The sequence below is a fragment of the Molothrus ater genome, chromosome 2 (assembly GCF_012460135.2).
Source record: "Molothrus ater isolate BHLD 08-10-18 breed brown headed cowbird chromosome 2, BPBGC_Mater_1.1, whole genome shotgun sequence".
NCBI classification, from domain to species: Eukaryota; Metazoa; Chordata; class Aves; order Passeriformes; family Icteridae; genus Molothrus; species Molothrus ater.
In genome coordinates this window covers 96,421,299-96,526,115 of record NC_050479.2, presented here as the reverse complement: position 1 = coordinate 96,526,115, position 104,817 = coordinate 96,421,299, and the positions used below count along the sequence as shown (strand labels likewise).

Below are 104,817 nucleotides of genomic sequence, written 5' to 3'. Positions count from 1 at the left end.
GGAAGAGAATAGTACAACTGTGAACACTAAAACAGAAAATTGCTGCAAAAGAGTTTAACTTAGCAGTTCTGGAAATCTGGAGATTTTGAGTTTCTGTGGGACTCAGGTGATGGAATGTTTTGTATGCATCAAATAATACTTTTAGATCCAGACCTATTAGAACTCTGGTTTTATTGTGCTATTATATTTCCCTTGGAATGAAATGGGAAATAAAACCAAGCATGTGCAGACCATGTTGATCATGGACACTATCAGCTGATGTTTTTCAACTTGAGCTGCACTGTATTTTTGGTACTGTTCCTTTCTTATTCTTTTTATGTTCTTTTTGGATCCTGGTTTTGTTGAAACTGGTCAGACCTTAAGCCTTTACACTTGTGAATGCAATTCTTACACTGTGCCTTTTTCAGGGTGCAGCAAGCAAAAATGTTTTTGTTCCACCCAGCACAAACACCAGACATGGCCTGGCTATGCATGTGGGAATGGGAGCAGGATCTTGTGTGCCAAGGAGCAGTGACTGCCTGAGAGGAGGGCTTGGTCCTTGTGAACACTCCTTGGTCTGCAGTTAATTTTGGCTGTGCGCCAAAATTTTTTAAACTGGAGGGAAAAAAGGAGTTTTGTATGATGCACTACAAGCAGCAAATCAAACCTCTGTGGTCCTCTTGAAGAATGACCATTATGATGAGGGTGGTGAGGTTCCCCCAAGATGTTGTTGATGCCTCATCATTGACAGGGTTCAAGGCCAGGTTGGATGAGGGTTTGAGCAACCTTGTCCAGTGAAGGGTGTCCCTGCTGATGGCAGAGGAGCTGGAACTAGATGATCTTTAAAAATTCTTTTCAATTCAAACCATTCTATAATCCTATGAAGAGCATCTTGGGACCAGTCTTTCAAGGCATTGGTGGAAATAGATGAGCAACAGTTAACCACATTTGCTGCAGAGAGGCTTCGGGAAGAGATGTTAGGAGATCAGCATTTGGAAGATAGAGCAAAAGGCGGCTGTGTCTTCTGAGAGGGAACATGGGATACTTGTCACTTCCTCTTCTGCTTGGGAAATTCATTCTTGCTGAAGTTGTTTTAATCTGCAAGTTTTCTGTCAGAATTCTGCAGGAAAAAGGGCTTTGATTGTCCCTTTTCAACATCACAGTAGTTTACATGAGTCTTTAAATGATACAGCCAAATGTGGATGTGTCCTTTGTTAATCCAGTGTTCTGTTCTATCTAAATGTTGTTATTGTCTAGCTTGATAAGTCTAGGGAACTACAATCTAATCAAACAACAGATCAGAGAAGTGCTCTTCAAGTACTAGCTGGGATCATCATCCAAATGAAAATATTCATCAGAGAGGTCTGAAGTCAGCATTTTCCTAAAATGGATGATAGAACAGTGACTCATGATTAAATATGTTTGATAAAGTAATAATATTTCAGCTGGATGTGGGGCTTGGGATTTCTAGGCAATGAGTTTCTGTTCAAAATAACTGAAAGAAATTGAAAAAATTATTTGAAAACAGATTATGTAGGCTAGGGAAGACAAATGTGAATTTCTTCACTGTAACAAGCAATAATTGGTCAGTTGGTCACAAGGTGGGAAACAAATGAATAGATAGCAGTTCTGCAGAAAAAGATCTTAAAATGTCAGTGAGATTATATATATATATATATATATATATAGTATTTTTTTCTCAGTAATATATTTATATTTATCAGTAATATATATTGTCAGTTATTCCACAAGGTTAAACTGACAGAAGAGATAATACATGCAAGGGGATCCTGCTCCCTCTAAAACCCAGCTGGAGAGGCTTGAAAGGAATAAGAAGAAAGACTGGGGCCCTATACAGGGAAGAGAAAGACATGGGTTGTGGAATTCAAGGAAAGCAAGGCTGAAAGAAACCAAATGAGTTTGCAAAGACAAAAGCAATGCTCTGTTCTCTGGTCCATGGTGGCCAAAATAGGCATTGCGATGGCTTTGCTGAAAGTAGCAGTGGCTGGAATAGGCAAGTTGCAGATTCTTTGTTCAAACCATGTAGGTGACATCTATCAGGGGTGGTGTGTACTCAGCTGATTCTGCCTCAGAACATGACTGTGTGATGTGAATTTAAGGTCCTGCTTAGTCTTGTGCTTCTGATCATGCTGGGAGGTGGTGGGGGAGGGAGGAACCCTTAACCTGTGGTGGAATAACTTTTTGGCCAGTGTTTGCTTCTGCCTTTCTTCAACCTCATGCTTCTAATTCCTGAACTCAGACTCTGCTCTGCCTGCTTGTTGACATAAACTATGCAGCCAGTCCTTTCAGGCAGGGACTGTGTTTACCTGCCTATTTATCTGGCATCAATGGGGCAGCAGTATTGATTGGCACTCCAAGCATAAACAATAACCATTGTCAGAGCACATTATTCAGAGCAGAGCAATCTGAAGTCATTTGGTTATGAAAAGCTCCCCAGAGCATTACTGCTTGCTGTGACCCAGAAATGTTGGCACAAAAATTGATTACATGGTAGGATTTATGTGGCAAACTTGTGGCTCTTCCTTGTGCAGACAGCACATGGTGTCATGGAGATGGCACCTATTGTGTGACATGTATGTGCAGCCTTCCTAAAGAGAACAAACTCCAGCCATGGGAAAGATAGCTGAAAGAGCCTTTTGTTTGGAAAGGGGATGATGAAAAGAAAGTCTTTGGAGTTTCCAAAGTGAGATGATATGAACAATAGTTGCTGGGAAGGGGGTGAGATATAGGGGCCAAAGATGCAGGGTATGAAGCCAAGTGACTCCCATTGGGCATGGTCTCTGAAGGAATGGCAGCTCTGTTGCTTGAGAGCTCATAATACAAAGCACTGAAGAATCCAGAGCTGTTAGAAATGGGCCCAAAGCCCTTTTCTTTTTCCATTTCTCTGCCCTCCTGCTTTCTACCTCTGATGAATGTTCCTGCCATATTCTGCTTGCTTTTTGGTTGGTGGGGAGAAACTGGGAAAAGTTAGTCCTATCACCTGCCCTATTTCAGAGGGCTTTGCTGCTGAAGGTACAACATGTCTGATTCAGGTTCTGGAAACTGCTTTTATATTCCCCACTAAAATTGTGGAAACTGCTAAAGTCCTCAGCTGGGTTTCTCAGAGCTGTAAAGGACAGTCACCTGGGCAGGGAGACTGGAGATGCACTACACAAAAAAAACCCCACCAAACCAAAAAAATCCCCCCAAAAACAAAACAAAACAAACAAACAAAAAAACACCTTTATAAAGTTTTTATTTCTCTAAAATAGCTTTAAAATGCAAAATATGTGCCTTTTTGTGCCAGCAAAAACCCTCCAAAATCAAAACACCGCAAAATGACTAAAGGTCTTTATGGATACTATGCTAAAATCTTAATCTGAAATTATAAATCTGCCCCAAGGACTGAATCCATCTGAAGATGATCAAAGCCATTCTTCCAGTGCTTTCTAACTAGCACAGCAAGGGAATTTCCTAGCAAGTCATTATTGGTATGTGAAAGTGCAATATGTTGAATATCTAAAAGGTATGCTCAGCTCAGAGCAAGGAAACTTGTCTTAATTTCTTCTTTGGACAAGTTTCAGAAACACAGAGACACAGAGCTAGAAAAGTAAAGCAGCAAGAAGATATGCATGTCCAGCATCTACATCTTCCTCCGGGGCAAATACCCAATTTTTGAATCTACAGCAAACAAACCACTTACAAAGCTATGAACATGTGTGATCGTTTCATATGCAGTGAGAAACAGTTTCCTCCCTAATCCATAGGATCATCATTTTAAACCATGAAGTGTGAAATGTGATTACCCTTGTCCAGCGTTTGAATTAGGGGGCTGCAAGGAAAGGCTCATTGCTCCGGATTGTATGAAGAAGGAGAGAACAGGCACAGAGACTGAGCTTCTACATGTCTTTGTGAGGCAGGGCAGAAAAATTTCTCTTCCTTGAGATTCAAGGATGGTGAAATAGATAACATTCCCTCAGCAGGTGTTTAATACAGATCTGCCTTGCAGATGCAATGCACTGATTTGGAGCCCTTTCTCCTACCCTATCCTAAAAGGTTTTCTAATAGAAAAGTTAGTGTGCTTTGCTGTTGATCTAACACTGGTACTTTTCACACTGAGAAATACTGAGAAATTCACTTTAGGGTTGCATAAGCTTTCTTTTGAATCTGTGCTGCCATTGGAGCTGTCAGCTCCGTAGAGAAATCCCACAAAAGTGTATGTAAATCTAGAATGTGTAAATGAGAACAGCTGAAAACCAGTGGTGTTTTTATTGAAACACCTAGTGTAATTTTTCTGTTGCTTCTTCACTTGCTTCACTCTTGTAGACTGAATTTCCATGTTTTTTTAACTAGTTATGGTAACCTTCTAGAATCAGAAGAATCACTGCCCTGCTCTGGAAGTAGCTGTGTGAAATGCTTTGGTGTTAAGCGTGGCTTCATCTTAGTGTACTGGCATCCCATGACTGCATTTAGAGGGACAAATCCCATCATAGCTCTTCGCTGTAATCACCTGCTTGCAAGTACTTGACTCTGCAGTTGCTTGAGCTGGGACACGTTATAATATTCATGAGATATTGATGGTATGTATCAAAGGAAAAGAATTCATTCTGCTTGCCAAGTCTGGAAACTAGACTGAAGGAAATCCACACAGTACAAAAATCTCAGCTTTATTTGGTGGGCTGCAAATACACGATTGGTTTATCTGAGAACAGAAATCTTCACCTGCCTATAAAATGCTACACAGCAAATACATTAGAACAGTAAAGTAGTCTTTATGCTTATTCTCTCTTAGAGGCTTTCTACTGGCCTTTGAAAACAAACCTATTTTCAACATTTCAGTATTCACTCCATGAAAGCTATTGTGTAGACTATTGGCAAGTTACCTACAAAGAAATTCCAGTCTGGTTGCCTGTTGCCTTTTCTGTCATATTATTGATGTATTAATATCTTTTCAAGCATAAGTCTGTGCACTGAGATTTTTTTGTTCATTCAAGGCATTTTTCCCCAGTCTGCTGTGTCCTTGAGGAATTTCTGGAAGGATGCTGGAGAGCTGTTGTCGTGATAGGTGAGTCTCACTGCTGAGCACAGGGATTGTCACTCATGAGATGGAACCTCAGACCTGTCTCCTTGACCCAGTTCCGTGACTTACCTGCTTAATAAGAAAAGATATTGGGAGAAACAGAGTGGCTTTAGGCTGGGAGCCAGGAAAGGTGGGAAGATCCCTGTGTTTGGCCTGCTGAGGATTTGGCTAGGGTTTTGGGATGTCTTTTAGTGAGCCTCCCTATTCAGCAACAAAAGTGTTTCCTTCATTCATTCCCTGTCCTAGGCTTGAACAGCCAGCATGTGGCCCAGGCTGTGGATCCCATGCTCATTAGAATATAAAAGGTCCATTGTTTATTGCAAAATAAGCAAGTACAGATGGGACTGTTATAGCTTGAGCTATGAAATCACATCTGACTCACTAAAGGTTACAAGTCCAATTCTCCTTTCATCTGTATCAAGTGCTGTTCTGCTATTGGTGCTAATACATACAAAAACAGGCATTAATACGGGAAAGTATTTAATGTGAGGTATTCATCTTATGTTGTTTCAGACTAGGTATTTCCACTGTGTCATCACTTGTATTTAACAGTTGTCAAAACAGTTGAATATGGCAGAGGGGTTATTTCTCATCAGCAGACTTTGCAGCCTGCCTGACTTCAGATAATAAATACCTTCATAGAATAAAATATTTTCCTATGGAGAAACCAGTTATTAATTTTTGCCTTCCTCAAAGTTTTAATAATAAGCTGCATACAGGAGATATCTGTGCTTTGGATAGGATAGAGATGAGAAGAAATATAGCAATTTATTTTTACATATTAGGCAATATGTCTGGATAATGGGGGATGTGATAGAATTAATTATGTAGAGCTGCAGTGACAGCTAAAAAATGGAGCATACAAATATGGATGTATCTTTTGACTATTGCTAGTTCTAGCCACCACAAATAATAGTGACTATAAAGCTGGCCCTGCTTGGTTTGTTCATTATTTCCAATTAGCTCTAATTTCTTCCAGATGTATGTGGCATTAGTTATTTTTGTATGGTGTGTATATATGGTTTGCTTAATTTTTTTTCAGATTATTTGCTATTTGTACTCTGGGCTTGGTTTAGTAATCCCAATTATGCTATTTCTGTTTCCTCACTACATGCCCAAAATGCACTGGCAGAAGAACATTAAAGAAAGAAAGGCACTTAGACATCCTAAAATTTATAATCTCATTAATATTGATCACTGTTTTAGGAGCCATGAACAGTTTTACAAATACTTGGTAATCCCCAAACATTTTCAAGCCTTTAATATTCTGGTCTGGTAAATGAACACAAATTAAGCTATGGGTTTCATTTCCTTTTAAAGCCATGCTTTATTTTAAGTTTTCTTTTCCCATGCTACTGTATTTGATGAAATTGCTGCTAGCCACAGGCGTTTGTGCTTGTCACAGGCTATCATTTTCCATAGGAAGCCAGGGGCCGTTGGGTTCCTGAGGCTGGAAACTCTATTGCTGCTTTGCTGTGCTTTGTTCCTGGGGTCTCTGCCATGGACATGGCCGCACCACCACTGCTGCCCTGGCTGCTTTTCTCTTTCTTTCTTGTGGCAGGAACTCAGCTGTATTGGGTTTGCATGGCAAGGGTTTAGTAGCAGGGGGGCTACATGTGTGGCTTCTCTGAGAAGCTGCCAGAAGCCTCCCCCATCTCTGATGGACTCAAAACCACATGCCCCCAGGATGGACCTGCCATGGATCAAGGCTGAGCCTGTTGATGCCTTGTGAAGGCTGACCTAGAACAGAGACTAGATGGAGCTAAAGAATAAAGTAGGTATTTATTAGGAGACCTTGGGCAACACAAGAGCCCAGCCAGGGCTACAGCCCAGGTGAACACAAAATGGTCACAAAATGGACAACTGGTCATGGGGTCTCACACTTTTATGAGTCCTGATCCATTAGCATATTGGAGCTAATTGTCCAATTACAGCTCCAGCCCATGAAGTCCCATCTTTCTTGTTTTTCTCACTTCAGTCTACTGTTGTTTATGCTCTTGGGCTTGAAATTTGGATCAGTTGTCCTTGGGTCCCCGGTTAGAGAAGGAATTGTTTTGTCTACTTACTCTGTGAAGAGAACTTACCTTCCCTTAATATGAAGCTCAGAACTACACACTAAAGCAGTACAGAATCTGAAAAATATAAAAGCTAAAACCTGAGGCATCACCATCAGTGGTAATAGTAATGACTCTGTTACAACATGTGTAAGAAAGGGAAAAAATTATTGTGGAGAAGCAAATTGCAGCCAGAGAAAAGCAGAGTGAGAACCTGTGAGAGAAACATCTCTGCAGACACAAAGTTCAGTGCAGAAGGAAGGGCAGGAGGTGCTCCAGGCACCAGAGCAGAGGTTTCCCTGCAGACCACAGTGAGGCAAGTTGTGCCCCTGCAGCCCATGAAGGTCCATGGTGGAGCAGATATTCCCCTGCAGCCCATAGAGCAGGCCATGCCAGAGTGGGTGGATGCCCAAAGCAGGCAAACCCTGTGGCAAGCCTGTACCTTTTGCGGTATTTTCTCTCTCCTGCCCAGCTGAGGAGGGGAGTGATAGAGCAGCTTTAATGGGCACCTGGTGTCCATGCAAGATTCAACCCACTACATCAACTTAGTTCAAGAAATAAACTTTTTGGCACTGGCAGTCACTCTTATGGTCCTTGTGCCAACTGGCTGGTGCACAAGGCACAGAAAGCTCCTGACCTGTGCCTCCAGGCAGCTCTCATGACTGGTATCAGCAAGTACCACCTTCCCACATAAATCCTTATCTCCTTCTGCCCTCCAGCATCTCCTAGTTGTTTGCTGATCTTCATTTAGATTGTTTGCACATCTTCATTTAGAAGTATGGTTCTTAAAATTAGTTTACACCATTATTGAAGCTGGTAACAGCAGCAGCTTTGGACTCTGTGCTTTGTGCAGGAACAGTAAGAGATGGTTGTTGGTTCAGCCAGAGCTTATGTAATATCTGACATGCAGCTTATATAGAAAACCCTAATGAATTCCATTGTTCATCTACAGCTGGATGTAGAAATGAGAAGATGTCATGGACCTACCTGGAGTCTCAGCTGTGAGCCTCTCATTTTTGGTACCAACTTCCATTTTCTGCTTTTCTTGAATCCATGAAAGAAAGTTAAGGAACAACTGACATATGTCTTGCACATCTCTTCACATGTGAGTAGTAGATCTAATGACTACCAAAGGAGACCTTGAGTGGAACAGGCAATAGAGAGGCACAGGCTCAACACTTTGTAAAGATGTTAACTGTCTAGCTCCTTGGGATGTTAGTTTTATTTGTATGGCTCCTAAATTTTAGGATTAATTATTTTAAATACAAACTAAGCAGGATACATAATTATGTAAGTCCCTTAGCATACTTTGGAAATAAAAATCATTTTGCTGCTAGATCCCATGAACTTCAAGAGGAAAATACAGCTTTATAATATTAGGCAATGAAATTAAATTTTACCCTATAAGAGACCTCTTTGGTTATTTCTACAACTTTGCATGATGTCTTAGAAATGTTTGATGTATGCAAACATAATAAACCTCCTGCAGTGTCTCAGCTGTAGGCAAATGGCTCCATCTCTGAATGGTCCATGCAAGTGGTTTTCTATACTTGAGGGTTAAATTGTATGATTAGGCAATTAATAGTAAAAACTTTGCTCTTCTCCAATGGAGTGCAGCAATACTCAGCTGAATGTGTTGCTCATTTGTTCCTTGTAGTTCATTTTTCCTTCTTAAACAGTCAGCACTGGTTGAGTAATCATTTTTTCATATGAGAAAAACAGCTCTGACTGCAGAGTCACCCCTTCCTGTAGTCCCTTAGTGAAAGCATCTTACATTCATTTCTCCTTTTGAGCCTACCTGTGGAGGAGATATCAATGCTAGATATTACAATTACCTCTTCTTGTTCAGAGAAGGCAATTAAGCATGTGATTCTTCATCTTGTAAAGTGATACTATGTCTAATAGGTCATTTTGCAAACAAATTCTGATGATCCATGGAGCACAGAGGTTCACGTGCTGCAGTCTCATGCTAATCCTGCTGCAGCCATCGGTGATATATAGGGCAAAGGGATATATGGGCAGTAGCAGTGTTTCCATAAGGGCATATGATGTTGCTGAGGAAGAAAATATTAGCACTGAAGAAAAAAGAAGTCTTCCTATCACTGAGTCACTGATATCCACATGCAAATAATTCACTGTCTCAGTCTTTCCAGTGTCATCACTTCTGATAATATGGGTGTGTCTGTAAGAAGCAGGAGAACTTGCCTAAACAGACTCAGCTTTTGGCAAGCCATTTCTTCTCCTTAGAAAGGATTATGTGTATTTGCTGACTTATTTGGCATAGATACTTGATTATTTTACCTTGTTAGATAGTATTTACATATGGTTTTTTGAGACTATTTGGCTTGTAAATTTAAACATTCCTTTCACCGGTGAAGGGAATAAATAATCTGGAGGAGAGTATTTAATCTGTCATCATTCTTCATTAATAGACCAAAATCTAAAGAAAAGAGTGAAGATGGACCTTAGTATGGCTGCATTTGTTCTAGTCCTGAGAGGTAGTGCCTGCTTAGGCTATCTAGCTTGGGTTTCTCTTGCAAGCAGAACCCCTGCCCAGTGCCTCCCAGCCTCTAGGGATTGCTGCTTCTGGTCAATTAAAAAATATATTTTAGTCATTATTAAAGAGTCAGTCAGATAACCAGTCTTTTCAATTTTCAACTGGAGATACACCTGCATAAAGCCTGCAGACAACTTAGGGTTTGAATCCTTAGGAACATTCCTTAGGCTATTTCTGTTGGTAGATGATTTTTGTGTAGGAACTTCTTAACTTGTACAAAATTCCAGTTTTTCAGTTGTTTTTTTTTCAGGTTTTCAGTTTTGAATATTTTTTTTTTTGGCCAGCTTTAAACACTGACACCTCTAACACATTTATCTTCTTAATATGAGTCTTCTCACTCCACCTCCTTTTCTCTGCACCTCTAGAAGATATTCCAACAGGTCTGACTATATTATTTTGGACTCATTAATGATGTCTGTGAACATGGGCAGCTTTGGTACATGGGGGAAGTAGAAAGGGAGATGGTTGAACACCCCTTTCACAGTTTAGAGAGGGATGGCCAGAAGCTGGGAGAAGGCAGCACATGTATGTGCACACCCATTGCTTTTCCTGGGTTCTCTATAGTACCTCTGTCACTTTTAAGGACATGAGCATGCAAGAGTTGGATGTGAGGACAGAAAAGCAGAACAGACATGAGGGAGTGGTGGGAGAGGCTGAGGCACGTTGTAGCCCCCTGTGAACTTTGGATACTGTCAAGGTCAGTGACTACACTCCTGAAGGTGAATGTCAGCTGCCAAATAAGCCAGGGCTCAGGCTGGACATCCGCAGATGTTTTGTTTCTCCCCAGTAAGTGCCAAGGGCACCTGGTCCACTTAAATAGAGGGGCAAGGCTGAGAAAGCAGGCAGCTTGGAGCAGGAACATTGCCTTAGAGAAGCTCTTGGCCGTTCCTTACATCTGAGATGTCAGTGGCCATCAGTGGGTGCTGTACAGCACAGCAGGGCTTTGTTTGCCCATGGCAGCCCTGTGGGGCTCACACATAAGGCTCAGGCTGTTGCCATCCCAAGCAACCTGTGCCAGGAAGGATCTGCAGAAGCAATTATTTCATGTTGTCACTTCCCCCAGGCAATTAAAATCCCCTTGGACCAAAGTTACTCTATTATATGGGAGGGGTATCTGGCAGTTCACAAAGGAAAGAAAAAGGTATTCTCCTGACACAGGTCCTGCATACTGTATTGTCTCTTCCTCAAAGATGTATTAGTGTCACTGGTCCCTAATATATCCTGGATAGAAAGATCAAAGATGAAAGGGGGGTGCATGAGGAGAGTGGTCCTGTCATGTAACCTAGACAGTGAAATTATCCTATCCTTCCCTTGGCAATGAAAATAGCTGTTTACAATTTACTATGAGTATTGTGACTGAAAACTGCACATGGATTATGTGTAATCCACAATGAAATCACTACTGCAATGAAGTCATGGGCTAAAATTGCATGGCATAACTTTCTGAAGTGACAATTGGTGGTGCCTTCTTGAAATACACTGTAGGATCTGGGTTTTCAGAGGGAAAGTCTTCAATGCTGTCTGAAAAACAAAAACATCTGAGCAGTTCTGTGCATTGCATATGGCAAATCAGAGATCTAAACTCAGAGGTACTTTAGAAAATATGGACTAAAATATAAGAAAATTTATTCTTCATCATTTTATTTCCAGGGTTAATTCTCCTGAGATCACCACTGACATGGATGCTGTCAGTCTTTCAATTTCATTTCTGTTGCTGTGGGTACCTAAGCAATAGAAGTGTTGTAAGACTTCAAATTCTTGTAGTGCAAAGAAAATCTCCGCCTTTTTTAATAAGGTTTCTTTGTTCTGACTGAATGCAGAGAAAAATCGTTGTCTTTGGTTTAAAAGTTTGGTTACATGGTGTCATGGTTTGATGCTGGCGCAATGACAGTGCCCCCATGAAAATATATGCTCCCTGGTGTCTGCTGTGAGATGTGACCAGGAATAGAGCAAAGCAGGCTTCAGCTTAGGAATGAAGAAGAAAAACTTTATTAACATACAACTATATATAGAAAGAAACACACACGGAACTCAGAATGAAAACCTTCTAAAAACATTCCTCCTCTCCCCACCAAATTTCTAATACGTCTACCTCTCAGATCACCAACTCTCAGTCCATCACTACCCTTCAGATAATCAATTATCAATTCATCAAGGAGTGAGGAGTCCCTCTTGTGCCATAGGCTTCCCCTGGAAACACAGTTGAAACCTCTTGTGTTTCCATGTCACACGTGGCACCACCTGGAGATCATTTGCCATCGTGACATCTTCCTTCCATGCCCAGTGCCCTCACCAGTGTGCATGGACCAGAGCTGCTTCTAGGGTTCCCCTTTTAAGGATGCTTTGCCCACTTCCAAAAAAAGCACAGTCTCTCATTTTTGGGACACCTGTCCCCTCACAAATTCACCCCCTGGGGCTGAGGGGTCTCGAGAACAGAGATCTTCTTCCCTGAAGACGGAGGGCACCACCATCACCCTCCTCACCCACTGTCTCTGTTCACGCACTCCTTCACATCACATCACTGCACTCTCTCAGCTCCAAGCCATTGCCTCCCCCTAGATGCAGTCTATGTGTAACAGGAAAAATGTTTCTGTCCATGGCTATACAAGAAAAGTCCAGCCAAAGGCCACTCCATCACCTCTGCCCACCCAAGATTCTTTTCAACTTCTCTCATGGCCCATTTCCTCTTATCTCTATATCTCTTCTCATTCAACTCCAGGAGGATTAGCATTTGTAAGGTTTCCATCATCCAAGAAAAGGGTTAAAAATATCAGGCTCTGCCTGTCCAGAACTCCCACGGCTGCCCTGCCGGGCACCTTCTTGCTGCACCCCCCCACCCCTTCTCCTTCTCGGCCGGCTGTGCTATGAAATTTCAAGGTGGCACAAGAACAGGCACCAGCTCTCTCTCTGTCTCTCCTGCGGTGGGGGAGGGGGGGGTGGCTGCCCGATGCCTCTCAGTGCTCCTCCACCCCTCCATCCTGCAGGGGCCTTCACCTCCCTTCTCTGTCCAAGACCCTGGCCTACCTCACCCGGCCGCATGGCTGCCCCTGCCCCGCCCAGCCCGCAGCCGGGCAGGGGAGCTCTGAACCTTTCACTGACTGGAACCCAAGAGAGAGTTTTCCGGGGCGTTCTCTGCTTTTAACCCCCTGTGTTCTCAGAGGCGTATCCATGTCCTCAGTGGCCACACCAGGTGCCAATATTCAAATCTGAGCACCTATTGGTTTGACCACAGCATCCCAAAAAACTCACTTCCTTTTCAAAGCAGGACACATTGTGACTTTTGGCAGTCTTTTTCACAGAATCAGTTACAGAACCGTTTAGGTGGGAAAAGACCTCTGAGAAAGAGTCCAAGCTTTGGCTGAGCACCACCATATGAACTAGATCCTGGCACTAAATTTTTGTAGATTTTTCTTTTTTTTTCCCAAATTTAGATTTTCTTGTATATCACAGATCAAAACCCAAGTGAAGTGTAGCAAGACTTCAAAAATATTAGTTTTTCCAGATGTGACATGTGAGCAAAAGACGTCCAAAGAAAAAGCCTTTGGCTTTCTACCAAAATGTCAATGATATTTAAGATGAATTGAAATAAATTTTGTTATTTGCCAAAAACTAAATAGGAAAAAGAAAGCATTTGCAGCTATAGAAAATTATTCTGACTCCTTTCCATTACACTGGATGACAAGGTCTAAATTCCCTACTCTGACTGATGCAGATCTATAATAATTCTTCCAAATGCAATGCATAGCCCAAATTTATGTATTTACAGGCCATTGAATGGAATATTGCCCAGGTAATTTCTGCAACTTTGATAAAGATTCCAGTTTTCTCAAATAAATCACCTCAGATTAAACTTTTAAAATGTTTGCATAGGTCTTAAAATGTATATTTATATTTTCATCACTTCAAACTGAAAGTACAGAGCATTCTGATTGTGGAAAATAAAGCCATGTTTTAATTGATACTGGTTACATCCTGTTAAAGTATTTTAGAAATGTAATAATAAGTGGAACTATGTACTTAAGGAAAAGCTGCTTATTTAGAGTTATATGGTTGTATAATATACTGTGAATTAAATTTTAAGTCTGGTTGCAGGAATGGAGAATTAGGACTCATAACCAACTACTAGGCAGACCTTAAAATGGCAATAGTGAAATTTCATTTTGCATCAGTCTCTGAAAGGACAACCTGCTAGTTAAAAACAGAATACTGGATGTCTGTCCCCTTAGAGTCCTTACAATGGTTCCTAGAAAACGTGAGTTATTTGCTTCAAATACCCATATTAATACTTCACCGAGCTTTGCAGGCCCAGCAAAGCTTGAGCTCACCTGCTGAGATAAAAGCTAACATTTGAAATTCCCCTAAACCTTGTCACTCAGCCAAACTGCAGGTCCTGTGCCCATGTCAGTGTTTCCCTGGGCCTTGGGGCCATCCTTCCTGGCAGAATCCCTGCTGGGTGCCTTGCCTTTTGGCACAGCTGCCTGGGTGCCACATGACAAAGTTACAAGGCTCTTGTCCAAATGGTTCCTGCTTAGAGATAACAAAAACCACAGAGGTTGGCTGCCAGAGATACTGATGGAGAACTCCATCCTTCTGAAATGCAACAGTAACAGGCTCTGAATGAGCTAGGCAGTAAAAACATCATTAATTTGTCTTCTAAAACATTTCAATGGTTTGATCTTTTTTTCCAACAGAATGCATTTGCTGTCCACCAAGAGGAGCACACAAAGCTAACTTGTTGGTCCTTGTACTCTTGTCTATTTGGCCTAAAATGGTTTAGCAAATTTGATCTGTATTTGTACATTTGGTTTGAGTAAATTTCTCACTTCTTTTCTTTAATACTTCTTCTCTTGCTAATACTGAATAATAAAATAATTTTATTTATGCATCAAATTTCATTAAACAGGAGTGTAGAGCATGCTCTTGGATTAAATTATTAAATATAATGTATAATATAAGTGACAAAACTAGCAGAGTGTATATATATATTTAAATATGGTATTTATTGTATACTAAACAAGAAAAGAACACTTCCGCCATTATTAATACAGAGAATAAAATCAGAAAGCAGAAGAAAAAAGGACATAAGGCTAGGTTTTTAAATATTAGTTTAAGTTAATGATTAAACACCCAAATATCTGTAAGATAGGTGGGAGAAGAAACCAAGCGATGACAAATCAGTGGCTGATATAGTCTTAAGACTTAGAATCTGAGCCCCTGGCTCCCAAAACTCATTTTTGGAAGGAACGAGTTGGGCCCTTCAGTGAAGCTGTGCTGGTTTCACAGGGTCCTACTGGCATGCGGCTTTCTGGAAATGTTTCCTGCTTTGGTGCCATTTGGGTGTCTGTTACTCTTAATTGGGTTTACACACCACTTTGGTGTTTTGCAGAAATTTGAGAATAAAAAGCAAATACCTCATCTTTTGGTTTTTCTCCACTTGATTTTTTTAATAGAAACCAAAAGAGCCTGCTTTTCAGTTTTAACTATGGAAGAAACTGGACTTCTCTGAGGGACAAAACAGGATCCATGAGAAATGGCATGTTTTAGTATTTGTGTGTTTTACACTAGATGAAGATGACAGATATCACCTGTTTTCATTTAGAAACTTCTTTTAGTTAGAGCTGCCCTTCTTTCAGCATGGGCTTTGCCCTTATGCAGCAATTAACTGAGTAAAATTAATTAATTTAAAAGGTATTGTTTGTATTAAGGCCAGAGGACAGTTTTTCACCTGGATCTTCAAAGAGTCTTTGCTCTGAGCAATCGATCTCCTTCTTTATATTCAATCCAATGTCCATTCTATTTACCTCACTGTCTCATTCAAATACTGAAACACATAGTATTCTTGTTTACCTTGGGCTGTAATTTCTGTACCTCTGTGGGGTTTTTTCACCCCCACCCAGACAGGAAACAAAAGACAGGGTGTGCTTTTAAAAGCAGGAAAGTAGCTTTAAATATCCTGATGGAAGAGCTGTGAGGTTTATTTATTTATTTATTTATTTATTTATTAAAAGATATAATTTTCTTGAAGACTTTCCAAATTTGTGCCTTTGTGAAACGTTTATTTTAGAGTCCCTTTCTGAGTCTAGAAGTGAAGCTTCTTCTAACAACAATAAGCAGGACTTCCTTTTCTTGTTTCATCCCCCTACCTTCCTGGGGCCTTAAAAAAGGCATTTTTCCTGTAGAATAAATAACTTAACCAAAATAGATATATAAACCCACTGTAGAACTCAGTCTGTTTATAGCTGAAGGCCAACTGTTATTTTGCAGCTGGTCTCTGTAGTTTATGTTGAAGCATACAAAAAGTTGTCTTCTCTGAGATCTTTGTATTACATGTCAGTTCCTTTAAAATGAGAAATCAACCTTCCTCCTGACCTTTTTTAATACTAAATTCTACAATCAATAGGTACGTAGAGGCTCAATACTTTGTGAATACTTAAAAAGGTATTCACCATGTACACTTTCCTAATTGGAAGTTGCACCAGAGGCAGGAGCTGGTGTCAGGGCCGGATGCAGCTCTAGCAGCCATCAAGGTGATGAAGCAGAGGAAGGTGGCCAATGTGACTGTGTGCTAAAATAATAAGACAAAGAAAAAGCTCTACATAAATAACATCATTCTTGCTGTACTCAGATATGCTGCTTTGCTATTTTGCATTTTTAAGGTGGGGGAAGAGAGACAGAGACAAGAGTTACAAATTAATCTGTGCAGGACCTTTTGTGGGTGAATTCAGGACAGAGACCTTCATTTTGTAACAGACTGTAGTTTCTAAGCTGGAGGTCATGGTCACAAAAGGTTCATGATCCTGGAGGTGATGTTATGTGCCTAGAAGCATGAATAAGAAATGTATTTACAGAGCAAAAATTTTTGAAGCAGCCCTCTCTTTTTGCCAGCGCTGCTTTTAGGTTCCTGACCACAAGAAAGCAAAGAATGCAGACAACTGGAAAATTATGTTGCTGTTCCAGTTCAGGTGGTGTTGTCAGAATATACAAGACCTAACAAAATTACAGTAGTTTTACCCTTTAATTTGAACAGGTTCAAGTTGAAGTTACTAGGAGATCTACATCATCACTTTGGTTCAACCCTGAGTCATGGGATTATTTCATTCTGCTACACTCATTTTTGATGAACCACTTTGCTCCCTTTTTTTGTTTTGTTTTGTGAGGGTGGGTTAAACAAATGCTAGTTCCTCAGTGAAATATTACTCTCCTGTTGGAACTTGAATGGGATATTACAGAGTGCAAGATCAGAAACCACCCTTCACACAATAGCTGTGCCAGAAATGGCTCACCAGGAAAGCAGATTGCCGAGGGGTGAGTAATGTGAATGAGAGGAGCGAGGGGGGGGGGGGGGGGGGGCTTTTCAAGGAGGACTTATATTTTGATGTTTCTTGTCTTGTGATAGTAATCTAATTTTTTTTTTTTCACTGAATCAAGTTGGACGTCACACATTTCTTTAATCCAAGTTGTTAAAATTCTCAGCTCTTGCTCGAGCACGCTGTAATTTCTGCTTTTCATTAAGGTTATTTAACTATGTCATGCCATGGAAAAAGAGGTTATTCATATCACAGCTTTCCTGGTTGTGAGGAGCAGATGGGACCTCTAGCAGTATCTACCTGACTGCTAGAGCAAGCCCAGGACCAGACCATGACTCTGGATTTTTATAGGAACCCACATGTTCAGGTGCCTACAGGCCAAACAGGTAGAAGAGCAGAGTCACAGCACCCATCTCACCCCACTGTGGAGGAGGCTCAGGGCACTGTCAAAATGTGAGTCATCTGTGCAACTCCAGAGTGCAGCTGCTACAGCACCATGGGAAAGCAATAAACTGAAGCTTGAAAACTAGAGGAAGGGACAAACTCAGTGTAGAAAGAAACTGTAAGTTAGTTGAAGGGGTGCCAGGAGGATTTTAATAGAGATTTCTAAGATTTTCTTGTGACTTCTATCCTTTAATGAAGAGAAGCATTTTTCTCAGGATAGGGAACAAGATGCAGCTATGTGTATCGTCAATGTAGGCTTGACCACGGTTGCTAATGCAAATGGAGAATGGATTTTTTTTTCAAGGCACTATATTTCAAACAGAGTTTAGAGTATGAAGAAAAATACCATTCTTGCCCAGCGCTGATCTTGCCTTTGAATTTTACCTACATTTAAATGTATTTTGTTTGTCTCCTAGAAATCCAATTCTCCCCAAAGCAGACTATGTATTTATCAGACTGCACTACTCTTGGAAAAATCTGCTTACCTTTGTGCTTACATTCCCCTGCTTTTGCATTTGAGCTGAGCCCCTGACAACTGAAAATATTTTAAGAAGAAAAACTAAACCCTGATGAATGTGAAAGACATCTGCACAAAAACACAAGCCTTCTTTCTTCTGTCTCAATTCAAATACATTAAAAGGCTTGTATAGGCTATAAAAGTAAACATGGCTACTCATTCCCTCTATGCTGTTTTGCACCAGTTTTGAATGTCCTTGAAACTGTTTTGGTGTCCTTATTCTTTACCTAATAAAGATCCCTAAGTAAAATTTCTGTCTGTTTCTAAGCTCAGCAGCTACGTGGTCACATCTCTCTGTATCATTTTTTCTGTGAACTTTCCATTCCTTCTCCTTTACTTGGAATAAAATCAAGCATTCTGTTAATGGCCAGAAGCCTGCACTGGGAGGGCCATACCACAGCTCATCTGGGCCTGTGGATACAATAGGTGAAATGCTATCAGTCTTCTGTAAAGGTGATGACTATCTGTAAAGTCACTTTCCTATAAAAGAAACTTAGTTTAAGAGCAGGAAAAGCATTGGTCTCCTTCATGACTTCTGAAGATGTGTTTTTGCCCCATAAAGTCAACTGGCTGTAAGCTGTGGACCCAGCTTGTCTTCAAAGTGTGCCTGGCTCCTCATTCACAAGCTAAATGCTCTAGAGAGCTGCCAAACTGGGGAGATTATTATTTTGTCTCATTTTCTGGCAAGCTGGGACTGCGTGTACCACTTCATTTATATGCTAATTGAGACCAGGCCTCCAAATAGGCTCCATACAATATCTGTGTGACTTGGCTCTGCCTGTATGGCTATTCTGCCTTCAGCAGCCTCCGTGTGTGCTCTGATCTGGACAGGGTTTAATATGTCTTCATCAATGAAGTCCTGGGTCCTGACTCCGGCTTTTGGAGAGTGACAGCCTAACTTGAGGAGTCATTCACACTGAGGATTACCACGTCTCTGTGAAGGTGAGCTCATGCCACTTCTTGACTGGGACTCTACATTTTTCAGGTCCGAGGAGATGTTGATGTTTCTTAGGTCAACTGGTGTAATAAGAGGTTGCAGAGGGCACAGCTAATTATGGTGACAACGTGTTGACAAGCCAGCTAAGTTGAACAGCTGGTTTGTTTGTCTCCTCTTAAGGATTGCAAAAGCTCACTCTCTCCCAGACTGCCCATTGTCAAAGCATAGTAAGCATCCATGCTCTGTCAGCCATCCCTTGAGGAGCACAGTATTGTTATAGAAAGAGCAGATACAAATATGTGCATTCAAGGCTATTTTAAAAATATATACATTAAGGGTTCCATTTGACTGTTTGGATGTTATGAATTCCAAAAGTCAAGCATGGACTATTCAGTAAGTAGACATATGGCTTATGCTGAATATTATAGAATGAATATCACTGAGGGTCTCTCAACTTAGGTTGTGAAATGTACATACCTTTTCAGAGAGGAATATTAGTACTTCATGCTTTAAGGAAGAGATGTGGCACATACTTTGCCATTAAACCCGGAGATCAGGGATTCACTCTAAGTTCTGAAATTTCTATGTGATATAATTTCCACACTTTTTAAAACTTTCTTTTAGAAACATATTGAGGTGTGTTTTTAGAATCTCATTAAAAGAGAACTGAGTGCTTGAAAGTTAGAAAATTCCCAGCTATCAGTCACCTGTGTGATTCCTCTGTGGGTCTACTCTGCAGCACATGCCATTTTGGAGAACAGCAGAATGGGAATATGGAGTTGCAACATGTCTAACTTTTAAAAATGGAGGGCTTGGGCTGCATTTCCAAGTCCAAGTGTCCAAAATGGACATTTTCCTGGTCCAAGTGTCCAAAATGGGGCTACTAGCCATACCCTACTGGAGAGAGCAAACAACCCAGGAAAGGGGCTGTTGACAAGAACAAAAATGTGCCAAAAATTCCTGTGCTCTCTCATACTCACAACTTTGAAATGAGGGTTTATCTAAAATCAAGATTCATGGCCTGGCAGAGGCACTTGCATTATCACCTGGGGGATTTGCTGTTGTCTTCAGAGTTGTGCGCCCATCTCTCATCCAGTAAGCAGGAGAATCAGTTCAGCAGGAGCTTCCTCCCCTTCCTGAGGCAACTCAAACTTACACCCCCTGTGCAGTATAATTAGCTTGTCCAGTTAAATAATTGACACACAGAGGCTCTTCACCTCACCTGTAGATGTGAACTCATGATTTTGCCAGAAAAAGGAGACTCATCAAGCCACAGAGCAAAAAGCTAGAGGTAGCATGACTGCTCTGCCTAGTGATGAGGCAATTTCCTGGGATGGAGAAGTTATGGGATTGGGTACTTCCCAGAAGTATCTAAGTGTTTTTGCAATCTGCTTGTAATTCATCAGGTAAAACTTCCATGGGATTTCCAAAGCCTGCCCATGCATTCACTTTTCTTTGTTCCTATGAACAGCTTGTTCATAGCAGCATGTTGCCTCTAGGTTATGACCTGTTGGTTGACAAAAATAGGTGCCAGGTGAGGCTCCTGCCAGGGCATGACTGCCAGGCTGGAGAATTCCAAGGAGGTGGCTCATTTATTTCCATGACACTGGGCTGTTTTGTGTGATCCATGGAGCAGCTCCTGGCAAGCAGCATTGAAGCAAGTCTCTGTTTAAAGTGGAAAAGCTCCAAAGCTGATAAATTTCCTCTGTCAAATGGGTCAGAGAAAGGACATCACTGCTCTAGGCCAGGCTGGGGTCATTAGGTATACGAGGGTTGTTCCTTAGCCTTGGAAGTGGTCCAACATAGAGCTGAACGTCTGGAAGCTATGCTAAAGGGGATGATCCTAAAGGGCAGGATCAGGGTGGAGTATCTGCAGCACTGCAGGGAAGAGAGCTTGCTGCTGCACTCAGAGCACCATCCTGGGCTTTGTGAAGCTCTGCAAGGGGCAGCAGTCTTTGTTCCATCAGGTGTTGGCTTTTGCCCAGGAAGCAAAGGCAGTAAAGAAACCTGGACAAGTTGGGAAGAGACAAAAGTTGGCACAATTTGGCTTCTAGGAGACTCGTATCTGAAGAATCATCGAAAAGTCTGAAACACCCTCTGAGCAGTGGAATTTTAAAGGTTTCTGCCCAAACCCCATTGCTACCAGTGCTGCAGTTCTATTACTGCTGGAGTACAATGCTTACTCCTCAGCAGTATTGGAAGTTTGGAATTTGTTTATTCAATGTTGGAGTGAAAAGAGAATGGTCTGAAATGTTCTTTTTTACACATAAATATTTCTTGTTAGCTCAGTTGCATTAACGTTTGCTTTTGGATGCTAATGGGATGTTTTAATTCCTGAATATTTGTTTTGTGGTACCAGGCACTGACCTGATACAGAATCCCACTTAAAAGTTCTGCCCAAGTTGGACCAGAGGTTTTTACTCCAGACCCACTAAGATAAACAAAGCAAGAATTTGAATGTGGGTGTCTCAATGTCAAGAGCTTTCCAGAGAATGAAGCCAGCTTCTACTCATTGCCATAAAAGACAGTTTTGACTGAAAGGTAAAAATCTCTTTATTCTGGCTGTGCTGTATCTTACCACATTAAAGCTGGCTGACAATACAGGTTAATTTTGAAATGTGTAGAGTTGTGTTTCACAAAGTTATGAATTTACAGTTAAGACAAAATCCAGATCTTTCAGCAAAGAGAACAGCCTGTGGGCATACTTAACTGGAAAATAGATTTAGCTGGGGATAGGAAAATTATTTATAGAGCAAGAGGTAGAGTGGAACAGGCCATTTTTTCGTAGTACTCAGAGTCTAGTTTTGTCAAAAAAAAAGGGAGCCACTGCATTTAAATAAGAGGTTTCACTACTGTAGGAATGTAGAGGAAGATTGTCTGCAGCTCTAGAAGTTCCCTGAGAAGAGATCTGTGTATCTGAGCAAACTTGTAATCCGTGGTTAGTGTCCTGCTGAGTAGTTCTGAGGGACATAAACACAGTGGCTTGCCGGGGTACTAAAAATGCATATCTTGTGATGCTGGCATTTGCTGAGGGTAGTGGGTGTAACAACCACCATTCATTTGAATCAACTGCAGAGTGCAATTAGGCTTTAAGGAATAGATAGCTGAAACAATAGGAGCCACCAGCCCAAAAATAAGGGTATACACAAAGCTGTTTAAAAAATGTTATGTAGGTGGAGGGTTTGACAACAGGCTGAATTAACATGCAGGTGGCAGAATACTGTTCATGTGGAAGAGAAACCAGAAAGACAACAGGGCAGCATGCAGAGAAGGCATAAAGAAACTCACAGCCAAATAAATACTTTCTCTCTGACTGAATAAAAGCTGAGTTTTCAGAAGTCAGGCACCAGGAGCTTCAGGAAAGCAAGGTGTTATCTGCTCTGAAGTACTCACTGATATATGAGAACTTGTGTTTAATGAGTTGCTCCGAAATCAGGAGGCTTTGTATCAGAAAAATGCAGTGCCACATTCCAAGTCTTGTCCACCTGCAAGAGGTAAGTTATGCAAAAGTATTAGATGGCAATGCTCTGATAGATCTCCTCATTATTGCAGTGGCAAAGAAGCAGGTATCTCAGCTTTTAACTGTAGTTAAGCAAGTGAACCTTTTATTTAGAATGCAACTCCAGTGTGGAAAATATAAATGCAGATTTCAGTGTGGAAAATATAAATTAGCATCAATTAGAAGGAAAAGGCCAGGTCAGAACAAAACACAAACCAGACCCACCTAGCCTAAATCAATTCTACTGGAGCTTTCCACATAGCAATATTTACTTGTTACAGTGTTGAACTAGCAAAGTGAGAGCTGCACTTGGAGGTTTGCTTTTTTTCTTTACTGTACATACAGTCAGCATGATCACAGTTCAGTTTTACTCTTTGATTACTAGAGTGTCCAGCATGGTCTCTCCCTTCAATGAACTTTTCTTGGTTATTCACCTGCCTCATTGCCTAGAAGGTTTTTTGTGCAATGTTTGTTTTGTTGACTAGATTTAGCATGTGAATGGTTTGTCTGCTGTGACAGAAAGGTTGTCCCTTGGGTCTTTATTTGAAAAAACAAGGCTTTTGAGAAGTCTATTTATATGCCTGACCTCAAGTGATTTCTAACATTATGAGTTTTTGAGACAAATTTCAAGACTCTCTGAACTGTGCCTTTCACAGATAGTCCCTCTGGTTTGAAAGTGCCTGCAAGCTCTACGCAATTTCCCCTGCAACCCAGTCTGACTTTTATTAAAGCACTGTCTGCATTTGCCTTTCATTAGTCCCATGAATGATCATTAAATGTAGATTTAGATTCTTCTTATACTGACATTGAAGAAAATTAAAAGCAAATGGGTTCAAGGTAAGACTGAAGCAAGGTTGCACATGATCCTGCTGCATTCTTCTGAACTCCAGTTAGCTCTCTGGTGATGCACTGGCAGGAGTACTGGCTTTTTTGAGATTTCCAGAATGCATTACCCACAGTTCAACATCTAGACATTCTTTCATGTGCATTAAAGAAGTTTTTAGTCAATTTTCAAAGTGAGAATACAAAGGCAATTATTTATTTCTCTTAAAAGAGTGAGCAGTGTGAGGTATCATACACTGTACATGGAATAAGCCTCCATGGTCATCCAATCCAATGCCTCACAAGCACAGGCGTCAGACTCAGAAGGTCTACAAATCACCCATTCTGCATATTCTGCATACACCACAAGCACAAAACCCTCCCCAGTGCTCTGTAACAGCTTGAAGTTGTACAGCATAACCATTCAAAGACACAGATTGTTGTTTGCCACAGTTGCAATCACGGCAATCCAGCAGCTCTTATCACATACCACAAGAGGATAGCAAAGAAATCTAAGGCATTTTCAACATCCTAAGCACCAAACACCCTGAAGACCTCTAAATGAAAATGCACTAAGCAATATACCCCACTCCTTAGCCCTACTTCTGCACTCTGTTGGTATGACACATGCTCAGTATAGGACTTGTACCTTGCACTTGAGCATGCATGTACGTAAACATAATCCCCAGGGAGCTTCCAAAAACTACTTTTCTGTCTTCACAGCACGATTGTGGTACGTCTTCTTGGCTCTCCAGAGCCAGAGAAGAGAGGTGGCACCTCTCTTCCCAAGCACTTCCAAGGCCTGTCAGGAAGTCACCAAAGGCTCAACAGCCTCAGACACGATTCAGCCCAGAGGCTAAAGGCTTTTTGGTCTCTGTGATCACTGGAAAAAATGAAAAGCTCTGATCTGTCTTTGAGGGGAAGAAAGTTTTGAGTCTCCACCATCTGAGCAGACACATCTTCTGGGACTTCTGCTGCTCAAATGCAGAGCTTTCTTTCCTTCTCTTGTCCTGCTGGTGACTTTTATTTCCATGAATAATTAGGTGTGAATTGCCAGGAATATTTCTTCTCTTATGCAGAACCACCTTCTGCAATTTCAGGAACAGCTGTGTATGTTTAATATCACCATATCTGGATGCTTCTACTAGAGTCACTGTGCCCTGCTCTTTGTATATGTGTGGAAGAAATGCAGAGTACTCCCACTTGCTTTTCTCCCTCTCTCAGAGCAAAACATCAAATACAGTAACCAAAACATATGTGCTACACAGTACCCTACAGAAAGTATGTATGTACATATGTTTTCAAAATTATGTTTGGCTTGAATTTTGAGTTTAGGTCTTCACTTACCCAAAACAGTTGTATCCACCTTAATTTTAAAAATGGAAACAGCAACTCTGCTAGGGACCAGAAAATTGATTCTATAAAGCTAGTTCCAAATGAAATGGTTCAGAAAAATAAATAAATCTGAGAGCAGTACTCTTCTGGTAGCAGGTAGATGAGAGCTTTGCTTCACATGGAGGTTATGCTTGAACTATAGGCATCCAAACAGATCAGCAACATGACATTTGTTTCTCACAGGAAAATCCTTTCCCTAGGCTACAGACAGGAAATCCAAAATGAGAGGAGGTAAATACCAAAGGATCACTGAGGAAAGGGGAGGAGAAAGAACAAAAAGCACAGTGTTCACTTGTGTCCACTAAAGAAAGGCTCAGGAAAGAAAACTGCATGAGAAATAAGTGCTTATTTTGATATTAAATGAAGTGTTGTGATTGGAGGATGAACCACTTCCGTACTCCAAAGCTGCAGTTCCAATCAGTGCACAGCCCAGTGAAGTCTTTATTTACTGTGTTGTTTCCTCAAAAATCATTGAATTCCCTTGGGGGAAAAAATAAATCAAAATTCACCTTATTCAACTAAAGCATGAGATAGACTCTTAAGTTTGTTCACAGCATTTGTTTTTCTGAGTGCTGCCCACTGTGAACCAGCAATTTTTGTGAAGATTTTGACCCTTTTGTGTTAGAAATTCTGGTGCAAACTCAAGTGATCCAGTAGTGGGTGACGATTACAGCAGTACACATGTATGTAACTCGGGGACCTTTTGCTGACCCTACTGTGTCTAGGCTCACACAGCCTCTCAAGCTACTTCCCTCTGAGTACAGGGTGCTCTGTTTCAGATGCAATGAGGGCTGGGAGGCACAGAAGCTGGCCCACTGAGCCTTGCAGTCACTTCTTGAACCCAGTGACGGGAGCTTTGTTTTGCTGTCGCACCAGCCTCCCCCAGAGCTCAGCGCACAAACACCAAGCAGCCATCGGTGGGGAACTGAGAGCTCAGCGCTGAAACACAAGGAACAGAGCAAGGATAATTCACCTTGGAAGGAAGGGCAATGCAAGGCTCTTCTGTGTGGAGCTGCTGAGGTGCTCTGTGACAGGGATCCTGTGAAACGGGGGCTCTGAAAAGGACATCTTTCACACTGGAATTGCTGACTTGAGGTTTTTGTCAGCTGGATCTTTGGGCTTCTTGCCAGCCCAGAAAAAGCTAACAAAGGCCATTTCTGCTGTTGCATATGATCAGGGAAGAAGAAAAGAAGGAAGAAAATAAATGAGGGACTGTAGTACTTTTAAAAGAGAAACATTTTTTTCAAAGAAGTAAAAATAGAAAGTTAGGACAGTTTTGAAACTGAAGCTACAATCCTGCTGTGGTAAAAACTTAAAAAAGATTAAGACTCAGATGGAATTGTTTGAACTGGATTTGTTAATCAAAGGCAAATTTATTTTGAAGTGTTATTTTCACTTACTCAACATTTTTTCATTCATTCATTTTTTCACTGTTTCCTATGTTCTTTGGAGGGTTCATACTGTCTTAGTGTTTATCAGGATTGCATGTGCTTTCCAATAAAGAAATAGGATACTCATATATCCCTATTTTTCAAACTTCCATTTCAGTTTCTTAGCCACTGAAAAGCTGTCCAACTGAGATCAAGGCTGGTGAGCATATGGTTAAATATGCCATGACCAGGGGCTATGAGCACCATGAAATGGTGCTCATAGCCCCTGGACATGGCATATTTAACAAAAGTTGAGCTCTCCGATAACCTTTCCCAAACAAATTCCAGTACAGCTACATTTTGACTTTCTCTTCCTGACGTTTGACCAGATACAAGTGGCACCATTTCACTGCCAAATCCTATCCAACTTCTACAAAAAAATTGAGAGGTGAAAACAGCATTTTTAATAGGGAGGTATAACTAACTGTTCCTGTCCTTTCTCTGTATAAACTATTATCAAGACTTTGAAGTTCTGCCAGCTTGTTTCCATTACAAGGAAAACCTGATATCAACTGGAATTTTTGGAGTACAGAGAGAGCAATGGCAATAGTCCTGTTGACTTAAAAACTATGCATAATGTCCTGGGGTTTAGGAACACAAAATTAAAAAAACTGGAAACAATTTTCTTTTTAGAGGTCTCTGCCTTTTCAACACCTCAAGCAGTTTCACCTGTTAAAACTTCTTTCTAATGTGATATCCACAGGAACTTTTCTCATTCTCTCGTTTTCCAGGCTTTCATTCCTCGTCTCTCCTGCCCATCAATACTTCAGACTATCAAATGTTCCAGCCCTGTGCTTATCTACCCCTTGAGAAGCCTCACTGCTCACATAGCAAAATTTCATAGTTTGGGTGTTAGCTTCTGGGATTTCTCAGGCATCACTTCTCCTGAGAGTCCTCCAGTTTGCCTAATGCAAGCCTGGGACTGATGAAAAGGGTGACTTTCAGCCTAACAGCAGGCTGCAGCTAGGGACAAAAAAACAGCTGCCATGTTCTGTTGATTACATGCATCAGCAGGCAGGTAAAGCTTTATAATCAATATGATCTGTGGTAAAGGTCCTTCCTTGTATACACACACAAGCTATAGCCCTGCTTCATCTGCAAAACAGTTTCAGCATGTGTACTGTATTAAGGTTTCTTTGCTTCGTTGTAAAAAATCTTCTACAATATGTCGTGATTGGAGCCACATGGTGTGTAAGAAACAGGTGGAGCAACAATCATTGAAAGAAGAAAACAACCATTATTTTAAATAGTCAAGATAAAGGATTACGTTTGTGGCCATCACTGTCCAAACAATTATTAACAGAATAGTCAAGCCTGAGAGATGTGCTGCTAACAGTTCTGTGCTGTATGTTGTCTACAGCCAGGACTGCTACAGGACAGTTTTCTCACTTATATTTTGAGTGTTCACAATCTACTGGTTTTGTGATGATTTTTTCATCTCCATCAAGAAGATTTATTTAAATGTCTCTATTGTGTGATTCTCAAATTCACTAATACCCTTTTCAAAGTGGTGGCTGGAGCACATGCCAAGTAAATATTTGTTGAAATGCTTATTAGCAAGACAATTTTCTTGGATATTTTCTCTTTCCATGAATATTCATATTAGAAATGTTAACAGAAATAAGAGACAATTTGCAAAATTTGTTGATATTACTAGAGTAGCAGAAAAGAATACTTTAATTGGGGCATTTACAAATGCAAGCCTCCTTTTCATTTTGCCTTTTGCTTGACATCTGGTTTGTTTTTTTAACAAAAAAACCCCTATGCAGTTGTATGTTCCTATGGCAAGTAAAAGCCAAAGCAGTCATCCAGCTGTTAAAATTAGTGTTAGATCTGAATTTTCTATGGATTTCCCACTGCATGGCAGGAAATCAGCTTTCATTGCAGCTTCCCCTCCTCCTCATCCAGCCCCCTCTTAGATTAATACCAGAAGCATGAAGTAATGTTTAACAGAAAGTTGTCGCTTTTAGCTCTGGGAAAACTTGGCAGCCTCTCCAGAAATGAAGGGGGAGGGGGAACCTGAAGCCTCCGTTAACTAAAGAGGAGATTGGAGGCATAAATAAACATTTTTCTCCCATTAAAATTCTGAAGTTTAAAAAAATGCACTAATGACAAACTGTTTCTAAGTCTGATGAGGAACTGCTGTCATTCCTCCTCTCTCTTTATGTATTAATTGCCCAGCTCCTATGGGCTACTTTTGGGTCACCATTTCATATTGCTTAGTAATTTATGTCCTGTTGGCAAAGTGCATCACTGAAATAGTGCATTTCTCTTTTTGTTTAGGATGGGTTTCTAGTTTACAGGATGGTCTGAGGAGCTTGCAACCAAAAAGAAGGTTGTTGCTCACCAACACTGACATGCGTCCCCTTGAGTGCTTTATGGTTTCAGTAGTACAAAGAAGAAAAAAAAAGGAACATGTAAACAAGGCATTATGACAAAGAAGCCAGACTACCCCCAGCTTCCTATCTCAGATTTTACAGTGGTCTTTAAACTACAGTACAAAATTAGAATTTATTTAAACAATGTGCTAAATATTGTCATATGTTAATTTCCTATGATACTGTGGGATCAGCAAGTATATTTTATTGTTTCCTGCGGGCCTAATCCTACATCAGTCAGTGGGAATTTCATGGGAAATGTGTGATGTCATGGCCACAGCAGTGCAACCCAGAGCAAAGAGCATATATGGGGCTCTGTGGAAAAGGGGTGCCCGAGCTCCAGGAGCAGCACGGCAGGATAGGGACAGGCATTCTGTGGGGACCAGTGTAGACAAGGACATGTGCATAAGACAGCAGACTTTTCATGGCTCAGCTCCTGTAAAACAGCATTTTCAAACTACTCATATTCCCAAAATATCTGTGTTTATTTGCTTTTCAGTTTACCTTGTACCATTAGCTGGTGTGCTGCCCTGTAAAGCTTTGGCTTCTGGTTAAAGAGCAGAGTTCCCACTGACCACCAGCTGGGCAGATGGAGAGATGCAGAGTTCTGAAACTGAAGTACCCAAGTGCTTTACTTTCTTTACACTAAGCTCAGGTACCAAAAGCTCTTCCAGCAGTTTGCAGCCTGCACAAAGAGCAAGGTGATCCAGAGCCCTCCCACAGTTTCATCCCCTGCCCAGCCTGCCAGAACCCGGTCCTGTTACTGGCCTGTGACAGACCCTGTGAGGCAGGTGGCACATCCAACAGCAGGCACAGGGAACAGTGTTACCTGTAGGATGGCTGGGCATGGTCCCCCACTATTCCCCAGGGTAACCCAAACTTGGGCTGACATAAGGAGGAAAGGGAAGAACAGAATACAGAATAATCTGGCACAGGGCATATATATCCTGGCTTCAGGAGCCAGGCTTTTACAGCACCCATCTGTTAAAAACCTGTGGGGAAGTGCTGGACCATCTTCCCCTTTCCCTTGCACATTCTGTTTGGAGATGAATGTATTGCATTCTGTGACATTCTCCACTATCCCAATATACTTTTAGGGTTGAAGGGGGTGCAAGTGCAGTGGGAAAGCCATGTGGTGGTGGGTTGTAGTTTGACTTCTATTTCGGTTTAGGTTGATTTTACCTTGGGTATTAGCGCATCTTCAGGATGTTTGTCTTTGGGTTTAGCATATTTTGTCTAAGCATTTAAGGCAAACTTACATAAGGGCTGTACAGGGAGAGAATTGTTATAATTTACATTTTTCAGATGCTTTTAATCCTGACTCTGCTAGGAGAAAAAAATCCAGAAATCTGAGGCTAAAATCTATCTCTGCATCTTTTTCTGCCTCTACCACTGTGAGAAAGTAGTAGCAATATTGTGTCATCCTTTGCGGTGCTAATGGGACATAATTCCACATTTGGGGGCCATCTGCTGAAAAGAAAACCTCTACAACCCTTCTGAATGCACATACAAAAACTTGTCAGCAAAAACAGCTTCATGAATAAGTTGTGAGAATATATTTTATCTAAACTTCATTAGACAAAGCTTTTTCCTTTACAAAAGCCCAAATGTCTCCAAACAGAATGAAAGAAGCTTTGGCAACCAGTTATCTTTCTTTTTGGTACAAACTCATTGTTTCACCTCTTTTGACTCCATATTAATTAATTTAATTTCACTTGAAGGGAAAGAATACTTTTTTGCAGGAGGAAGAAAACAAATGAGAATTTATTTCAGCACAAAGAGATCCATCTTTACACAGATTAACTGTGAAATTAAAGTAGTAACTTTGGTTCTTCTGTTCCATACCATGCCCCCACTGAGATTTCTTGTGTAACCTTGGGCAAATAGCTTAAATTGCTTTAGAGTTCATCTCATTTCCTACTAAAGGAAGTACTGTCTTACTGACACAACCCACAGTACTGTTATATATGCCTCCAGATTTGATAAACAGAGACCAAAGGAGAATAGAAAACTTCCCTGGCTTGGAATCAGAAGGAAATCATAAGGTACCAAACTTTGGTGCATGTAAGGACTTATGAATCAGCTTATTGCTTGCTGGGTAAAAGATAAGACTAGAAGGGGAATGAAGGCAACTATGGAATGAAGGTACCAATGTATCCAACCACTGAGTACAAAACTATTAGCTGTCCTAATCTGTGACTATAATTGTAAACCAGTGTAGCTACAGAATTTGCACCATGTCTTGTGCCAACTGCTTTCCTACTGCTTTGCCATCTATGAGGAGCACTGACCAAGGTTTTGCTAGTGCTTGTAGTTTTCAACGTGTTCTCTCACAGATCGTATATTCAAAATGTACTTGTGTACAGGAAAAAACACTTTACTAGCACTGCAGAAAGCTTAGCAGAGCTGGCTGATGAAGCCCTCAGCCACCCTCACTGACCAGTGCTCACAATGATTCTAGGAAAAGGAAGCAATTAATCAGCTGTGAAGACAGAGAACCATACACAAGCTAATAGGGGAGTGCTCTTGTGATTTGAAGCAATGTCCATACTGTGGTAGCAAAAATTCTTTTGATTGCTAAAATACCCTATTTAATGAAGAAATAGCATGCTCTTCTATTGCATTAAATGGTCAAGTTGCTTAATAAAAATAGTTACCTCTCGGACAAATCTTGTCTTGTCTATATCTTTAGGCCATTATGGATGCAACACTGCTGCTACTTAAATGAGTCATAATGAGTTGTGCAATTATAGAGAGATTTTTTTAAGGTAACTACTGATTATTTACAGAAAATTAACTGTCTAAATTAGTCTTCCTTTAATGGTAGTTCTGCAACAGAGTTATATGTGGGCTGGGCAGTCAGCATAAAGGAAGAGCAAACCTCCCAAATGTACTGTAAATCTAGACAAAAACTCACAGAAGTGCAACAAAACCCATGTACCAGACCTGTCTCTTAAGCTCTGAATTCAACTGCAAAAGCAGCCAGGGCCTGATGATTCAGAAAATGTAAAAAATATAATTGCTTTTTTTGCCTTGCAATTACAACCTAGTTAATTATGTACAACTGTGCAAAGGAAGAGTGTAAGGAAATTCCTTTCTTGAGACTTCCAGCAATTGACTTGTGCCCTGAAGCATGAGATTTGATTACTCATGTAACTTATTTTCCCCAGGGAGTTTCTTCTTGATAGCACTTGTGTGATAGTTCAAGAAAGTTCCAGGACAAGTCACAAGAACACTCCACTGGTTGAACCCCAACTTCTTTTACTACTAATATACATTTCCATTGAGTGCTAAATTAAGAGCTTTTTAGATTTTTAACTAGGATGACCAGTGTAAGTACAGAGTGTGATATTTTTTTTCACCAGAATGGTACTGATGAATGCAGTCATCCTCCACATTGCTTTTTGATTTTGCAGATTCCCAACGAGCCTTAAAAATCAAGATTCTTTCAAAACCTAGAATCCAGCCTGCTACACTGCCTCAAAATGTCTTTGAGGAAGTTACAGCAGAGGAATGACTGCTTACTTTGAAGTTTCACCCAAAGTTCTGCTTTTCAAGCTATAGACAGGTGGTTCAAAATGCTCTGGTTACATCCTAGAAAACGGAATCCTTATGACTTCAATTGTTGTAACAGGTTTGTTCAAAAAGTGTGCAACTTAATAATCCATTGGTGTGTTGGTGATGCTGGTTTAAGAAACAAAGGTTCAGTCTGAAGCACAACTGCTCAGATCTAGCTGTTTCTCTTCTCATCAATCACTCTAATACAAGTAATTTCTGGACTTTTTTCAGAAGACATAGAGGTGTTGGGAAGGAATAGCTTTCACCTGGATCATTTTCTTGATCTGGTTTTAATAAATAATTGCATCACCCCACCAAAGAATGTAACAAATCATAGACTATGAATCCAAATGAGTAGTTAAGGCACAAAATGGAAGACACAAGACCAGTTTTGCCACCAAAGAAAAGGCTGGGTGTAACAGCACCCAGTCATCAATCGGAAGCTTTATCTCAACCAGCTTTGTCTGACTGGGAATGGCCTCTCCTCCTGCAGGTAACAAAAGGCTGAACCAACTCCCAGCTGTGGGCTCTGGCTCATTTGACAAAAATGCAGTCTTGTCCACACCTGATGTGGATAAAATCTGTGAAGGTAAGGGACCAGGTAATGCAGAGGTTGTGACTGCGGGTGCTTGCTCAGAGATTACTTCAGTTCTGAAGCAGCTGAAGTGATTTCACCTGTTTTACAGAAGCATGGCATTGAAGGATGGTAACAAAATGGCATTTTATTACCATTTGCAGTTCTCCTGATTAAAGCATGCTTTTTGTAAACATTTCCACATTCGATTTCTACTTATATGGATTACCATGGAAACCAAACTTTTATCGGGCATGCTTGCATACTGAAGGGTGGAGAATTTTAAAAGCATCTGTGATATGCAGTACCATTGATGTTGAAGTATAATTGCCATGAAAACTGTTAATGCTAGCTAGATGGACTGTAGAACCCATCTATGACTCGTAGCTCTCATGCAAGTTTCCATATACTTTTTCCTGACATTTTTAAAATTAGTAGCATTGCTTCTTTTGCTCCAACAAGAGTTTTCAGCTCTTTAGTCTATGGAGGTACTCTTGTTTCCTAATTTTTAAGTATTTTCTACTAATAAAATGTAAGATGGAGTTTTTGTTGTTGTTTTGTATTGCCAGACTCTTGCCTGTTAAACATTACAACTTACCAAGTTATTTCAGAACCTCAGCTATGGCTGGGTACTTATTATTATTTTGAGTACTTATTATTATTTTAGAAATAAGTCCTATTCTGTATTTGTATTTCTTTTGCTGAAAAGAAACAGATTTCACTGATTAAGACAAAGTTTTCACAGCATACAGGTAGCAGGGGAAACATATGTTCTGCCTTACCCAGCTTTGCTGCCTCCACACCTACTGGGTAGGAGCTAAGTGAAGGAATATTTCAGCTGACATATCACAAGTCCTTCAGAGCAATAGTTTGACCACAAGAGCAAAGTTGCAGCTTTCCATACTTCTAGGCTTCACGTTCCCTAGGGAGATTTTTGCAGACTATTACTTACACTTTTTCCCACTTAAAAGGAAAAGGAAGATCATGTGAGATGATGGGAAGGCTGGCTGCTTTTGGTTCTGGCTGTGGCAGGATTAAAAGCAATTTTCAGTTCTACCAACTGTGAGCATGCCTGTAACTCTGCATTTATTACACACATATGCCTTTGTTTTTTAAGTGCCTTGCTTGCTCAGTGAACAAAACAGAAGACCCAGGTTCAATGCTAGTGGAAAATGAAACACTGGGATGTTCATCACAGAAGAGACCATCTAGGTTCTCGCCTCTCAGAGTAATTAGTCTCAATGCTTGTCTTTTTATAGTAAACCAGAGTAGACACTAGGACAGTCAAGGGCATCTTTTTTAAAATATTCTCTAGTATTGTGGGTATCACTATATAGATTTCAGGTACTAATGAGTTATTACCAAGTTTATATTGTAGCAAAGTAATGGTTCTAGCCAAGTAAAGTATCCCCTGGAATACCTAAGGCAGGAAGCATATCACAGCAAACTCTGTTTGCTCGTGGTACACAGGAACAGGCAGCAGTCGCAGCAGTGACTTACCTGGCTTAGTGCTGGGCGAGCTTTGACCCATCCCGCACGACCCCTGCACATCAGGTTAAGTGCTGCTATTCCCGAATTCCCTCTTTGGGAAACAAATGGGGAAAGGTAAAGTGACGAGGCCACACAGCATGGAACAAGATCTCTGTGCAGGATACTCTGGCTCACTGCCCTGAGTCCTCCAGGCTGGCTCGCATCTCTCACCGCCGGGGTTTCTTTACCAAGCCTGACACTGCACAGGCGCTCAGAAAGCAAAGGTTGGTTATACGCCCTGGGCTGCCAGCACCCAGTGATCCCGGGCGAGGGACGACCCCTCCCCGGAGGCTTTATCCCCTTTTCTTTCCCCCTTGTAACAGCTCCAAGCCCGCAGGATACTGCCTCTGTCATTGAGCAGCCTCCTGAGCCAGGACCCCTGAAGGTGGGCCCGGGCACCTCCAGCCGCTTGCCAAACACGGGACAGGCCAGACGTGCTGCTCTTGCAAACACTTTTTGCCGAGCTGGTGCTGGTTTGTAGGATTGCTCTGGTGTGAAAATCCCTCCAGCAAGGACCGGCCGGTCTCACCAGCCCTTTCCCTGCTTTGGAAACAGTAAAGAGCTGGTGGTGGCACCTACATCCTTCAGTGATGCATGTGGACTGGTCGGGGGTCTTTTGGGACCCCGTGTTTGTATACACACGAGGGCGTCTATGTATTACACACATACTTTCATGGGTGTGTTTTTCTCGGGTAAGAGAAAATCTTCAATTTCAGGACCCCTCAGGCAGAGGCAATAGCAGGGTGTGACCCCGGGCTGAGTGAGTGGCAGGGTCGCCCCAGTCAGGGAACGGAGGCAACCCGGCTCCGCTCCGGGATCAGGAGAGCGGAGGGCAGCTCCCTCTGAAACATGGCTTTCCCGGGGATGAGAAGGAAGAAAATGAGGTGGAGGGCAGGCGCAGGTAAAGCACGCCCCAGGCACGGAAAATGGGGCCCGCGCCTTGCCAGCGCCGCCCTGTTTGCTCAGCTAATCTCGCGGGCAGGAAATTGCCAGCCGACTCATATTTATGGATCGTGAAGAGCTCCACGGTGGCCCCTCCGGGAACATCCCTGTGCCCGTTTCCCGTTCTCGTCCGTCCACCCCCTGCTCCGTCCCTTCCCCCGATCACGGCTGCCCTTTGCCCGCCCCGCTCCCGCGACCCTGGCCTGAGGGGAGCGAACCATTCAGCCCGCGGGGGTGCCCCGGTCCCGCCGGGGGGCGGGCGCTGCGGCAGGGGGCGGCTCCCGGGGGCGGCGGCGCTCCTGCAGCCGGGCGGGCGGCGGAGACCGGGATGCGTGGGGAGCGGCGGCGGGAGGCAGCGGTGAGTGCGGGGGAAACGCTGTCCCGCGGGGTGGGTGACGCCCTCTCAGGCCGCCAGGATGGAAAGAGGCGGCGGGGCCCCGCGGGGATAGGGAGAGGGTCCCTCTCGGATACGCAGAGCCTGGGCTGACGCCGGCTCAGCTGCTTGCAGCCGTCTCCGTTTTTTGGGCTACTTTTAAGGGAGTTTGTGCCACCATCATCCCCATCCACTCCCCCGCCTCCCGTCCCTTCGCACGTCTGACGGGTGAGGGCGGTGGAGTCCCCCCTTGCCGCCCGGCTCTGCAGGGACCCCGCAGCTGATAGAGACGGGGCTCCCTTCCTCCCTATCCCTTTCGTCGCCAGAGGCTTCTCCCTCTTTGTCCGGGTGTTTCCCCCGGTTCTGCCGCTTCACCGCTGGCGAACAAAGCCTCTGTTCCGGGAGCGCCGGGGACATCCGTCCGAGGTCCGAGGAAGCAAGGGAGGAACGGCGGGGCTTGGCTCTGCTTGGTTTGGCTTTCCATCGTAAATTATCTACCTGGTGGAGGGGAAGACGTGGGACAAGGCTCTTTGTCCGCGATCCTTTGTTCGGCTGGTGGCTTATAAAGGCTCCTGCGGCTGTGCGAGGGCTGCCGTGCCGGCGGGGATGGGTTCCCGTTCCCGGCGGGGATGGCTGAGCCGCCGATGGATGCCCTCTCGGCATCGCTGGAGTTTAGCGACAGGAACTCGGTGTTACGGCGGATCGGCTTGCGGACGGAAATCGGGGGTTTGGGCTCCATCTCCCCTGATAGATTCAGAGCTCCTAAGTTCCCCCTCGTGTAGCCCTGTCAGCAGCCGGGTGGGATTCGGGGGCGCCCGGAGTCCCGCGCTCGGTGGTGAGTTCAGCTTGGAGATCAGAGCTTTTCTTGGGAAGATATCTGCCCACGATCAGAGGGAGCAGAGGGCTGAAAACTACGGTTCCCTCTCCCTCTCCTGCCCCAAAGCTGCCTGAGGAATTTACCCATGTCCAGAACTGTAAATAGACTATCTGCGCTTACATAAAGACTCAAGAGATGGCTTTCTGTTCCTGCCACTGAGTGCTTTCTTGATCTCACACACCTGGCTTTTGTCACCAGTTCCTTTTTCCCCCAAATGCTTATCTTGTCAACCTGTCATCTTATCTCTGTGCCTTGACTCTTCACGTGCCCGAATCCTCTGTGTCTGCATCTTCAGGGCATCTGGGTGAACATGTTGCCAGTCAGAACATGGAGAATATTGCATTTTTGTGCCACACCTTCACTCTTTTTTGGAGGAAGAGGGACACCAGAGCAACCTTTTTTGCAGATTTTCATGTTTAGTGAACTTTCTAGTTTTTGCATTCTCCATATTCTTGTGGATAATGTCCTCAAAAATAAGTTATTAACATGGGAAAGGATCAGAGATGGAAGGAAGTAAGGCATGATAGAATGGAATTGCAAAGGGTGAGGATGGGCTTGCTTTCCCACAGCAGAAGGAAGCAGTGTAGTAAAGAAAGGAGATTAAGTGATGAGAAGATGGGAGAGCTCACTGAGATAAGTTAAAGGAAGAAGGAGGGTTAACTTATCTCAGTGAGCTACCTTTGCTGTCATGGGGAGGGTGAGTCTGAACTAAGCGGGTTACAGAAAAAGAGATACTTTTAGGGCTGTCAAGTAGTGACATCCTACCCTTCCTATATAGTTCATTTTACACAGTTCCTTTAACACACCAGTAATTTATTCTGCTTCCATTTTGACAAATGCTAAATCAACTCATTAGTGTGTCTCTTTTTACTGAGGAAATGGAAATCTTTGCCATCAGCCAGGGCAGGAAGAGTGGCCATTTTTTTTCCATATCAGTTACTGTCTATGCTTATCAGATACAATTATCAACCATATCCATGGAAGTAGTCAAAGGCATCATTTGACTATTGTTGAGAAGCAACAAAGCCCATCATGAAAAATTTAAAGTATTTTGGGTTTAGATAGGAAGTGGAGATTGGGTGAGGTAAAGGTAGCCGATCCATCTTGAGGCTGGAGTTGGATAAGAAGGACGGAAGATGTTTAAATGGGAAGATCTTTTTTGTCTTTTCCGCTTGAAGATCCAGAAAAAAGCTGAATTAATCAAAGTAGGTATGGGCAAGTGCTGGTGATTGTTAATGAAGAGATTAATGCTATGTTCACTGTGTATTATTTCTATTTTAATTTGTTAAAATGAATGGTTAAATCTGGTGTGTAATAACTGCCAGCAAGGCAAACAGTGTTTCCCACTGAATTAAACAAGCAGCTATAAAATTATGTTCTGGGTGTTTTGAGCAGGTGTTGTTCATTTAGGATTTGTTTTAGACTGGTGGAGCACATCCAAGATGCCACAGAAATCCAAGGGGATTTTTCCCCTGTAGAAAGAAGGTCCTCCAGAGACTACAGTGTAGAGTGAACTGTGTAAATATGACCAAGATTGAGGGGTTTTTTTCTTGCTTGGGTCTTGTGCAGGTGGAGTCAGTTTTTAAGTGAACCACTTCATTTAACTTCCTTTATTATATAGTAAATAGTGTAACTGCAGGTGTAGCACCTCTGTGCCTCACCTGAGGGAACACAGTTCTGGGACCTGCTGGTAAATGCTGCCCTGTGTTGGCACAGGCAGACCCATGGCTTGGGAGCACAGCAGCCACAGTGGGTGCCATTCAAGCTGTCACTGCCATGGTGGGGTTTGCCAAGCATGTGTGATGAGAAGCATTTAGTCTGGGGGCATGCTTGCTGCCCTGAGACTGCTGGGAAATGAAGAGGCATTAAAGAGCTAGAGGGGACATTTGGAAATATGGGGCAAACATCCCAGGAAGGAGACAAATTGAGGAGAAAAGGACAAGCAAAACAGGAGAGACAGAAGCTGTCAGAGTAAGTGGGCACTAGAGAGAACTGATTAACGGAAGGAAGTGACAGGCACAAAGTGGCAGTGAAAGAAATCAGCAGAGAGGAAAGCAGATCACGGGCAAAGGTTGCCTGAGAGTGGGAAAATGCAATAGATGGGGAGAAAATGCAATAGATGGGAGAAAAATGGTAAGGACATGCAAGAAGAAAAAAGAATAAGAGTGGATGAAGCTGTTTTGATTAGTTCTTCTATCTGCTTAGATTTTCTGGGCCTTACCTACCTGTTCTCATTGTATTTGTCAGGGGTGCCCTAGGGGCAAGTTTGTCATGTCAAGTAGGGTGGGAACAGAGAAACTTCTCTTTAAGGTGTTTCTGCTCTTGTACAGACAGAAATTCTGCTCCTCCATGATATGAATTTGGATACATAATTGTTTTGCACTCAATACCCTTCCTGAAATTTTAGATGAAGAAAGTCTGATTTATTGAGCTTCAGAAATGAGAAATATTGGTCTAGAGTATTTAAATGTATTTATTTGTACACCAGCTATGTTGTTTGGTTTGGGTTTTCTTAGTCTGCACAGTAAGCAGTCACAGCCCACCAGCAGAGCTTTCAATTTGCCATCTCTGTGTGAAACTTTAAAGTTTCAGTTTGCAAATCTTTTGAGCATACTCAACTTTTCAATAGCAAAGGAGTTAATGAAATAGCATCAGAATGATACCAGGGAGCTTGTCACTACTGTCATGAGATGATACAGTCATTGGGTCAGATAACTGACTCTGGAACTTAACTACCAGAAAAGTAGTACCAAAATAGAAAAGATGAGTATGGCTGGAGTTTGGCTTGTCCTCTGTCAACCCCGTCTTTCTGCACGATGAAAGGAGTTCAGTTTTAACAGAAATCTCTTCTAGTATGTTTCTACCTGTCTGGGCTTTTGTTCCAGCAGAAAAGGATTAACCCTCCTTCTTCCTTTAACTTATCTCAGTGAGCTACTCCAGATGAAATGGTGATTAGTGTGACTCTAAGGTAAGGAGGGGCAGTGATGTCTACTAAAGTAATGCTGTTTGAGTAGGTGGTCTAATATCTTGTCTTACCAAATGCACGGGAATTAGTTTAGATTCATTGCAATCTGTGCTTTGACAGTTTCAGGTAAGAGTAGCTATGTTATGGCACAAAAGTTAGAAAGCTTCAGCATTTTCCCCAGCATTTTTATTTGTGTCTCATATGTCAGTGGCTCTATCCTCAGTTTGTAGTCACCCAGCCATAATGTTTACATGGAAATGAATGTTTTCATTTTTGATGCATATTTAAAATTGTCAGCTGTCGTGACCTGATTAAAATGATTATGTCCATCTATTGGAAAGTGCAATTGATGGGCAATGCCTGCAACATAAATCTGTATCAAATAGGAGAGAATCATGTTATAACAATAAGACAGGGTAATTAAAAATGTCATATTTAAGTGCAATTTTTGAAGTAGTCATGTGGGTTGTTACAGTAAAATATATGTGCTTTATGAGTGGGATAATGTTACTCAGGGTGTTTTCTGTTGCACTATTTTATTTCTTCTTCTTCTCCAGTATCAACATGATAATTTCTCAGAGAAAGAGGTAAGCCATAAGAGCGACTTCCTCTGCCACTCCCTTTTCCACATCGGAAACCTGCAGGGTTGCAAGGGAGTGACTTAGTCAAATATGATTCACAGATATTTGATTTTTAATGTACTTAGTGTTGCTGAAGGTGCCAAGCTGTGAGTTTTAGGAACTAAAACAATCTGCCTGTAAGTAGGCCTTATGCTCACTTGCATGCAAAGACCTATGTGTTGCAGGATTTATATCTTGAAAAGACAGGGACTGAACAGATTTCAGGACTATGCTGGCAAGAAGTTAGGTGTATTATGTTGTGGGGTAGGAGGAGGAGGAAATGAAGAAGGATGTTTAGGGCAACCTTTAGATCACAGCCTTGCTGAGTTGTCCAGTTTTTGGCAGAGATGACTTTGCATGTCTCATAAAGATGTGTCCATTCATAGGTACAGAATCTCCACCAAATTATGCAGGTGCCTTTCTGTGAATATATTGTTTTAGTATGACAGTGGGCTTGGGGAAAGGTGGATTTCCACATAAGTGTTTCAGAGGTAAACAGTAGATTCCAGTGAGTTATACTTTGCCAATGAGCCTATCAAGACTTTTGTTTGTAAATAAGCAGAGTAAATCAGGAATAAAACCAAGTTTGATTTAATCAGGAGTAAGTACATTGTCCTCAGATTACACAGGGAAAAAGTAAATGAGCCTGGTGTTGGAACAGTCTGTTTATGCACGTAGGCGTGCTATACTGTGGGAAAATGAAATCTCCAGATGCTGAAGCCATCAGCACTCATTCACCAAATTTTGTTCAGAGTGTGAAAATTCAGAGGCTTTCTTGCTTCCAAAACAATGTGTCTTTTACTGGAATAGTTGAAACGGACCCTAATCATTTGAAGATCTTGTGGCAGACCAAATGAAACTCTAATGATGTGCAGGCGGTGCCAGTGATGGGCTTTTGTCCTCACCCTCCTTCAGTTGGGGTTTCATCTGTTTTCCAAGAGTGGCAATACACTGCTGTAGGAGTTTCTGAATAGAAATGTCAGAGATAGTAGAAGTGCCAAGAGCTGTAGAGAGACACTGTTAATGTTCAGTGAGAAACTGAAAATGAAAAAACAATGAAAAGCACAAAAGCCTTAAAAGATAGATGGCCAAGTTTGAGAGTTTTCTTTAAAACTGTTTATTATCAGTCAGAGAAGGGCCTTGATGATGTCTGAGGCACTGCAACCCTCTTGATTGGTAACATAAGAGCAAAGTGGATGCCAGAGCCGACTCAGCTAAAGGGAGGTAGGTAGCCCAGGCAGAAGTAAAGAATAGGTGAGAAGCTTATGTGCTGGGAAAACTTTTCCCTAAATCTATGGATGAAATGCTGGGAAGTGCTGTGTACACAGGTAGTGTACTTGTGGCTTGGTTGAACTGCAGCTTTTGGCTCCTACAATAAAGTGTCCTCGTTTTGGCTGGGGTACAGTTCATTTCTTCCTGCTAGCTGCTACAACATTGTGTTTTGGATTTAGTATGAGAATAATGTTGATAACACACTGGTGTTTTCAGTTGTTGCTATGTAGTATTTCTTTTGAGTCAAGGACTGTTCACCTTCTTATGCCACACCAGTGAGGAGGCTGAGGGGGCATGGGAAGTTCAAAGGGGACATAGCTGGGACAGCTGGCCCAAGGGATATCCCACATCCTATTGCATCATAATCAGCATATAAAGCTGGGACAGGAAGGGTTTCCTAGGGGTTCAGTTCCTTATTTTGCTTTGCTTTGTACATGACTTTTGCTTTATCTATCAAACTGTCATTATTTTAATACATGTTTTCACTCTTTTATGATTCTCTCCCCCATCCTGGGTGGGTATTAGCAAGCAGCTGCAGGGTCTGAGTTGCCAGTTGGGCTTAAACCACTGCACAAGGGAAAGGAGTTCTTACTGTAAAGCCATCCAGTGTTATAATATCTTAAAATTGGAATCCTTTGTTTGACTCTCTGCTTGAGTTGTGAATCATTGTTTCTTCTGGTTGTTAGTGAAACAAAACTTAATTTGGCCTGGGCACTGTAGAGATGAAACATGATTGGTAATGCTGTATACATTCACTTCAGATGACTTTATAAATCCCAGATGAAATAATTTTGCTTCATTCCAGACAAGGCAGAGTGTGGCATGTGCTCTGTAACAAGAGTCAGCCTTGCTGGACGCCCTGCATAACCTTATCTAAAAGAGTATGATTTCATGAGAGCAGATATACTGTGGATTTTGAGCTGTTTGTTACATTAGCTCATTAATTCACTCATTGTTTCTTGGTTTTGCTCACAGTGGAAAGTTTTTTAAAAAGTTCTTTTCCCCTTCAAATCCAATTATTATTAAGTGATGACTTCTCCAATCTTTCATCCTCTAGGAAAGGAGATGAAAAAATACAGGTGTTAGAATGGTAGGTGCTGCTGCCTAACTCTTGTCCCCAACAAACCTCTCCTGTCAAAAAGCAGGCTGAGTTAACATTCAGGCAATGCAGTCAAACCTCCACTCAACACTCACCACAACTGTCTCAGCAATAGAGGCAAGAAAGGCTCTTTTGCAAGGTTTTATTCCAGCAGAGTAATACAGTCGCTGAAGGGAAACCCGATGGGAAAGAGAGCGAACCACATGGAGCAGGCAACTTATCAAGGGGAAGGGGTGGGGGGGCAGAGCTAAGGGCTGGGCAGAGGGGACTGACTGGCCTCCAGGTGAAGTGGGATGGCCGCCAGGGATGCCAAGCCAGTCAGGGGACAGGGGAAGGAGTAACCAGAGGAAGTTGTGACACAAAAGGTCCATTTGGGAGCCTGTTTTTCCCCCGCAGGAGGACTAACTCTTAAGGTGAGTAATGCTACAATGTGTGATGAGTTCTCAAACATGAAATGAAACCATATAAATATTTAACCTTAAAAAAGGTTGTTAGAAAACCCAAGTATTCACCACACTGAATAAAAGATTGAATTTTTAATTGCATAGAAACCCTTCCCTTTGAGATGTGCTCTCCTTAATCAGCATATAAAGCTGGGAGAGTTTGTCACATTGATTAAGTGGTAGCTGTCATCTCACAAGATAGGAAGGATGAGGTTTTTGGTGGTCTTTACCATAAATCACGGGACATAAATCAGAGACACGGGAAATGCAATGAATCTTCCTGGTTTTTTAACCAACCCTTTACTCTGTCTTCTAATTCCAAGTTTTCCCTGTTTTGTTTTTCTGTTCAATGATACGGTGACATCTTTGTTGCAGACATCTGTGAAATGTTGAGTGTCACTAGTTTTCTGTGTTAAGTTGAACATGGCCTGAAAAATTAAATTTTTGGTTCTTTTCTGGGGACCTCTGGGCACAAAGTGCAGTATTTTTGATAGAGATAACACAAGCAATATGCCAAGGTGTCAACATAGTGGCAGTATTAACTGGATTTGTGTCATGATCCTTCAGTGTTTGATCTGCAGACAAGTGGGAGAGCCACTGTCACCTCTTGCTGGGGTCAGCTGCCTGTGGCTGCAGCTGTGCTTGGGGTCCAGGGGCAGTCCCCAGCCCTGCTCCAGCAAAGCTGGGTGCCTGGGATGCTGTGCAGGCTTTGAGTTTGGAGGATCTGTGGCAAGCTGGAAGGAGCTAGCAAAGGGGTCTGTCAATGGATTGGAAGACAAATGAGGTAAAAATGATGGTAAATGTCTCATGTCAATAAAATAACCTTCTGAGGATGAAAATTGGGTTGTAAAGCTCTCTGCTGTCCAGGTTCTTCCCCATCAGCTGCTCTGCAGAATTTTAGTCCTGTTATGCTGGAAAGCCTTGACATCTGGGTGAGTCCCTTCAGGAGCTGCAGTGCTCTGGGGGGCTTCCTGTTCTCTGGTTCCTTGGACAGTAGTGCCATGTTTTGGGAACAGTGGATTATGTGATCTTAAAGGAACCTGCATCTTGCTGTGAGGGCAGAATATGCACAGTGGGGTTAAAACTTTCCTTAGGACTGAGAAATGACCTCTACAGAGAAAGAAAAAGCACTGCAAAGTGAGGCCAGCACAGGGGGATTCCTGGTGAACAGAGGGAAAGGTCTGGCCTCCCTTGGGAGAGCAGGTTGTGGGGAGCAGGAGAGGCAAAAACCAGAGGTCAGAGAGAAGGAGCCTCCCTCCGCAAGGATCAGCAGCCAGCTCCCTTCTCCCAGGCCTGTCCTCCCAAGGGAATAACATGAAAAAGCATGGCACAGAAAGTCTGTGCACCACAGACCTGCAACCTTGGGGCTGTGATGACTGCAGTTAATTAAATAGGTGGCTTGTCTCTAGACAGCCCAGACATCTGTCTCCATTCTTTACTTGTTTTTCTGACACGTTTCTATTTGCTTGTCCAGAGCTAAGCCCAGAGGACCTACAGATGGTCATCATTAATTTTGTCACTTGATGCAATTAAATTTTTTTTTCTCAACCTTTTAAAAACAGATGTGTATAAAAAATAAATAAATCTGTTAATAAAGCAACTCATTAGAGGTCTTCTATTTGGATTTAGATTTAATTTTAATTTTTAGTGGCTGGGATTCAATTTTGGCATTTCTTTTAAACCAAATCTCTCTTGTAGCCATATCAATTTTAAAATTTGATTTTAAATAAACTTTCAAGTTTCCCTTTGCATTCCTAGTCTGGCTTCTTTGGAAACTCAAAAATCATTGCATACCAACATATTTTCTTTGTTTTGGATCACATACCTGGTTTTGTATAGGTTTATTCATGATTGCAGGATGCTGGTGTTGTGTGGGCTGAACTTGGGCTATGGGCTTTCCAAATAAAGTCTTCAGCAGCAAAGTGAAACCTTGTTAGTGATTTCTTAAGGAAGCCACAGGATTACAGACAAAACTCAGGAGGGGTGACTAGTAACTGCCTGTTCAGAGTCAGGATCATAGATAATGGCCTGTTATGAAAAGTAATTATATATACTTTTAAAAGGATAAACTAGCTGCAGACAGGTTTTGGCACTTTTTTTTTTCACAGTCACCATATTAAATGTGGAGTGTCCTTTCTAAATATCTTTTAACATATTTCTCTTTGAGTTGCCTCTGGAAATTTTACCAGAAGAAAAGCTAATTGTGTTCTATATTATGCACTTGAAAAATGTTCCTAGGATACACTTCTTAACAGAATGCTGTTTTTTTTTCCTTTTTTACTTTATTTGCAGGTCAAAATTTATCTGGTGCACTCAAATTAGTGTAATTTTAACCATCTAGTAGAAGAGAAATATGATGCCAAACAGAAGTAACCTCTCCTCCTTCCAGAATGTTGGATCAGGTAATCAATTAAAATGAAGTTTATTTGTAATGCACTGAGATCTTTCAAAATTTCTAATTGACTTTGGTCCTTTAATTCTCTTGACACATGGATAAGATCAGTGCTCTGTTCTTATTCCATGTCTAACTCCATTTGCCAGGCAGAACTAGGCACAGCTGGATATGCTTCAGACAGCCACAACCCTCCCCCATCACTTTAATGCCTGTCTGTAATAGATATCAGTGACGCCCAACTAAACAACTTGGGAAAGGAAGAAAAGGAAAGAGAGAGGGAAAATAAAAATTAAAAAAAAAAAAAAAAAAAAAAGGAAGAATTTCGTTCTGTAGCTCCAGGCAGCAAATACTTTGCTAAACAGAGGACCCTTGCGCTGAGCATGAAAACTGGGTCTGACCTGGAAGCTGGATGGGTTCAGGACACGTCAAAAGCTGAAGCTCCCATCCTCAGTCTCCATAGATGCATGCAAAGACAGCACCAGCCAGGGTGTGTAACACATCCTGGCATATTCATCAAGTTTCTACTCAAACATTACCCTAAAAATAAACAAAACAAACAAGATATGGTTGGTGGGAAGCAGCTATGTTTTACTTGAACGTGTGCTGTTGTCCAGTTGGGATTTAACTGTATGACTGCGGGCACTGTGGCACTGAAGCAGAAACACAGAAGAACTGGCATAAGGGATAATAGAGAAAAGCTGAACTGAAGTGGCTACATGAAGGTATTGTGACCTTTTCTTACTGTACTTGCTTGGATTTCAAGTACAATGAGCCCTTCACTGCTTCACTGTGGTGAACAGGCATGAAAGTTTCCATGAGCTAACTTGTTTTTTGGCTAAAGCATTCAGTCTTTGAAGGATTAAATGTGTCCTACTGCTGTTGCAAGGGAGTAATGAACAATTATTAATGTCCTATTAATATGTCTGCCAAGCTATTTAGAGAGGAGCTAGTGAAATTTCTGCAAAAATATTTGAACTTAGCTGTGTTAGTTAAGGTTTGGACAGTAAAATTTTCATATGAAATTAGATTTCAGTTTTAAGAGAGATTTGGAAGAGGCGAGGAGAAAGAGAGACTGAGATGGAAATTAGGGTCTGTTCCACAATGAAAGGTTAAGGATAAAAGGCATATACATTGTGTTTTACGTCTGGGCTCTTAAATAAATTCTACATCTTTTTCCATAAAACACCACTAATATCATGAATACTTGATTTATCCAGATGATGTTTTCTTGTCCTATCAAGAGTTCTTTTGAATTTGGGTCACATTTATCCTTTTGTTCATTTGAAATTCATCATGGCTGTTATCAAAATTTATGAAAATAGCTAAAAAATGTCAAGTAAAATATCACAATATAAGAAATGGTAGTTTGCTCAAGGTGGTGATGGTGTGATGGAGAACTCTGTGAGCTCTCTGGTTCAAAGGCAGCCTAGATAGTTGTATCATCATAATGAGTGTGTTAAAATTATAAATATAATATAAATCCCATAATTACAGCCAGCATAAAAATATTAAATTCTGTGTAGTGGTAGACTTGAGGTTTAGTTTTGAAGGTGCAATTTAATGCTTTTAGCTGCTACCAGAGCTTGTAATTAACAATAGCTTAACCAGGTCCACTGTGGTCAAGAAGGTGTTGTATTTTACTTTGAGTTTTGTGTTTGTGTTCCCTAATGCTGGCTCCTTTTATCTTCTGCTTACTCTATTCCATTAGTAGTGATGGTTACCTTTGTTCTCAAACTTATGTCTTTTTTCCTTAATAACCGAGGAGAAGCTGTTGTTGCATGTCTGGTGGTGCAGGGGAAGCCTGGGTGGCAGAGCACTGCTGATGCCCTGGACAGTGGTGAATTCCAAAGCATTGTGCCTTATCAGCAAGGAAGGTCCCAGAAACACCTGTGAGGAACGCATTGCCACCTTCCACAAGATCTGAACCTAGTGGTTCTCAATGAAACCAGGTCATATGAGCTCTGGTGGCGGACAGGAGTCCCAAATTCTGTCTCTTAGTTCATGTAATTGCCTGAAGCAGTACTTGGACTAAAGTACTGCCTCTGAGGATGTTAAGGGCACTTTACACATTAGATTTTCCCTCTGAGTGACAAACTGAAATTCAGTTTCTCATGAGGAAGCTGAAGTCACAGCTGAAATGTGACTGAGCCAAGAGTAAATCCCAGATTTGACCCTTATTTTCAGAAACTCTTGCTGGCACTTCAGTAACTGACACTCAGGAGTGCTTTATGAGTTTCAGGTGTAGACTAGCACAAACCAGGAACTGCTGTAAATATTAATGATGTCATTTCTACATCAGCTGAGGTCTAAGTGCAAATCTGCTGGGGGTCCAGTTTAACTCCTGCAATAACTGGCACTGTCAGGAGCTGAATTCTTTGCTTTTGGCAAAGTGGAGCTCAGAACTGTATGCTAGAGCTTGATACATTGTTGACCAATAACATCCAGCAGAGCAAAGGCTTTTTTGGTCTGTGCTCTCTTCCTAGGTATAAATTAGATTTTTCCAAAATCATTAGGATCTGGAACCTTTCCCTCTGCAGTATTTTTAATAGTCATGTGGTTTTGTTGTTTTGAACGAAGTCATGCAACCTAGCATTCTGCTTCCTTAAGGTTATCTTTTAACCAAAGTGTTCTTTGCAGAGGTAGTTGCAGCCTTGTATTTTTAGAGCAATAAACTGAAACACCTTGAAAAATGTGACTTGGTTTTGTACTTTCGTATTAAGCTTTGCAGGACCATCCACTAAGCAAAAAGGTAACAAACTCCTACTGAGCTTTAAATTGAGCTTGCTAGTTTGTTGTGGTTCAGATGCTCTAGCTGCACAGATTAAAGGGAGAGGTGATCCACAGCAGTGTCTTATGTCTTTGGCCCTGGGAGACCTGAGTTGGGTTCTTTACTCTGCTGTCTGCGTTGTATATTCTCCCTGTGCCTCCATTCCTCAGCTGTAAAACATCGGGGCAATAATTCTTCCTTACTTCATGGATATCTCAAGAGGCTCAGGAATATAAAGGCTGAGCCACAGGCTCCTGCAAAGGATTGGACAGCAAAGAAAGAGTCTAGCCTCTCTCCAATTGTGTTGCTGATTTTGGTATGGTTTTGTGCCTCTACCCCTTCTTTTTCAGTCTCACATCTTTTGCAGAAACAGATGGGAAAATTGTGCATCTCCTCCTTTGCTTAGTGATCTGAGACACATTTACTACAAGCACAGTAATTATTGCAAAAAGTGTTCACATTATTTTGCAGGCGTGCACATGCAAGAGGCTATTTACTTGCTAAATTTTTTTTCTCGTTTGGTCTTCTTTACAGATTCCAGCAAGATTATGGCAGACTATAGCCACTCACAGAACCAGATGGAATTACAAAATGCTAGTTTGGGAAAGGGTTCTGTGGCAAATTCCCTTGAAAATAGTTTCCAAGATATTATGGAAAACCTCAACACAAAGAAATATTCATCAACTCTTAAATTTAAAACAAATGGGGACTATGCTGGCTCTTATTTAACCCTTTCACAACCTATGCCAATTAAACCTAATCCTTCCACCAGTGTTAAAAATATGCACTCTATTAACAAAATTCAAGGAGGCAAGCAGTTCCCCTGTGAAAGCCCATATCTTCCAGATAAAAGCATCTCTGCAAAGCATTTGAGTTCCATATCAGGCATGTCTCCATCCCTCAGCGGGTATAGTTCTGGAAGGACAGATTTTGACATTTATGCCAGCAGAGAAAATGAAAAATCCCTTGGACACATGGAAAAGTTTCACTACTCAAAGTACAGTCAGAGAAATAAATCTTATGACAACATCTACTTCCCAGGAATGCTGGAATCCAAGAAGATCTCAGGCTCTCTTCTGACTATGTGGAATGGAAGCTCGGGAAACGAGCTGACGCTTTCACCTTGTAGCAATTCTGGGGCAGCCAGCATGCCTTCCAGCCCAAAGCATGGCAGGAGGATGAATGCTGAAAACAGTCTGGCCCTTCACATAAAACCAGTGAAGTACAAGGATGAGCTAATGGAAACTCTGGGTTCACGGCCAAGGAAATACTCTGGTGGATCTCTAAGTCATATGGGAATGTACAGTCGTTCCCTACCCAGACTTTATAAATCAACAGAAAACCAGCTGGTGCCATTAAGTTTGCCCCCCAAAAGCTCTCTGGGTAATAGTAAAAGGAAAAAACTTGGAGAAAAAGATCTACCTCAGAATGCTTTCGGTGCTGATAATTACCTGAATTTTTCTTCTTGCAGCTCAGGGGTTTCACCACATGTAAACTCTGTCTCCAGGAGTAATCCTTATGTCAATTCAACTCTCAGTGTTCCTGCAAGCCCTCGTATTGCTAAAAAAATGCTTTTAGCACCTTCTTCCCCATATCTCCCTGATGATTTTGACAGACTTGGACTCTCAGAAACAAGTCCCAGTAGTTCTTTCTCCCCAGTGGATTTTGACAGGTCATTCTCTGTCCGAAGAAACCTTTCCACCAGTTCCATGGAACTTGATGACCCAGATCTGGAAAGTTACAGACAGACACCAAATTCTCTGCAAACATCCATGCGAGAGCGGAAGAACAGCATTAGCTCAATTTCAGGAAGGGAAGACCTCATGGACTATCACAGGAGGCAGAGAGAAGAGCGACTTCGGGAGCAGGAAATGGAACGGCTGGTAATTTTTTCTCTTCCTCTTAATTATCTGTGATATTTAGCATTTGCAAAACACCCATCCCAAGTCTAGCCATCAGGAAGGTACAGCAAAGAATAAGCTGCTCTGTTTTGAAATTCAAATGCAGCCTGCTCCAGATACCTTGTTTATTATCACAGTCCATGAAGCTGACACTTACAAAGCATGCTGCTTGGATAGACAGTACCAGTCAGCTACCCTGGAAAGAATGCTGGAACCCATGTAAATTGTGTTCAGTTATCCTGCAGGCTGTGTTAAAATGTCTGTGTACATAAAACCCAAAAATTACATTGCAGGGATCCTGCAGGACTTTTTGTTTTACATGATGGCACTGTTTTGTGATAAGTGAGCAAAGAAGAAGAGATTCTGCTCAGCCTTGTGTGCTGCAGAGTCAGGTGTACATTGATGTGGGCTAAACAGCCATCAGCAGTGTTTTTTCTGCTTAGTTTTCATTTTTTCTTTCTGAACATGTTCATTAAAATAGAGGCCTCCTTGCTTCTCCCCCTCCCAAGATGGAGAGTAGCAGAGGGGAGCAGTTTCTCTGTTTGTCTCAGTCAGTGTAAAGCAGTGCATACTGCCTCAGCTTGGGATTATCTAGATAGTAAAATGTAATTTATGTTTACTAAAATAAAAAGGTCTTCAGAACCTACAGAGGTGTTTGAAACAGTTTTGTATTGAAACTGTCTCTACAAGAACACATAACAGTTCCTCCAAAGGGTTTTCAAAGTGGCTTTGGGACTCTCTGACCCTATTAACATGTCTTCATATTTTATCATCCACATAGAAACAGAGGTCCTTAGATGGGCCAGTTGGTATTCCTGAGTCTTAAATTTGAGACACTAATTTTACATTTGTGTGCCTTAATTCACATCTTATGAATTTGAGCAAAATGGCAATAGGATTCTCTTGAACCTGTCTAGTTTGCATACAGACAGCAAGCCTGCAGGAAAAGTCACTTTCTGGGCAGGGTGGAGTGAAAAGCTATGGGGAAGATGGATGCAGGGGTAGTGGGAATCTGGGAGAAGGGGATGCCTGTCAATGACCACTAGCAATGACCTGGTGCCTATGCAGGGCCACAGTTCCCAACTTGAACCACACGAGTGAGCAGGTTTAGGCTAAAGAACTGTAACCCAGTGAGATGTCTCCCCTTTCCCCATCTCACCTATGTCCTTGATGCAAGCTGGTGAGGAGCCTGTTACGCAGATAGAAGTCTGCCTTTTCCTCCCCATTCCACTGATCACTGTAGTTTATAAGATAACCACTGTTGTTTGCAAGATGTGAAAATGTCTTTGCCTGCTCAAAGGCTGTAGTGTTGAGGCTCAGGTGTGAGAGGCAGGCAGGCACTGCCCCCTCCCCACTCCATGAGTGTCAGGGCAAGTGCACCCCATCTCTGCTTTGCTCCCCAAAACCTCTGCTGGCTCCCCTTGAAGCTGCAGCTTCTCAGGAGCAGGGACTGGGCTCCCCAAGGCGAGAAGGACTGGCTGTGAGTGAAATGGCTGGGTGGCTTAGGACAAAGGTTTTGGGAAACATGTTTCTCCCTCTTCTTGCTGCCTTTGTGCTGCCATTCCTCTGCTCCTTTCAGTAATCTTCTCCCATCCTGGTGTGTTGTGTGTGCAGTGGTGATTGCTTCTTTGCTTCTTATCAGAAGGTTTTTCAGGCAGTCATGCTGTAAAACCTGAGTTAATCAGTCATAAAAGCAACATATTTGTATTTCAAAGAGAACAGCCCTTTTTTTGGTTTTAATTATTATTTGCATTGAGGGATGAAAGATACTGGGTTGTTTCAGTATTCAGTGATGCTGATAATCATTCTGGTTTTATATTTGGATGAAGTGGCTACATTCCCACCCCTCAGTATTTCCTCTTGCTCACCAAGACTTCCTTCAAGTCCCAATTCTTCAAAAAGAGAATTTGCTTACTATTTTTCCAAAGCTTTTGAAAACAAGATGATGTTTTGTGTGTTGCATATTTGAACATGAATGATTTTCCTCCTGCTTGAGGTCATCTTATACTCAAGATCCCATATCTGCTCCATTCTCCATTTATTAGAGCTATCTGATAGATGAGTGAAATATCAGGACAGTGCCTCCTTCCACTGGTTTGAGAGTCTGAAAAATGCCATAAGCAGATTTGTAGATCTCTGAGAAGCAGAAAGATATATATTAAAAAATCCACACATCAGTTCTTTGTATATTAGAGTCTGTCCTGTTCTGGTGTTATTTTACTTCGTCCTTCTGTATGGATCCCTGTCCAAGGATAGTCAAGGATCTGTCCAAGCAGGGTCTTGATATATCTAGCCAGAGCTTCCAAAGAACAATTTTGTTTGCCGTTGTATCCTGACATGGGCAAAGGATCCATGTCTGCTCAGGTCTCTCTTTTTCTATGGGGTTAGGGAAGGTATGAATAAAAAACCCCAACTAAACAAGTACTCATGGATATCAAAACTCTGTGCTCTGAGCTTTCAGTACTGTATAAAAGCCCAGGCTGAGTAGCTGGTAGATAAATGGCAGGGGAAATGTAGTCTCTCTGTGCACAAGTGTTAGGATTTTCCCTACTGGGTTTTTGAAGCACAGTAGGGAGAACAATAGTGTAGGAATACTCAAATAAGTCCATCAGAAAAAATAACACCCTTTTTTAGAGGACTAGACTGCCCTGTGGCCCAGATAAGAAGTGGAGAGTGTCTTTCTTTGCAACAGCACTGCCCCTGTAGCTATTCTGCTGGCACAGAGTGGCTTGAAAGTGTTCTAATTGATAGCTGATATTCACTTCTTGTTTTTTTTTTTGGTAGTAAAATCCCTGCACTCGTTGCAATTTGACCTAGTATCTGCCCTTGAACTCTTCTGTTTACTTTCACTTGTTTAATGTTTCTTTGTGTTTAGTTTGCTTTTAAATGTCAGAGGCTCTTCTGGTAGTTTGCATTTAGAGCTGCTGCTGCAGCCTGCATATGAAAACAAATTATCTGCCATCATTACCCAAATAAATAACCAGAGATTAAAAAAAAAAGAAAAAGTACAAATAGTAAAAATATGCAGGTTGGGTTTTTCTTTAATTGTTTAAAAGTCCAAGTTTTAATTTGTTTCTGTGCACCAAATACAAAAGACACATAAGTAGTTGTGTAGGATTTGGTGTTTTTCCATATCTGATTCTTTAGATCTGCTGTCTGTGGCTGGATTCACATAAATTAGCTGAAGACTGGTGCCTCTTCTGCTTTGCCAGCCTGTTCCTTTGTGGCTTGAAGAGCAGGGGGAGCTGGCATTCTGAGTCCTGCCATCCTCCTGGTGCTGGTGCTGGGGGCTGATGGGCTGTGGGACCAGGTGGGGCAGCCACAGCTGCTCCTGGCACAGGCAGCGGGGTCACAACCTGCTTCTGCTTCCTCTCCAGCCCAGCTGACCGGACATTGCATCCCACCATGGGATGTTTATGACGAGCTGTACACAAGTAGAAGTTGGAGTAGCTATTGCTGACACTAGCCCAGGAGCCTTATAAACAAGGGAGAAAGTTACTGCTGTGATCTAATAATGTTCCATGTGATTCAGTTAGCATTGTTATTATTATTATTATTATTATTATTATTATTATTATTATTATTATTATTATTATTATTATAAATCTCACTCTTTTTTTTCCCCTGAGATGAAAGCCCAGTTGTAGCTCATGGAACTAAAAGGGGCTCTTTTTCTTCAGCTGAGAGGGGGGTTGGGAGTGGAACTGCACAGGCAACATAGTTTAGTAGATATTAAGGGTCATCTGTTTTCTTTAATAGCTACTTGTTTAAATAGCACTAAACTTTTCAGTACTGCTTTTTAGGCAGTACAATGTATTTCCTCTAGGTGGTGGTAGGTACCTAAAAATTAGATGTGCAGTAGGTTCATGTTGCCTTCCATTGCCCAGCTGTCTGTAGGGATCTGTGAACATACATAAACATTGTTAATGAAGTTTTAGTAGACCCAGGATTTGTACTGGGAGAGGTTTGAAGTTATCAGTGCTTGAATGAGCAGTAATAAAATTCAAGAGGCTTATTCCATAGTCCACTTCGTCACAGTCAGAAGAGCACTGAATTTCATTAGTGTATTCAGAAGTAGGGAATAATAGAGAATATCACTATGCCTGGTTTGCATTGATGCCTTGCAATTTAGTAAGATGTGCTTATGCAAAGGAAAATGAAATGAAACTATTTTGGGGTTTTTAAGATGGTACTGCTTTGAAATCATGGTTAATGGAGCTTATGTAAATCTTCATATGGTTTGTGGAAAACCTCATATACATGTTTTATAAATCTGTATTTGCACTATGTCTTTCTACAGATCCTTTAAGCATAAAGTACTCAAGCTGTATGTAAAACTGTAAGTGATTAGCTCTTAAAGAAGCCCGAGCCAAGTAGACAAAGGGTAGCTTCAAGGTAATTTTTCCCACCACTAGTATTTGACAGTCTCTATAGTTTTACAGAACAACTAAATATAATTTAGTTTTGTAATTGAATAAGTGCTGTATAATAGGATAAAACCCCCTGCAGAATATAACTAATGTTGATGACTCCATAACTTTCCAGCAACATTCAGTTTCAATTGTGTTGGAAAACATTTCTGTGGGGTCTTTAATAAGCCAAAATCTGGATTACATATGCTTAATTTTTGCAGCTATATCTATTATGTAAATTAACACTCAGGTCCAGGAAGAAATCAATTACAGGAGACCTGTTCTCATTTACAGAACGTAAGTACTGCTCTATAACTCTGGTCTTCAGGCTCCTGCCCTCAGTGTGGTTTGAAAAGGAGCATCTGCATAGGTACTATAGTGACAAAAGGGATGAACAGTGCTGTTATTTTGGCAGCCAGTGGCATTCCCTCAGGAGCAGAACACATGCCTTGGGTACAAGAGCTAATTCTTGGAAAGTCATCTGCTCAGCTCTTCCCTGCAGGCTGTCTCTGCTCTGTGCCACTGCTCTCTCCTGCTTTTACCAGTCTGTTTCTCCTGTGCCTGATCTGGGAAGGAAAGGAGGCACACCTGCTCCTGTGCTGTGACCTGGGCCTCTCCATACTGCTTCTCTGTGCAGGTGTCTCTGCTGTCACAGCTGCCTCTGAGAGTGGGACATGAAATACAGGTGCTGCTTCTGAAAGCTGTGCTATTGCTGGTAACTTTGGAACTGAAGCACTAGCTATAGGAAAACAAGGACTGGCAATGAGAAAACAAACTAGTCTGGAGTAAGAAAATGGTGCAAACTGGAGGGAAGGGAAAGAACACTTGCAAATTGTTGTCTGTCCCAGTTCAAGTTTATAATTGAAATAAGCTCCTCAGAAATGTAGCACAGAAAGAGAAAGCTTTCTCCAGCCTCTCCTTCATGCGGTAGTGAATTTACATGTGAGAAAGAAAGTGTGGGGGTTTTCTGCACCTGTCTTCTCCAGTCTTTCTGCCTCTCTCCCCACCATCCGTTTTTACTAGCTGCTGTTCCCAGCTTTTGCTGAGAAAGTGATGGTTTGTCTGAGCAACCGTAGGAACATTTTTCTTTGGCAGCTGAAAAGTGCAACAGCTTCTTCAGGCAAAGGGAACCTGGCTCCATGGACTAGCCATACTTCATGTTAGTCTTTGTCACAAGGGATAGACTACATATGTATTTTTAATGAAATTTCAGGTTATCTAGTTCCTAGTGGCACTTGCCTGAAAAGCTTCCTCTTTACCACAGCTGATTAACTGAGGCTTGCCTTGATATCCAGATATCAAGCACTTCTACACATTTGTAAAATTCATAAATTGTGATATGTAGCAGATGAACAAATCTAGGAATCACCACATGGTTGCTGTTAAAAAAGTGGGATATTTATCTCTGCTATTTTGGAATTTTTTTTACAGGCTACCAGGGATGTCTCTTAATGTCATTGATAATCAACAGCAGAAGAAGGTTATTAGCGCCTTATCCCACCCTTGTCCTTCAGCACTTAAATTTGCAGCCAACCATAGGTGATATGTACCTTTCTCAAAGCCAGGAATAGTGAAGCTGCTCAGGCAGAAACTGCGCAAGACTTGTTACCCCTTTTTGTAGTGGGCAAGAGAATTACACGGAAATGTTTAAATGTTAAAAGAAAATAAACAGAGATGTTTAAATCAGTTAGAAAAGACATTTTATAGGGAAACACACTGACCAGCTTACAAGGCTTGATTCAACATTCCCCCCTCCCACCAGAGCCAATTTTAAATCCATTTCCTGCTCTTGACGTACCTGTTTTTTTCCCTCTGCTGTGTTCAGTGTCACAAATAACTTGTGTGGTATCTCTTGCAAAATTATTGACTGGATTTTCCATGTCCTACTCATTCGGTGTTCTTCATTGCAAGGGTGCTTTCCTAGTTTGCTTCTTCACTGAGAAATTAATTCTGGAAACAGTTACATGCAGGTGTGCTGGAACTGGAACGAGCTGGCTGAGATGAAATTATGAGAATAGGGTGTATTAAATAACCACAGAGCTTCCTGTCCATAAGCCTCTCAGCACATGTCAAAATAGAAGTGAGAAATATCAGTATTTCTGTAATGCGTCTGAAAGCTCATCAGGAATTTTTTGAAGACTGGTTTTCCTGCAATTTTTAAGCTTCTTCTGAGCAACTGAGACTTGGGGGGGGGGGGGGGAGGTGGGGCGCGGGGGGAAGAATCCCTGTTTTCCTGACTACTGGCAAATGGCTGGTTTGCTGCCAGAACCCTTCACCTGAGCACTTAGGCTGGAATGAGCAGTGGCCTGCTTTGAAATTTGCTGTTTCCTATTATTGCCCAAGGGATGGAAGCTTGGCGTGGGGTAACCCGATACAGCCTGTTTTTGCCGGAGGGGTGGGACCTCCCTCATATCCTAATGTCCATGTTTCCCATCTATAATCATTACGACAGGCCCAATGCCGTCACAACGGGGAGAGCTGCATAATTACTGACTGTCCCAGCCAGCACTTGCACAGGGCTTTAGGAATTGGGTTGCCTGGCCAAACTCTTAGTAAGAGGGAGGATAGTGGTGTTGGAAGGATAAGGGAAGAGGCTTACAGTGTCTGGCAGTAGTTGCCTGGTAGGAAGAAGGCTTTGGAGAGTTGTAATTATGTCGACCATTTGGGGTTGAAGGATGTCTGAGAATCTGCTATTCATGGAATAGCAGAGGACCTATTTAATGGAAAACAGTTTTCAGTTGCTGCCCTGCACTCCGTTATTTCAGCGTCTTATCTTGATACAGGAGGATTGTGAGGAAAGCTGCAGTGGGAATCTGGGAATAAGCCTCCCAAAGGCAAAAGTGCTCTCTTGTTTGGGTAGTGCTTGGAAAGGGGTGGGTTCAGACAGGTTCTCCAGCTCAGAGGTCTGAACTGCAGGTGATGTGCATGTGTGGTGCATACAGCCAGGTAATCTCTCAGTAGGGCTATAAAACTCGGGGTGCATGTAACCAGTGTTGCATTTTCATACAACGCAGTGGCTTGCTGCAGGGAAAGCTGAGGCAGTGCATTGCCTGCCCTGTTTTGCTTGATCCTTGTTATCACTTGCTGTTAGGCATAGAAAGTGTTTCGGCTGGCAGAAGTAGCTGCTGTATAAATTCTCCTTGCAAATGTAGTGCCAGGTAGAGCTGGGAAATCAAGTCTGTCTGTGGTGGTTCCTGGGGAGGGAGGCTAACTACGTTGGTTTTTTGGCTTTCTTTTTAAATACTACTGTAGAAGGATTTCTTAGAAATCAGAAATTAGATCATTAGTGCAGATACTAATGCCAAGCATGGAACTCTCACAGTGGTCTTTTTTCCAGCAAAATTTTCAATAGACTTATGGTAAGCAATTTTTCTTTTCTTTTTTTCTTTAACAAAAGTAACATGAAATTACATAAATGTTTTATCTCTTAAAAATGAAAAGGTATAAAAAAATCCATCTGAAATAGAAGTTACCAGAAGCTATGCATACAGTAAGATAAAACAAATATAACTTGCTAACAGTTGATAAAAGGTGTCATAAAGATCTAGAAATCCTTCAGAAATTAAATGTTTATCAAAACCTGAAGCATATCTAGTCAAAATGGCACAGCTACTCTGAATCTCAAGTTTGAGATGTTGGTATGAATCCATAGTGAATTTGAGTATACTGGTAAATAAAGATTTCATCCACTTCTGTTCATTTGACAGATGCTGTATTTTAGATATGATGCCTCTTTTTTCTGTTAATGCTCCTAAAACTGTGTTTTTCAAAATGTGGACTAATTCTCTCAAAAGGAGGAATCACAGTTAACAAAATGGAAAATCTAAATAAGTCAGGAATGCATGAGTTCATGGAAAATCTGTGCAATATTTTGCAGTTTGGTAGGAATATAGCATATGTGTGAAATGGAACAATTAGTGATTTACGTAGTGAGATCACTGGACGTGTGTACATATGGTGTGTAGACACAGACACCTCAATAAAAAATTTAAAAGCACATTTCACAGAAATTAATGGCTAGTTAAATAAGATGTCCTGACATTAATTTATCTTTCCAATGTAGAAAGTTTTAATATTCTTAAAATCTTCTTTCACATTAATTTTGATTCTTCATCTTGCACTGTAATTTATTTATTACAGTTTATTATCTAGAAGTGGTAGATGGACTTTAATCCTTCATTCTAAAACAAAAACAAACAAACAAAAAAAAAAGACCCAAAGCAACAAACAAACAAAACCCTAACCCAAACAAAACAAAAAATACAGGCAAACGATTTTTGACTTCATCTTTACTTTAGCTCACAAGTGACAATCAGTGCTATTATCTTTTTCTGAACCAGGAACGACAGCGACTCGAGACCATCCGCAATCTGTGTGCAGAATATTCCAAATCTGACAGTGATCCTGCTGCAGCCACTACAGTTGCTGATGTTCAGAAAATTAACAAAGAACTCGAAAAACTTCAACTCTCTGATGAGGATTCCGTGTTTGAAGACTCACAGATGAATCTGGAAATGAGGTTCAGAAGCCACTTGAAATCATCTGCAAGTGACTCTGATTTCTCGGAGCTGAGCAGCCACAGCCGTGGCACTGCTGCTTACCTGCCCTTGCGGGGGCTGAGGGCTGAGGAGCACTTCAGTGAGAGGACCAAGCCTCCACCTTTCGCTGCTCACAGCTTCCTGAAGGATGCCACTGAGTCATCCTACCTAAGCATCACACCAAAGGTAATGCTCTGTAGGAGGAAACAGTGTAATCCAGACTTGAAATCCTCCTCTAGGAGTTATGTGTCCTGGCATGGGCCACAATTAGGCTGGCTTAGGTATGGGAATTAATCTCAGAACTCATACAGCTTTATAAGCCATCAAATATAGAAGATATAGCCAGCAAAATGTAGCAGCCAGCAAATTATTATTCCATATCCTGTGGAAGCTAATGGTACTGGAAGTTGGTTTGTTTTTATAGTGGGATGTACTGTTCAGGAAGAGTTTTAAGACCTTCCAAGGGAGAAAGATTTGCTTGAACAATTATAGCTACTTAAATAAATGTTTCCAGAACCCTGCTTATCATCCTGCTGAGATGAAGGAGGGAAGAGACACTCTGCTGGTTTTTCCCAACCTGAGGCTCTTGTAAGAGGAGTATGTTTTCTCACACTCACATGGGAGATGAAGAGGAGTTGCCTGAGCCAAATTTACTTCCTGTCTCTTTCCTGGGGTTGGACCTGAGCCTCTTGCCAGATCAGCTGTTGTCTCTTGGGAATGATGCAGTGGCAGCAAGCCTTCTGCCCCTCCAACCCAACTGCTGCCTTTAATAAGCTGCACCTCCTTTCCTGTGTGCTTCTCACTGCTGTTTCATTACCAAAAGGAAGTTGTCCTTTAATAAAGGAGCTAACAGCATTCCTAACTATTTCCGTGCTAGTGCAGCAGCAGCCTCCTCCCGGCTGTGCCAGAGCAGCAGTGTAGCAAATCCCAGTGGCAGGCAGTGTGTTAAATAACTGGACTGAAGAGCTGGAGTCAGGAGTGAAATGAGACCAAGCAAAGCCATAAAAGCAGGTTTCTGTTTAACAAGTTCACACCTTCAAAATACTTTGTCTCTTCTATTTACTGTTATTTACACACTGTATGATCTTAAGCATGGTTATATGCGTCAGGTGAATTGTATTTAACCCCTGCTACACTCACAGCTTGAGAGTCAGTAGTGTGTGTGTAGAAGATGAGAGAGGTGTGACAGTAACACATTTTCATTTCCAAAGGGTGATCTCTGTGGAAATCTGTCTGCCAAATCTTCTGGTGTGAAATTGTGTTGAACAGGAACATGCTATTATGGGTTGACTTGCTCTTTCCACATTGAAAAGATGGTAACACATTTCACTTACAAGTTGTTGTGGTCTTTTATTTCTTTCCCGTTTGTTGCTTTCTTCATGCAAGTCAGAGATCCTATTTAAAATCCTTATTAGGAAGTTGAAATCAAAGATGTTATGTCAGCATTATCCAAACAGGAGACAGGACAAAAAGAGGCTTTGCTGCTAGGACTACTATTGCTAAATCAAGGAATAGTGTTCATTCATTCATTGTAAAGGGAGTTCTGTTAAGCCCTGAGAAAAGCACCAGCAAGCAACTGCATTAATGAAGTGCAGCTTGTCTTTAAATACTGAGTTCAGATTTGTTCAGGATAAAATGCCTACTCTCACAGTAGCCATTCATTAGCTGAACTGAGCCTCTCTTGAGCAAGACTGTGTGGCCCAGAGGTGACTGCGAAGGCCTACAGGCAGCCCAACTCTAATCCTGGTTGGGTATAATGAACAAACAGCCTTCACAGAGAAAGTGGATTGCAAGCCCCTGGGGTCAGGTGAACATGAAGAATGCATTTCAAACTCAGTACTGTTTGATCTAGTATTGGATGGTGTAAGATCCCATGTATTTTCTTCCTAAATCTTGTTTAATTCTTGACACAGGCATCTAGTAAGGAAATATCAATGAAAAGTGGAGCATTAAGGGTGCTACTTCCTTAGTGCTACCTGGGGAGATAGGACCAACTTTTGTCCTTATTTTACAGAAGCCACCCATCTTCATGGCTGGTTACAAAAATGTCCTATCCTACCTCCTGGCCTGTATTAAATGAACAGCTGAAATGTACCTAAAAAGTGTCTTCATCTGTCTGTGTTATTTTTATAAGGAAAAAATTGGGGTTTCACAACCTAAATAGCACAGCATGTAAGGGATTCTCAAAGGTTAAGTTTTAGTAATTCCTTTAGAATGAATAGTATTTACTGCTAAGTGTAGTATTTACTTCCAATGCCTGGAAGTAAAGTATCATGTTTGTTTCTGTTGTACGCCTCCTAAATATAGAAATAGCAATATAGTAGATAGGAAATATGTAATGGGTTCAAAACCAACAGTGCCATACTTGTCTAAAGTGAAAACTATATGGAAGGGGGCAGAAAAGGCAGCATTTGCCTCTTTTTCTAATGAACCTCTTGTGATGTGCAACTGCAGATATCAGAATGCACCAGTGAAGACCAGAGAAGGCAGGAGCTTGGTCAGCTGGAGGAGGAACGCATAGTAATACTGAATAACTTGGAAGAACTTGAGCAGAAGATCAAAGATTTAAATGACCAGATGGATGAATCCTCAAGAGAGGTATGAAAATATGGTTTTGGTTTTCAATGTCTTGGCTGTTACATGTGCTTCCATAGCAGAAGTCTGATGGGTTCAGCAAGTACAACATGAGGGAACTCGTGGATGTGTGTAGTCTTCATATTCTGTGCTTTTTCACCAGAATCACAAACTTGCCAATCTCCTGCTATAAAGGGTATTTTTTCTCTAGCTGGGGGATGCTTATAATGCTTGGATTAGCTTTTCTCAGCTGTAACCATTACACTCTGAAGTGGAATTGGAACAATCTCACTTGTTTAATGGCCACTCAGTTAATCCAAATACCTTGGGTCACTTGGGAGTTTTATGGTGGTATCTCCTGTGACTGTTTAAAGAAAAAGGAAGTGAGACAACTTCCTTTCAATCTTCCTTGGCTTTACAGTGGCAAGGGTAGGTTGGCACCTTGTTGAGTTCTGGAATCTCACAGTTGCAAACTAAGCTGGCCAGGCATTTGGGTTCTGCCTGGGAAAGAAACAGCTGTTCCAGAAGGGTTTCCTACGGAGCCTCGGCACAGAGACAGCATCATAACAGGAGATAGCACAGAGAAGAGTTAGAAAACAAAAAATTTTGGAAAAAAGAATCTTCAAGCTAAAGTTGGTTTGGACTTTATTTTGCACTATTTTATGTGCAATTTTACTTTTTCTCAAATTTGTGACCTCTTTTTAACTTTCGTGGCAGAAAATCTTGTGGGGTTTTTTTTATCCTCTCCTTTTTAAAAAATATTTCTCTCTTGTGAACCAACTCATTCCCCTCCCCCTAAAAATAATGTGTATTGAGATTTCTTCTGAATCTGGACTGCTTCTGAAAGATGTTTTGTGTTCCTAGTTGGATATGGAATGTGCCCTTTTGGATGGGGAACAGAAATCTGAAACAACAGAGCTGCTGAAAGAAAAGGAAATATTGGATCATCTAAACAGGAAAATAGCTGAACTGGAGAGAAATGTTATTGGTGAAAAGACAAAGGTAATTCAGTTATTGTAGCCTGCTGTGTTCTCTGTTACCCTTGATTTTCAAAATATTTTTATATGGTTAATATTAATGGAGCTTATTTGATGAAATACTGCCTGTAAGTAAATTTGCTTCATAAATAAGGAAGAAAAAATTATTTTTTCACTGTCATTTCCCTTTCACAGTATTGTTTTCCAAGGTATGATTGACAACCAAAAGATAGTAAGCCAAAATAGAAAGACCTGACCTACTGTGAAGATACTTTTATTAATAAAAACACCCCATATAGGGCTTGTACTTGGGCTACCTGTTGTTTAAAAGTACAGTATTAATTGAACTGTTCCCTCCTTTATATAATTTGGAGGGAAAAAAAAAGAAATTATTTTCTCAGCAAAGGAGCAAAATGAAAAAGGGTGCAGTTTTTATCTAATATCATATAGAATACATAGTATAAGACATCCATCGAGTATGTAATTTTAAAGTCATTATATTGTTTTTTTTGCTGACTGACAATTTAAGTACTGAAGACTATTCCCTCTGTAATTAAGTCTCAGAAATTAATTAGTTTTGATATACAGTCACATACTTAATTGTTCTCAGCTACACAAGAAACAGATAGGCACATATTTGCAAAATAAGATAGCAGTATAAGATTTTAAGTGCAGAAATGGAAAGGGCCTGCAAGATGAAATTGCATCACTCAAGGCAGGAAGTGCTGGTTCCCTCCAACAGGCTTTTTGCTGGCCTCTTCAAGCATGCAATTCCCTTCTCCACAGGGGATCTGCCACGGCCAATAATACCTCAAGGTCAGGAAGTTTTTCCAGGGATTTCAGCCAGCATTGTTTCCTTTTAAAATTTTATCCTCTACCTCATAATTTAGACCTGTCACTTGTGGAATTGCTCTAGCTAGTCTCTCTTCTTTTCTTAAGCTTTCCAGAAATATCTGTAAGTCTTCTGCATTTTTTGCTTAGAAAAACTGCATGTTTTTAGCATGTCCACAGTTCCCATTCAATTCACATTTTACAGCTTGCATTGTTTTATTCTGAGCTTTCTATCCTCAATTTCTGCCTGCCGTGTGAGGAACCTGGCTGCTGTTTTTTGGCTCTGCTTATCAAGCTTGTGTCTGAAAAGGAGAATGGTGCTCCCACGTCTCCACTCTGTGGGGACACAGTGCACATCCAGTTTGAGTTTGAACCTCCCTGAACTTCCTTGTCTGCACTTTTCTTTGTGCTTGTGTACCCCTCACTGATCCTTCAGCTTTCAGTGTTGCCTGTGGTCACATTTTAAGTTGCCTATGGGACATGTTTTATACTTGATTTTAGCAGAAAGATGAGTTCAGACAGGGTGTGCAACCAGCAGACAGGGTGTGCAACCAGATGCCCTTCAAAAGAATGCAGCTGGAAGTTTTGGTTGGTAAGCAGTAATAAATAACACGTTCAGAAATTCAAGAGATCTTTTGTATTGGCTTTCCAGTAGCCTGAAAGTTCAGTTAAACTAATGGAAGTTATTGTAAAATCTGGACGAAATTTAAATTTCCTTGCAGCCATCTGTTAGTGTGTAGGTAGCAAAAGACAGGTCTAGTTTAAATTTTCAGGTGAAATGAAACACAGAAAGCAGCCTATAAAAAGCACTTTTTGTTTAAAAGGCAAGTTCACTCAAAACATTTTTTTCGGTATGAGGCATGGCACTATTCAGATCAGCTACAAAATTATAGTTGTGTTTTCTTTTGTGTTCCTCTTTGTTTTAAACAAACAAAGAAACCCAGTTGTGAGTGTGTGCTGTAAATGTCGAGACATGGCTCAGTTAATACTGAAATTATCTTTGCAGGAATACATTCACAGCGGTTTGGTTTTTTTTTTTTGTTTCTGGGAATATGTCTGAAAGCATTGCATAAAAGTGAAAGTTGAAAATACAAATGGGAGATGGGCTTCTACAAAGGGAGTAAAGTATAAAGTGACAGCTGAAGTGTTCTGGGGAAAGTAGTGTCAGCCAGCAAAACAGATGGCACTGATCCTGTCAACAAATAAAAGTTCTGGCTGGCTTGAAACAGTAGCATTTTTTAAAGCTTGATTATTGTATCTATGTTGAAGTTCAAGCAATGCAGATCTGCTGCAAGATAGTCAACATCTTGACTCTGTAGTAATACAGAATCAGCCCCCACCCACAGAAAGGGAGCTCAGGTGGAGGCGATAGGTTGTCCCTTTTGCTGAAATAATTTGATACTTAGGACAGAATTAAGGCTTGGGTTTTGACCAGGAATTTCCACTCTGCTGATGGTACTTTTTGTGTTATGTCTTGCTAAAACAAGTGTCCCAGCGTCCACTGGTTCGTCACAGTTTCTATTAGTTGCCTTAATGTTTCACCCCTACTGATAGCTGGGGTCTTGGTTTTTGGTGGGGCTTCAAGGCAAGAAGCTGTTGGGGTCCCATATCTTGAACAGTGGTTACATTTCTGCCAGGGTAAGGGAGTGATATGTGAATACACCACATGGTGTTCGTTATCTGGAGGTGAGAGGGAGAGTTCATTTGATGGCGGGGGCATTAGTGCTGTATATGATGTCATTTGTCTCTGGAGCAGCTTGAGCATCTCATGGAATTTGCCACTGATCTTGACACCTGTTTGACAGGAAACTCCTGCCTTCTTGAGTCTTATCCTTACCCGTACACCTGTTTGGAAAACGTGTGAAATTCTTAAAAAGAGAGATAATAAACTACAATCTAATTTTTTGGCCATGTTATGTACTTGAAATGAACTGTTTGTAGAAGCTCTTGTACTACCTTCTACCTAACTATTTAGGATTTTTTTTAAATGCCCTGTGCATGTTTCATTTAGGTGATGACACAAAGTTTTGCCAACTTCTTCCGAGTATTAAAGCCATAATTTTTAGTCCTTGCAAGGCAAAAGAATTGACTGGAAAACATACTGGAAGTCAGAAGGCAGGAGTGAGTTCAGGATTGGGCTGTCAGTGTGCTCTTTGCTGTGGTGCAATATCTCTGTGTCCCAGCCCCTTGCTTGTAAACCAGGGATGTATTTTGTGAGTGGGTTTGTACATTATGCGTTAAGTTGCATGCTGGTCTCATCCGAGTCCCATGCTCAACCCTCTGAGATCACGAGGCAGGACTAATGGGGGAAGAGGACAAATGAACGAGTGGGGAAGATGATGTAGTGCTCACCCTCAGGGTAGTTGAAAGCTTTTCCCTTGCCTTTGTGATTCTGTCACCACACACATTGGAAGGAGTGAAGCACCTTGTATTGGTTTTCTGGGTTTTGAAAATCAGAGCTATGGGTGATTGCCGTTTCAAAAAGATGACAGAACCTTTCAGCACCCCTGCTGGACTTGGGATAGTTCTCATGTGGTACCTGGCCTGTCTACGACCTACCAGTGCTGTCAGGACTCAGTTGTCCTGGCTGGAGTAGCTACTTCCAGAACTGTTTCACATGGCCTGTGCTTTCAGCTATGCTGGAAACCATGCTAGCATGTGGAGAAAAGTCCAACTTTGCCTCCTTATCTGGTCTTCTTGAGAACAGCTTCCTTTCTTCTTCCTTTCTTCTCTACAGAAAAAGGTGATGACCTACATATGTGAATATCAGCTGTTAAGCTATTAATCACAAGTTCCATTTATGCAGAGAAAGCCCTGATAAGTCCTTACTAACACAATTTGACAGATCCAGCTTGAAGCTCTCTGGGAAAGAGCTTAGTTATGGCTCTTGACAAAATTACTTTGAGCAGAGCTTGCTAAAGAGGGAGCTGAGCTGGGCAGTATGTAATAAGTTAGTTACCATTCATACAGAAAAAAGAAAAAAGAACTATTATGAACCACCTTCTTCTGTCTTATCAACCTGCTTCTTATGCTCCTTTTCTTATGCCTGGCATACCTGTTATTTTCTTCTCTTAATAGCTTTTGCCATGAAACTGACTGGAATTTAGTGACAAAGAATAGAATTGTGGCAAGTTTCATGCATCTGTCCTTAAAGAGATAGAGGAATGCAAGAAAGAGTAGTCAGAAAATACAGAAAAGGAGCATGTACAGTTTGCACAGGAGACACTGTTTTATTTCAGTGGGGTTTTCTGGTCAGTTATATGTAATTGCATTTCTCAGAAACCTCTGAGACTTGTGAGACTAGCTGATTCCGTACTGAGAGGGACTGAATGTGCATGTCTGAAGTCTAGTGCGGTTTATGAGAGGTTGCTACCTTAAAACCTGATGATTTATAGGTGAGTTGGACTGAGGAAGATCCTGGAGTATTTCAGACTAGATCATGGAAAGTATTAGAAGTGAATCATTCCGCTTGTTGGGATTTTTCTTTCATTTGCCTTGTAGGCTTCTTTACAATTTCTCTCTGAAATTAACACATACCTTGGGGTTTGGAGGGGGATTTTTTGTTTGTTTGTTTGGGGGGGTCTTGGGGGTTTTTTGTGTTATTTTGGAGGACAGGGAGATTTGGAACATTGGTAAGCAAGCCCAAATCACCTAGCCATACAATGCATATCACAGTGACCTGGTAAAATCATAGGTTTCTTACTTTTTTAGGGAGGTTTTGCCCAGTTTTTAACTAGATTTTCAAGAAGTTTTCTCTATTTCGTCCAATTTACTTTAATTTCTTCAGAGTTTCCATGAGTTTATGCAGAAAGATTGGTTCACAGGGAATATGGACATGGAGCCACATGTTGGTCTACAATTTTAGCCAGCCAGCCTGCATGCAATAGCAGACTGGGTTGGAAGACAAATTGAAATGCAGCAGCTCTCTGCAGAAAGGGTGTGGAAAACCACTAAGGCTTAAAGTAGCAGCATTGATCAGGTATAGGGCATTGTCAACCACTGGAGACAGCACTGGAGCAATTTTGTTTCTCCTTCTTCCTGTTCCCATTCCTGTAGGGGCTATGATTGCCTTTAATACCATCCTTTTCTCTCCCCTCTGTCAGGATCATCTATGAGATGTGTTGTGTATATATAGTTTGGGGTTTTTTTGCTCTTTCTTTGCTCTTAAATCAATTTTACCAGATCTAAAGATTGGTTTCCTTTTCTGACCTATGTTGATAACTTATGGTTGGTTTTCATACTGGGTATCCTCTGCTGACATCCCATCGCTGCCTTTGGGGACAGTGTCACGCGTCAATTCTTTTTACTGCTATCCTCCACAATTCCCTGAAGTCCTCCAAAACTGATCCAAGCATTGCCCAAAACATGATCAAACCCCAAGTCAGTCCTGCTTTGTATTTCGGCTGACCCCACATTTGTTCATAATGTTCATGTAGAGGCAGACCATAGGCCAAGTTGGGCAGTAGGCTAAGACCGGATGTTGCACTTGTTTTCTCCGGAAACAGGATGTTAAGAATTCAGCCAGACTACAGCTGATGTGCCTCTGGCATTCACACTGGGGCTTTCTGCAGAGAGGTATTATCCCAGCTCCTGCCGTTAAATGAGCATGAGTAGCAGGAGCATGGGTTCTGTTCTCAGCTGTGCTGCCAGTTGCTCTGGAGCAAACAGATGTGGAGTCAGCCACAGACCTGCCTCAGCTGCATCTTACACTTGGCTTGCAAGGTCACAAATCTTTCCCCTTCTAGAAGAACTTGTCTTGATTCACTTATAGAAAACACTGCATGAAAAATTTCTCATTCACTTCTCTCTTCTCATTCTCATTTAAATGTTTTTTGTAAATCAAATGGACTTCACCAGTGCACAGCCTGAGACATCAGCGAACTTAACTCCACAGCTGCAAAACATGTAATGCCTCTCATTGCTGAAAGTGATATTTCCTGTTAAGACTGCACATTTTGAAGGGAGCCAGTTTGGTGGAATCTTAGCACTTCCTATGCTATAAATAGACCAGATGAGTATTGTTTTCAATCTCAAAGGAATACATTTCTAATTTCTTGAGGCATGTAACAGTATCTCTGGCAGGATTCTCAGGGAGTTTTATCCTTGATGATGTCTCCTCACACTTGAGGTTTGACTTGCTTGTTGATAAATGAGTAGGCTTATAGCAGTGCATAGACATTTAGAGAGCTATTTATAGCTTCAGAGGCACTGCAGCTAAGGTCAGAGAAGTCCTTGCTGCTTTGGATGGCTAGGTGGGCAGAAAAGGCAAGTGTGAAACAAGGTGGAAGACTGTGGGCTGAATGTTAAATGGACAACCGAGTTTGTGAGGAGGGGAACTACCAGTTTATTCATGGCTTTCCTTCTGTATTGGAAGTAAGGATGATTCAGCAAACGGGGCTTCTTGGGAACAGCAGTCTGGAGGTGACATCCCAGGAGTTGCATTCTTCTCCCTCATTGTGCAGCTCCCTTGTACTACATCCTCTGTGTTTCTGATGCCTGCTGCTGCTGTTGTAAGACAGAGGCTACTACAGGAAGTTCAGGTCATAAAATATGCTGGCTCAGTTGCTATTTTCACAAGCTTAATAAAATGTACTTGTGTTCAGCATAATGTTCATCTGATTGTATGAACTGAGAAGCTGCACGTGTAAATGAACAAAATGGAGCTGGGACTCTGGTTGATATTGGACTTGTATAAAGATTCTTCCTGTTGTTTTTATATACTGGGAGAACTGAATCCCAGCTCCTGGTCCCACTTAGAGATAAAACCATAAAGAAAGCAGGCAGCTAATAAATGTTTATTACTATACCTCTGCCATGCATAAGGGTTTGAGAAACATGTCAGGCATAGCAAAGAGGAAGTTTTCCCACAGTTTGAAATGGCAAGTGCTGTATACTGAAAGACATTCCTTCTCTATGGCAAAGGGTGATGCAATGTCCAATCATACAGTATCTGCTGTACCACACATTTGATTTCAAAATTAAATAATAATTGGGACTGGAAAGAGTGGAAATGAGTATATGCTATGACAGAACTCAACTGTTCTTGGAGTAATCAGAATACTACTAATTTTTGAGTATTAAGGAGAGCTAGAGACCATCTGGAAGGAGATGCATTACCACAGAACAAGAAGTAGGAAAAGAGAGCTCTACAGGTGCAATGCTAGAAGATAGCGGAGAGCCTGGCTTCAGGAACTTACTTGATTATTTTTGCCTGGCATATCAGGCATAAATTGTTTTTTTCCAGTTATTAATTGCTGAATTTGAGAAAATGCATCTGCCATGTCAGCCAGTGAAAGACATTGAAAAAATGCTCTGTGCTCTGATTTATTGGTTCCCAAACTTTGGTCCATAGATTAATAACAGTCTACAGCCAAGCTTTAAGTGATGTGCAGCCAGTCTTTGGAGCAGTGTTGCACAGTAATTCATGTAGTATTTGATTACAAAGATTAAAAGGCCAAAGGCTTTGGAGGGTGAGAAGCAGTGTTCTGGGTACTGCTGCTTGAGTGGAACAAAAGGAAAGTTGAACTAGTTGAAGGAGACCAGGAAAGCTGTCCCCTGTGATCCCCATGGACAGGTTGCAGTTCCTATATCCTGAAGCAAATTTGCTGGATCACTTGATGTTTCTGCTGCAACAGGATTTCCTGGCCAAGAGTTATTTCTTTATAATGCTCTGTCTCATTCTGGCTTTTCACTGTTTGCTAAATGTATTTATCTGTACAGAGCCACACAGGCATGAAATTGTTTCTCCTAGGAAGCTCCATTTCTCTCTCACTACCAAACTATAGTCATTTTCCATCTACTTTGCTTTCTAAAAGCTACTCTTTCTCAGCTTCATCAGTTACCTCACTGACATGGCTACAGTTCTCTTATTTTTATTTTTTTTCTTACATTAGGTGAGACAAGTGTTTGGGCGAGGGGGCCTTAACAGCATCATCCAGGCACAGGTCCAAAGCACAGTGATGAGGGAGAGAAATAATCACCCCCACTAAAATGATGAATGTTTTGCTTTGATTCTTTTGCATCCCACCACTGCATTTCAACTAACAAGGTTTCTGTCTCTGACCTGCGTGGTTCAAATGTTTAGTAAGGTTTTGCCACACGCTGTCATAATCACTAACAACTGCTTGGGTTTGAAGGTAATTGTCTTTATTTTCTGGTTCATGCTTCAGGAAAAATTAAAACTTGATGCTGAGAGGGAAAAACTAGAGAGGCTTCAGGAGCTTTACTCCGAGCAGAAGACGCAGCTTGATAATTGCCCTGAGTCCATGAGGGAACAGTTACAGCAGCAGCTGAAGAGGGTCAGTAGCAAGTTTCAAGATTGCACTAATTTTTTTATTTTGTTGATTTTTAATTTTTTTTTTTTTTTTTTTTTTTTTTTTTTTTTTTTTTTTTTTTTTTTTTTTTGTAGCTAAGTGTAACATTTTCTCTTTCAAGGATCCAGTGTCTGAACATATTTGCAACTTAGAATTGTAACAGTCATGAGGGTTATGGCTTGCGGATTTTTTTGTGGAATGCTTGTAATAGATTATGTGTGTGATTGCAAACAAGTAACATGCAAATGTGTGGATTAGAAATCATTTGGTGTTGAATGTTTCTAAAGCTTTGCATCACTTGCCTGTAATTAGCCCTTTAGGCCTGTTTGGTGATGTGGAAACTGTTGTGATGTTTAGATGGATGGTGGAACATCATTCTTTATCTGTGTGAGCAAAGACAGGAATTGGCCAGTAAATTACCATCTCAGTGAAGCTATGGATAACTTCTTTTTTTTCAATATATAACTTAGCTGTTAGCCTTACTTGTAGTTTGAAAAATTAATTTTGAAGATTTTACCACTTGCTCAAATAGCTTTATTTTGTTCTATATTTTCAACAGCATCACATTGGTATAAATAAACTTTTCACAAAGTCTAATTGCAACTTGATTTTAGTTTGTATTATTTGTAAGCAAAAAAATAGAATATTGGCAGTGAAAGCTTCCTTAGTTTCTGTGAAAAAGTCTTAATATTCATTAGCCTTAAGTAGTTTATACATCACATATAGTTAGCTTTAGTATGTGGGGAAAATAATTTTAGAAGCATCAGTATGGGACGCTCAAGAGGCCATCTAAAAGTTAAATCTTTTTTTCTGTCTTGAGTATTTGTATTAGGAATAAAGGCTGTAATAGCAATAATGAAAAAAGGGCTTTTTCTGCTTTATAGGAAATACTCTTTAGATGTTGTTTTATTTGCAGAATTCTATTTTGTTTTTTCGAAGAGCAAAAAACAAGCCCAGCTCTGGAAAAAACAATGTTAAATTCTCAGTTGCTACAGAAAGTTTGGTTGTTTTGAGACAATTAAAACTTTTGTGTGTTATCTTAAAAAAAACGGAAGAGTATTATGTAATGTCTCATACATATTAAAAGGAGAGGAATCTTTTCCTCTGCGGTCACATGCTTGAATGTATTAATTAATGAGATGCTGCAGTCTTGTTGCTGTCGGATGGTAGTAAATCTCTTTTCACTGCTGACCACCAAGATGTTTCTAGGAATCTGTTTAGTTAATTTTTTTAATTATTTTTTAATGATTTTTGTTCCTTGCAAGTTGTCTTAATAATGATTTTGGATTTGAAAGTGGGACAAAACTTGAAATGTGGGGGTATGGTTGTGTCCAGTTAGTTCTATTGCATATTGTTCCAGGCCAGTTGTAATGGGAGTTTGCTGTGGCTGCTGTAGTCAATACAGTAAAAGTTATCAGTGAATTAGTGCCCAGTAGCTCTCAAACTGATCCCAAAATGTGAGAGCAGTCATGAAATGATTGTAAGTATTTTACCAAAACCAGAGAAAATATCTTCCTGAAAAATAACTGGGGCTCCCAACAAAAGAAGGACATGGACCTTTGTGAGTTCAGAGGAGGCCACAAAGATGACCAGAGGGCTGGAGCATTGCTCTTGAGAGGAATGGCTGAGAGAGCTGCATTCAGCCTGGAAAAGGAAGGCTCCAGGGAGTCCTTACAGCTCCTTTCAGTACCTAGAGGAGTCTTCTACAAAATTGGAGAGGCACCTTTCAAAAGAGCTGGTAGTGATAACCCAATCACATTAAACTGAAAGAGGGGAGGCTCATATAAGATGTTAGGCAGAAATTTTTTACTTGGAGCTTGGTAAGGCTCTGGAACAGGTGGCCCAGAAAACTTGTAGGCTCCTCATCCATGAAAATGTTAAAAGTTAGGGACTTTGGATGGGACTTTGAGCAACTTGGTCTAATGTAAAGTTCCCTGCCCGTGGCAGGGGTTTGGAATGAAGTGATCTTTAAGGTCCCTTCCAACCCAAACCATCGTGTGAAATACCTTAGTCTGCAACATGTTCTGTTGTGCTACTTTACTGACAACAAAGAAGGCACAAAGGAGACAAATTCCCTGAGGGTTCTCTGGGACTTCAGTAATTTTTGCCCAGGGGAGTGGGCAGCCAATTTCACTGTAGCAGTTGGCTGCAGGGTGGGGCTGGAGTTTGGGTTGGGGTGGGCAGATGACGAATTCTTGCTTCCTTGTACCTGAAACACATATATACTCTCCCTGTTGGGCAGGAAGTGTATTTTAAAGGCCCCCAGTTGGCTTTTTCATCATCAGTTCCTTCTCTGAAGTCTGTTCTATTGCCTCAGTAGCAATTACTGTTGTGTACAATAGGCTAAATTTACTGGCTCTCATGGCCCAGGCAAAGCCTTTTGGTATTTTTGGGGATGCTGAAGATGTCTGGCTAGTTCTGTATTGTAGGTAACTGCTTTCCTGTAAATTTTACCCAACACCTTTGCTTTTGATCTCTTCACTATCTCCTACAAGTGAAGAGCACATCTGTGGAGAGTAAGGGGAGGATATTTGTATTCCATGTATGAACTTGGATTCTTCAGTTTCTGCATCCTGTGTCTTTCTCTGGTACACTAGAATCTGCTTTTGAATTCCTTTTATAGAGACCTGTCTTAGTAGTAGCTTATCTTGGCCACTAACCTTTGCCTTAGGTTGAAATAAGCAAAGGAACAAGTTTGCATTGTTCCCGGATGTAGGTTTTCTTGTGTAGCAAGTCATGTGTCTGTTTTAGAGAGCCTTTCCATTTACTAATGCTGCAATTATTGAATGCACCCTTTTCTTCAGCACTCTGAAACTTGTAAGCAGGAATTCATATTATGAATGCACAGATGTTGCAGGAGGGAAGATTAGCATTAATTTCTTGTGCTGAAAAGCACCATGGTTTTATCTCATATCCTAAGCGGAAAGCAGGTGTGTTCTTATTTCTTGGTTCATTTCTGCAGCATTTGACTTCTTCTTTTTCTGACAACACATGGTATCAGTTCAGGGGAATGCGTAAAAAGTGGGCTGATACATTTTCTGAAGTATACTGTCTGTACCTATTGGCTAGGGTGGATGACTAGAGTCCCTAATTGCACAGAGAGCAATTTTCAGCAGTTAATTCCATGTGCAGTTCTCTAGTTTGGTTGGAAAGCAGCTGTCCTCTGAGTTTGGTATGTGACAACCTCACCAGGTGGGTTCAGGCTTTGGTGGTGTCCCAGCCAGGCTACAGCAGAGCCCAACCAGCTCGGGAGGCTGCACTTGCTCTGAGTGCTGCAAAACAGCTCCCTCACAGTTCAGATGCTTCTTAGCAAGAGGCACAGTAGGAGTGATGGAGAAAGCAACATCAAAACAATAATTAGCCCTGTTTACTCTCTTATTATGCAAGAAGGTCATTAAAAGTATTGAGATCCTGGTGAGACATGTTGTAGGAAATATATAAATATAATTTTAGGTTGATGTTTGTGTTTGTTTGTAAGTACCTCTACTGTGGTGTCAGCAAAAGCATTATTATGTTTTTTTATATTACCTTTTTCTTTTTTTCCTTAAGGATGCTGATATTCTGGACATAGAAAGCAAACACTTTGAAGATTTAGAATTTCAGCAGCTTGAACATGAAAGCAGGTTAGATGAAGAGAAGGAAAATCTGACACAACAGCTCCTGCATGAAGTAGCTGAATATCAGCGCAGCATTGTCAGTAGAAAGGTAACAGCACCAACACTCAATTAATTTGTTCTTTGTTGTTGAGCATAAGGGCAAGGAAATGGATCTACAACCTGCCTATCTGCAAGAAATAATGCAAAACATTCCACTTTGAAAGGGTTTTTGAAGCAGAGAATGCCCCAGTAACATCCTACACAGGTCAAATAATGCACTTATCCAAGAAGAAAGAAATTAATAATATTTCATGCCCTGTTTGCATATTTCATATGAAAATCAAACCCCTTAATTTGCTCAAAAAAAGTACCAAAGTTTTGGTTTTTTCTTTTTTTTTCCTCTTTAAGAAAGGAGACTTGTACTCTCTGCACAAAACTGCAGTTATTTTAGGCTTGTTAATGATTTTGCTGTTAAATGGTTTTGTTAAAATAATAGTAGAACACCAAATTAAGAAAATACAGTCATTTTAAAAATTAGTTTGAAAGGTGCTATCTCAATCAATTAATACTGCTTTTTTCAGAAATCACAGGTTGGATCTCTAAACCAGTTCTGTTCAGTATATGGATGCTTGTCACTATATTATCAAAGAATACATGCAATTATTCTTTTCTCTCTTGAATAAGTTTTCTCTTTACTGTCTAATTCTTATTTAATTATCTCCTTCAGAGCAGTGAGCTGTCTTGTACAAACTTATTTTCCTGCTGCTTAGCCATGCATATGAATAAGTGAACTTTGATGAGTAGGATCTTTGCTGCAGGTTGTCTTGAGATTTGAAAATAAATAATGTAAATTGTGATTTTCTTATATTAGGAAAAGGTTTCTGCTCTCAAAAAACAAGCCAATCATATTGTCCAACAAGCACAAAGAGAGCAAGATCATTTTGTAAAAGAGAAAAACAACTTAATAATGATGCTGCAAAGGGTAAGTATTTTTTGTCTTTCAAACATTTTTGGCAATAAAAGAGCATTTCATAGAATAAAAGAATGTAGAGCAGAAGAAGAACATCAGTTGTGCAGAAGATAGCAAGATGGTAATAATGTGACAGACATTTACCTTTGAAAAAAAAAGGAAATCTTTTGCAGTCAGTCAGCAGGTATTCTTAAGAGAAACACTACTCGCATTTGATAATCAAGAGTGTTTTAGAGGTGCCCTCTTTCCCAAGGACTCAAGCAGAGGCACCCGCCCACAAGCTGGAAGCCTCTGTTCCCTTTGTGGCTAGTGGGACTCTGCACGGACTGCTCAGATTTTTGGCTTTAATAGCCCCTGTGAGGCCATGAGATGAGTTACTTCTCATCAGCTAACATCTGGTTAATAAGAAGCTGTCATGAACCCTTCATGTCCATTTTATGTTTTGCTTTTAATCCTGAGAGAAACCATGTTTAGCTCACTAAGCAGAATCATCGTTTTCAAAATGCTGAAGGAGCACTTACCTGGTTTGGCTGTGGTTGTTAAATAAAGCATTTTATTTGTTTTTTGTTCTGTACCTCCAATTTTGTTCAGTGCTGTTCTAAAAGGACAAAGCTAAAGCTCTGCTATGTAGTTTCAGTCTTGTATCCCAGTGTGTTTCTTCAGATAGTAAAGGAAATGGCTAACATTTATTTTCACAACTTGGCTGTTGTTATTTAATATAAAATGTCTGGTTTTAACAGGAAAAAGAAAATCTCTGTAATCTGGAAAAGAAATATTCCACACTTTCTGGAGAAAAAGGATTTCCTGTCAGTCCCAATAGTCTGAAAGAGGTAAAGAGCTTCTCTGCTTTTGATGTTACCATAACTAACTTTTAATAATGCCTCATACAAAAGCACTTCAGTATGTAGTATTGAGTGAAGTCCTAGTCATCAAAGCTTTGCAAAGTAATTTCACACCATTTTTTAAACTTATTCATAGAAGGCTAGATTCACTAGTGAGCAAAAATAGCTTCTCTTGACATTCTTCCAAATGTAACTGGTATCGTTTTAATCTCTTGCTGTGGATAAATTATTGGTTTTATGTGTGTGGAATGTGTGTGTATGTCTAATTTTCTCAAAATAGACAATTAAACCTCTTGAAGTGAAGAAGAATTAGATCTGGGAATAACTGTTCAATTACAAATACAATTTGGTCTTATTTTTGCACTGTAGATTTTATTATTGCCTCCCCTCCCTCATTCTAAGACCCTTTACTAAAGCATGACAAATGTTTATTTTGTTCTTTTTAAAAAGCATTGATTTGAAGACTTCAAGCTATTGTGATTCTAAGATATGTATTGAGCTATTTATTTCACTTTTTTTGAACAGTTAGAGAAAGCAGAAAATTTAGCATTTAAAATACACTGACAGGCATATATGGCTGCTTCATTAACTTCTTCTTAAGAGTTCTGACTGAACTTGCTGGATCTGCTTGTCTTGAAGCCCTGGCCAAGGTCTGCCACATATAATGATGTAGGTGCCACTCTGGGAAGTTGGGCTTTCGAAGTCTAAAGCAACCACAACCTTTCAGCACCTGGGAACTGGGGTCTTGCTTATATGATCTCCAAGTTCCCAGTGTGCAGTTTCACTTGTCAGTGGGATTGAGCACCCTTCCTTTCTTGCTTAGACTTTCAGTGTCCTAGGTTGTGTTCTGACCTGGACATCTGTCCTCCCACCAGAACATCTGGCAAGTCTAAATTTCATTTGTTTCCTTTTGAGATGGATCTGCCCATTCTCTCACTAGAGAGTGGGTGCTGTCTGGTTGGTTTTTCTCACACACACTTCATGGCTTTTTTACTCACATACTTCAAACTGCAACTATACTAAGTGAGGCTACACTCTTTTTAAAAAGAAAAGGATTATTTAATGGTGTCAGTCTGATCACCGCAGTGAAGTCAATCAGGACTTGCTCCAAGGCAAATACGAGAAGGAACAGCAAGAGTTATCTGTTTCATCCTCAGTGTTTCCATAGGCTCTGTCCTACAAAAAAACACCTTTGCCAGATGTCATGTTTGTCTTGGTCCAGTTTAATTCTTCTCTGACTGTCCTGGCACTTTTGAAAATCAGGCACCAAAGACAGGCTTACAGAGACTGCTGGAACAGCAGTTCATTTCACCATAGGGTTGCTATTCATCACTTGAGTCTGTGGTCCAATGTTTGCCAGCCCTCTTCACCAAAGCACATGCTTGTAACCTTCTGCCATCCGTTGTGAGTTCGCTCACAGCCTGTACAGCAAGAGTAACACTGCCTCAGGTACTTTACTGGATGCTTATCCCGCTACTTAAATAAGCAAGGAAAATCAATGCTGTTTAAAAGTTCAGCATTGAAAAAATTACTTGGATGACTAATCTGACTTGAAACCATTTATTTAATTAAATGTAACAGGGGTCTGAGCTAGTGCAAAGCACAGTCATTTTTTCCTTACTTAGTTTTTTATTCCCCTTCTAAATCCTCACTGGCATTGTGAGTCAGAACTGAATATTCTTCATATAAAGGTGAAAGTGTTTATATCTTTATTGTTAACACAATATTGCATTGCAGAAGCACTGAGTTTTGGTTACTGATAAACTGCCACTACAAGATAGTTATGCAAGTTTTATGTTAATTCATTCTGGATTCTATTTTACTGTACTGTAGTCATATGCTTTGAGAGATAAACTTTAGTATCTTAGCCAGTTTCCTCAATTAATGGCTCATCAAATAATATGAGAGTTAAGATTTGCCTCCTATTTGTAGAGTGCTTTGTTCACTCTATGATACATAATTTTACAGGATTGTCTTCTATGATTGAACTAACTGATATCATACATTGAAAATTGTGCTAATAGATAGTAATCTTGATATTTGTTTTCAAGTTGTCTTCTACGATCATTGGTAAATTTAGGCATTTCTAAAAAGAAGTAGTATAGCAGTCTGTGCCTTCTCTTACAGAATTGCTGAGGTATATGTTGGTGCAGTAATAGAAACACAGCCCTTGCCAGACACTGTCAGTGTGAAAGCAGGTTTACATCTTGATTTAAAAATAATCATATATCTAGCTCTTCTTTATGGCATTGCTTCAACAGTGATTTACTCTTACTTTTGCATAGCCTTGTTTTCTATGGATTAGAAATTAGGACATTTTACTTTTTACAACCTGGTATCCTATGCACAATGGATTAGAATCCATATTTTACTTTTTAAAAAACATTTGTGCAGTTAACACCAAAATACATGCAATAACCACATTTTGGCCTCAAATCTTAAATCTGCTTGCATAAATCTCAGCAGGCAGCAGCACACTGATGGTTCCTGCCATGCCTCAGCCCATCACTTTCTGTATGACTGCTTAATTAAAAAAAAAATAAATAAAAGCAAATCGTAATGGCTGCAGGCTAACACTAACAGCATCTTACCCAGTTCTTCTGGTAACAAATAAAAGTTAGAAGTGTCTTCCAGGCAATGCAAATGGAAGATGTGTTAGTGTAATTTCTGAGAACAGCTTGTCCTTATAGAAGTTCTTCTCAGTTCTGTTAGTCATTTGATTTACTCAAATTAGCCTAATATTTAGGCAAGAAACAAATCAGGTTATTTAATCAGAAACAAAAAAAATTAAGATCTCAGAATAAGATTTATTCTTCCATTTCACCCAGTCTGCTTTCCTGAGAAAGAGCTATATAATTTCTAAAGGGTATTTGCCTTTTAGTAAAATCTTTTGGACACTTAATGTTCATTTGCATTTTGATTACACAAATGTTTCTGGAATTAAATTAAGAACAATTTTCAGAATCCAAGTATTTAACCTTCAAAAATCTTGATGCTAATTTTATTTTATTTATGATTAAGTATTTCAATGATAACAAATATTTGGCTGAATCACTCTAAACTAACTTTCATTTTACTGGATACATTAATACTCTTGCATGTCTTTTTTGGCTTTTGCTCCTTTTAACTTCTGAATTCCTCCTTTTAGGGCTATATCAGTGTAAGTGAAATTAGTGAGCTGTATGGCAATTCCATGAATATATCCCCTTCCACTCAGACCCCCTCAGATGTTGAAGCAGTTGCCACTGAGCCTTCCACGGCTGTGCTGACGAGCCAGCCACAAAATAAAGAGGTTTGTTTGAGAGACTTTTCCCTTTGTTTGCATTGTTCTTTCATGGCTGCCTTTTTTATTTTCTTTATTTTTTATTTTTTGGTACTTCAACATGTAACAAACTGACCCTAAAGCAAACTGCCTCTGCCAGTTACCAAGTTAGATAACAGGTTAATAGTAAAGCTGAAGGACTGCTCCAGCTTTAAAGTGTCTTTGATGAGGTAGATGGGACCCTGAAGGCCAAAAATCGTGAACTCTTATGACCCAAGCAGCACTAAGCAACAAACTTTGCCTGCCCAAAACTACAATGTAATGCACCTTTGGGAAACCATCTGTGGACAAGCTTATGACAACTTGATTAGTGGTGTTCAGGTGTTCATTTTGTTTTGTAGCTTCTTTTTCTTTTCCCCCTGTAAGGTGGTAGAATAATATCTTGAATAGTTGTGGGAGATTAATAGCTTCTATCCATCTTAGCTATTCCATGGAGTCTGTCCAGTCTGTTTTCTAGCTTACTTTCTCTTCCTCATTCTTTGTGAAATTTTGAATAAATCCGCTTTTAAAGGAATGGAATAACCTTATAATTGTAAATTCACATACTTTTGCATTGCAATAAGTCAGAAACTGATTTAGAATTTGGCATTTGTTTGTTGCTTCTGGTAGCTCAGTATGCCTTGACAGTTGCAATAGAGTACACCTCCTTCCTGCTAAACACTCCAACAAACACAGTGCTAAAACTGCAGCTTTTATGTGCCGTATCTTTTGAGAAATTCCAAAAAGAAAACTCTGTGTGTAATTTCTCTTTTTTCTATAAAGCTAAGATCACCTCTCTGTTCTGGATTTGTGTTTCCTCACTCTCTTTCTCCTCGCTCTATTGCTCAACTTCCATCAGTCCATTGGCCTGAGGTCATGGCTACTCATGTAGATCCTATTCCTTTATCTGATACACCTCCACCTCTGCCAGCTAAGAAACACTGCAGGCAACAACAGGTAACAGATTCAAAGCTGATAAATTGGGATTGTTTTGTTTTGTTTGCTTTTGATATGATGGCCATAAAGTTGATTTATACATGAGGACTTTAGTGTGATACTGTAAGTGGATTGTGCTTGTAGAGTGTTGCACTTAAACGCACTGCTCATTTAAAAATTAACATGATGTATTATAGAATGTTTCTGAAAAAAAATTCACCTTATAATGCAGAGGCAAATATTAATATTCAGGACTCATTGTAACTTTCAGAGGACTTGCAGCAATAATGTATGTGTGAAATCCTAAATTAATTTTTCATATACATTTGAACAATGCCTTTCAAAAGTTGTATTGGTTTTAAGCCACCAATTCATTAGAATAACTTCTAAGAAAAAGTTTTCCTTTATAATTGAGTTCCACTTGTACACTAGACTTGAATATTTAACACAAAAGAAAAGGTACAGGGACATGTACATACAATGTGTACATGAATTTAATGCATTTTTAAAATCAGTATGATTTTAATGTGATGGAAAGCACTGTGAAGTAGGAGATGCTCTGTATGTTAGATTTTGTTTTTTCCAGACTATCAGTATTTTCCATATAGAATATAACTGAGCAAGTGCATCAATTCATTTTATCAAAACTGTAACAAATTCCCCATGAAGCATTTCAGAAGCCTGGAGGAGCGCAAGAAGCAGCACAGGGAGGGCACGTACCTGAGCGATACTCTGCCCCGCAAGAAAACAACCCCATCCATGTCTCCCCACTTCAACAGTGCCACGCTGGGACGCAACATTGCAAACAAAGTACGTGCCTGCTGCTATTTACAGCCTTCCAGCCTCTGCAGGAAATCCTGCACTGGGTTACAGGGAAGGCTGGGTAGCACCCTAAGCATTATGTAACCCCCCAAATTCACACATGAAGCTGACTATGAAATGACTTGAGGGTTATTAGCAAATGGGAATGTATGTGAAACCATCTGTACTTTCAGCCATTCTTCTGACCTCTGGAAATACTGTGCTGTAGAACATTAATCATAAATACACAATTTCTGTATCAAGGATTATATTTTTCTACTGGTTTAAATTGATTCTAGAGACACAACTTGTTGTTTTCTTTCCTACTGAAAGCCTCTAAATGGTAAAGATAAAGTTATATATAAAGGGGAAATACTCTTTATTTTTGATGGTCAACCAGCAAACAGCAGGAGGGTGGAGGTACTGCTTTGAAAATATTTTGGCCTAATAGACACTGTACACAGCTGGCTGATTGATATGACATGACACTAATATCCATGAAAAAGCACATTATTTTACCATTGCTGATAAAAAAAAATCTTGAAATACAATTTTAAGCACATATTTACAAAATTTCCTGCAGGGACATTTACCATTAGTACAGAGTAACAGCTGTGGCAGCGTACTTCCTCACTGCCTGGCAACCATGACCAAAGAGTCGGAGTCAAGAAGGATGCATAAAGGTAAGACCTTTTAATTGTTGCATTTAAAATTAGTGTTCTGTTTTTCAAAAATAAGCCTGAAACTAGTGTTGCTATGATCAACAGGCCTGCAAAATAAAAGTTTACTTCTTGGTGACAAAAACAAGCTCTAAATGTAACTCATTTTTTTTATATTGGCATAATAAGAAGTTAATATTATTATGTAGGTACATGTGTAGTTTTTAACTACATGGTCACAAATATAATCCCATAAACAAGAAAACTATATTGAAAATACACATTATGTTAACTAGGTAATTTCTGCAAGTGATTTTGAAGCACTATATTACATGTTCTTTCTTATTTTTCCCTTTTTTTAATGTTGGGATCTTAAAAATTGTTTTTCACAGGCACATGTTTTTGTCTGGATAAATTCCCCAGAGAGAGATAACTTTGAGGAGCTGTGACTGTGATATTATAAGTAATCTTAAATATTTGGGCTACAAAACAGAAAGGGAGAGAGCTGTTCTGTTGTTGTTAGATGGCTGGGTTTGTTAATAGGGACACAGCAATTCTGGATCCAAAAAAAGCTACAGCTCTGAAACATGATCTTGTAGGCTATGGGATTCTGTGTCTGCTGTGTGTTGACTTGAGTCGATACATATATTTTTTGGCTTTAGTGAGACATATAATTCAAAAGTATCCCATCTTCAAAAAGAGGGACTCCTCAGTGCCATCTGTCAATTTATTTTCTTTCCAGCATCTGCATCACCATTATCAATACCAGTGCAAGAGGTCCTTGTGTAGAACTGCACTAATTGAGCCTGAGCTGAGCTAGATCCATCTCATTGTTGGAGGACTTGTCAGAGCTTGCAGCTGTTAAAGGTTGCAGTGACTGAGGTCAGTCATATGCACAAAGATGACTCAACACAGGGATGGAACAACCAAGCTGGAAAAGGATCATGACGTGCTCCTTTCCAGAGCTGATCCTGTTGTGATTTGTTGGTATTGAGCTTTAGCTATGCGGCAGGCCTTACAGGTTGTGGCTAACTTATCTTTACATATTTCAGGTGCAATAAAAAAGGAGCTTCATGCTCAGCTTGGAAAGTGTCTTCGATGTAATGTGTGTGCAAAGGTGGAATAGCTGGCAATTATGTTCAAAGTCATCATTGTGATGTTATTTCAGTCTGAAAATCAAGAGGGATGTTTTGGCTAAACTCTAACAAGAGATCAAGTATTTAAAATTGGAAATACTTCTGTAAAATCGTTGCAAAGAGTGTTAGTGTGTGCCCTGAAGCACAATTTTAAAGTGTTATCAAACCTAACACAGGCAAGGGTTTTAAAAATAAATCACTTCTAATGTTTAATTTTTTGTCACTGTGCAATTAAGACAACCTAAGAGGAGGGTCAGATTTCTTGTTTTAAGAGTGGGAAAGAGAGAAACCTCACAAATCAAAATGAAATTATGGCCTGAGAAAAAAAAAGAAGCAGGGGAGAAGGAGAGAGATGTATTCATTGGGGCAGGTGGCATAGCACTTTTCATATGCTGTTGAGGAATCAGGTGCTATAATGCTTGTCATACAAGTTGGCTGTTAATTTTTTGAAAGATCCAGCAGTTTGAATGGAAATAGAAAATTATGAAGAGAGGCTTAAGGGATTAATTTGTACTGGGAAAGAGAACAATTCTAGATGTCATTTTCTGAAACATCAGCTTTGCCAAAGGGGAACAGTGCTGCTGACAGGTGCTTTATTTGAACTGTCACAGGATTTTCAAAGCATTGTTAAGAGGAAGGATATAGGAACACAAGGATCATTTGTGGCCTCTCTTAGTAGTTACTAAAGTGTTCATTCCCTTTTTGTTCAACCTCAAGCTCCTTGAATTTATTGCTATTGGAGGAACTTGAAGAGTGTAGCTGCTTTTGCATTGCAGTGCCACATTTCTAGGTTGGGGAAAGCTCCTTTGTCTAGTTAACACACCACAAAAGCGTTTGCAGGGCTCTTTCCACACTGCAGTGCAGAACTCAGCAAGGACAGGAATATCCAAGTCAGGTGGATGGGGTAAGATCCCAGAGTATTTCAATCCAGCTATACAGAAGGGCTAGAGAAACAATCTTTAAGCACCTTTCATTCAGCCTTACAGGTCCTTAATAGAAGTTTCTTTGTTGTTTGAGCAGGGAAGGGACTGGGTTTGTCTTGGTGGGATTTCTGGTTTCCCCTCACACTTCACACCCATACTTAGCACATGGAAGGAAAACAAACTTTCTTCAAAGTCAAAGGTAAAGAAAGTCCATTTCTGTGGAACAATGAGATTTGGGTAATGTTCTGAACATGTTGTATACTGCTTCAACACACCACACAGGACTACTGAAATGGAATATCATTATCCATTAAAACTATGAAATCTTACTTGTCTTCCACTAAAGTCAACAGGACTAGAGTCTGAGTAACTACAATTAACTTCATCGGGCATCTTTAAATACATCTTTGAAAACCAAGTCAGATGCTATGTCAGTGGTCCTGTAGATCAGGTAGATCAGGTTTGCCTTTTCAGGATAAGTGAATACTTTTCAGAAGATTTACTGACAAATCAGTGGGACTGTAAATGTATAGAGACTGATTATAGTGATAAATATGAGCTCTCTAATCTTCCTGCTCCAAAAGTTAGTTGGTCACCTAAAAAAGGTGATGAATAGATAAAAAGTGTTCTCTACCTGTCATGTGTAGTGAGTCAGCACTTGCTTTCCTTGCATTTCTTTCCCCACTTGACAGGTTTTTCACTTCGTCAGTTTTCCAAAGTGATCTATTGCAAATGACATGTGTCTTGGCTTCCTGATACCTTGGGCATAGAGCTGCACCCAGTGCACTGGAACTGGGTTCAGTGGGGAGACAGGGTCTCACATGATAAATGCCACTTTATCCACTCAGTCTGGAGCCCTGGCTATCAAGCAGTGACCCACACACTGCTATCCAAAGAGGATGATGTGCTCCAGATGTGGTGTTAGTACCTTCCTGTGCTCCTTAGAGCTCAACAGCATTGAGCAAATTTCTAGACCAGATGTTCTGGTGTGTGCATGTAGATCTGAAAACAAGTATATTCAAGGCTGGCTGGAGGCAGTAGCAGCTCAGCTGGTTTAAAGATATTATCTGAGTGTTATCACTAACTAGTCATGGTCCAAAGTGAGTTTTCTCCAATATGCTTTCTCTGTTTTTTCTTATTTCAGTCCAAGAAGATAACTGTAAAAGTCTGAGCTGAAAAAAAAGGAAAGTTAAAAGTGAAATCAGGAAATTAAGAACAGCCTCTTGGGTTTTAACATGGAGTTCATTCTCATTTTCTTTATGCAGGAACAAGCAATATCTATGAATAAATTTTAGGCTGGATGCAGTAATAAATATTTTCATGGATTTTAAAGTAATAAACAGTCCTTATTCTAGGATTTTCAAACCATGTTCAGTCATAGGAATTCAAGAATTGTTACTGAAAGAAACAGTCACAGTCAGTAATCATAGCCTGAGTTAAGGGCAACTTAAATGTTTTAGAGGATACATATTTGTTGTAAATTATTAGTGGAAAAGGTATTTCTTAGCAGTCATTCATGAGGTATTTTTGACAGACTGTATTTATAAACTGACCTCCTGTGGACATGTCTTTGTAACCAAACCATATGCAAAAACAGAGTGAAGAAGCTGCTGTTTGGTACAATCTCGAGACCTCACCCTGAACAGGTGGATGGATGCCTGGAGCTCCCAGGGAGTGCTGGGTGCCAGAAGCTTGCACAAGGAGGGAGGGTTAGCCAATGCAGTCCCCCTGACTGTAGGATGGACTCCAGAAGGAAAGAAGGAATGATTAGCTGGGAGTTAAAGTGTAAGACCAGACACAGTGCTGGGAACAAAGCTTTTGGGACAGACAACTTATGTACCAATAAGATAATTATTTGTGTCCTTTGTAAGCTCTGTATTAAAAAAACAATATACTGCAAGCAAGGGATATTTGTACAAACAATCTAGAAACTTTTCAAAGGAGTCAGCCTTTTTTGTTTGTTTTTCAGTCTTTTTCTTGTCAAACTCAGGAAAAAACAGAAAAGGTATGAAAATATCCCCTTCCCTGGCTGTATTCCTCATGTGATATTTTTGCAAAAGTACCAGTTGCATCAGCACTGTCAAGCAGTTCCTAGACTCTTGAAAAACTTTTAAATAATTGTTAAATAATGACAGCATTTCAAAAATTCTTTTTTCCTGCTGTCAAATAACCTGTCACAACAAAACTTCTGACTCAGGCTAATATCTGCTGAGCTATGGCTTTGCACAGGCCTGATTTTTTGCTTCTTTGCTCATAGCCACACAAGTGGAGCAGAAAATTCAAAAATCTTTGCAGCTCTGTGAGCGACAATGACAATGTAGACAGACTTGGGCTTCCTACTTTGGCATGTTTCTACACAACAAATGTATCTTGACATGTTAATGTCAGTCTTTACAAATGGGGAGGAAAAAAAAGAGAAAGAAGAAAGAATATGAATAAAAGAAGAATAAAATAAAAATGTAATGGGATCATTTTCATAAAATACTAGTGGGTTTTTTACATACTTGACAGTGCAACTTTTAATAACAGCTTTCACCTTTAGTTCTACCCTCACTATAATTTTGTGGTGGTATACCTGGATTTTGTGATTCTGCAGTAACTCCTGTGGAGTATTTTTCTTTGATGACATGGCTTTATGGGTTTTTGCAATATTTTTCTCAATGGTATGGCTGTTAACATTGTTAAGGTTAATACTGTTTACAGGTTTGCTGCAGAGCAGTGGAACTCTGTAGTAAAACCAATGCAACAACAAATATTTTAGCTCTTGTATCAGGTTAGACTTTACTGATAAAATCTTGGCTTGTGGAAAATTTTAGTTAAGTACTGGATCTTACAAGGAGTCTAATATTTTTAAGTGCATGTTGTGTGAATAGGCACCTGAGCAGCTAAAAATTCCTTTAACAACAGATTCTACCTGCCTAGTATGTGCATGTGGCTGTAATGGAGGTAGGTCAGTTGTGAAGCTGTGTTGGTACACAGTTGATCCTCAGCTTTGAGCTTCATGCTGCTTACAGCATGAAGATAAAAGGCAAACACTGAATTATGCTTTGTTTCTGTGAATGCATCTCATTTTGCAACCTAAGAAATGTTGATTTCTTCCACTGTTTAGTTATATTTGCATGATTGCATAAATTTGACTAATAAATGTTTTCTTCAAAAATGAGTTCTTTATCTTAAGAGGTAGAGTGTTTGTAGCTCTGCTATGCTGCTTTATGTCTTTTAGATGGGTTTATTTTGCAGAGAAATATAAAATATGGAATTAAAATTTCTGAGTAGGCAAGGATTTGTAGAGGGCTCAACAGAAAAACACGCATGTGAATTAAGTTTTTTCAGTAATTTATTTTTTTCTCTCTTTCGCTAATGAATCATTGATAACCATTTCACAGGAGCAATTAGTCATTCCAAAGGTTCATGTATGAAAGATAATTGCTTATCTGCAATAACGGAAGCATTTGTCAAAATAAGGGGGAAAAAGCAAACCACAGGTGTGAATCAGGAACACCTGTGTTGTGTGATGTTATTATTTATGACTGCTGAGGTGTATTTGTGTCCCTTTTGTCTCTTTTACTAATCGATGCAATTGAATTTTTGATTGAAATTCAGCGTTTATTTAAATGGCAAGTGAGTCTTATTAGTTCCTTAGAAACCAGCTTTAACTATCTCCAAGAAAGCTTTGTATGATACAGACGGAAGTGAGGAGAAAACTACCTTGGAAATGCTTGTAGGGCACAGTTTCTTCAATGAAATGCTTTAATTATTCAGCTGAAGACACACTTTTCAGATAACTGCAGTTGTTGGCTCTCTGAACTGGGACTCTCCCAGCTCTGGCTTAGCAAAAAATACCAGAGAGTAACTTGGTATGCAGAGATAGGGAATGAGAATGAGAATGAGGCAGAAGAACACTGCACTTTAAGCATGCTTTCATGATTTCATGCATCAGTGTCTTAATGGTGTCTAGTAAAAATTTGTATCTGGACCTTGCTGTATTTGTACATTTGTCTGCATTTTTCCCATGTCTGTTTATCTTAAATATGTGGAATGTCAGTGGCTGCCTTCCTGTAAGAATGTGAGCTTTTTGTGTAGTCTGTCAATCCTTCCTAATCTCCAGCTCTGCCAGCAGCTCAGAATTTGGGTCAGAAATGTGCAGAGAATATTACAAACCTAACAATCAGAACTATTAGAAAGTCTCACTTCTTGCATTCATTGAAGGAAAAGATGAGCAGTGCAATTGCATTTGTAATCAATAGATGAAACAACCTTAAAGGGCACTGTAAAATACTTCAGCAGTTAAAATGACAACTCTTCCTCATCAGGCAAGCTCAACAACCTCTCTCAAAGTCTGCATTACTTTAAAGAGCAACGGAGGCATGAGATAAAAATAATTGTGAAGAGACATTTTTAAAGGACACATTGCCAAACAAAGTTCCCTGTGTTCAAGGAGGATGACTTTTCAGAAAAAAATGTTTTTGTGGAAAAATAACAAAAGAACCTTTGCATGAACCTTATTTTTCTTCAGAATCATTGAGCTATAAGGATCTGCTTCAATTCCATAGGATGAACTGCAATTTCAAAATTCCAGTAAAGTACCTCTATACTAGTAACTATGATTCTATAAGAAGCAGCCTGTATTATTTCAGCTGAACTAAAAGTCCAATTGCAGTTACCAGAAAGCAAAGTTTCCCCCCCCAAAAAAAATTAATATTAATAAAGTCAACCAGACAAGTACTTAAGAATATTGAATATCAGGACTTTTTTCTTTTTTTTCTAATTTAGTCAGTGTCATTTCTTCTAAATTCCTGGATTTAACTACATTACTTTCCAGATTAGGCCTAATTGTTGTTTTAAAATGTAAATATCATTTTTCAAATTAGAGTTTCATAATACCTATAGAAGAACATATATTGAAAAGTCACTTGTACTAATGTGCATATATTTGAATCCATCATAGATAAAACAGGTATTTAAAGCTTTTACTTCAGTGTGATTAACTTGTAAAATTAACTGTAATCTTGTAGTACCTTAGTCACAGTGCAGTTAATTCTGAGGTGATGTTAAAAATGCTTGTGCTGCTAACAAGTTATGCTTCTGTGACATAATTTTTGTGAGAAATCAGTGTTTCCTCTGTACTTTATAGGGTATAACCATCAGCACATCTGTGAAAACCAAAGGCAGAAGTCTCCGGAATTTTACAGCAGAACAGCATCAGAATCCAATGTGTATTTGAACAGTTTCCATTACCCAGATCGTAGTTACAAGGACCACACCTTTGACACGTTAAGTTTAGACAGCTCTGACAGTATGGAGACAAGCATATCAGCATGCTCACCAGATAACATTTCCAGGTAAATCTTCTTTCCTCCTGATCCTGCAATTGTCATAGGGTCATATGAAAAAAGAGAGTTTGTACATGTACACTGTGATAGTGTGAATGCTGCTGATTGGTTGAGAAAATGTAAGATCATTAGACAGGCATCATATTTGTCTACCTCCTCATAATCGGGTTTAACTACATCTCACCTGTTTATTGAAAGATGGAAATAAAACTGTGCAAAACTTTAGTGATAATGCTGAAGTTTACTGAAGAGCAATCAGTGTTTCCTCACCTGATCACTGCAGGGAAGGAATTTCCTCTGATAAGAAACTCTTCAGGGACATGTTCCATTGATGACATACACTGTTCCACAAGTCTAGCATGTTAACCAACTAGGTGCTTAAGCTGAAACACTCAGGCTTCTTCCAAAAGTCTTATTGCCCTTTCCTCTCTCTTTTCTGGGTCAGTAAAAATGAAGAGATGACACTGAAAGGCTTGCTTTACTCATCTTCAGAGGCTGTCAGCTCAGACACCATTTCTCAGATTAAAGGAATTTCCATGATCTGTGTTAAAAATCCAGATGAGTCTCAAAATTGTGTGCAAACATTCTCTCCTGACAGTCCATTTTTTATATCTGACATTGGTAGTGCTTTCATTCCTGCTCACAGTCCAGCCCCAGCAGTTTCACAAGCATAACTAGAGGCTGATGATCAAGTACAGCTTTGTCACAGCACTATGAATACCTTGTGAACACAAGGACAGCTTTTTTGGCTAGCATGTAGTGTTTTACTTAGCATCTGTTTGCTGTTACAGGGAAGCCCCTGATTTCCCCTTTAATGTCATTATCACTGCAGTGTTAAGAGTTTTAGAAAATACCACTGGCAGTCATTCTGCTGGCTGGTTTGCTTGGGCTTTTTTGCATTGGTTGATGTTGGTTTTGGTTTTCTTAAAGCAAAAACATTAGGACTTGGGTTTTGAGGATTTCTGTTTTAAATGGATAATCAACAAGTCTCTGATACCTGGAGACAGGCTGGGAACTAAATCTGTGCATTGAGCTAATGTGCCAGTGATATGAAACCTTTCTCTCTGACTTCCTGCTCTGACCATTTGGAAGGAGGATGGTGTGTGTCTGATCTTACTATCCTGTAAGTCCAGTCTCCAACCCAGGACTGGGAAACCCCCAACAGCTGTTGAATTTCACTGGTACTGCTTGCTCTTCTGCTCCCCTCTGACTCTTGCAGGCAATGCCAGAAGGAAAACAAAAGAAAGCAACACAATGAAAAAACTAGCCCAAATCAATACAAAAACCATAAAAGGATCGTTTACAACAGATCTTTCTGTTTCTCACAAGGCAAACTTTGGTGAAAGAAGAAAAGAGTGGGGGCTGATTTTGTTGATAGATTCTGGAAGATAGCCAGTTAATTTTCCTTGACAAAATTTCCCTTAAGTAAAATTAATTCATACTGTTTTAGATGGTGTTTGAGCATATTTTCAAGCCTTATCAGACTTTAAAGGAAAACAATTTATGATGCTTTGTTCTGACCAATTTAAAATGTATAAGTTATATTTTACCATGTTTAAGGCAGGAGAAGCTTTTTTGTAGAAATGCATAAAATTTGTGGGTGCTCAAAGTACAGAAGAAACAGAACTGCTGTAGTCACTTATCAACTCACCAAAGATACCTCTTTTTTTGTTAGTGGCTACTGCACTGAATTGGATCTGAACACTGTGAACTCCATTCTTAAATTATGGTGGACTGCAAAATATTTCTTTAAATACCACCTATTATTTTAAATAAGAAATAATGGGGTCTTTTGCAGTGCTAGCACTTCAAATGTTGCAAGAATAGAGGAGATGGAGAGACTTCTCAAACAAGCACATGCTGAAAAGACTCGGCTGCTTGAGACCAGGGTAAGTGTAATTTTGAGTGACTAAGAGGAGGCATGTAAGTTTGGATAATATTCTCCTAATGCAACATAGAAACCCACCCAGCTTATACCTAATAAATACTTAAAAAACACCTCTCCCTCCATGGCTTCACCTCACACTACAGCCTTGAGCCCATATGCAATATCTCAAAGGACAAGCTGATGGCAAAATCCCCAGAAACTTGTTCAGCATTGGTTTGACACCTGCTGGGGGACTTACTTAAGAAGAACCTTAATTTCTATTTGCAATTCTTACTCCAAATTTCATTCCAGTGTGCTGGATATATATTTCTGCCTAGTTAAGGGACAAAAAGGTATTTAGCCCTAGCTTAGAAATGACATTGCCCACTATAGTTTTGCATATAATTGAAGTTCTCTGTGTGCTGTGGTATTTAGGAACGGGAGATGGAAGCTAAGAAACGAGCTCTGGAAGAAGAAAAACGCCGCAGGGAGCAACTGGAGAAAAGATTGGAGGAAGAAACGAGCCAGAGGCAAAAATTAATTGAAAAAGAAGTCAAAATACGAGAGAAACAAAGAGCACAGGTCAGATATGGGGATGTGAAATGGTTTTGAAGTGCAAGACTTCCCCTTCATATACAGAAAAGGACGTAGTGTATTTCTGCCAATGGTAAACAGAACTGCTTTCAGCTGAACAGATAGATTTAGTATTTCTGAGGTGCAATTGTTTTGCTAAAAGTATGTTTGGGCTCTTGGAGCCAAGTATTCATTTAAAGTTAGATAACAGCATAGGCATCTATTTAGCATTTTATATAAAAAGTATGAATATTAATCCTATAAAGTTTGTTACTGAATATAGGCAGAGCAGAATTTTTTGGCCAGAATAACAGAAATTTGTGAATGTGTTAATTTTATAAACCATTGGTGTGGAGTTGGGGGGGGGGGTTTGTTTTGCTCTGCTTTTTCTTTTAATACATAAAATGCCTTGAAATGTGAATTATTACTTCCAAACATTTGACAGACAAATAAGGAAGTTTTTTTCAGCTCCACATCTACAGTACAGAGTAAATATTTTTTCTGAAGTTAATGGCACTGTACAACATGAGAAACATTGCTTAATTTAAAAATTGTTACCTCCAACATACTTTTGCTTCTTCTTTGAGCTTAGAGGTACTTTGAGTTTTCTTTAGGCTTAGTGTCTTACCTATTTGTTTATTCCTCCAAAACTAATAATATCTATGAGGTACAGCAAATGACTAGGCAGTCATTGCTTGTATACCAGAGCAAGACAATGTCTCCACCTTAATAGACGTCTAATAGATGTCTCCATCTTAATAGATATTTGAGTGCAGAAGATTCCATATCATATTGGAATATCTTTCTGGTTTTATCTGTGCTGCCTTTGCTGATATTTCACCAGCTGTTTCTAGTTAAATATATTCATTCATTTATTTTCATATAAAATGTAATCAGGAATGCTAAATTTTACTTGCTTCCCTCCTTTTTTTCTAAGAAATTTGTTGACAACTCACATATGGCATAAACAACAATGCAATGCTGATATCTTTATCCCAAACTAGAGCATGCATGTGTTGTAATAGAATGTCCCGTCAGTTACTGCTAATTGGCAGACAGAAGAAGACTGAATTGGCAGGAAGGCAAAAACTTATCTGTCAAAAATGACGGACTTTTTTTCTTTCTTTTGTACAGTGAGACCAATTTTTTCCCCAGCACCTTCTGGCACTTAGAAATGTAAACGAAAGGAAGGAACTCTATCTTTGCACTTGCCAGAGCCGGTGCCAGCTCGTATCATACAGAACTGCATAATTTTAGAAGGGTGCTAAGAGTTCTTGTGAGGAACACAGCTCCTATTGCACCAAGAGGCTCTTAAGAATGCAATGAGGGAAAGTCCCTTTGATTTGAGTCTCACAGTGGGATTTAACAGGCTAACTTGAGGAATGGAGCAGGGGCAGATTAGTTTCTTCAGGTCACTGATTTCTCTGGAGTCCAGGGGGAGAGAGAGAGAGGGAGATGGTCCTTTCACAGATCCTTGAAAGCATCTAAAATTAGCTTCTGTTCCAAAGTAGCCTCTGCCTCAGCTGCAGTTGGAGGCTCCTCTGGGAGACCTGTCTTCTGTGTTTAAAATGACGGGGTGGTGATTATGCATAGACCCTCCAGGCACAGAAAACTGGAATCTTCCCTCAGTTGGCAGAGGTTCTAAATCATTATCTCCTCCTGTTTGTTCTCCCAGCTGACACTATCCAGGCTTGGTGCAGGGTCTTGAACTGCAATCAAGAAGGAGGCACTGTCTTCTGCATTGCTTTGCTGTCTTTTGCAGAGGAATGTGAACTAGTTATCACAGTTAATTTGTGCAGCAGAAAATAATTCTGTTTTGTTCATCGCAATATCTGTGAAACTAACTGGCAATTACAGTTCATTCCTATTATTAATGTTTCTTGCAATAGCATGTTCTTATTATTTATATATTATACGCTGCATAAAAATGCCTGTAGCAGTAACTTAAAATTAAAGAGTGACATCTGTGCAGTGAGTACTTAGAGAAATAAAGAGTTTGCTTAACATCCTACATATGAAGTTCTTGGACTTCATCTAAGGCAGCAACACACCCTTACATTTAATTAATGTCTTAATTCTATGACAGTTTTTCTGTGCTTTGGCCTCTGTTTTACCGGCTTATCAGCTGTTGATTTCAAGAAACTTCTATACTATATCTGGCTTTTACAAAGTTGTCCAACACTGTAAAGTTAGAAGTTTAAAGGATTTTTCTTTTCAAGAAAATTAGAGCTGCAGTAAAAGCTCTTTATTTTTCTTACATTTATTCTTAAACTTTAATAAGCAGTTTTCAGTTATGTCTTCCCAGCAGAAAGAGTAGGAGATGATAAGGCTTCTCTTAAAAATAATATGATTTTCTTTTCTTTCCTATAGGCCCGTCCCTTGACTCGCTATTTGCCCATTAGAAAGGAAGACTTCGACCTACGAAGTCACATTGAAACAGCTGGGCACAACATAGAGACCTGTTACCACATTTCTCTCACTGAGAAAACCTGCCGAGGCTTTCTGATTAAAATGGGAGGGAAAATTAAAACATGGAAAAAACGGTGGTTTGTTTTTGACAGAAACAAGAGAACTTTTACTTATTATGCAGGTAAGTTGCAGGATTGCTACTCAGGTACATCTGTTCTTCTATTTTTTTATCAAACTCAGCTGAGTTATGAACACATAGTGAATCCAGATACAACTTCGATTTCCATTTCATCCATTCCTTAGAGGTCATGTGAACCCTTCCCTATAGCATTCAATCCTCATGCCAGGTAAGGCAGAATTGAGCATAGAAAACAAAATAAAGGAGGAGATGCAGATGGGCAAGAGAAAAAATGGAAGATGGTCAGATTACAAGTACACAGAATAATGGTTCCACATATTTTATTTTTAAATATTATATACTTCCCTCAATGACTGAATGATTTCTTGTACCCTTCATACGAATATTATTTATACTTAGTGTGAAAATTGAAGTGAATGTTTCCACAGTCCTGTGCTTAATGTGAAGAAAAGGTTTTCAGGAAATTAAACATACAAGGTAGACTTTTTGAGTTTGCCTTATTTTGAAAGTGTAAGGAATTTCAGATTAAGAATGCGCAATAGTCCAAAAGTCTTTCTGTTCATGAAGTTGTGTAACACAATATCTCAAGCCATTATAAGCATTACATTACTTTGTTATCTTAGGGTAAACCCAGAAATGGGGAATTTAAGAACATACTTATTTCTCCAAATGCTGTGCAAATATACACAGTGGTTTGACTTTGAAGTTTCAGCTCTGAGGAAGACACAAAAATAACATTGTGCTCTGAATATTTATTGTTCAGAGATGCCAGAAATAGGCATATGCAATACGGCTATTGCTAAGATGCAGAAGAAAACACCGAGTACAAAAACCACCCAAACAGTTTCATTTACTTTATTGACATAACTCCTTTCCAGCAACTTCTAAGGAACATAAAATTGAATTCATTACATTCATTCATTACATACCCACTGAATATTTCTTACTAGTTTGCAGTAATACAGTGAGGAATGTGACAAACATTCTTTATTTTGTTCTAAACATCTGGTTTATTGGTTAGGAAGGCTTGTAACACACAGTAGTGTTACTATTTGGTACTGATAATTTTTTGTCTTTTTTTAGTAGTTATGTTAACATTTAATGGTTTCTCATTTGAGGTCATTATAGTTGCCATAATGTAATCTCAATTACCAAAGAAAACTTTTGCTAATGTCTCAAGGACTCCAGCCAATAAGCATAGTTTTATGAGGAGTCTCAGCTGCACTAAAATGCTGCTGCTTGTATGAGTGAGGATCGTTTAAATCTTTAGATCTTTAAATACATAGTAGATTTCCAAAATAAATATTGGTGCTGCAAATTCAGAGTAATTGAACTCTGAGTGAATGTCCTGAGATAATGCTTTAGTTCTGCCAATGCACTGAACCAAGAACTTAGCCTGAAGTCTGACAGCTTAGTGTGGTGACTGAAGCATCTGCACTTTCTGAACTGAAGCATTCAGGGAACTCTACCAAGACACTTTCAATGGGAGCTTGTGGGTACCTGAAATAGTCTAGTAACCAAGGCCCCAGGTGGGGCTTGAAAAGAGAGTGGATCCCCTGCTTACTAGTAGTGCACAGACAGCAAACTTTGTATAGTGCTGTGTTTATCTCAGTATAATGTGTGCTGTGATCTCATAATCCTGTATCTCAATGCTTCAGCACTGCTTCTCTGTGGGCTGGCAGGAAGATTCCCAGAGCTGCATCATTTGCTCTCTGGGATTTTATTTTGCCATCCTATGAAACTTTAAGAATTGCTACACATAGGATGTTAGCTGAGTTCCCCAAGTGTTTGAATGACAGCAGAATCCCTCATGGGACTGATAAAGATGTTCTGCATGACTGTTCAGTGTTGAGATGATACTATGACTTGGGGGCAGAAAACATTATATTCCCCTAATACAAAAGTGCTGGGAGTGAAAGGAAGTTTGCCTTTCAGTGTCCACATGCAATTGGGATGCTTCTTAACTATTTCTCTCTCCACTGCAGGAAGATGGAGTGAAAATGGCAGGAAGATGCTGCCCTGCCCTGCTCCTTTTCCTTGTGAAAAATTTTAGTGGTGACTCTTAAGTTCACATGTGAAGAAGCATTTTTTTAAAGTACATGCACAAACTATGTTCTAATATAAAGATTTTGCTGTCAGATTGTATTGAAATTCGATTATCGTTGCAGTTTTCTCTTCAAGGCAAACTGGAGGTCGTAGCCTGTGAACTGTGTGAACTCTGGCTGGTTTTCATGGAATTGGAAGAGTGGATATATCTGAGAGATATCTGTCCTTCTGTGGGCTAATACCCTCCATAACATTTAGCCAACTCAGTGAAGGGAGTGACTTGCAAATAGATGAGGAAATTACAAAAGCTTTTATCCTTGGAAACTAGGTGAAGAAGAAGACATATTAAAGTCAAAAATGCATCTCTCAATAAAACCAACAAACTAGTAAGAAAATTTGAAGGTATCTATGGGATTTCAGAAGTAGAACTGTTAAGTCAGTTACTTATCAGCTGAATACATATGGAAATGCAAATTAAGCTTTTGCTTCTTAGTGGTCATTTCAGTTCTGAGGTAATTTCTCTCTTTTCTGTTTTAGACAAACACGAAACTAAATTAAAAGGTGTAATATATTTTCAAGCTATTGAAGAAGTCTATTATGATCATCTAAAGAATGCATATAAGGTAAACTTTGTTATTGCTGTTTTAACCATGTATCACACAGAGTACCCAAAGTATGTAGCAGCTGTAAAATTAAAGGGAGAACTAACAATATTGGAGGGGGAAAAAACCCGAACAAATACTTAAAAAGAAACCCTGGAGTGGAGGAAAAGGAAGAGGAAGCTAATCAGTGATTAGCACTGTTTTGGTGGCTTTTTTATACTGACGGAAGCAGAGATAAGTGTCTACCTGCAAAGTAGTTTTGCTGCAAGGAGTTCCTTAGTCCAGTGGCAAGACCACCGAAATCAGTGGCTTGGACAAGTCAAGGGCTGGCTGCATGCCTCAATCCCAGGGAGGGAGTTAACTGTGCCAGCAGTTCATGGCACACCCTGCCTCTCATTTGTAATTTAAATGAGCTGTGAACAATTTGTGGAAGCCACTGGACAGAGTGGGGGAGTTACTAATTTGGGCATGAAACAACAGCTTGAAGCCCTGTAGTACTGTGTAATAGTCTACTGGAAAAATGCTGTAAAAGGTGTTTATGATGGCTACAAACACTTTAAATGCATCTCTGCTGCCATATAAGATGCAGTGGTACAGCACTTTATCTTTCTTCTTAACCCTATTCATAAATATCCCTGTAAGCAAATCCACTTCTGATACCAATAAATGGCTTTGATTTCACTCTTCTGATATCTTCTTTGCATTTTATTCGAGAGTCCCAACCCGCTGCTGACCTTCAGTGTTAAGACCCATGACCGCATCTACTACATGGTTGCTCCTTCTCCAGAAGCCATGAGGATATGGATGGATGTCATTGTTACAGGCGCAGAAGGCTACACCCACTTCATGTTATAATAAAAGAGAGCAATAGGGCATTCTGCAATAACATAACTAATGAAGTTAGCCATAGCAAGTGACAGCTGAAAAGCCAGTGAATACCCTGAAATGTCCTCCTTATGATGTGCACCCAAAAACCTCAGATTGAGAGGGGGTTACAAATGCATGGAAAAGGGGGGGGTTGTGACCTGTTGTAGTTGATCTTTATAGGAATGAACGAGCTAAAGCTATTGAGAGAATCATAGTGCTCCAAAATGGATAATCAGGCAATTTTAATTACAGCATCTTAGTTGAATGATAAGTTTCTACAAACTCTCTTATACAGAGAATGTCTTCATAAATTTATACGGAACAGTTTACAAGTGTGTGTGTTCTCACTGGTATGCAAAAATTCTAGTAGTGAAACAAAAAGGTGTAATAAGCATATATTTTAATATGCAACATTTGACATTTATAGATGATTAGGTGACTTTTTAAAACCTTTAGTCAAGTATTTTATAGAAATACAAACAAAAAAGAAGCCCTAAGGTACACACAGTTCTTGCCTTAGTAGTTAAATGTTACAACAGAGCCAAAGAGTTCCATGATTCCCTTACATTTTCATATTGTTACTTGTACCTAACTTTCTGTGAAGGGATAGTGCCAAAACTCTTAATAACTTTTAATGTAATTAAATTATTATATTCTTTGTGTTCAAACACTTTGTGGCAACAACTCTATGTTTAAAGTTCGCATCTATGGAGCTCAACAAGAGAAAAACAAAAAATTCCGAGAAGGATAGCTTTATAAAGATGCATTTTTTTCCACAAGGATGAGAAATGGAAACACATGTATTAACTTCCTCATAAAGAAGGATTTTTTAAATCCTCCCTGTTGAACAGAATAAGCTGATTCTGGACTCTACAGCACTTTTATATATAAGGTCCCAGTATCGTTCTAATGTTACTCTGTGCCAAGTGAATGCTCTATTGAAATCTCTCAAATATTGCCTGCCTTGAAGCCAGCACCAAAATCTCTACCTGTCTGAATTCTTTGGAGCCAAGCTTTCAGTCCCAGAGAATTGTTTTGTTGTTTAATGTACATCTGCACAGAATAATGCTGTCAAATAGAATAAAAGGGGAGAGGTGAGTTCCAAGAGTTTACACTAAACAGTGTATGAATAAGAAACTCTGAAAGTTTGAAGTAGTAGGGATTGAGATTCCTAAAACAGCAAAAATACTGAGGGGGCAGCAGTCTCCCATTTTAAAATCACCTCTAAGTCCTTTAGTAATATTGCAAAAAGATAAAGTATTTAATTGAAATTAACTTCAAGAAAGTGTCATATTATGACTTTAAAGAGGTTCTCTTTGATTATAATTGAAACTTACACACTCTGTGGTTTGTGTACTAGAAGAAAGCACATTCACCTTTTTTTCTTTGATGAAAAAGTTAATGGCTTTTAATTGAATAAATAAACTGAAACCACAATAGAAATATGCTGGCAGAATATTTTTGTTATACTTTTTAAACCCTGTAGCTGTAATGAATAGGTTTGTGGTATGTACAGGTGATGTGGTTGTTCTAGCATGACAAACATCAGTTTCTACTTGAATCATAGAAGAGACTGTTGTTGCAAGATAATTGTTATCATCTGTGCAGATCACAGCTTGTAATCTATAATTTAAAACACTATCAAATAAATTGCTTTTGTTTATACAGTAATTTTTTCCTCATTTTTTTTTGATTTTATTCCCAAGTATAGTTATAAAGGTTTTCTAATACTGATTTTTGTATCCTGCATGATGCAATGAAGGCATTTCAATAAACATTTTTAAAAATATACTTGTTTCAAAGATTTTCTTGCTGCATTATCCTGAGACATTTATGCTTGTCTTTTAAATAGTTGTATACAGTCATGCAAACACTGTATTTCTCAGTAACACTTAATTGGACTATTCCATGTATTTTCCATAAAAGAGCTATGGAAAATAATCTTTCGGAGGTCAGTGAAATTAGGAGTGTAGTCTGTTTTCTGCATGTACATAATATCACACAGAATCACACACAGAAATTCTAGGTTGGAAGAGACCTTTAAGATCATCGAGTCCAACCCATGTTCTAATACCTCAACTAGATCATGGCACCAAGTGCCACATCCAGTCTTTTTTTAAACTCTTCGAGGGATGGTGACTCCACGACCTCCCTGGGTAGATGATTCCAGTATTTGACTACTCTTTCTGTAAAATACTTCCTCCTTATTTCTAGCTTGCATCTCCCTTGGCGCAGCTTGAGACTGTGTCCTCTTGTTCTGTCGGTTGTTGCCCGGAGAAAGAGACCGACCCCCAGCTCACCACAGCTACCCTTCAGGAAGTTGAAGAGGGTGATAAGGTCACCCCTGAGTCTCCTTTTCTCCAGGCTAAACAACCCCAGCTCCCTCAGTCGCTCTTCATATGGCTTGTGTTCCAAGCCCCTCACCAGCCTCATTGCTCTCCTTTGGACACGCTCAAGCATCTCAACGTCCCTCCTAAAGTGAGGGGCCCAGAATTGGACGCAATACTCAAGGTGTGGCCTCACCAGTGCTGAGTACAGGGGAAGAATGACCTCCCTGCTCCTGCTGGCCACACCGTTCATGACACTGGCCAGGATGCCATTGGCCTTCTTGGCCACCTGGGCACACTGCTGGCTCATGTTCAGCCGACTGTCAACCAGCACCCCCAGGTCCCTTTCCTCCTGAGCACTGTCCAGCCACACTGTCCCCAGCTTATATCGTTGCAGGGGGTTATTGTGGCCAAAGTGCAGGACTCGGCACTTGGACTTATTGAACTTCATCCCATTGGATTCTGCCCATCCCTCCAACCGTTCCAAGTCCCTCTGCAAAGCCCTCCGTCCCTCTAACAGATCCACACACGCTCCCAGCTTAGTGTCATCTGCAAATTTGCTAATAAAGGACTCTAAACCCTCATCCATGTCATGAATAAAAACATTAAACAGAACTGGCCCCAGCACAGAACCCTGAGGAACACCACTGGTGACTGGCTGCCAGCTGGATGCAGCACCATTCACCAACACTCTCTGGGCCCGGCCATGCAGCCAGTTCCTGACCCAGCACAGAGCACTCCTGTCCAAGCCACTGGCTGCCAGCTTGTCTAGGAGTATGCTGTGGGAGACAGTGTCAAAGGCCTTGCTGAAATCCAAGTAAACAACATCTACAGCCTTACCTGCATCGACTAGGCGGGTTACCAGGTCATAAAAGGTGACCAGGTTGGTCAAACATGACCTACCCCTCCTAAACCCATGCTGGCTGGGTCTGATACCCTGGCCATCCTGTAAATTTTGCGTGATGGCGCTTAATATAAACTGTTCCATTATTTTACCAGGTACTGAGGTCAGACTGACTGGTCTATAATTACCAGGATCTTCCTTTGCACCCTTTTTGTGAATGGGTATCACATTGGCCAGCTTCCAGTCATCCGGAACCTCGCCAGTGAGCCAGGACTGCTGGTAAATGATGGAGAGTGGCTTTGCAAGCTCATTTGCCAGCTCTCTCATCACCCTGGGGTGGATTCCGTCTGGTCCCATAGATTTATGAGTATCCAAGCATTTCAGTAGTTCTATGACTGCCCCCTCTTCGATAAAGGGGGGACCATTCTGCTCCCTGTCACCATCAACCAGCCCAGGTGGGCAGGTGTCTTGAGGGCAAGTCATCTTCCCACTAAAAACTGAGGCAAAATAGGCATTAAGCACTTCTGCCTTTTCCTCATCTTCAGATACTAAGTTCCCTCCTTTGTCCAATAAAGAACAAGGGCTGGTCATACCTTTCCTTCTACCATTAATGTATTTGTAAAAACATTTTTTATTATCCTTTACAGAAGTTGCCATTCTAAGTTCAAACTGAGCTTTGGCCTTCCTAATTTTTTTTCTGCATGCTCTAGCAGCCTTCTTGAATACTTCCTTAGAGACCTGTCCCTTCTTCCAATGCTGATACATCCTCTTTTTATTCCTAAGTTCCTCCAAAACCTCCTTGCCCAACCAGGCTGGACGTTTACCCCGTTGGCTGATCTTTCGGCACACAGGGATGGTCTGTTCCTGTGCCCTCAAGATCTCTGTTTTGAGGTATGCCCACCCTTCCTGAACTCCTTTGTTTTTTAGGACTGCTTCCCAAGGGACGCTCTGAATAAGTCTCCTAAACAGGCCAAAGTCTGCCCTCCGGAAGTCCAATGCAAGAGTTTTACTGGTACTCTTCCTGATTTCACCAAATATTGAGAACTCTATCATTTCGTGATCACTTTGTCCCAAGCGACCTCCAACCACCACATCTCCCACCAGCCCATCTCTATTTGCAAATAGCAGATCTAACATAGTCCCTCCCCTGGTGGGTTCACCCACCAGCTGTGACAAAAAGTTGTCCTCCATACATTCTAAGAATTTCCTGGACTGCCTCTTTACTGCTGTATTAAGTTCCCAGCAGATGTCTGGCAGGTTGAAGTCACCCACAAGAACAAGGGCTGATGATCTTGAAACATTACCTAGCTGCTTATAGAATAAGTCATCTACCTCTTCTTCCTGGTCGGGTGGACGATAACAGACTCCCAGTATGGTGTCAGCCTTGTTGGCCTTCCCTTTTATTCTTACCCATAGACGTTCAACTCCATCTTCCTTAGTTTCAATTTCGGTGGCATCAAAAGTCTGCTTAATATAAAGGGCCACCCCTCCACCTCTTCTTCCTTTCCTGTCTCTCCTGAAGAGCTTGTATCCATCCAGTGCAGTACTCCAGTTATGTGAGTCATCCCACCATGTTTCTGTGATGGCAACTGCATCATAGCTCTGCAGTTGCACCACGGCCTCCAGCTCTTCTTGTTTGTTGCCCAAGCTGCGTGCATTGGTATACATGCACCTCATCTGGGCTACTGACTTCTCCCCTAACTTAGCCTTGTAATTCTTGGGCCTGTTTCCAGATAGCTCAGCTGGTTCCCCTTCCCCCTTCAAACCTAGTTTAAAGCTCTCTCAATGAGGTCTGCCAGTTCATATCCTAAAACCCTTTTGCCCTTAACAGAGAGGTATACCCCATCTGGTTCCAGCAGAGAAGATGCTGTAAAAGTTTCCCCATGATCAAAGAATCCAAAATTTTGCTGATGACACCAACCCTTGAGCCACTTGTTGATGATGCGTGTTCTTCTGTTTCTTTCATCATTTTCCTCTGCCACCAAAGGGACTGAGCAGAACACTACCTGAGCTCCTGCCCTATCAACTACCTGACCCAGTACCCTGAAGTCCTTTCTAATTGCCTTGACACTCCTTTTCTCAATCTCATCACTGCCAGTCTGGAGTATCAGCAGTGGGTAATAATCAGAGGGCTGAATCAGCCCAGGAAGTCTCTCAGTGATATTTTGTACCCGGGCCCCAGGGAGGCAACAGACTTCCCTGTGGGATGGGTCTGGTCGACATATGGGACCCTCAGTTCCCTTCAGGAGGGAATCACCTACTACGATTACCCTTCTTTTCTTCTTAATGCTAGAGGTAGTGATCTGTCTTACAGATGAATCATAACTGGGGGGTTCACTGGTCAGACAATTTTCTCCTAAATCATCTGGTTGGGTCTCTCTATCCAGGGTCTCATACCTATTCTGAAGTAGCACTTGGCTGGATGATGGGGAGGGGGAGGACTTTTTGTTATTACCTCCCTGAATGGGGACCTGTTTCCACTCCTCTTCATCTACCAGGTGCTCTTCTGTTGCCCGAGGGTGGGAGGCATATAAGTCCTCAGTCTCTTGGTCAGAGGCCTCCCTTAAAGATGGAAGGGCTGAGCTCCACCAGTCTATTTCCCTTTCACTTTCCCTGATACTCCTTAACCTTTCAACTTCCTCCCTAAGCTCAGCCACCAGTGAAAGGAGGTCATTCACTTGTTCACACCGCAGGCAGGTCTCCTCCACAACACTCCCTGAAGCCACCGATAAGCTCAAACATTCTGGGCATGGATGGGTCTGTACAGACACATCCTTTTTGGAGGGCCCGACTTGGTCACTTGTACCAGCCACAGCTTTTGACCTTGTAGAGACCATCACTGACAAACACCTCAAACACAACCGGGCAGAAGAAAGACCTCAAACAATACAAAGGACTCCTTACTAGCGAGACAACTGGCAACCCTGCCTGCTTGCCCTGCCTGCGTGAACTGCCGCGCAAACTGCCTCGTATATTTCCCAGAGACTCACAACACCCCTGTTTGCCCGCTCCTGTTATATTTCCCAGAGACTCACAACACCCCTGTTTGCCCGCTCCTGTTATATTTCCCAGAGACTCACAACACCCCTGTTTGCCCGCTCCTGTTCGCCGCGCTCCGGGTCGCCGCGCTCCCCAGACACCTCTTATAATCAGCCACTCAGCAGCAACTCAGGAAGCTCCACCCTCAGCTCCTCTCTGACTCACAATGCCTCACAATATAATACCTTTTTCATTTTTTTATGAACCTGTTTGAAAAATTTATTACCAGCTTTGGATATTGACAATTTTTTTTGTTCAACTGCAAACCAGAAACTGCTTGAGTTTAAGGATTTCAGTTTTTCCAATATTTTACTTAGACATGACCTGAATGGGAGTATTAACTCTCGTCACGTGGTAACGAAAAGAAGTGTGGTTTTATGATTGACTTGTTTTCACTAAGTTTGCCATCATCATCATGATGTGGGGTGGGTTCTGTAGGGGTGTATATCAAGACAACGTAAGTAGAGCATGGTGGTAGGCACCTGCTTTATGTTCAGTCCGCACTGATCATAAAAGCCCTTCAAGCTTATCCGCCTGGGAGTCAAATACCTGTTTATCCTGAAGGTTCTTGGGCAATTGCAAACCATGGAGTCTGAGTCTTAAAAACTTCCTCAGCTGTGTCCCATGACCTACAGGTGCTGGCCTGGTGCTTGAATGAGAAAACACCCTTCCCTTGGCAGGCAATGGCCTTTCCTAGCATTAATTTTCATGTTCCAGGGGAGGTTGGACATCAGGAGGGGTTGTCAAGAATTGGAATGGGCTACCCAGGGAGGTGGTGGAAGGACATCCCTGGAGGCATTCAAGAAATGACTGGGTGTGACCACAGGTGATGCTGTGGTCTAGTTGATGTGGTGGTATTTGTCAAAGGTTGGACTCAATGATATTTGAGATCGTTTCCAATCTAAATAAATGATTTGGAGATTCTATGATTATTTTCTTTGTGGCTGCCATGGCCTGTATATGAAAGATGTATATGCATAAAGATGTCGTTTTGGATCCTGTGCTCATATATCTAAGGCTGAGAGAAGACGAGGAGGTGGGAACCCGTTAATGAGGTCCCTTCTCAGCCATCTCTTCTCGAGGCTGAACAGGCCCAAGCCATTCCCTTGGCCTCTCCTCCTAAGAGAGGTGCTTCAATCGCCCTCACAGCCTGCCACCCAACCTGCTCCAGGATCTCCGTTTCCCTCCTGTACTAAGGAGCCAAGACCTGGACACAGGACTGCAGAGCTGCCTCACCCGGGCTGAGC

The 104,817-nt window shown here is 40.6% G+C and overlaps 1 protein-coding gene across 7 annotated transcripts; it reads left to right on the top strand.

The window, feature by feature from the left end:
* The first annotated feature begins 36,013 nt into the window (after window positions 1-36,013).
* PHLDB2 (pleckstrin homology like domain family B member 2) lies at window positions 36,014-99,149 on the top strand. Of its 7 annotated transcripts, none has more exons than XM_036381845.2 (21): window positions 36,014-37,462; window positions 44,945-45,054; window positions 48,349-49,697; window positions 58,468-58,851; window positions 61,120-61,263; window positions 62,104-62,241; window positions 70,217-70,345; window positions 73,910-74,065; window positions 74,828-74,938; window positions 75,667-75,756; window positions 78,917-79,060; window positions 79,853-80,026; window positions 80,675-80,815; window positions 81,390-81,489; window positions 85,494-85,529; window positions 88,659-88,866; window positions 90,656-90,746; window positions 91,160-91,306; window positions 93,668-93,887; window positions 96,429-96,514; window positions 97,208-99,149. In XM_036381845.2, the coding sequence occupies exons 2-21, from the start codon at window positions 45,006-45,008 to the stop codon at window positions 97,346-97,348; spliced, it is 4,038 nt and encodes a 1,345-aa protein (XP_036237738.1). In that variant the 5' UTR covers window positions 36,014-37,462; window positions 44,945-45,005; the 3' UTR covers window positions 97,349-99,149. The 7 variants fall into 7 exon arrangements, with proteins under 7 accessions (XP_036237738.1, XP_054374596.1, XP_036237746.1 ...); XM_054518619.1 differs by having other exon boundaries at window positions 36,172-36,211; XM_054518620.1 differs by having other exon boundaries at window positions 37,442-37,458.
* The last annotated feature ends 5,668 nt before the right edge of the window (window positions 99,150-104,817 follow it).

Bases quoted from the DNA above. Each gene is read 5' to 3' on its own strand.
- PHLDB2 (XM_036381845.2), top strand. From the start codon at position 45,006: ATGATGCCAAACAGAAGTAACCTCTCCTCCTTCCAGAATGTTGGATCA. The intron at 79,061-79,852 runs GTTTGTTTGAGA...TTTTCTATAAAG, and splicing joins GCCAGCCACAAAATAAAGAG to CTAAGATCACCTCTCTGTTC. The intron at 93,888-96,428 runs GTAAGTTGCAGG...TTTCTGTTTTAG, and splicing joins AACTTTTACTTATTATGCAG to ACAAACACGAAACTAAATTA.